This window comes from Erinaceus europaeus, chromosome 9, assembly GCF_950295315.1.
Source record: "Erinaceus europaeus chromosome 9, mEriEur2.1, whole genome shotgun sequence".
NCBI lineage: Eukaryota > Metazoa > Chordata > Mammalia > Eulipotyphla > Erinaceidae > Erinaceus > Erinaceus europaeus.
In genome coordinates, this window is record NC_080170.1 from 53,774,843 (window position 1) to 53,897,327 (window position 122,485).

The 122,485-nt window shown below is 39.8% G+C and overlaps 1 protein-coding gene across 1 annotated transcript; it reads left to right on the top strand.

Moving 5' to 3' along the window:
* The first annotated feature begins 4,573 nt into the window (after positions 1–4,573).
* Positions 4,574–92,232, top strand: F5 (coagulation factor V). The gene is made up of 25 exons (XM_007531785.3): positions 4,574–4,850; positions 15,513–15,604; positions 26,331–26,453; positions 31,363–31,575; positions 38,316–38,459; positions 40,701–40,922; positions 43,143–43,308; positions 45,795–45,972; positions 48,623–48,722; positions 49,440–49,651; positions 53,178–53,328; positions 57,231–57,443; positions 61,065–63,483; positions 67,749–67,923; positions 70,220–70,456; positions 72,634–72,844; positions 74,352–74,531; positions 74,966–75,082; positions 77,266–77,337; positions 78,601–78,704; positions 79,349–79,504; positions 81,832–81,976; positions 85,254–85,405; positions 89,715–89,897; positions 91,937–92,232. The coding sequence occupies exons 1-25, from the start codon at positions 4,702–4,704 to the stop codon at positions 92,081–92,083; spliced, it is 6,261 nt and encodes a 2,086-aa protein (XP_007531847.1). The 5' UTR covers positions 4,574–4,701; the 3' UTR covers positions 92,084–92,232.
* The last annotated feature ends 30,253 nt before the right edge of the window (positions 92,233–122,485 follow it).

Here is a 122,485-nt window from a genome sequence, read left to right on the forward strand (position 1 = left end):
TAGAGGTTACAGGAATTTTGGTAGTACTTCTGGGACTTGGGAACATAATGCTTTAAAAAATAATCTTTTAGAATTGCTCCCTCTTTTCTGCACCTCAGAGAATGAAGGCCATTCTCAGTAATCAGACTGTTGATATTCTGTGGAGAAATGTACATACTCTGAGATGAAAGGCTCAGAGGTACCTTGTGGAGGGACTTCAATCACATTAATGTAACCTGACGCTGTTGACTGGCTACGGAAGAAGGGCAAACGCTAGAAGAAGAAGAATGTAGAGTTCACTCTCCTTAGAAAGAAAAAGAGTGGAATATGCATTGATAAGTGGTGGGAAAACATAGAAAGAAAATGGCTACTGTCCACAGTATGTTCACAGTCATGTACAGAATGTGATTAAGGGTGTTACACTGGGCTTCCTTTACAAAACAAGGTGTGTGTATGCTCACGTCCCCAATTAGCGTTGCATTTAGAAGTATGAGTCTCTTGTTGAAATAGTAAATTTCTTAGGCAGAAATACATACACAGGGTTTGAATCAGGTCAGTTATTGCTTGTTCAGTATCATAAGCTAAGAAAGATGAGTTAATTCTTGAAGGAAATGTCATTGAACTTATCAAATTCAGTGGCTTTGATTTAGCAATCCACCAACAGTTTTTTATTTTTTAACGGATATCTGTAAATTTTGGGTGTTATCTATGTTTCTGAAAAGGGAACAATTCAGGCTAATGAATAATATCTAAGCTATATAAACAACAAACACAGGATGATTCTTTGGATCTACTTGTAGTGTCTTAAAGATACAATCTTGTAATATCTTAATGATGCAATAAAAGCCATTACTAGTTTTTGGGGAAAAGAATCTCTAGTACACTATTCACAGCCTCTCTAACTACATATATATACTATGGGATAAGAGGGGTAAATGCCACACATTTCCCACCACCAAAGTTCCACATCCTATCCCCTCCACGGTAAGCTTTCCTATTCTCTATCTTTCTGGGAGTATGGACCCAGGATCATTATGGGGTGCAGAAAGTAGAAGGTCTGGCTTCTGTAATTGCTTCTCCAGTGAACATGGGCATTGGTAGGTTGATCCATACTCCTAGCTTGTTCCTATCTTTCCCTATTGGGGTAGGGCTCTGGAGAGGTGGGGTTTCAGGGTACATTGGTGAGAATCTCTTCCCAGGGAAGTCAGGTTAGCATCATGGTAGCATATGCAACTTGGCTGAAAAAGCATTAAAATATAAAGAAGAACAAATTGTTTAATAATCAGAAATTATTTGAATGTAAAACATTAATTCCCCAATAAAGAAATTTAAAAAATAAAAGAGATTGCCATTAATTAATGATGGCTCTTTTGCTTACTACCAGGCTACCTCATCTCCTGGGGCCCTAGTCAGGGTATCCTGGAATTCTCACACAGACATGATAAGCCTAAACCTCTAATAGATCCCACTCTCAAGTATCACTGGTCCATCAGGAACCACATATTGAACCCCTTTGTAGGCCCCTACAGGACCTTGCCCTCAATGTGTAACAACAATGGTAGAGACTGCCCCATTCTCAGAAGGGAGGTTGGGCCAAAATCCTCTACAACTTGAAGAAAATGGGTATGGCAATGGGTGCAGCCCAGAACATTCCTAGATATGACTACAGAATATGAGCTCAGACCTATAGGGAGGCAGAAGTTATACAGGCTCCTGCACTGAATATAGGCCCCAGATCAAATTGATGGAGTTTATAGTTAAAGATATTTATATACTTTTCCCAGATTCGGGAGCTATTCTCTTCCCTGATCTACCTTTCTAGTACTATTGCCAACCCTGACACTATCTCCTAAATCCAATCCAATCCAATCCAATCCAATCCAATCCAATCCAATCCAATCCAATCCAATCCAATCCAGTCCAATCCAATCCAATAGTTGGTACATACAATAGTTTGTGCATGCATAACATTTCCCAGTTTTCCATATAACAATACAACCCCCACTAGGTCCTTTGTCATCCTTTTTGGACCTATATTCTCCTCCCTACCGACCCCAGGGTCTTTTATTTTGGTGCAATATGCCAATTCCAGTTCAGGTTCTACTTGTGTTTTCTTTTCTGATCTTGTTTTTCAACTTCTGCCTGAGAGTGAGATCATCCCATATTCAGCCTTCTGTTTCTGACTTATTTCACTTAACATGAATTTTTCAAGGTCCATCCAAGATCGGCTGAAAATGATGAAGTCACCATTTTTTATAACTGAGTAGTATTCATATATATATACCACAACTTGCTCAGCCACTCATCTGTTGTTGGACACCTGGGTTGCTTCCAGGTTTTGACTATTACAAATTGTGCTGCCAAGAACATATGTGTACGCAGATCTTTTTGGATGGGTGTGTTGGGTCCCTTAGGATATATCCCCAGGAGAGGAATTGCAGGATCATAGGGTAGGTCCATTTCTAGCCTTCTGAGAGTTCTACAGACTGTTCTCCACAGAAGGTGGACCAATTGACATTCCCACCAGCAAAGAAGGAGGGTTCCTTTGACCACACACCCTCTCCAGCATTTGCTGCTGTTACCTTTTATAATGTATGACATTCTCACAGGAGTGAAGTGGAATCTTATTATTGTCTTTATTTGCATTTCTCTGACAATCAGAGACTTGTAGCATTTTTTCATGTGTTTCTCGACCTTTTGGATCTCTTTTGTGGTGAATATTCTGTCCATGTCCTCTCCCCATTTTTGGATTGGGCTATTTGTTTTCTTGTTGTTGAGATTTGCAAGTTCTTTATATATTTTGGTTATTAGCCTCTTGTCTGATGTATGGCATGTAAAGATCTTCTCCTATTCTGTGAGGGGTCTCTTGGTTTGGGTAGTAGTTTTTTTTTTTTTTAGCTGTGCAGAAGCTTTTTTAATTTTATGTAGTAACATAGGTTTATGCTTCTTTGTAATTGGATTTGTTTCATTTGTTTCATTGTAATTGGATTTGTTCATTTGTTTCATTGTTTCATTGAAAATGTCTTTAAAATTTATGCGGAAAAGAGTTCTGCCAATATTTTCCCCTAAGTATTTGATAGTTTGTGGTCTAACATCCAGGTCCTTGATCCACTTGGAATTTACTTTTGTATTTGGTGAAATATAGTGGTCAGTTTTATTCTTCTGCATGTTTCAACCCATTTATTCCAACACCATTTGTTGAAGAGACTTTGCTTTCCCCATTTAATAGTCTGGGCACCTTTGTCAAAGATTAGTTGTCAATAGGTGTGGGGAATTTATGGCAGTCTCTAAGTTGGGTTTTGTAAGAACAGTGGTTATAAGTCTTGTCTCCTGAATAAAAGTCTAATTTGGGGGGGAAATGCTCAGGGAATTATGATAGCTAATCAGCTTTGGAAACCACTGATGAAATAGATCCAGTACCTAAGGCAACACTTCTGCTCTCAGATTGTACATTCCTGGTCCCAGGGAAAGCTTTCTATCAGCAAGGCTAAGTAACTTATTGAATATCACACAGTTAAGTGGGACTGAAATATGCTCTGTTGATTCTCTCAGCCAGGCTTCTTTTTTAAGCCTCCCACTCCATGCTACCTTCAGAACTATGCACACATGCAAGTTAGCCAAAACCAAGAGGTTTGGCTGGGGTCCTGTCCATGAGTCCACTCCCTTGCTTCCTCACCACCTGAAAACACAGTGCCTCTGTGCCTGATGACAGGGCATAATGCCCAGTTATTCACAACAAGAGAGAAATGTGGCTAAGGGTGTTGCACTCCATTGCCCTGGAAGTTAAGAGGATGTGGCTGGCCAATCAACTATATATTCCCAGGCAGGTTTTATGGTGGATAGTATTGGGGAGGAAATTCATCCCTCTCTTTCCTCCTAGGTCCTTGGATTGGAATACAACTAAACTGACACTAAAGATTTTAGCAAGAGAAGACAAATGACCTCTGCATGGGTGGTGGTGGGGTGTCAATGATACCTACTCTAAGCACCCACATTCTGATCATTCCAGTAAGGTTACAGCCTCTAAGAAAGGTGATGATATATTTGAGGGGGAAGAATAGAATGAAAAACTTGGAAATTTAAAGAAAAAGGAGCTTTGCAATATTCCCCTACAATGTATGGGAAACACCCTTGCAAGCCTTGATCTGGCTTGAAAGGCAGTCAGTATCTCTCACATCATGGACTACCAGAGATGTCTTGTTTAGGGTGGTGGGAGGCAGGGGAGATAGACGAACAGGTAAATCAACAGTTTTGTGATTCTATGTCTTATTCAGCCTGCCATTTAGGCACATGCAGTGCTAATCTGATTTTGGTCACTACAGTGTGAGGGGTTGAGGAGCAGGTAGGCGTTCAGAAACACAGCCCTGCTCTGTCTTCTGATCTGTCTTCATGAATTTTATGGGTCTAATTGCTCTTCGTTACCTTTTGTCACTTGGGGACAGGCACCCAGCCAGACCTCAAGCCTGGAACAGTTTTAGGAGGGGCGAAGGTGGGTGGGGCAGCACAAGGCTGTGGTGGCAGTGGCTGCAAAGCTAGGGAGAGCTGCAGAGGCGGGCGGGCGGATGGGGAGGTTACCAGGGGTTGGACACTGCCACCCACTGCCTCCCAGAACTCACTGCAGCCTGGATAGAACACAGCCTGGGACACACGCCGGGCGAGCCCTGCCTGGATCTTGGGATAGTGGTGGTGGTGGTGGTGGTGAGCAAGCACGGGGAAGAAACCATGTCCCCAGGCTGCCCAGGCCTCTGGGTCCTAGTGATTTTGGGTACTAGCTGGGGAAGCCTGGGGGCTGGAGCTGCACAGCTGAGACAATTCTATGTAGCTGCCCAGACCATCAGCTGGAGTTACCGCCCTGAACCCATGGATCCCAGGTAACCCGCATGGAGTGGGGTGGGAGGAAAACTGGGCTATTCTTTAACTACTGTTATTATTTTTAGAGAACATTCCCTTTAGAAAAATTTCAGGTAAGTAAATGTAATCAGTTTAAGAATAATGAGTAAAGTAATCTTACTGGATGTTACATAATACTATTTTCATTCTAAGGACATAGAAAATATTTAGTTTGGTTAGATGCCGCTTTCAATTGTTAGTACAAATACAAATCTGTTAGTCTTTCTAAGTATTGGCTAATTTATTAAATGGTAAAAAAAAAAAAAGAAAGAAAGAAAGAAAAGAAAAAAAAACCCTGCAAAATCCTATTTTGATTTTAGTATTTTCAGTAGTCCTAGTATTGTTATAGAACTTCTGGTTACATATTATTTATTCCATTGTTCTCCTGGCTGCTTCTTTGATAACTAAAGATATGCACCTTGTATTTTGTTATTAGCAGATCATTTCATAGCAATTATTGTAGTTTTGCTTCTGCCTTATAAATTACTTTTTTTTTTTTTTAAGATTTATTTACTTATGAGAAAGATAGGAGGAGAGAGAAAGAACCAGACATCACTCTGGCACATGTGCTGCTGGGGATTGAACTTGGGACCTCATGCTTGAGAGTCCAAAGCTTTATCACTGCTCCACCTCCTGAACCACCCTTATAAATGACTTTCAAAATAGCATTAGTTTACAAAATGCAATGCCTTTGTTCTTTCGCCTTTTTTTCCTTTTTCATGTGGCACTTCATCTTTTTCTCTATAACTCTCTTATAAATGGCCTACTCTGACTAATTTGTCTGGATCATTATTGAAAAGCATATGTTAACTAAGAGGTGATTTAGAGACTAAAACTATCTTTGAGTCACTATATATATATATATATATATATTTTTTTTTTTCTGATTGAAGGTTAAAAACAAGACTTCACAGAAATCAACCAAATCATAGTTAGTGTCTACTTACTACTCCCAGTTAGTTATATTTCTATTTGTTTTAATGGAAAACCTCTTAGTGACTCAATCTTTTTTCTTAACAGCACAGTTTAAGCTATTGTGAAAGCTTTGTTCCTCTTTAACAATTACAAAACTAAAGCAATTTTCCAAGAGATAATTTAATATTTTAAGAAAATTTTGTGTATAATAATATTAACCCTTTAAAAAATGTCTTTGTAACTGGGTTATTTTGGAGAGTACTCTAAACCATCTTGGTCTTATAATAATAAACTTTAAAAATCATTTTAAGTATTGCATTTCAAGGTGATAATCTAGGTCATTCCCACCTCCTGAGGAACTATCATTAACAAAAACCCTAAAGAAAATAACAATGTTTCTAACACTAATTTTTTTTCTGCTGTGGGTAGAATACTACTCTAGTTGCTAGTTTCCCTGTGGTGCTGACTGGATCTGTTTGGAAGCTGGTTCTTCCTTATGTAGTTAACACTGAGAATAACAAGCAGAAAACTGGAGGCAAAACCACATATGGCAAAGCCCTGACTCCCTTAAGTGAGTCCACAGAGACACATTACTGGTCATCTCATTGTCTTTCTCTGTGACCCAGTTTACAGAACTCTAAAACAGAAGAATCTCTCCTATCAAATATGAGTTGAGACCATACAATGGTAACCCAGAACCAGCTAGCAATGTTTTTTCAACTTCAAATCATGTCTTTAGTGCTTTCCTGTTAAAACAACAAACAAACAAACAAAACAAACATAGCTAACCCACTTATCTGCTGCTTAAACTAAGAACTTGTTCTGAATTGTCCTAAATCTAGAGTGCAGTGATACTCACAATGAGGAAATCAACATAGAACATTCCATCTTTTGTCAATGTATTATTTTAGCATGAAGCAGAAAACTTCTCACTTATTTCTTCCAGTATTGGAAGAAATACCCTGTAGAGGTTAAATATATATTTTTGCTCTAGGTTTGAAATAAATGTATTTCTAAGGATATAGGTAACATACTGAAAAAAGTTCCCTTGCAGGTTCCAGAATTATATGGTTTTTATTATGAATCCCTAGCAATAGAACATTTACCAAGCATATTTTCTGAATCCACAAATGTGACTTTGTATTTCAGATTATTCCCCATCAGTGACTAATTATTAAATCAAAATAGACACACCTCAGTTTATACACATAATATACATAGTAAGACATGCTAGGAAAAAATTCTATTAGCATTATTATACATGAAAAACTGCTTTCCTTAGCAAATATTTCATGGCATCATCTATATTCCAGTATTTTATGGTCTGGGGTAGTGAAAAGGAAGCTACTTTTCAATTATACTAATAGATTTTTAAAAGAGAAAAATTGGTTTCTACATCAGGGATAAAAACTGGCATAGAATCTTAGATTTCTTGGACTTTAAGCTCTAACATATTATTTAGTTAACCTCCAACTGCTGTATTTTTACCCACATTTCCTACATCTAGCTTCCCTATCAGAAGTTCCAATGACTAAGGCCTCATTCCCTTTCATATGTGATCCAAAAATAATTACAAAAATGCTAATTCATGCTGTCTTTAATTCTGCTACCAGATGTGAAAATAGTTCTTATAACTAACATCTTAAAAGTATGATAGTTACAATTACAGATTTTTCTGCTTGCTGGGAAACACTAAAATCAAAAGCCAACGTTGGTTACACATTTATTATTACCAGCTAACAGGTACTGAATATTTACAACTTATCAGTCAGTACTAGTGTTTGGTGTTTTTACAAATATAAACTTTATTTCAATGCTTGGAGTAGCTTCTACTACTATTACCTCAGTTGCATAAACCAAGGCACAAATGGATGAAGCAAAATTTTCAAGGTATATGGTTAATAGCAGGGAGATACAAGTTTTTGGGGTCAGTGTGGTTGGTAGCTCATGATTATGCACTGATTATTACACTTTCTGGACTCAGAAGAATAACACTAAGCAGAACTTGGACCCATTGCACCCATGTAAAAGACTCTAGGGTGGGGGGGGAAGAGTACAGGTCCTGGAAAAGGATGACAGAGGACCTAGTGGGGGTTGTATTGTGTGGAAAACTGAGAAATGTTATGCATGTACAAACTATTGTATTTACTGTTGAATGTAAAACATTAATACCCCAATAAAGAAATAATAATAATTTTTTTAAAAACCTCAGCTGGTCACTTGGTTAGACATTTGTAAGACATTTCCTCCAATTCTCCTGAATTTCACCTTTATCTTGAGTTTAAGAGTTAAGGGAAATTATGACAATCTATCTCTAGAGACACAGTAGGGCAGGAAATTGTCCTTTGTGTGATCTCTCTGAATTCTTTTAAAATTATTTTATTTGTCTCATATAAGATAGAGGGGGGGGAGGGAGAAGAGAGGGGGAGGGAGAGGGAGAAGGAGAAAGAGAGACTATGGGTAGGTACCACCAGAGATTGAACTGGGAGTCTCCCGCATGTAAATCCAGTGCTCTACTAATTGAGCTGCAGCCACACTCCGAATGGCTGAACGATGCACTGTTAGAATCTTGCCATTTTCTCCTCTTCAGACAAACTTTCTGAAACTTAATTTTTGTGTATGTTTTGTTTATTTCTTATATTAATCCTAGGGCCTTTACCCTATTAATAACCTCTACTTCTCAACTAGAAATAGGCTTCACCAAATCAACAGTTCTTTACAATGTTCCCATGTAACTTCAAACTATGTCTGATTGATCACTTGAAAACAGGTCATATAATTATTAATAAAGGATTTGGTCACAGTTTTAATAATTTAAAATCTGAATCCAAAATTTAGGTTTAGTCTATGATCTTGGGTTCTTTTATAGAAATTTATTCTAAGTAATAGGATTAGTCAAGGCAGCATAAATTTGTTTTTAAAATGGTCACCACAATAGAACATTCTTGAAGTTACCAATGATTATTTTATTAACTGCAGTTTTTACACCAGGGTTATTGCTGGGGATTGGTACCTGCACAATGACTCCACTGTTCCCAGAAGCTATTCCCCCCCCTTCTTTTCTTTTCTTTTCTTTTCTTTTCTTTTCTTTTCTTTTTCTCTTTTCCTTTTCTTTTCCTTCTTTCTCCCTTTTTTTTTTTCTGATAGAGACAGAGAAAAATAGAAAGGGGGTGGGCAGAGACCTACAACACTGTCATACTGCTTGTGAAGCTACCCTTCTGCAGATTGGGACTAGGGGAATGATCCCAGGTCTTCAAGCATGGAAACATATACACTCTACCAGGTGTGTCACCAACATATCTCATAGTAACTGCATTTGTTCATATTAAATATACTCATTTAAGTATTCTGAAATATAATAAAATATTGTTAGTAGGACTAGAAGATATTTAATTGAGTAGATCACACACTTTATCATGCATAAAGACCCAGTTCATGTCCTTGGTCACCATATTGGGAAGCCATACAAATGGGGAGCTTCAAGAACATCAGAGCAGTGTTGAAGTTTCTCTCTTTTCTATTTTTTTCTCCTCCTCTATCTTCCCCTCTGTTTGAAATAAATTTTAAAAAGACTCTTTTTTAATTTATTTGAGTGTACTGAGAGTGATGGAACTGTGTAGACACAAAGTCTCAACAAAGTCCTAGTGGGGAAAAAAGTACTGCTATTTCTAGTTATTTATTTTTATTTTTATTTCCTTGCTATTGGAGTAGTATCCCCAAAGACACTACTGAAGCCAGTCATGGGGCATGTATTTCTGTGTTTTTTGTCGATATATTTTATGGTTTCAGGTCTTACAGTCAAATCTTTAATCCTTTTTGGGTTAGTTTTTGTGTGTAGTGTGAAACAGTGGTCTAGTTTCATTTTTTAATATGCAGCTATCAGTTTTCCTAGCACCATCTTGAAAGAGGTTTTCCTTTTATTCATTGTATGATCTTGACTTTTTGGGTTATACATTGAGTGCTTATATATGTGGACTTAGTTCTGGGCTCTCAATTTTTTTTTTTTTTACTTTACTTCCTTTTATTAGTGATTTAGTAACGATTGACAAGATTGTGGGATAAGAAGGGTACAATTCCACAAAATTCCCACCACCAGAGTTTCACATCCCATCCCCTCCACTGGAAGCTTCCTTATTCTTTATCCCTCTGGGAGTATGGACCAAAACTCTTTATGGGGTGTAGAAGGTTGGAGAGCTAGCTTATGTAATTGCTTCTCTGCTGGACATGGGTATTGATAGGTTGATCCACACCCCCAGCCTGTTCTTATCTTTCCCTAGTTGGGCAGGGCTCTGGGGAAATGAAGTTCCAGGACTTGTTGGTAAGGTTGTCTGCCCAGGGAAGTCAGATTGGCATCACGGTAGCATACTTGTTCTAGTCCCAACTCTGACCCTATCTTCCTAGACAATACTTTCAGCCACCTGAATGTTAGCTATTGGGCTTAGGAAAAAATTTAGTAAAGTCATGGCCCCTTGGAATATACCTAAAATAGACTTCTTCACTTCTTCCAACATGAAGACCAAAAATGTCATCTGTTATATTCTTACCTTTAGGTTCCTGATGACTTTTTATGTCTTTTATGTTGTCTATACTGGAGTACTTCTCAGATATTATGTCTTGAAGTATGCTTTCTTTCCCTCCCTCTCTTTCTTCCTTTGGTAAGCCAATAATGCATATATTATTTCTTTTGAAGTCATCTCAGAGGTCTCGTTGTTGTTTTCAGAATCTCTTAATCTCTTTTTTAGATCTCTTACTTCTTTTTTAGTTGTCTCTAATTTGTCTTTGATCTTGCTAATTCTATCTTCAGCCTCATTGGTTCTATTCTCTCTCCCCTCTACTGTTTTCTGGAGTTCATCTGTTTTGTTACCCTGTTCTGATACTGTTTTAGCTTGTTCAGCTTGTTGTGTTCTTAGCTCAGCTATTTCAGCTTTCAGCTCTCTAATAACCTTGAGATAATTAGTGTTTTCTTCTAGAGTCTCATTTGTTGTTCTTGCATTTCTGATGACAATTCTTTCAAACTCTTTACTCACTCCTGTGATTATTTCCTTAACTAGTGTTTGGATGTTTCCTTAACTAGTGTTTGAATGGTTCAAACTTTGGGGGGCTTTTAGCTGGACTCTTGTCCTGGTTCATTTCTCCAATATTTCTTTTTGTTGGTTTAATTATTTTATATATTATGTTATGAGTTCCTTCTCTCAGTACTTTTTCAAATTACTGACCACTATTACCTGGATTGACTTGTATCTAAGTAAGGTACTTAAAGAGTTCACACTTGTGGAAATTAACAGTTATTTCAATGTTATCTCATCCCTGACTTGAAGCACAGTGGCTGTTAAAAGCCTCTTTTGTTCTTTTTCTTCCCTCTATGCTATAGGAGCCTGAGGGCTTTTAAACTGTAAGTAGGCTTCTTAGCTTAATCACTGACTTCTGACCAAGAGATAAAGCAGGGTGGGGCAGAGATAACCCAGTGATTATGCAAAGAGACTTTCACAGTCCCACTGCTAGGCCACCGAGGTGTGGATCTTCTTCTGAGTTTCCTGGTTAGTTCTCTGTCCCCTGGTGTCAGCACAGGGCCTCCCTGCTGCTGCTCCAGATTCTGAGGGCAGTAGCAATGGAGACTCACAGTTGCATTTGGTGAGTCTCAGGGGAGTCCTCTCCTCCCTTCAGCCTTCTTTTTGTTGGTGAAACAGACTGGAGGTGGTGTCTCAACTGGTAAACTGTTGGACTGTTTACCAGCCACTTAATCTCTCCCTAGGCTCCTCTCTGACCACCAGCCACATGTGTTTGCACTCACTGGTGATTTGGTGGGTTCCTGAAGTCATTCCAGTCCCATAATGTTGAGGTCCCAGGTGTTCTCCTTTGGTATTCCTAGTTGACCCCAGTTTCCTGATTACTAAATAAATTGTTCTGCTTTATACCTTAATGCTTCTCAGCCACCAAGTTGTAGATGCTACCATGATGCCAATCTGGGCTCTCACTCAATTTTATTCCATATGTCCATTCTTTGTTCCAATGTCACACTTTCTTTTCTTCTTTTTTTTTTTTTTAGTGGAAGCTGGGTATTACACCTGAGTGATTTCACTGCTGCAGGTTGTTTTTTATTCAGACAAAGAGACAGATAGAAACAAACACCATAGCCAGGGTCATACCACTTCACATGGAATGCCTGGGTTTGAGCCTGGGCCACACACATGATAAAACATTCATCCTACCAGGTGAGCTAACCCTCTTACCTACCAGTATAACACTTCTTTGACTGCTAAAGCTTTGTAACACTATTTGAAATTGGAGAGTATGTTACTTCCAATCAAATTTATAGGTTTCTACACAACAGAAAAATACTATTAGAAAAATAAAAAGATATTCTCCAGAATGGGAGAGAATATCTATACATAATACATCCAATGAGAAGGTAATTTACAAGGTTTATAATGGAGTCATAAACTTCAGTAATGGGGGAGTTGGGCGGTAGCTCAGCGGGTTAAGTGCTTGTGGCACAGAGCACAAGGACTGGCGTAAGGATGGTGTAGCAGGTCTGCAAGTGTCTATCTTTCTCTCCCCAACTCTGTCTTCCCCTCCTCTCTCCATTTCTCTCTGTCCTATCCAAGAACAACAACATTAATAACAACAACAATAGTAACTACAACAATAAACCAACAAGGGCAACAAAAGGGAATAAATAAAAAAAAATCAGTAATGGGCTTGCAAAATAGCTTATTTGGATAGTGCAGTGTGTTACCATGTGCATGATCCAGGTTCAAGCCTGCCCCTTCCCCTGCACACACACATACACAGTGGAAGTTTTGATGCTATGGCCTCTTTTGCTTTTGCTTTCTGCCTCTTTGTCTCTTTCTCTACCTCTCTATCTGAAAAAGTCATCCAGCAATGTTGAAGCCTCAGTAATGACCAAAGCAAAAAACAAAAACAACAAAAAACTCAATAACAGCAGAAAACCCACACTAAAAATGGACAGAAAACTTGAATGACACTTTTTTTTTTTAATTTTTTTATTTAAGAAAGGATTAATTAACAAAACCATAGGGTAGGAGGGGTACAACTCCACACAATTCCCACTGCCCAATCTCCATATCCCACCCCCTCCCCTGATAGCTTTCCCATTCTCTATCCCTCTGGGAGCATGGACCCAGGGTCGTTGAGGGTTGCAGAAGGTAGAAGGTCTGGCTTCTGTAATTGCTTCCCCGCTGAACATGGGCGTTGTCTAAAGAAGACCTACAGTTCATGCCTGAAGTTGAGAAGTTCCAAGTTCAATTCCCAGTTTCAGAAACCAGAGATGAGCAGTGTTTGGCCACCAAAAAAAAAGATATACAGATGACTAGCAGCTAAATTAAAAGGCATTTATTAGTGTCCAAAGGTGTTTATTAGGTAAATGCAAATTAAAACCATACTGAGACATCCCCTCACATCTGTAATAACAGTCACTATAAAATAAAACAGAAGGGGAGTCTGGCAGTAGCGCAGTGGGTTAAGCACGTGAAGTGCAAGGACTGGCATAAGGATTCTGGTTCAAGCCCCCGGTTCCCCACCTGCAGGGGAGTCACTTCACAGGTGGTGAAGCAGGTCTGCAGGTGTCTGTCTATCTTTCTCTCCCCCTCTCTGTCTTCCCCATCTCTCTTGATTCCTCTCCATCCTATCCAACAACAACAACAGCAATAACAACAATAATAACAACAATGATAAACAACAGGGCAACAAAAGGGAAAATAAATAAATATTTAAAAAGTTAAAGAAAACAGAAGGTTGGTGTTGGTGATGCTGTGGATAAAAAGGAACATTTTTACACTATTGGTGAGAATGTAAACTGGCTTAGTCACTTTGGAAATCAGTATGGATGGGTCTCAAGATGTTAAATTTTATCTACTGTGTGATCCAGTAATTACACTCCTAGGTACCTATCTGAAGAACACACATTTCAGAAAGATATAAGTATCTCTGTGCACACTATAGCACTATTTACAATGAGCTATAATATGAAAAAATCTGAGTGTCCAATGATAGATAAGTAAGAAAGATGTAGTTTATATAAACAATAAAAATTCACTCAGTTATAAGAAAAGGTGAAATCTTGCATTGAATTAATGATTATAACTGGGGGGGTCATGCTGGACAAAATAAGTCAGAGGGAGAAAGACAAATACTGAATGGTCTCATTCATATGTGGAATATAAAGAAACAAAGCAAGGGAACAAGAAAAAAACATCCAACGCTCACTCTTTGATCTGACCTGCAGAACTGAGGTTGTCAGAGGTGGTGGACATAGAAAGCACAAAGGGTGGAGGGGGCCCAATAGACACTGGTTAATTTATGCTGGTGGTGGAGGGATAGTGGCACTTTGGTGGTGGTGGGTGCTGTGGGACAATTTACTTTTGAAAGGGTATACTTAGGTTCAATTCTAGGGCACTGTGATATGCCAGAACAGAGCAGTACTCTGGATTCTCTCCCATCCTTCTTTTCTCAGATAGACTCCCCCGCCTGCCCCTCCAACCCCGGGAGTACTGCTCAGCTTTGGCTTGTGGTGGTGTGGGGCATTGAACCTGGGACTTTGGAGCCTTAGGCATGAGAGTTTCTTTGCATAACCATTGTGCTATCTACCCCTACCCCCATCCTCCTTTTCTGTCTCACATTCTCTGTATTTCAAAACAAATAAAAAATTAAATCATGTGACATATATATATATATGTAATCTGCCTATATACATATATATATCATATGAACTATTGCAAAGAAATTACTACAAACTACTATTCAGCAAAATCCCACATATTTGAATATTCAGTCAAAATCTGCTGTTCAATATTTGAGACCACATGGGCAGACCTGGAAGGCAGTATATTATGTGAGAGAAGTCAGGTAAGAAGATATCAGAACACTACTCTGCTATTCTGACATTGTGTATTCATTTTGTTTCTTGTTGTTATATTGTGCTGGGGAATCAAATGCTGGGTGAAGAGCATCTTTTTTTTAAAACTTTTAATTTTTTTATTGGTGATTTAATAATAATTAACAAGATTGTAAGATAAGAGAGGTACAATTCCATACAGTTCCCACCACCAGAGTTCCGTGTCCTATCCCTTCCATTGGAAGGTTCCCTGTTCTTTATCTCTCTGTGAGTATGGACCAAAGTTCTTTATGGGGTGCAGAAGGTGGGAGGCCTGGCTACTGAAGACCAAGCCACCTCCCTAGCTAAATTACTTATCTTTTTGTGTCATTTCTTGCTTTGTTTGTGAACATAGCTAACCAAGGAAAGTGGCAATGTAACTGATGAGAAGATAGAGACTTTCTAGGTAAATAACCTTAAATTTTTGCCTATAGGGACCCAGTGGTGGTGCACCTGGTTGAGCATACATGTTACAATGTACAAGGACCATGTTCAAACCCCCAGTCCCCACCTGCAGAGGGAAAGTTTTACGAGTGGTGAAGCAAGGCTGAAGGTGTCTCTCTATCTCTCTCCTTCTGTATGTCCCTCTCCCCTCTTGATTTCTGACTATCTCTATACAATAAATAAATAAAGATAATAAACAAATTTTTAAGGGCATAAAGAAAGTATTTAAGCCTATACAGTGATGTAAACCAAGGTGACCTCAAAAAACAAACCTCAGAGCAAAACAAATTCCCGTTGTTCCTATAAGTCTGAGAATATGAGAGCTCTCTTTTTGTAATGTGAGAATATAAAATACATGCCTTTTAAATTAATTTTTGTATTTTATTCCCAGTATGAATCATTCTGCAACTTACTTTAAGAAAATTGTCTACAGAGAATATGAAGCCTATTTTCAGAAAGAAAAGGCACAACCTAAAACTTCAGGTAATCCAGAATTATTTTTTCTGTTTCAAAGATAACTCCCTGGGCAATCTGATATTAATATAGGTCTAAAATATTATTGCAGTGACATTTTGTAGAAATGTATTATTTGCTATTTTTAACCAGTATGGAATTCACCATTTGAGAGATCTAGCGTAATATGAAAATGTGGTTTCCTCTTATTATTGAGGATTTTAAAAGTGACAACAAAGTATGAAGTCAAGCAGGGAGCTCTTTTGAGCCTAGGGGGGTTGACTATTTTCAAATTAGATGAAAAAGCCAAATAAAACTTTTCAACATTTGCATTTTTATTCAACTGAACAAACTATTATTGAGCACCTGCTATGGGTAGGTATTGGACATGATGGATGCTGGTGGGTAGATAACACACAAACATATCCTCTCTCCTCCAGAACTGATAGCATAGTGGAATGACAGCAGACCCTCAGCAAAAGATTATTTGCTTCCATCTGGCTCCCTGAACTTATTCAAAGGGTCTATCTATGGCTGATCTTTTGCATCTCTTCTCCAGTTTTATTTAGTGTTATGGACATGATAGCTATTAGTTTTTAAATAACATCCCTCTTTATCATATTTTTAAAGAAAAAACTCCTTATTTACTTTATTTTACTTTTAATTAGAGAGCTACATGAGGAGAGAGAGAGAGACCGACCAGAGCTCTGCTCAGCTCTGGCTTACGGTGGTGCTGGGGATTGAACCTGGGACCTCATGGGCTCAGGCATACAAGCATTTTGCATAACCATTATGCTGTCTCCCCAGTCCTCTTTATCATCTTGTCTTTAGTCAAGATAAGTGGGTTATATGGACTTGTGGGGTTTGAAATCTGGCACCATACTTCACAGAAATTATGGAAGGCATTAAGGGAGAATTTTTTCCAGTTCTATTCCCTGGTCAACCATCCACTTCTCCCCTCATTACAGTGCTATTTGTAAGAGCCAAGATATGAAAGTAACCCAAATGTCCAATGACAGGTGAATGAATAAGGAAGGTAAGACCTGTACACACAAAGAAGTTATAGTTTGAGCATGTGGCTCATTTTTACCTTTCTTCTACTTCCTGTTCCATCCACTTGTTGGGTCTTAATCCAGTTGAACAAGTCATGTGCCCACTTCAGGAGGTCAGAATATGCCTGTTCCATCAGGTTTGTGAGCAGGTGGACAGGTAGAAGAATTGGGCTGGTTTTCAAGAATCTTGTTTTGAGTTTGAAAATGGCAAGCTTTAAACTTCTCTGCATGTTTTCAAGGAAGATTATAAAATGTTTGTCCTTAAAATCACTGCAACAATGGGCTGATTCCTGCTTGTAGTGGATTGCTCACAAAGGGGGGTGGGATGGATTAGTGGATTCCTAGCAGTCTTTTCCAGTACCACAGCCAATTGCTGTGCTGCTTGCTTGAAGCAGTTTTGTCTTGCATGCATGAAAACATCCTTCTACTTTGCCTTAATTCAGAAGAAGTAGAAGGGGAGGTTAAATCAATGGAATAGTTTATTCCGTTCATTGCAATAAGAGGTGTTGTCTAGTTAAATACCTTAGAAAACTTATTCCAGGCATCTGGTATTTTGCAATCACATGAAATCAGCAAATAAATCAGCCAGTCAATGTAACCATGGTAGCAGACCAGTCCACACTCTACAACTTCTGGGCTCCCTAGGCTAATGGGAGTAGCGAGCAAAGGTTTCTGTTGGGAGCTAGTGTTAAGTATTTTGTTTCTGACCATATTCATTATAAACTGAGGTTGATGCAAGAAATAGAGGAAGTTGAAGTATTTATTCACACAAACACATAGAATAGCCATTATTACAAACTTACACATGTACAGACACAGAACACTGGGACCTCAGGAAACCTTAACCTCCCCCCCCAAGCCAGAGTGCCAGCAGTGGCCCCATTGTTTGGGAGAGAGACTCAGATGCTGGGAGCTCATCTCCTTTTAAAGGGAATGGGAGTGAGGGGCTTCAAGGGGATCACATGAGTACATTCCTAGAATAAACATTCCAAAACTACCACGTGGTGCCAGGAAACAAGCAGGCAAGTTAGTGATAACCATCATGCCACAAAGGTTACAAGACACACAGGTTTTGGTAACATTCTTAGTTAATCAGAAATTCTCTGCTGTCCTAGGGTGGATTCCTTCATTATCTAGTCCTCTAAAGGCTTGCTCTTAATCGCTAAAATCATCTAGCTTTCTATATGGGGGATTTCTAATTGAATCAACTTGAGGGACTTATTTCTTCACATTCCCTCCTCTCCTTGTAACACGGAAGGACATCTGTCTGACTCTTCTTCAGGGTTTCTAATTTCTCCTAATAATACATACTATTATTATGACCATTAATTTTACACTCTCTATCTTCTGGGTTACAAATTTAACCAACCTGTTTAAAACACAGGGTCCAACAATAAGCAATATTAACACCACGTAGGCCTATTGTGGCAGTTATGAGGCTTGTTAGCCATGGTGACCAATTAAACAGTGACTCATACCAATTTATCTCTTTCTTTCTTTCTTTCTTTCTTCTTTTCACTCTCTCAATCTCTTCTTGAGCTGGGCCATACTATCTCTGATCACACCTGAGTTATTGGCATAAAAACAGCAAGTTTCTCCTAAAGCAGCACAAAGTCCTCCTTATCTCAGGAATAACAGGTCCATGCCATGCCTGTTAAGACAAACTATTTCCACTCTCTAAGGGGAACCACCAGTGGCATCTGTGGAGTTGGCAACTGGTCCTTCCCCAAGGCTTGTTCCATAGCATTCCAATTGTCCTGCAATATAGGCTGGAGATTCTGTAAGGACTTAGTACCCAATCAGTGGTGGGGTTAGTGACAAGGGTATCAGGGATTATGACAGGCATCAGAGGCAGTGGTCTGCCAAAAACAATATCAAATGGAGACAACTTATTTATGAATGGGGAACAGCGCATTCTCAGGAGAGCCAGAGCGACACCCATCCCCTGACATTTTTAGGGGTTAATGTAGTTAAAGTCTCTTTCAAGGTCTAATTTACCTCTCTACCTGCCCAGAGCTATGGGTCCCACTAGCACAACGAAATTTCCAATTTGTCCCCATAGCTCAGGTCACTAACTGAGACACGGTAGCAGCGAATGCCGGCTCATTATCAGAACCAATGGTGAGGGGTAATCTCCACCTGGGCACTATTTCATCTAAAATTTTTCTTGCTCACCATCCTTGCCCCCTCAGATTTTGTTGGATAAGCCTCTACCCAACCTGAAAATGTGTCTATAAATACCAGCAAGTACTTATACCCAAAAGCCTCCAGCTTCACTTCTATAAAATCTACTTCCCAATGTTTTTTCACCTAATCTTTTCTTTCCCTAGTCCCTAGTCCTAATCTCCTGCCCATTTTATCTTTCTCCTTACTGTATCCATGGTCCTTTGGAAGCAGAGGGTCTGGTAGACTTAATGCCAAGGTTGGCCCTGCTTGCTGTGTAGCTGCGCAAGCGGCTTCATCTGCCTTCTGGTTTCTTTTCTGATGTCTGGGACAATGGATCATAGCTGCTTCTTTCAGGATCCATGCAGCCTCCAGTAGGTTCAGTATCTGGTCCTTATGCTGGATTTTCTTCCTGGTGGAGGCCGGGAATCCTCTCTCCCCATGTGCTCCATGCACATGCCATGTAGCAAAGGTATACTTCTTGGCAGTCATGTGTTGGGGGGAGCCTCAGGATCTGTTTCTGGCATCAGGGTGGCAGGGTGCTGGTGGCAGTGCTGAACTTCACTCTTAGCTGGTCTAGGAAAAGAACTTGGTAGTGGGTCAGGTGGGTGTTCGACTTGCCCCAGCGATAGCTTGTCTGCTTCTTTTACCAGCTGTGCCACAGCTGCCATTGTCCTTAGGCATTCTGGCCATCCAGCAGCCACTGGATCCAATATTTGACAAATAGGCGACGGGTCTGTTCCATGGCCCAAGCTTTTGGGTCAACACTCCCCGGCTTATGCCTTTACATTCATCCACAAACAGTCTAAATAATTTGTTGATAAAACAGTCTTTCTTCCAGTGTCCTTTCTCCTTGCAGTATAAGCACTGATCTTTCCCTACCCTTGGCCTAATCTTTCTGACTTTCTTTTCCCTCTGGCCTCTGTCCCAACTTTCTTTTGCTCAAAGTCCAATGTAAAAACATTTGCCAACTTCTTAAAAACCCTCTGAGCAATTTCTACCAATTCACTGGTCAGATTTCCTTTAAATCTTTAAAATATACTGTAACTTCCTTCTAATATCTGGGGCAGATTTGAGCAACAAAAGGCCAAATTCAGTGCCATTCTATTCTCTGGGGCTTCCAGGTTAATTAGGATGTATATATGGTAAGCCTCCATGAGGTGTTCTAGGAAAGCCAAGGGGCTCTCTGTGGGCCCCTGCACAACCTTGCTTACCTTACAGAGATTTGTGGGGTGTCTTGTTGCCCCTTGTAGACTCCCTAGGAGAAACTGGTGGTACGATTGAAGGCGTGTCACAGCTGCAGTCATGCATTTGTGACCAGCTGACATATAAAGGCCTTTTAACAAGCAGGTGTACCAGTATACTATATAAAGTCAGTACCCAATATGCTGACATGATAAAATGATTACCATCTCTTTAGTATGATTTTAGAACCACTTAAACAATTTAAACACCATATTAAAACTTAGTTTGCTGCTAGGATCTTGATTCATCACAAAGCTATCACACCCTTGGCGTGGTTATAAGTAAGGGTGGATATAAAACTCTATTAGATTTTACACTTTAAAACTCTGATATGGCAACTTAAAAGGCTAAAATAAACCTCATAGCTTAAATGGTCAAAATAATCTTTTACTTTTACATCACCTTAAAATAATAATTTTAGACTAAATAATTTTGCTTAATGAATATTTATCAAATATTAAATCTTTTATCAGGCTAGAAACACACGTACCAACTTAATTTATCAAGACTAAATCTCTGACAGTGTCTTAAAACAAACCAGCTATTTTTAAGTGCCGAAAGATGAAGAATTGTTGTGGTCTGGGAGGTAGCACAGTAGATAAAGCATCGGACTCTCAAGCATGAGGTCCTGAGTTCAACCCCTGGCAGCACGTGCACCTTAAATACTCATCTATCTACCTTAGCAAATTAATTTTACCTTTATATTACCACATAAGAACTGTGTTGGAAACCTTTTTCTTCCATTTAACTTTGATAAGAATGTAGCTTCAAAGTTACTTACACTTTTAACATTAAAATTAATGTTTCTCAGGCCATAAAACCAAATTTAAAACACACATATAAACATGTAGCCTATACTCTAACACACAAGAGGAGAAAACTTTTATTACCAAGGCATATCACAGTCACCTGGTTTTTGTAGTATCTTTTTGATATCTGGGGCTGATTACTTAAGGGGATAGAATGGCTTTAACCAGTATAGGCACAACTCAGCAACATATCTGAACTAACACAGATTCAGATCTGCACCGTCTTGGCTGAGCCATTCTCACTCACACAGTTTTCAAGACAAAATGTTTCACATTCACTCCAGGGTCTTTTTCTCTTTTTCTCAAACACTGACCAACAAGCTTTCTAGCCTCCAAGACTATCTTAGTCTGTTTGGCTCTCATTTCAGCAGCTTCTCTTGCCACTGTCCAACAATAGCTCCGATAGGCCCCAAGACCCCTGACTAGTCCCAGCAAGAGAAAAACAGACTTACACCCTCTTACCTCTCTCCAAGAGAGGCCCAAGAGAGCCCAGCCAGACTGTCATGGATATCTCTGGGCAGCCTGCCTTTTGGGAGCCTCTGCTGCATCTGGCATTCCCAGGGAAGGCCAACCACTCTCTCTCCAAGAGAGAGTCAGAGTACTCTGGACCCTTCCAAAGGGTCACACAAAAATTCAATCACTCAAAAACACTCACTCAAGTTCTACACAACTGTCCGGTCAATGTAAGATGGTCAGGGAGAGTCAGTCACAAGAGGAGCATCACTTACAGGGCTGACTGGTGCAGGAACCTGCAGGCAGGTATAGAATACAGCTAAGAAGCAGGCACACCAGAACAGGTAGAAGGAGATAACACAGAACTGGTTTTCCCAGGGGGTTACTGATGGTAAACCACAAGCACAGAGGAGGATGACTAGACTGACTGCACTGATAAACACTAAAAGGAGGCTCATGAGGGAGAGTAAAACAGTAGGATAGACTTTTAGGGTGCTACATCTTCATCCAATACCCTATCAGGCTGTCGGGAGACAGGAAAAGGGCCTAAGACCTTTAGGTCACGCCAGGGGGTCAGAGACCTGCAATTGTCCTAGACCATACCAATCTCCACATGAAGGAAAGACGGAGAAGGACAGAAAAGGGGAACTCAGCTGCAATGGGTAGTCAGAAAGCTTCAAAGCCCCTGCCTAGCTCGCCATAATGTTAAGTATTTTGCTTCTGACCATAGCCATTACAAACTGAGACAAACTGAGGCTGACACAAGAAATAGAGGAAGTTGAAGTATTTATTCACACAAACACATAGAATAGCTATTATTGGGAGTCGGGCAGTAGCACAGTGGGTTAAGCGCAGGTGGTGCCAAGGTCAAGGACCCGCTTAAGGGTCCCGGTTTGAGCCCCCAGCTCCCCACCTGCAGGGAGTTGCTTCACAGGCGGTGAAGCAGGTCTGCAGTTGTCTGTCTTGCTTTCCCGCTCTCTGTCTTTCCCTCCTCTCTTCATTTCTCTCTGTCCTATCCAATAAGAACAACAATAATAACTACAACAATAAACAAGGGCAACAAAAGGGAATGAATAAATAAATATTAAAAAATGTAAAAACTTAAAAAAGAATAGCTACTACTACAAACTTACACACGTACAGACACAGAACAGACAGAAAACACTGGGACCTCAGGAAACCTGAGCCCTCCCCCTCCCCAAGTCAGAGTGCCAGCAGTGGTCCCATTGTTTGGGAGAGAGACTCAGATGCTGGGAGCTCATCTCCTTTTAAAGGGAATGGGAGTGAGGGGCTTCAAGGGGATCACATGAGTACATTCCTAGAATAAACATTCCAAAACTACCATGTGGCGCCAGGAAGCAAGCAGGCAGGTTAGTGATAACCATTATGACATAAAAGTTACAAAATAGACGGGTTTCGGTAATATTCTTAGTTAATCAGAAATTCTCTCCTGTCGTAGGGTAGGTTCTTTCATTATCTAGTCCTCTAAAGGTTTGCTCTTAATCGCTAAAATCATCTAGCTTTCTATATGGGGGATTTCTAATTGAATCAACTTGGGGGACTTATTCCTTCACACTAGGACTGAAGGTGTCAGTCAGAAGACAGGAATCAGGGCTGGATGGTGGGCACACCAGGCTGAGCACACACATTACCATGCATTTGAGGTGCTCCCTTTCCACCTGTACTGCAGAGGGGACACTTCACAAGCAGTGAATCAGGTCTTCAGGTGTCTATCTTCTTCTCTCCCTCTCTCTCAATCTCTCTCTGTTCTGTCAAATAAAATAGAAAGAAAAATGGCTTCCAGGAGAGGTAGATTCATAGTTCTTGCTCCGAACCCCAGTGATAACCCTGGTGGCAGCAGAAAAAAAAAATAAAAAGAAGAAGAGGAGGAGGAGGAAAGTGAAGAAGTGGAGGAGGCAGGGAAGAGGAGGAGGAAGATAGGAGTAAATCACTGGAGTCTGAAGCGTTCAGGAGTCAGAAATATGTATGGACTTCAGAAGTCTTCAAGAAAAGTGTGGGATCTGAGTCTACCATGCCCACAGTTGTAATGAAAGCTTTGGTTCAGAACTCCAGAGACCATAGTTCTAATACCAGCAACACCACCAAATCACAGACTGCCCTCAATTGAATCTCCCTCCCCACCTCCACTTCCCAGGCTTTGGAATAATCTCTAAAATGTGGATTGCACTGTGACCTCCATGTTCCTGTACAGAGCTAACATAAAAGCAAACAGAAAGCTTCAGTCACAGGATCAATACAAATTCCAGGACTTGGGGTTCAATGGAAAGAATAGGACATGGAGTGTGGGCTTGGAAAGATAGTACTTATGTATCAGAACATACTTCCTCATTGTTAGTAGGAAATTCATTTTGTGTTGCCGCTGTAAACTGAACACAAATGTAGAGGCTTGAAACAGCACATGTCATCTTTCAGATATGTAGGATAGAAGTGTACAGTGAGTTTACTGGGTTAAAATCAAAGTATTGGCAGTGGTGTATCTTTTGGAGGCCCCTGGATAGCTTTTTTTTTTTTTTTTAACTTTTCCAGTTTACAGAAGTCACCTGAATGGCCTTTCCTGCATCTTAAGATTCTTGGGGGATGGGTGAGTGTATGGGGGAAGCACTCTGACAGACTGGAGTTCTTGTACTTGTACATTATACAATGTCAGTGGGTAAGACTCCCAAGTCAAGTCATCAGTTGCAATCAGCAGAGGAAGGAATGCTAATTCCAATTTGCCTCAGCCTGTCAGGTGTTTTGGAGAGGTTTAGACTGACTTCCAGGGAGAAAGGTAAAGGGGATGGGGCAAGGAAGAGTTAGTAGAGATCTGTCTGAAAGGCAGTCAACTGTAATACAAACAGTTTTAGAGAATGTTGACAAGTAGAGAGAGAGGAGTTTTGTTATATTATCCATTAATAATTTGTTGGGAAAGACAATGCCAGGACTTAAAGTACTTGAATGACTGCAGTAATGTTCTTTTCTGTCTTCTCCAATTCCATCAGAGCAGCTTAGTTATGGCATGGGTTGAAAGCAATTCATTCATGTCATTCATTGGTGACAGTTTCTCAGACTTTAGAAGACTGTGAAGTATACTTCCTCCATAAAGAAGGAAATTAAAGTGCACATTAATGAACTCTCCCTCAGAGACTTAGGCTCATTGGGGCTGAGATGGAGCCTGCCTTTCACCTAGATCACAGACCTTTCAAGTGCACTGACTCTACTTGGGAGATTCTGGTTCAGTACTCAAATGTTAGCTCCCCTCCCTGATTCTGCATACTCTCTACCTCAAAGCATTTTGCACATCTCAGCAGCAGCTGCTACTCTTATTCACATTGCAAACTGGTATGTGAGTTCCTTGGGTACAGGGACTAAGGGTTTTATTCATTCCCATAGCTTCATACCTAACACAGCACCTGGCCAATGGTAAAAAAGAATCTCACTCTTATTTCTGCAGCCCTCACCTGCTTTGTTTTCTATGCAGTAGTACTCACTTTGTTTTGTATGCAGTAGTCCAGAACATCATTTACCTACATCTAATCAAATTGTCTTTCAGAGGGTGCATGTCCAACTCATCAGCAAAACCTGCTGGCCCTGCCTTCAGAACAAAGATTCTTCAGACTCTAGCCTCTTTTCACTACTTCCTTGCTACATACCCTGTTGTTTTTTGTCTTTACCACTGGGTCTCTGTTTCTAATCTTCCACTACAGAGTCTTGTCCTCCATATACCCTCCATACAGCAGCTAGGATACACTTGGGCTTGAAACAAACCTTGAAAACATGTTAGGCCATGCCTCTATAACACAAGGTTGCAGTGATTTCTCATTTGACTTAGAAAAAGATCCAACAGCAAACATCCTTGTTATGGCAGGGTGACAGACTTAACTCTTTTCTCACTCTGCTTCCACTTTTCTGCTGTTTCTGTCCTGTTCCTCATACATCAAGCTCACTACTGCCTCATAAAACGACGTTGAGTCAGGGGCACAAAGGTGTGGAATCTGTTGCTTCACTTCTTTAGTGTCTGAAGTCACCCACCGAAGTGTCAAGGGTTTCCATTGTCCTGCCCTTCTCTGACTGCATGTCATGCAGAGTTAATGTGCAGGCAGAGTCTTCCATATGGGAAACCAGCAGGTCAACCTCAGGACCTAGAGGAATGGCAGCATTTGCTCATGAGGTCTTTTTATTATTTTTTTTCATCATGTTTTGTCTGCTTAGCAGTTCTGTCTTCGTTAATCCTGAGCACAGACATTTTTTAAAAATTTTATTTATAAAATAGAAATATTGACAAGACCATAGCATAAGAGGGGTACAACTCCACACAATTCCTACCACCAGAACTCTGTATCTAATCCCTTCCCTTGATAGCTTTCCCATTCTTTATCCCTTTGGGAGTATGGGTCCCAGGATCATTATGGGGTGCAGAAGGTGGAAGTTCTGGCTTCTGTCATTGCTTCCCCACTGAACATGGGCATTGACAGGTCGATCCATACTCCCAGCCTGTCTCTCTCTTTCCCTAGTGGGGCAGGGATCTGGGGAGGTGCAGCTCCAGGTGTGGTTATCTGCCCAGGGAAGTCAGGTTGGCATAATGATAGCCTCTGGAACCTAGTGGCCGAAAAAAGGTAAAGATATAAAGCAGAACAAATTATTGACTAATCATGAACCTAAAGGCTGGAATATTGCAGATGAAGATTTGGGGTCTCCGTTTAGGAAAAAGCTCATAGGTCTATTTTAGGTATATTCCAAGGGGCCCATGACCCACCTAGTTTTTGCCTGTGCCTGACATCTAATATGCAGGTGACCTAAGTTATTGTTTGGGGGATGGTGTCATAGTTCTAAAAAGGACCAGAAAGCTGGATCAGGGGAGAGAGTAGCTCCCAAATATGGGAAAAGTATTTAAATATTGTTAACTGTAAACCCCACTGATTTGGTCTGGGGCCCATAATCAGTACAGGAGCCTATGTAACCTCTGCATCCCTGTAGGTCTGAGCTCACATACCGAGGTCACGAACACAGACATTTTTTTAACCCTTGTTTCCACAGGGCTTCTTGGACCCACATTATATGCTGAAGTTGGAGATATGATGAAAATTCACTTCAAGAATAAAGCAGACAAAGCCTTAAGCATCCACCCTCAAGGAATTAAGTACAGCAAATTTTCAGAAGGTAAGTAAGATTTTAGGAATATAGGAGAGACTATTTTCTCAATGCTTATGTTTTGTAAGGAAGACTTCAAGGTACAGGCTGCCTCACCTACAGTCTTCCCAAATGGACTCTTCAAGATGTCTGAAATCTTAAAGATTAAAGTTGGGGCTTCTTTGTTTTTCCTCAAGTCAACCATATAGTACTAATGTACATACTGGGGAAAGTAACTCATTAACCTATTACCGATCATGACTACCTTCCTCAGAATGACACTGACAACTTACATAGCCAGTAGTTAATATGAAAATCACTTTTTAATCCATAAATTATCATATAAATATTAAAATATCTGCATGTGTTTCAGTTGCAGAGTTAGCTCTGCTATCATGACTAATATTTGCTAAGTTCTTGTTATGTGCTAGGCAGTGTTCAAAATTTCATGGAAATAATCCTAATTCATCCATTTCATAGATGAGTCAGGGGAGGCTCAGAGAGGTTACTAAACTTTCCAGAAGTCACACAGTGATAGTGAACAATCTCTTAAGCTACTTTATGAGGTTTCCAGATGAGGAATTCTGCATCAGGAGTTCAGCAAAAACAATTGGGAAGAGGAGGGGAGAACCCTTGAAATGTCTCCTGCTTGACATTTTAAATGTGGGAAGAGGTAAGTGGTATGGACTTTTACCCTTGCCTGGTTGTTTGCACAACCTTGTAACACACTACCCACTCCCTGACTGTTTGTTTGCCCTTGCACTCCCCTGCAGCCTGCATTCCTTTATGAACACTTGCTTAAAGTGCTCCCACCACTTCTACAGGTCACTTGTCCCAGAAACTTGAGAAAGGCAAATACAAATTAGTGAGGAGAGTCAAATTTTATTTTGGAAATAATATGCAAATCTAGCAAATAGCTAGGGCCCTTCATGGTAAAAGGCAAGCTTTCTATTCATGTGACTGCTTTAGAATAAAACTTACCTTCTTCATGTTTGACATTCTTCTTTGCTCAATTCCTCTCTCTGTGGTTGAGCTATCTGTTTAGATGGGAGATAAACTACTACATGTAGAGACAGCAACACAAAAAGAATCTGGATTCTTTCATATCAGAGGTAGATCCAGAGTCTTTTATCTCAGAGATAAATATTTGCAAGATGGATGGTGAGAAGCTGATGTAATAGGTTTAAAAGAGGGCTCAGTTCTTGCCTGTGTGACTGCTTGATATAACCAGTGAATAAGTCCAGTCTCAAAAGTTATCCTTGTCTGGGAGTTTATGCTTACGCCACACCAAAGTTTTAGACTTATTCTTATTAGCTAGAAGGAAAAGATAACCAAGGAAAGAATGCAGGCTTTGGAGCAGAAACCCCAAGTATACACAAGCAACTTTCCATACCACTATCTTTTTGAGTTTTGCATCTGTAAAAGGGAGATGCCAATTCCTCTCATCTAAGGTTATTGCAAGAATTAGTCATAATGTAAGTAAAATGCTTGACCCTTGTTGGCACTCAATAATGAGAGCTGTTGTTGATGTGGTTACTCAAGGTTATTTATTTATTTAAAAATAATTTATTTATTTATTCATGAGGGAGATAGGAGGAGAGAAAGAACCAGACATCACTCTGGCACATGTGCTGCTGAGGATTGAACTTGGGACCTCATGATTGAGAATCCAATGCTTTATCCACTGAACCACCCCCCAGACTACTTCAAAGTTATTTATAGTGCAATATTAAACTTTGTTTCCAGAAGCTTACATGGAATGGTGGTATTAGCCTTTGATGGTTATTAAATTTTTTATTTTTTAAATAGAGATGGAGACAAGCAAAGACAGAGGAAAGGGAGGAAAAGAAGGAGAGAGAAGCAACAGCATCAAATCTTTCTTCAATGCAGTGGAAGCCAGTCTTGAACCTAGGTCACACACATGATGTTCTCACCATTTATTTTACTCAAATAAAATAAAACTTGCCTGTAGGATCTAGATGTTAGAATGAACAAAATTGTACAGAAACTCTCAGTTATCCAGGGGATATAAGGAGCAAATAGTTTGGGCCTGTAAATAGTATAGTGTGCCTGCTTTGCCATGAATGTGACCCAGGTTCAAGCTCAGCTCCTACCAAACTGGAGGAAGTTTAGATGCTGTGGTATCATTCCCTCTGGCTCTTTCTCTCTTCCCTTCCTCTTTTTCTTTCTTTCTTTCTTTCTCTCTCTCTCTTTTTTCTTCCTCCCTTTCTTTTTTCCCTTTCTTTCTTTCTTTCTTTCTTTTCTTCTTTTTTTGCCTCCAGGGTTATTACTAGAGATTGATGTCTATACTACAAATCTACTGCTCCTGGAGACTATTTTTTCCATTTTTAAAAAATTGGATAGGGCAGAGAGAAATTGAGAGAGGAGAGGAAGATGGAGGGAAAGAGAAAGATAGATACCTGCAGATCAGTTTCACTGCTTGTGAAGTGACCCCCCTGCAGGTGGGGAACTAAGAACTTGAAGCAGGGATCCTTGCATGGGTCCTTGCATTTTGTACTATGTGCACTTAATCTGGTTTACTACCACCTGGCCCCCTTCTCTCTTTCTAACTGAAAAAGTCAGACAAGTGTGGTAAAACTCCAGCAAAATAAGTAGTGAGTCATTTTGAATAATTAAGTTTTAAAGATAGGTTTTAAGGGTTACTTCTCAGTAAGACATTTTCTTTTAATCACTCTGCATATAAATCTTTCTAAATGGTATAAACCCCCAGAAATTTTTTTAAAAACAAATACAGAATCACTTCCATAAGAACTGTTTCCACTGATCCTTTCCCTATGACCAATCTGACACTTTTTTCCCTGATCTTTATTTCTGCAAATTAATACTCTGAGAGTCTTGCTTCTAAGAATTTTCAAGTTGTTGTACCAAAGATAATTGCTTCCCAAAGAGAAGTCTTGACTCAGATGGTAACAGTGAAACTTTCCCCTAGCTATGTGAGGAATGTATCTAGCAAAAGAAAGTGCCCATCCCACAGGTTTCTGGATAACATCCTATCCCTTCCAGACCTCACTTGTTCCATCTACAGCCACATTTTCTTACGTTGCTGAGAGCCCCACTCAGCCCTCCATCTTTTGTTTAAACTTTAGCATCTCTAGTCTCCCAATGGCATGGAGAGTTTAATATATATATTAAATCTTTGGGTGCAGAGAGAACAAAAGAAGGACATCTAAACATCAGCAGACAGACATTTCTAATTCTCAGGGACAACTAGACACACACAGGAGCTCCACTTTAAGTCTCTGAGAAAGAGCTGGTATAATTAGATGGCAGAGATATGATAATGCAACAAAAACAGGACTGAAGTTGGCAGCCTTTGGAAAGAAGATATGAAATACACAGTATCCAAAATGAGTGTAAGAAGTTTAGACTATATTTAACATCTCATACTAACAGGGTGGGTACAGTATGAAACTATATTCCTACAATACTATTAACTCACAAGCCATTATTAAGCCACTAGTTTAAAACTAGGGGGAAAAAGGAAGACCTGTCAAACATCATAGAGAAAATGCAACCCATTTTTATATCTTAAAGTTACTTGCTGGTGGTACACCTGGTTTAGTGCACATATTACAATGCAAAAAGACCCAGGTTCAAGGAAGACCCAGACCCGCCTTCAAGGAGGAAGATAAACTAGTGGTGAAGCAGTGCGGCAAGTGTTTCCCTTTTTCTCACTCCCTATTCTCATTCCTCTCTCAAGCTCTTATTGTCTTATCAAATAAATGAAGATATTTTAAAAGCCTTTTTAAAAAAATTAAATGTAAGTATGCCCAAAAAGTAAGAAAAAATTATCAGTGTGTATATGACATACCAGATGGAACTATGAAAATAAAACATTATTTTATGATGCCCCCCCCAAAATATTTACTGATCAAGGTGATTCAGCTCTGATTATGTTGAAATAATACTTATTTAAATATCTTGGAAAATGACTTTGCTAAACTTTAACAAATATATCAGTAACATTTATGATTCACTTCAGATTACCAGGACATCAATGCCTCTGTAATTACATAGACAGAGAAGTGGATCTATGGGATCTTCAAAATAATTAAGTTTCACTCTTGAAGGTGTAGATACCTCTATGGAAATCATCTAAGGCTCCCCTAGATTTAATAAAGATGTGTCCAGTGAGTAGTACAGTAGATGTGCTAAAGGAAAACTCCCTTACTCCACTGCACTAGTCTCAAACTGGACATAGTCTAACAACAATTAGACAGGTTAGCAAAAGAAAAAAAAAAGGGGGGGGTGAATATGGAATGATCTCACTCACAGGCAGAAGTTGAAAAGCAAGAACAGAAGGGGAAAAATAACATTTTAATAACAATGTGCTTTGTAGGGGTTCAGAGAAATGTAAGTTCCCATACTACTGAGGAGTGAGGAGAGGCATTTTAAACTCACTTGTACATTCAGGGAGTGGGAAGTGTATCTGGAAGTGACAGGCAGAGAAGAGAAAGGAATTCACTGCCACTTTCCTTTGGAAACAAAGGGACTACTAAGGATGCTCATTGGGGGAGTCGGTAGCACAGGTGGCGCAAAGCACGAGGACCGGCCTAAGGATCCCGGTTTGAGCCCCTGGCTCCCCACCTGCAGGGTCTGCCGGTGTCTGAAGCAGGTCTGCAGGTGTCTATCTTTCTCTTCCCCTCCTTTCTCCATTTCTCTCTGTCCTATCCAACAATGATGACATCAACAACAACAACAACAATAATAACTACAATAAGGGCAACAAAAAGGGAATAAATAAATAATTTTTTTAAAAAAAAGTATGCTTATTTTGAGAAGGAAGAGTCAAAGGTTCAGTGTAAAAAATTTAGAATTTGTATTTTTAGCTCAAAATAAGCTGCATACAAAAAGGTGTTTCTTGAAAATATTCAAATGAAAGAGTGGTCCTCAGAGTTTTAATCTTTTTTCTTTGCAGGTGCCTCCTACTCAGACCACACATTCCCTGTAGAGAAGATGGATGATGCTGTGGCTCCAGGGCAGGAGTATACCTACACCTGGAGTATCAGTGAGGATAGTGGGCCCACACAAGATGACCCTCCCTGTCTCACACATATTTACTATTCCCACGAAAATCTGACACAAGACTTCAACTCTGGGTTGATTGGGCCTCTGCTAATTTGTAAGAAAGGTAAAAAAAAAGAAAGTAAATATATATATAATATATATGGTTATCAGAAAAGTCATGATGTATTTTTGATGTAAAAATGCATAAATATGATGGAGTGCTATGATGGAATGAGGCTTTAGAGAATCTCAATACATTTTTGTACATCAAGTACAGAGAGAAGGTACAGATGCCAGATCCATTTGATGTTAATATTTAAGGTTTTGGAATACTCTCTTTATTTCAATTCCTCTTACACTCTAGTCCTGGGCATCGCTCCTCAGTAAACACCTCTATGTTCATATGATCTCTACATGGACATGACCTCATAAATGTGTTCAGAAGCCCCCAGCTTGCTGAATGTACTTAGAAAGAATACTGACAAATATATCTGAAGTCTGGGATGATAATTAGTTTACAAACACACACTAAAATATATATATACTTGCAAACAACTATATACTTTAGGTGGTTGGTTTCATAATACTCTAGTGATTGATAAGAAATATCAGGGGTCATGAGCTAGCACACCTGGATTCAAGTCTCCACTCCCAGCTTGCAGTGGGGAAGTTTCAGGAGTGGTGAGGCAGGTCTATAGGTGTCTCTCTTTCTTTCCCCCTCTTTTAAAATTTTTCTCTTTTATTTATTTATTTTTTTCCTGACCTAACTTTAGTTATTTCAGTCCTTCTGATTGCTTTAGGGTTCCTATGTTATTCTTCTTCTAAGTCTTTAAGGTGTGCAATCAGGTTGCTTATTTGTTTATTTGAACTTTTTCTTGTTTCCTTTTTTCTTTTTTAATTTCTTTATTGGGGAATTAATGTTTTACAATCGACAGTAAATACAATAGTTTGTACCTGCATAACATTTCCCAGTTTTCCACATAGCAATACAATCCCAATAAGTCCTCTGTCATCCTTTCCAGGACCTGTATTCTCCTGCCACCTAACCCAGAGTCCTTTATTTTAGTGCAGTATACCAACTCCAGTTCAGGTTCTACTTGTGTTTTCTCTTCTGATCTTGTTTTTCAACTTCTGCCTGAGAGTGAGATCATCCCATATTCATCCTTCTGTTTCTGACTTATTTCACTTAACATGAATTTTTCAAGGTCCTCCACAGAGGTTGAATCAATTTACATTCCCAACAGCAGTGTAGAACGTTTCATTTGACCCCACAAGCTCTCCAACATTTGTTGCTGCTACCTTTTCTGATGTATGACATTCTCACAGGAGTGAAGTGGTATCTCATGTTGTCTTTATTTGCATTTCTCTGACAATCAAAGACTTGGAGCATTTTTTCATGTGTTTCTCAGCCTTTTGGATCCCTTCTGTGGTGAATATTCTGTCCATGTCCTCTCCTCATTTTTGGATGGGGTTATTTGTTTTCTTATTGTTGACTTTGGTAAGCTCTTTATATATTTTGTTTATTAGCCTTTTGTCTGATGTATGGCATGTAAAAATCTTCTCCCACTCTGTGAGGGGTCTCTTGGTTTGGGTATTGGTTTCTTTTGCTGTGCAGAAGCTTTTTAATTTCATGTAGTCACATAGGTTTATACTTGCCTTAGTCTTCTTTGTAATTGGATTCATTTCACTGAAGATATCTTTAAAATTTATGCGGAGAAGAGTTCTGCCAATATTTCCCACTAAGTCTCTGATAGCTTCTGGTCTAACATCCAGGTCCTTGATCCACTTGGAATTTCCTTTTGTGTCTGGTGAAATATAGTGGTTCAGTTTCATTCTTCTGCATGTTTCAACCCATTTTTTCCAACACCATTTGTTGAAGAGACTCTGCTTTCCCCATTTAATAATCTGGGCACCTTTGTCAAAGATCAGCTGTCCACAGGTGTGGGGGCTTACTTCTGGGCTCTCAGTTCTATTCCACTGGCCAGTGTGTCTATTCATGTTCCAGTACCAAGCAGTTTTGATGACAATGGCCCTATAATACAATTTGAGATATGGGAATGTGATGCCTCCAGTTCCGTTCTTTCTTCTGAAGATTGTTTTGGCAATTCTAGGTCTTTTCTGGTTCCAGATAAACATTTGTAGCATTTGCTCTATTCTCCTAAAAAAATGTGGTTGGGTTAGGATGGGAGCCCCACCACACTAAGGAAACAGAGAGGCTGGGAGTATGGATAAACCTGTCAACGCACATGTTCAGCAGGGAAGCAATTACACAAGCCAGACCTTCCACTTTCTGCATCCCACAATGACCTAAGGTCCATACTCCCAGAGAGTTAAAGAATAGGAAAGCTATCAGGGGAGGGCATGGGATACAAAGTTCTGGTGGTAGGAATTGTCTGGAATTGTAACCCTCTTATCCCATGGCATTGTCAGTGTTTCCTTTTTATAAATAAAAATAAATAAATAAATGTGGTTGGGATCTTTATGTGGATAGCATTAAATTTGTATATGGCACTGAGTGGTATATTCATTTTAATGATAATAATTCTTCCAACCCATGAACATGAAATATCTTTCCACTTCTTTGTGTCTTTATCTACACACTTGAGTAGTGAATTTTCAGTATACAAGTCTTTCATTTCTTTGGTTAGGTTTATTCCTAAATATTTTATTGTTTTTGTTGCTATAGTAAAAGAAATTGATTTCTGGATTTCATCTTCTTCTCACTGTCTGTTGTGATATCTCCTCATTCATTTACTATCCGATTTATTTGGGTCTTCTACCTTTTTTGTTTTGTGAGTCTGGCTAAAGGTTTGTCGACTTTGTTCTCTCTTTCAAAGAACCAACATTTACTTTTGTTGATCTTTTGTATGGTTTTCTTATTTTCAGTGTTATTTATTTCTGCCCTAACTTTAGTGATTTCTGTCCTTCTGATTGCTTTAGGGTTCCTTTGTTCTTCTTCTTCTAGGTCCTTAAGGTGTGCAATCACCTTATTTGTGCTTTTTCTTGTTTCCTAATGTGTGCTTGTATGGCTATGAACTTTCCTCTCAGTACTGACTTAGTTGTGTCCCAAATATTTTGATAGCTGTGTCTTCATTTTTATTGAGCTCTCGAAACATTTTGATTTCTTCCTTTGTTTCCTCTTTGACCCTGTAGTTGTTAAGTAGTGTACTGTTGAGCTTCCACTTATTGGTACTATTACTAATCTTTTGTTTATTTTTAAGTGTTAATTTAATACCACTGTGGTCTGAGAAGATGCTTAGGATGATTTCAATGCTCTTGAATTTGCTGATGCTGTCTTTGTGGCCTAACATATGGTCTATCCTTAAGAATGACCCATGTGGACTTGAATGGAAGGTGTATTCCAGGGGAGTTGGGTGGTTAAGTGCATGTGACACAAAGCACAAGGACTGGTGTAAGGGTCCTGGTTCAAGCCCCCTGCTTCCCACTTGCAGAGGAGTCGCTTCACAGGTCTGCAGGTGTCTATCTTTCTCTCCCACTCTCTGCCTTCTCTCCTCTCTCCATTTCTCTCTGTCCTATCTAACAACAACGACATCAATAACAAACTGCCAGACTGTTACCAGCTGCGTGGGAGTAGATATGGGCTTTAGCACCAGGAATCTCTCCTTAGGCTCCTCTCTGTCCAGGAGCCACACCTGTTTGGACTCACCGCTGATTTGGTTGGTTCCCAAAGTAGTTCTGATCCCGTCTTGTTGCATTCACAGGTGATTTACTTTTGATATTTTAAATTTTCTCTTTTTAAATATTTTTATTTATTTATTATTAGATAGAAACAGAGAGAAATTGAGAGATAGGGGAAATTGAAAGGGAAAGAGACAGAGAGACACTTGCAGCCCTGCTTCATCACTTGTGAAGCTTTCCTCCTACAGGTGAGGACCAGGATCTTGAACTTGGGTCCTTGTGTACTGTATGTAATGTGTGCACTAAGCTAACTGCACCACCATCTGGCTTCTCCATTCTCTTTCTACCCCACCCTCCAATTTCTCTCTTATCTGTTGAATTAAGGGGGTCAAAATAAATTTCATGGGTGTTGGGTGGTAGGTGGCACAAAGTACAAGGACGGCGTAAGAATCCCGGTTCGAGCCCCCGGCTCCCCACCTGCAGGGGAATCGCTTCACGGGTGGTGAAGCAGGTCTGCAGGTGTCTATCTTTCTCTCCCCCTTTCTGTCTTCCCCTTCTTTCTCCATTTCTCTCTGTCCTATCCAACAACGATGACATTAATAACAACAATAATAATAACTACAACAATAAAAAACAACAAGGAGGGGGTCGGGCGGTGGCGCAGTGGTTTAAGCGCATGTGGCACAAAACTCAGGGACCGGCGTAAGGATCCCGGTTCGAGCCCCTGGCTCCCCACCTGCAGGGGAGTCGCTTCACAGGCAGTGAAGCAGGTCTGCAGGTGTCTATCTTTCTCTCCCCTTCTCTGTCTTCCCCTCCTCTCTCCATTTCTCTCTGTCCTATCCAACAACGAATTGCGTCAACAAGGGCAATAATAATAACCACAACAAAGCTACAACAAGGGCAACAAAAGGGGGGGAAAATGGCCTCCAGGAGCGGTGGATTCATGGTGCAGGCACCGAGCCCAGCAATAACCCTGGAGGAGGAAAAAAAACAAAAAAACAAAAAAAAAGGCAGCAAAAGGGAATAAATAAATAAATAAAAGAAATTTCACTGACTAGGTATCTTAAAAGGACTCTTATATTTTCATCTTCTCCCAAAAGAAACCAGCCCATGCTTCATGAAGACAGACAACAAGTCACATTGAAATGAATTATAAAAAATGATAGGACAGATTTACTTTATCTGAGCACACACATACATTACACATTCCTAATTCCATTTGTTATTTTAAAGTTTTTATTATTTTTATTTATCTGATAGACAAAAATCAAGAGGAAAGGGGGAGGGAGAAAGGGAGAGAGACAGAGGTACCTGCAGACCTACTTCACCACTTGTGAAGCTTTCCCCTTGCAGGTGGGGACAGGGGACAGATTCTGTGTATTGTAATATGTGTTCTCAACCAAGTGTAGTACCACCTAGCCCCTCCCTAATTCCATTTATTCGTAACAACCATTGGTATAAGGAAGATAGTATGATGGCATACAGTATAGGAAATATTACAATTTATAAAAAGCTTCTCTTTTACCCCACTTCTCTGGAGCTCTGCCCCACTAGGGAAAGCTAGAAACAGGCTGTGAGTATGGATTAATCTGCCAGTGCCCATGTTCAGTGGAGAAACAATTACAGAACCCAGACCTCCACCTTCTGCACCCCATAATGATCCTGGGTCCATGCTCCCAGAGAGATAAAGAATAGAAAAGCTTTTAAGGGAGGGGATAGGATACGTAACTATGGTGGTTTGAACTGTGTGGAATTGTACTCCTTTTATCTTATGATCTTGTCAATATTTTTATTCTATAAAGAAAAAAGCTCTTATTTTACTATTTTTTAAAATATTTATTTATTTATTTTCCCTTTGTTTTTGCCCTTGTTGTTTTATTGTTGTAGTCATTATTGTTGTTGTTATTGATGCCTTCGTTGTTGCATAGGACAGAGAGAAATGGAGAGAGGAGGGGGAGACAGGGAGAGAGAAAGATAGACACCTGCAGACCTGCTTCACCGCTTGTGAAGCGACTCCCCTGCAGGTGGGGAGCCGGGGGCTTGAACCGAGACCCTTATGCTGGTCCTTGTGCTTTGCGCCACCTGCGCTTAACCGCTACGCTACCGCCCGACTCCCTTTATTTTACTATTGTTATAAATGACGTCCAATTAAAATTACTTAGCAAGGCATAAATAAGGAGTTGAAGCAAGAAATTTATTCTTTTGCAAAAGGGTGTGCTGCCGACAGTGGCTGTCAGGCAGCAGCGCACAATCTTCACCCTCCTCCCATCTTTTATACCTTGCAAAGTGCAAGGACCAGCTTAAGGATCCTGGTTCGAGCCTCTGGTCCCCACCTTCAGGGGAGTCACTTCACAGGTAGTGAAGCCGGTCTGCAGGTGTCTATCTTTCTCTCCCCCTTTCTGTCTTTCCCTCCTCTCTCCATTTTTCTCTGTCCTATCTTAACAACAACAACAACAACAATAATAGCTACAACAACAACAATAAAATAACAAGGGCAACAAAAGGAAAAATAAATAAATATATATATAAATACTTAACATGGCATCAATGTTCTAACAAGCCCCCATTCATGATGACTTGATAAATATACCATTAAAAAATCAGAACCTCTGAAAGTTGAGGTCATTATGATTGTTTGCTTGTGTGAAGCTCTTTGGTTTTGAGAATATCAACTCAGAATCTATTTTATTTAAGGACTTATCTATTTTTATGATACAGATACAGAGATATTGAAAATTAAATACGGGGGTGTGGAGATAGGGAAGGTGGGGTGGGGGGAGATGAGATCATTGCTTAGCTTCAGTTTGTGGTGGTGCCAGGGTTTGAATCTCAGACATCTGGGACCTCAAACATACAAATCTTGTACTCTTAACAAATTGAGCCCACAACTGAGAATCTTCTGTCTGAAGTGCCATTGAAAAGTATGTGTCTTCCAAATACTGGATCATCTCATATTATGAGGAATATAAAGAAATAAAGCAAAGGAACAGACAACAGCAATGCAAAACAAACCGTGGACTCTGACCCTAGGGCTGAGATTACCAGAGGGAGGGAGTCCAGTGGATGATGGAGGGATTAAACCTTGGTGGTAGGCATGGTGTGATCACATATATTTGAAAAGGTATTGCATCTGTACTCCTAAGACATATACTATGCTATAAACTAACATAAGCTAAATAATTTTAAAATAATATTCAATACAGAAACATACCTTTTCTTTCTCAGGTACCCTAACTGAGGATGGAATTCAGAAGATGTTTGACAAGCAGCATGTGCTGCTGTTTGCTGTGTTTGATGAAAGTAAGAGCTGGAGCCCATCGTCCGCACTCATGTTCACCATCAACGGCTATGTGAACAAGACCATGCCAGGTAACAGCAGGTCATATTCTCCCACAACAGTGGGGTCATTCCTACTTTTTCTCCTGTTCTTTCTTCCAGAACTAGGAAAGCTGATGATGCTCATTATTTTCCAACTCTGAATGAGAAATGCAATGTGATTTAGTTCAGTGGTTCTCAAGAGTTTATCTATCATCTTGTTTTTAACTAGGAAGTATAACAGATATTTCAGGAGTTGCAAGAGAAGGAATGGGAAGTATAGATGTTACGCAGGTTCAACTGGGCTGGCCTCCAGAAAGAATATCAGTTACTCTTTCAGTGAGCCTAGGATCCTATACTTGGACACTTAGCCTTTTTCCATAAAGCATGACAAAAGTTCAAAGCCACAGGCCTTAAAAGGAAGGGTCAATAAAAGGAAGATAATTAAGATATAATCTACATAAGGAGGAAAAGCACATTACGAAGAATAGCCATCACACAATAACTTTATCAGCATTTCCGATGGTGTTGGATAAGTAACAGTACCTCCTCTCTCTCCCTTTGCATGTAGGCTACTAAAAAAAAGTAAAGCAAAGCAACTGTTAAAAGAAGAAAATACTGGTTCCCACCTGGTCCACTTCTAGTTCTTTGTGGTAGAAAGGACCTAGGACCAAGATTCTGAGGGGAGACAAGGAAAAATGAAAAGATCATTTTGTTAAATGAACTATAATTCAAATATATAAGCTTCTCATAGCCTTTTTCTCTATGTAAAATTCACAAATGGCCTCACTGAAAACAAAAATTGACAATAGTTAAGATATGGGCATTGTTTTTGAATTGCATTTCATTCAATTCCATAATCTACCCAGGTTATTGCAAATCTGCTAGGAACTCTGGACTTTGAGTTAGAATCTCAACTCCAGGCTTTGCTAATTGACCTCTTTTAGGAGAGCTGAACTCACACTTTGTTTACTTCACCTAGTGGTACTTGGCAATTAGTTCTTTCATATGTAAAACAAATCTATCAACATTCTCTGCACCAGGTTAAAGGGTTTCACCAATTTTGCAAACCATATGCACAACAAATGTCAACTTGACTCAGAATTTATAGTTGAAAAAGAGTAGTTGGGTCTGTAAGAGGCAGGGTGAAGAAATAGGATATGTAGAAATTAGGAACAGTTAATAGGGCCATGTAAACTGAATAAATACAATGTTAATACAAATATATAAAATGCTCAATTTAATATGAGGATGTCTCTAGGCTGGAGAAATTCTTCTGCTAATACCTTTTATTCTTTCTTTTTTAAATTTTATCATTTATTTTTCATGTCTCTCTCCCTTCTCCTTTCCCCACTTCTCCTTTCTCCCCTCTCCCCAGTGAAGCTGAACATCTACCCTCACCCTCCTTCCAGAGATTTTTACTTTGGTGCCCTACTCCAAACTCAGTCAGATTCTGCTTTGAGTTTCCCTTTCTGTTCTTATTCAATTTCGGTTTATGAGAGGGATCATCCCATACTTGTCTTTGTCTTTCTGACTTATCTCACTTAACATAATTCCTTCTAATTCTATCCAAGGTAGGTCAGGTGGGTTAATTATCCTTAATAGCTGTCAATACCTTTTATTGTCTCACTTCCTGTGCTCAGATTCTAGCTGGTTCTCTTTTATGATAGCAGGAAGGGTCTCCTCAGGAAAGACCAGCCCCTCAGTTACTTTGTGGTTAAGAGACTGATTCTCAACCCCACTGTCTTAAGTATACAGATATGGATCTGAAATTTAAAAACTAAATTAAAGGCAAAAGTCAGGGGTGGAGTCACCCACAGAGAAAATCAGAATGTTCCCTAGTTTCTCTGAGGCAAAAAGAGCAAAGTGAACTTTGATACTAAAATCTCATTACATCATCAGTGAAATGCACCAAGTAACCAGGCACAATAAGGACTTGTCTATTGCATTTTGAAGAGAGCCTGTAATCTCAGGGCAATTCAACTTCACATTCTTCCCCTTAGGCAGAGCTTTGACCTCCATTCACATGCAAGGCCCTGCACTCAGTCCCTTGGAGGCTCTCTCCATAAATTCAGTGGATCCTAGATTACAGAACTCTATTGATTCATATATAGAGTGTCCTGCATCCCAGGGCAACTTTGTCCCTGGTAAATCAGGACGGTCGGCTTCCTTCTTGGTTTAATTTCTAACTAATCCTTGTGATTCTGAACCAACATCCTATTGCTACACTTCTGTTCTTACCTCCAAATACTGAATTGACTGGCCCCTTCTCTTTTTCTCTCTTCAATCTTTCAGAGATAGTAGTTTGTGCCCATGACCACATCAGCTGGCATCTGATTGGAATGAGCTCTGGTCCAGAACTGTTTTCCATTCACTTCAGCGGCCAGGTCCTGGAGCAGAACCATCATAAAGTCTCTGCCATCACCCTCGTCAGTGCCACGTCCTCCACTGCAAACATGACTGTCAGTCCAGAGGGGAAGTGGATCATATCTTCACTCATTCCCAAACATTTTCAAGGCAAGAAATTCCTCCAACAGTCTTGTTTATGAATGTAGGATGATTCCTTCCCAGGTACTAACATCCCTCCTTTTTACCTGCCTTTTCAAGTTGTGCACTCTCCAGACATGTGTGACAGGATACTCAGTAATTGGGGATAAAGGAAGTGGAGAAATTAATAGGATTTTTATTTCAATGAAGCAAAACTTAAGAGGTTTCTAGTTCCTCAAAAGGAAAAAGTGGGAAGGAAATAAATGCATCGGGGAGGTATTCTTTCTTGAGGCATTTAACATGCAACTAAAGGGCAAAGATCAAGAAGCAAGATTAAGAGAAGCATGCAAATTTATAGAAGCACTAAGTTACAGCAAGTGTAAGAATTTAACATGGGAAAATCTTCTTTTACAAGATGAGCATAATGTTTTGCACAAAGAGGATCTGTATCAAATGGATCATTTATAATATCTAAATAGCTTAGGAGTGGGCTTCAAAGAGCATTGGTGAATTAGGGTGGGTATAAAAATCAGCCCAAGTTGATCTACTACACACTGTTGGTTTAAAACTATTGGGAGAAGGGTTCATGTAAACAGACAAACCTCAGTAAATGCCATCATTGTAAGAAATTATTTTGGGGGCAGGGCGGTAGCACAGTGGGTTAAACGCATGACGTGTCATGAAGCACAAGGACCAGCATAAGGATCCTGGTTCCAGCCTCCGGCTTGCCACCTGCAGGGGGTCACCGGTCTGTCTATCTTTCTCTCCCCCTCTCTGTCTTCCTCTCCCCATTTCTCTCCGTACAGCAATAACAACAATAATGACAACAACAACGATAAACAACAAAGACAACAAAAAGGGAAAAAAAATCCAGGAGCAGTGGATTCCTGGTACAGGCACTGAGCCCCAGCAATAACCCTGGAGGCAAAAAGAAAAGAAAAGAAATTATTTCAGCCCCAATAATACGTATTAGAAATTTCATGGGATTATTTTGTTTTCTGTATTTTTTTTTCTCCTCCTCCTCCTCCTTCTTCCATTCTTATTCTTCTCCTTCTCCTCCTCCTCCTCCTCCTCCTCCTCCTCCTCCTCCTCCTTCTCCTCCTCCTCCTCCTTCTCCTTCTCCTTCTTCTTCTTCTTCTTCTTCTTCTTCTTCTTCTTCTTTTTTGCATTGAGCAGTCAAAATTATTTGTAGTATTAGTATTATATTGTAGTAACCATCACAATACTTCTGGAAGATAAACTCCCAAATAATAGTAATACAACAGCAGGAATAGAAGTTTAATGTACTTTGTGCTATTTAATTTTTAGCCACAATTTCATATAGTACATACTAGCATGATCTTTTTTTATTGCCACTAGGGTTAGCTGGGGCTCAGTGATGGCACATGAATTCACTGCTGCTGGTGGCCATTTTTCTCTCTTTTCTTTATATTTTATTTGATAGAACAGAAATACAGAGGGACAGAGAAAGATAGACACTTGCAGACCTGCTTCACTGCTCATGAAGCATCCCCTTTGTAGGTGGAGTACACAGACTCAAACCTGGGCCTTTGCACAAGGTAATGTGTGTGCTTAACTAGGTGGTACCTGGCTTCCAAATCACCTTCATTTTTACAAATAAACAGATAGATGATGATGGGCAGGCAGTGGGACACCTGGTTAAGGACACAATACTATCCACTCAAGGATCTGAGTTTGAGCCTCTGGCTCCCTACCTACAGGGGGACATATTTCACAAGCGGTGAAGCAGGTCTGCAAGTGTCTTTCTCTCTTCCTCTCTATCATCCCTTCCTCTCTCAATTTCTCTGTCCTATCCAGTGGATTTATAGTGCTAGAACCAAGACCCAACAATATTCCTGGAGGCAAAAGAAGAAGAAGAAGGAGGAGGAGGAGGAGGAGGAGGAGGAGGAGGAGGAGGAGATGATGATGATGATGGGAGGAAAAAGAGAAATCACCAAGACTCAAGTCGTTTTAAGGATTTGGAAATTACAAGAAAATTTCATTTGTGGAATTTTTTCAAGTTTCTTCCCCTAATCCATGTTCTCTTTCCTGCTCTTTTCTCGTTTTTCCTTTTCTTGCCCTGTTTTCTATTGCACTGAAGGATCTCCAAAGCAATTGTGTTCAAATGCTTCCTGAATATTACTCTCATTTTGTTTACATAAGACTCTCACAAACTTACATAGAAAATATGAGGTTCAATCTTTAATTTCTCCTTAAAATTTTGCTCACTGTCCTTATGTCCTAACTTAGCTGGAATGCAGGCTTACTTAGACATTCAAAACTGCTCCAAGAAAACCAGGAGCCCTAAGAAGTTAACTCGGGACCAGAGGCGGTACATGAAAAGGTGGGAGTACTTTATTGCTGCAGAAGAAGTCATCTGGGATTATGCACCTGTGATACCAGCCAACATGGACAAGTGAGTCTGGAGGGGTGTTACCACTATGTGAAGACCCAAGAAATGGTCCTAGGGGCCTGGAAGTGTGTGTATGTGTGTGTGTTGTAAGTCAACTGATCTTGGTGTGTGTGTGTGTGTGTGTGTGTGTGTGTGTGTGTGTGTGTGTTTGTGTGTGTGTGTGTGAACAGATCTTGAGGGAACGCATACATTATATTCCATTCAATTCTTCTTGTTCAAATCAATCTGGAATTGTTGGGAAATTGTGCAGATGTGGTTGAACACTGGCAGGGCCCACAAACCACTATATTTCCATGCAAATATTATTTACAGATCCCCACCACAGTTATCCCCTCAGAGTATTGCTAATTCAGTTAAAACCATTACAACAGTTGCTAAGGACTCTTTCACCTTCCCAGCATGCCTTTTGCCTCTCTTCACACCCTTTCCTAGCCAATCCCGTCCTGACTTGCCACTTCCGGTTTTTGCCCTATAAAGCCTGCTGCTGTTCTGGTTTCTCTCTCTTTCTCTTCTGTATCCTGACCTGGAGAAGTGTTGGTGTGTATAGCTGTGCTCCATGTGGCCTAAACCTGCTGTGCCCACACCCAACTCTGGGGTGTCCATGTGAATAAAGATTTGCGTTCCCGCTCCACCACAAGTTCCTGGTCTCTTCTCTCTCCCGTGACGCGCAACCCAACATGGAATCATCCCAAATTCAGCCCAGTAGTAATGGTTATTGGTGGTGGCAGGGGTAACAATACCACTAGTATGGTAGTTATAGCAACACAGTGTTAACCTCTCTCTAAGACTGTCATTGTAACTCTGTAATTTAGAAGCAGCTCTTACTTCTTACTTATTTGGTAAATACTTATTTGGTAGATTAGAAAATGGCTCAGAAAAATTAAGAAGTTTGGAATTCAAATAACTCTTAAACACTTGAAAATACTCAAGCTCACTCCCAGTATAAGAAATGACAACTACACTTATGGAGACCTAGTGATCACGGTTAATAATAATGGACTGCATACTTTAATTTTGTTAGGAAATTAGGTCATAGGTGTCCTTAGACACACACACACACACACACACACACACACACACACACACACACACACACACACGAGGTTATGGGATTGGCAATTATCTTGACTATGGTAATCACATGTACGCATTTATAAATTATCATATGTACTTCAAACATATACAATTTCTACTTGTTGGTTTAAACATCAATGAAACTGAGTGAAAAAAATTAAAAGATTTGCAAAGTATATAAATATCTGCCTTTTATTAAAGAAATGAAAGTATATATACATTAAAGTTATATTAACATAAATATTTTTTTAACATAAAGTTATATTAACATAAATATACATGTGAAAACAATACCAATAAATATTTCAGAAGTGCAGGGAGGACTAGAGTGATGGGTTTGAGGATGTGATTGGGAATTCTCACCATAATTAAATTCAGATGGAAGTATTAGTTGTTTAAATTTTTAGCTCAAAAGTAGGAAAGAGGGGGTTGGGTGGTGGCACACCAGGTTAAGCACATATAGTACTAAGCACAAGGACTCACTCAAGGATTCCGGTTTGAGCCCCTGGCACCTCATCTCCAAGGGGGTAGCTTCAGAAGCAGTAAAGCAGGTCTGCAGGTGTCTTCCTCTCCTGCTGTCTCAATTTCTCTCTGTCCTTCCTATACAATTAAAAAAAAAAACTGTAAAAAATGGCCACCAGGAGTAGTAGATTCATAGTGCAGGCACTGAGCCCCAGTGAGAACCCTGGAGGCAAAAAAAAAAAGTAAGAAAGAATAATTGATAGACTAAGAGATGAATCCAGTCTCCTCTGACAACAGGTAGTGGCATTTTATCATGCAAAATAGGTGTATAAGATGGATAAGCTCTACCATGGAGCTTCTGATTATGAAAACCATGGCAATTCAGAGGATCCTGGGGAAAGTAGTTCATTTACTTTTCCAAAATCATTTATCCCAGCTGCTAGAGGAGATAGGGATGTAGAGTTGCTCTTGAGTTGGAACAAGGATTGAGTGAATGACAAGAAAGATGACTCAACAATAAAATGCTCTATCTAATAAAGCTCACTGGGATAAGAATGTTTTTTAAAGACTGAGAAATATCTGAAAGCCAATAGGGTGTCATTAGTTAAGTTACAGGAAAGGTTTAAAAAGAATTCCTACTGTGTCAGATCTTTTCAATCAGTGTAAACCTTTCCCCAGAGATATTAAAGGCCTACTATCGTAACCAGGGAGATATAAGCTCCCACAAGTTATCTATAGCTTTATCATTGATGGCGAGACAATTAGGAGGACTCTAGTTTTCCAGCTAGATAAAAGACTACAGGATTTCAGAAAAATGTGTCAAGAAGCTGTTGTTTTTAACTGGCACTGTAGCTTACTCAGGTCAGAACTTCTGGGCACAAGGGTTTCCCCAATCAACTGGATCTCTACTTGGGAAAATGGTTTAATTTAAATTTTTTTAATTTTATTTTAAGAAAATATAGAGCTCTGCACTTGGATAATTTCTCAAACCAAATTGGAAAACATTATAAGAAGGTTGTCTACAAACAGTACCAAGATGAGTCCTTCACCAAACGTATGGACAATTCTGATGTCAAAATAGATGGGATCTTGGGTCCTGTTATCAGAGCCCAGGTCAGAGACACACTCAAAGTAAGTAACAGTAAAGTAAAGTAAATGCAGAACCTTGGAAGAAATTAAATAGTACAATACAGATTACATGTATTATTTATTTAAAAATTAAAATGTGTCAATATGATTTTAAATCTTTTCTAAAGGTCAATTTAATTAAGGTGGACAAAATAGTTCACTTGGGTAGTGTGCTGCTTTGCCATGTGTGCAAACCAGGTTTGAACCTAGCCCCTATCATACTGAAGAAACCTTTGGTGCTATGGTATCTCTTTCTCTCTCCCTCATCCTCTCTTTCATTCTGTCTCTTTGTATCTGAAAAAGTCAGTCTGGAGTGATGAAGTCCCAGAGATGACCAAAAAGGTATATTTAAATAATTTATTTTATGAGTGAGAGAGAGAAATGCCAGCAGAGCATTTGGTCAATATGCAGTGTCAGAGCTCAAACATAGGACTTCAGGCTTACACAGCATGAAATCTAGTACTGAATCACTTACTTGGTTGTGTGCATGTAAATTCATATTTAAAAATAGTTCTTAGATTTTACTTAGTGTTTGTACTTAATTATAGCCTACTTTATAGTACAAAGAGCCTGAAGAGTTAACCAAACTATAAGAGAATAATAGTTGATATAATTGGGATAAAGGATAACAGGACAAAGAAAATAAGACCAAGGATAAGTATAACTAAATACATACTACATACTCCTAGAAGGTTGTTAATTTGTAAATTTTGTCATATCTTTATAACAGAGTGAAGAGGGAGATATGTCAGGTCAAGTTTCACTTTAGTTAATCTTGACACTGAGAACCAAGAGGAATTCTTCCCTTGACTCCTAAAAAAAGTGAATGCTATGTGGTACAGTGGGTGGAATTCTCAATAAAAGGGATCGCTTGGATAATAAAGTTAAAATGTGCATAGCTTTCAAAAAATATTTCTCATTATAGCAGATAACAGAGTAAGCATAATTGATCAAAAATAGCTACTAGGTTTGCTCTAGGCATACACATCTCTGATAAAGTTGAGAGTTATCAAGAACACTAAGGGTTCTTTTGGTTTTCCTTAAAGATTAGGCAATCAGTGAAGTAGAAGATAAGATTACAGTTCTCTTAAAGATTAAGGAGCCTAGCCAGGATTTCTGAAGGCCTCCTATCTCTCTCTTCATGAGGTGAATTAAGAGGACAGATGTAGACAAGGCCAGGGGCCAAGTGGTGGCTCACCCCCTGCACACATTACCATGAGTGAAGACCTGGGTTCATCCCTGGGTCCTTCACCTGCAGTGGGGAAAAGTTCACAAGTGGCAAAGTAGTGTTGCAAATGTTTCTCCTTCTCATCTTTGTCTCCCACCCTTTATCAAAAATAAACAAGACAACAGAAGCAATGGAGTTGTGGAGACACCAAGTCCCAAGGATAATTCTGATGCAAAGAAAAAAGTGAAAAAATTAAAGCAGACAAGGTCTATTCCCTTCATTAAAAAAATAATCAAGTAGAGGCTGAGTGGTGGTGCACCCAGTCGAGCACACATATTACCATGCACAAGGGCCCAAATTCAAACTCCTGGTCCCCACCTGCTGTGGGGAAGCAGAAGCTTCACCCAGGTGGTGAAACAGTGCAGTGTTTCTCTTTTGCTCTCCCTCTTTCTCTCCACTTTCCTCCCTCAATTTCTCTTTCCCATCAACTAAAAGGGGTGGGGGGTGGCCTCCAGGAATGGTGCATTTATTGTGTACCCCAGAGGTAACCCTGATGGAAATAAAAAATAAAACTAAACAAATTACATAATTTTAAAAAGCCAGTACAGAGTATACTTTACCATACACAAGAACCTGGGTTTAAGCCTCTGGTCACCACATGGGAGTACTATATGACCCAATTATGAGCTGTGATCACATGGGAGTGGCACAGCACCAGAGGAAGCTCTGGTACTGTCGAGTCTCTCAATATCTCTCTGTTTCTACTACTATCTGAAATAAGAAGAATGAAAGAGTTGTCTTGGGAGTAGTGAGATCATGAACATGTTGAGGCTATTTAAAAGCAAAGTCTTCACACACACCACACAACACACACACACACACACACACACACACACACACACACACACCTGAAAACTAAAGGACAAAATGCAGTCTTTCCTTCTTTCTCTTCCCTTCCCTGAGTTCTGATCCCAAATTATGTGCTTTCAGCAAGTACAAATACACCTCACTGAAAATTCGGGATCTAGCTATTTGTCATCCTCTCAAGAAGGTGGTTTTAAAGGTAGTAGTTCTTGGATATCTGGCCAATGGGAAAAGGAAACCTCCACCTGGACAGGACAGGGGTAGATCTGAAGATGTGGTTGAGCTGAAAGGTGAGGTAACTTCTCTGGTAACTGCTCTTTTGGAGAGAGTGATGTTAGTGATGGAAATGTCACTTCTTAGGTCAGACTTCTCTTCCCATTTTTCACTTTGCAGTGTAAGTGAAACTCAAATGCTTCTGATGAGACCAGGCACGTTCAGGGTGGTATGACTGTAGACAATGCTTCTGCAGGTTATGGGGTAGCTAGCTACTTAGATAAACAGAACTATCAATAGTTCACAGGCACATACATGCACATATACATAGCATCAAGGCCACCACTTTATATCAATCTCACAATTTATTTTAAATCCTGCAATAATTACTCTGATTTAACTTTGTAGATAGTGTTCAAGAACATGGCCAGCCGCAAATATAATATTTACCCCCATGGAGTGACCTTCTCTCCTTTTGAAGATAAAGTCAACTCTTCTTCCACCTCAGGTTCGAAGCATCCCTTTCTTTCTTTCTTTCTTTCTTTCTTTCTTTCTTTCTTTCTTTCTTTCTTTCTTTTTTAAAGATTTTATTTATTTATTTATTAATGAGAAAGATAAGAGGAGAGAGAGAAAGAACCAGACATCACTCTGGTACATGTGCTGATGGGGATCAAACTCGGGACCTTGTGCTTAAGAGTCCAGTGCTTTATCCAATGCACCATTTCCCAGACCACCTGAAGCATCCCTTCTATAGAATCAAACTGACCATGAAATGTCTGTAATGTAATAGGCTGCAATGTCTCCCTATTAGCTTCCTTGCCCCGAGGTATAATCTGTGTGTCAGATAGTATCTGTGTAGGGGAAGCCTAAAAGTCACAGCTCTTTTTAAGGATATTGTCTGCCCTAAAAATATAGTTGTGGAGCATGACTTTGTCACAGCAGCCTCTAATGACTACATGATATCCATGTTCAAGAAAACTGGATCTAATATAAAAAGAGTATTCCTTCCACAAGTGGCTTTTTACCAGAGTATTGATTGATTCTGGATTATGGTGGTGCCAGGGATTAAACCTGGGGTTTTAGAGTCTTAGGCATAAGAGTTTGCATAACCATACTTCTATCTCTCCAGACTCATCCTTCCCCAATATTATTAAGTGATTGGTTTGAATGCCAGCTTTATCTATTTATTTACTGTGAAAACAAATCTGATTCTATTTTCTTTTAGGGACTGATACCATGATCCAAGCAGTTCAACCAGGTGAGACCTATACATATAAGTGGAACATCCTAGAGTCAGATGAACCCACAGAAAACGATGCACAGTGCTTAACAAGACCATACTACAGTAATGTGGACATCACACGGGACATTGCTTCTGGGCTGATAGGATTACTTTTAATTTGTAAGAGCAGATCCTTGGACAAGAGAGGCATACAGGTATTTTGTTCTTGAAACAGCCTTTAAGAAATTATGGGAATTTATTTTGGCTAGAACAGTAGATAATGTAGTCTTTCTTTTTATAGTACAATAAGTATGAAGTAGTCCTCTTTTTTAAAAAAATACTTTTTATATCTATTTATTTTCCCTTTTGTTGCCCTTGTTGTTTTTCATTGTTGTTGTAGTTATTATTGTTATTGATGTCATCGTTGTTAGATAGGACAGAGAGAAATGGAGAGAGGAGGGGAAGACAAGAGAAGAGGCGATAGACACACCTGCCTACCTGCTCCACGGCTTGTGAAGCAACCCCCCTGCAGGTGGGGAGCCAGGGGTGCGAACTGGGATCCTTATGCCAGTCCTTGCTTTGCGCCACATGCACTTAAGCCACTGCGCTACTGCCAGACTCCGAAGTAGTCCTCTTTAGTTCAAATGTGATAATGTATGTACCTTTGGTTATTTAAAAACTTAAAAAAAAATTTTATTATTCTTTATTTATTAGATAGTGACAGCCAGAAATCGAGAAGGTAGGGGAAGATAGAGAGGGAGAGAGAAAGACACCTGCAGCACTGCTTCACCACTCACAAAGCTTTCCCCCTGCAGGTGGGGACCATGGACTTGAACCTGGGTCCTTATGCATTGTAAGATGTGCATTCAACCAGGTGTGCCACCACTTGGCCCCCCTTAAAACCTTTTTAGTAAAGTAACAATGGTTTTCAAGAGCAACTCTTTCATGTAGAGGCAGTGGATCTCTGGTGGTGAGTGTGGTGAACATTACACACTTGTGAAAATATACCTTTAATCTTTTATAATATTGTAAACTAATGTTAAATAAAATTAATAAAACACTATTTTATATCAATGAAAAAGTATCATTGGTTTATAACATTATGTAGGTTTCAGGCTCATAATATTATAATAAATTTCTGAACATTATGTTTGCCATCCATCAAAAATAGTTTCCATCTTCCACCATATAAATGAGCTCTTCTACCTGATTTATTTCCAACCCAATTCCGCCCCCCCTTTCTCTCTGGTAACCACTGTTTTATATTTAAGAGTCTAAAAGGACTTTTTGTCATTGTTCATTTGCTTTTCTTTTTTTAAGATTTTTTTTAAAAACTTTATTTAAGTTAACATGACAGAAATTGAGATCAAAGGAGGACAGAGAAACACCTGCAGCACTGCTTCATCATTTGTGAAGCTTCCTCCTGCAGTTGAGGACCAGGGTTTTGAATATGGGTCCTTGTGCATGGCAACATGTGCACTTAACAGGTGTGCCACTGCCTAATCCCCTTCATTTGTTTTTCTTTGCCTTCTAATTGAGTGAAGCCACATACTAAATATCGTTTTATATCTGCTTTATTCCATTTAAACTAGTACCCTCCAGGGTCTATTCATTTTGTTGCAAATAGTACCAAATCATTACAAATGTGTAGAATAGATCACATTTTTATCCACTCATCTGTCAGTGGGTGCTTAGGTCTTTTCCAGCTTTTGGTCATAGTGAAAATTTCAGCAATGACCATGAGGGTACAGATATTACTCCTAATTGGTATTTATTTATTTATTTATTTTATTCTTCAGATAATATTCAGAAGTAGGGATCACTGGAACATATGGTATTTCTGTTCTTGATTTTTAAAGGAATCTATACACTGTTTTCTATAATGGTTGCACCAATTTACATTTCCACCAACAGTGATGGATGTTTCGTTTCTCTCTCTCTCTCTCTTTTTTTTTTTTTGCCTCCATGGTTATCGCTGGGGCTCAGTGCCTGCACTGCGAATCCACTGCTCTTGGAGGCTATTTTACCCATTTTTGTTGCATTGTTATTGTTGGATAGGACAGAGAGAAATTGAAAGAGGAGGGGAAGACAGAGAAGGGGAGAGAAAGACAGACACCTGCTGACCTGCTTCACCACTTGTAAAGTGACCCCCCACCCTCAGGTGGGGAGGCGGGGGCTCTAATGGGATCCTTACTTTGGTCCTTGCCTTTCGTGCCATGTGTACTTAACTCATTGTGCTACTGCCTGGCCCCCTTTCATCTCCATTCTTATTGATAATAGCCAATTCATGATTGTGAAGTGATATTACATCATTTTCTTTATTTGCATTTCCTCAATAATAGGGGGTGATTATATCTTTTTATTTCTTTATTTAATAATGACCAACAGATGGTTATATCTTTTCAAGGATTTGCTGGTCATCTGTGTGTCTATTTGGAGAAATGTCAGATTTTCTGTCCGTATTTTTAAATGGGATTGTTTAGATTTTTGTTGTTGAGTTGTATGAGTTCTTTGTATGTTTTATGGCAATACTTTGTTGAATTATGATTTCCAAATATCTTCTGCTATTCAGTTGGCTGACTTTTGTTTCTGATAAGCTTCTTTTGTCATGCAACTTTTTCATCTGAGATAGTGCTATTTGTTTATTTTTCCTGTTGTTGGATTAAAATCCTCCAAAGACATCTCTAAAACTAATGTCAAGAAATTTATTGTCTATCTTCTGTTATTTTTTGTCTTGCTTATTTTCATCTGGACTCTGTAGGAAATAGATCTATATTGTGGTACCATATTTTACTTTAGTTTCAAATTCCATGTCTGTTTGGTTTGGGCTATGTGATAAGCAAATCACTTAGCCTCTCTTACTTCTTTTTTCCATCTGGGTAACAGCCCTGTAAAAATTGTGCAGGGTTGTTTCAGGGCTTAGTAAAGTATAAAGCTCTATGCCAATACTTGTTATTTTTAGAGATCTGCTCCAGGGCGATATACTTGGAGACACAGCTGCTAGTTAAGTTGGACAAAATCAGTTGTCCTCTGGTAAGACTTAATGATACAGAAGAATGTGAACAAACATATGCCTCTTCTGATATTATCGTCATTGAAGAACAGTCACATATTATTAATTTACGTTCACTGACAGGCTAAGCTATAATCAGTGAAGTCTCATCTCAAGGCATGGAAAATAAATGTATACCTCAAAAAAAAAAAACCAGATATGTACATTTATAAGATCTTGATCTAATGAGCAAAGAGAAACAACTGACAGAAAACAGTATAAATATTTCCTAGTGTAACTTTTTTTTTTTAATCTTTGCAGCTATTTGGAATTTTTTTTCTTCAACCAGAACACTGCTCAGCTCTGTGTTATGGGAACTGAATCTGGGACCTTTGATGCCTCAGGCATGAAAGTCTATTTTTATAACCATTATGCTAACTCCATCTTCTCTACTCTTGCAGCTATTGATATTTGGAATCCAGTCAATCACTTAAGTTGAAAAGTGTTCAGTTACAGAGATAAGCAGATTTATAGTTGCCATGTTGAAATGGGTTTTTTTCCAATATTATATTTAATATTGTTTTATGTATTATCTCTATCCAATGCTCTGCATGCAAAGAACTCTTAGAAATGTCTGCCTTTGTGCAATTTAGTAACCTACAAGGCTGTGTCCTTTTGGTTTCTCACTTAAGTGCTTCTGGTAATCAGCTGAAACATTAGTCACTGAACACAGTACTTCCTCCTTGTAGAGGACTGCTGACATTGAGCAGCAAGCTGTATTTGCTGTGTTTGATGAGAACAAGAGCTGGTACATTGAGGACAACATCAATAAGTTTTGTGAAAATCCTGAAAAGGTGAACCGTGATGATCCCAAGTTTTATGAATCTAACATCATGAGCAGTAAGTTTGACCACTGTGCTTAAGCATCCATTTTTCACTCATGTAACTGTATTACTGCATCTTAGAGTAAAGAGAGATGGATTAGAAGCCACTCACATTTTGTCCTTACTTTCAGTCCAGGGTGTTAGTGATGAATGCCCTGGTCCGTATCATAGAAGCCATTTTGCAGAAAGAGGTCAAAAGCTGGTTATTCCTAGATGCCTTCTTGGTCTCCTGCTCCAAATGTGGGTGTGTATATGTATGTGCACATGAAGGAACAGGAGAAAGTCTAGAGTGGTGAGGGAAGAGACTGTAAGTACTAGTCCTAGTCAGATACCTGGGCGTTATTGACTTGGAGTTGGGTGTGTTCTCTAAAGGCCAGGACATGAATAATGAATTCATAAATAATCCAGAGGGGAATATCTAAACCTGGGTTGTAAAAAATAATGTTAACTGTACATAGGAGCCAAATATCTTGGAAAATATCAACCCATGAAGAAATAAAAAATGAACAGGAAGAAATTAAGAAAAGTGTTTCCTCAACCAGGACCCAGGGGTGTGCTGCAGTTTTAAAGTTCAATGCCAGACTTGTTTCTAGAAGAAACCTGAGAGAAATTTCATGGAGCCAGAGGGAAGCAACTTTCTCTCCAATAGTCAGGGTCCTTTGCACAGTTCCTAAGAATCTGAGAACCGTGATCACTAAGATGATCCTCTTTGTAGGTAATCCTACTGATTTCTCCATATCCTGTCCCTATTGCCCAACTGACAGATGGGGGTTATCAAGACAGGAAATGCCATGACAGAAAATTTCAAATAAGGGGCTTTTCTCCGCTTACTTTATATCACTTCATCTAGATAGTAAGTCTGTCATGATTCTAGAACAGTGCTATCCATTACTTGTTATGTATGAGTCCCAAATGTAATTTAAATTTTTCTAGTAGCTCTTTTCAAAAGTAAAGAGAGGGTGGGGATAGATAGCATAATGGTTATGCAAAGAATTTCTCATGCCTGAGACGTCAAAGTCCCAGGTTCAATCCCCTGCACCACTATAAACCAGAGATGATCAGTGCTTTGGTTGAAAAAAAAAAAGTGAAGAGACATAAGTGAGGGGGCCAGGTGATGGCACAACTGGTTAAGCGCAAGTGCACATATTACAGTGCGAAAGGATCCAGGTTCAAGTCCCTGGTCCCCACCTACAGAGGGAAAGCTTCACAAGTGGTGAAGCAGGGCTGTAGGTGTCTCTCTCCCTCTCTGTCTTCCCCCCTTCCCTCTCAATTTCTCTCTGTTTCTATCTGATAATAAAAAATAAGATAAATAAAAATATTTTCTTAAAAGAGACATAAGCAACAATTTTAATAATGTATTTTTAGCTAATGCAAAGAATCCTGAATATTATTATTTCAATATAAAAATTGATATTTAGAATAATGAGATTCACCTTCTCTTTGCAATCAGATGTGTAGTTTGCATGTACTGCACATTTCCATCCATATCCCTTGCATGTCTAGTGCACTAACTGCCTCCTGTAGCTAGTGCCCACTGTACTAGAGGATTTGGCTACAAAACATGTAGAAAAATCTTCAGAACAAGGTGCAAATTAATGATGTATCATGCAGTTATTCAATAAGTATTTCAGTGTTCACTAGTGCCAGGCATTGTAGGAAGAATAGGGATTTAGTGATGGCACAAGATGACTGGCACTCTGCACTCATAGAAACCACACCTGTGACTGCATTATCATTCTCAGTTTCTTTATTAATAATAATAATAATAATAATTTAATATTGATTAACAAAACCATAACAGGGGTATAACTCCACACCGTTCCCACCACCAGAGTTCTGTGTCTCCATTCTCTCCATTGGAAACTGAAGTAGTTCTACCAAGGTCACACATATGGGTTGACTATATTTATATGTATTTATTCCCTTTTGTTGCCCTTGTTTTATTGTTGTAGTTATTATTGTTGTTATTGATGTCCTTGTTGCTGGAAAGGACAGAGAGAAATGGAGAGAGGAGGGGAAGACAGAGCTGGGAGAGAAAGATAGACACCTGCAGACCTGCTTCACAGTCTGTGAAGTGACTCCCCTGCAGGTGGGAAGCCGCAAACCGGAATCCTTAAGCTGATCCTTGCACTTTGCACCACTTTTGCTTAACCTGCTGCACTACTGCCTGACTCCCATATTTATATATATTTGCCCATTTTTTCTATGGTCCTGCTTTCTTTTCCTTTCTAAGTCACACTTATACCTGTTACTACTTCTGAATGTCTTTCTTTCCTCTTCTTTTTCCAGGTCCTAATGAAATTGGAGTTCATCTGTAGTTTCTATGTCAATAAAAGTACTACATAAGGCTGTAAGATAATAAAAATACATTAATTCAATATGTTATGAATTCATATATATGAATTCAACTTGAATGAAAAATGGTAAATTAGATAAATACTTAGAACAAAATGTGTAAAATGTGCTAAAAGTGCATCACTTTAAGGGACATTGTTTTTTATTCAATGACAAATGTATCAAGAAGACAAATTTCTTATATTAAGCTTTTCCTCCAGGGAGAATTACTCTAGATCATATTCTAAGTTGATCTTTAGAAAATCTTTTTTTTTCAAAGAGATTTATTTAGTTTGTTTGAGAGGGAATAAGGGAGAGAAGGAGAGAGGAAGAGGTAAAGGAAGGTGAAGGAAGAGGTGAAGGAAGGAGAGAGAGAGACTGAGAGACACCACTCAGCATTCAGCTCTGGCACATGTGGTATTGGAGTATATGGAACCTGAGACCTCAGGCATCCAAATCCTATACTCTATCACTGAACTTTCTGCACAGCCCCAGAATATCTTTAAAAGTAGAGGGATGAGGGAGCTGGGTGGTGGTGCAGTGGGTTAAGTGCACATGGCGTGAAGCACAAGGACCAGCCTAAGGACACTGGTTAGAGCCCCAGGCTCCCCACCTGCAGGAGGTTTGCTTCATAGGCGGTGAAGCAGGTCTACAGGTGTCTATCTTTTTCTTCCCTGTCTTCCCCTTCTCTCTCGATTTCTCTGTTCTACCCGACAACAACGACAGCAATAACAACAACTACTATAAACAACAAGGGCAACAAAAGGGGAAAAATAAAAATAAAGTAGAGATATGAGGGGCTAGGTAGTGGTGCACCTGGTTGAGCATACATGTTATAATGCACAAAGACACAGTTTCAAGCCCCCCAGTTCCCACCTGCAAGGGGAAAGCTTCATGAGTGGTGGAGAAGGGCTGCAGGTATCTCTCTGTCTCTCTCTCTCTCTACCTCTCCTCTTTTTCTCAATTTCTGGCTCTCATTATCCAATAAATAAATAAAGTTAATTAAAAATTTTAAAAACAAAAGTAGAGATATGAAAGACAACAACTGAATCTTTTTGTTCATATGTGGAACTGAAAACCGTGAACTTGCAAACAAAAAAAGAAGTGAAGGCTTCGTGAGAACTATAGTGTTTACTGTTTAGTGGGAGAGTGGAGGGGGTATAGAACTTTGGTGGTGAGTGTGTTATGAAAATATACTCTTATAATCTAAAAATCTTGTAAGCCATTATTAAATCGCTAGTAAGTTTTTAAGAACTAAAAATGCTAGTTACAATGCAAAAAAAAAAAAGGCAAAACACAAAACACTTAATACATTATTTGGCAAATGAAATCAAAAGCCAGTGTAAATGAAAAGACTCTGTCTTTATCCTGTCATTTCACCCATAGCTAACTCTAGAGACTAAGCTTTCATTTGGGACACTCATATTTTATCTTTTAGTCATATTGGGCCTAGGCAAGCTTATTTGGAATAAAAACTACATTGGCACAACCCAGTTAATATTGAGATGTTTACTTCAGACATTATCAGACATATACCCTTTGGTTGGGATAGTTCTAGCATTCTAACAAATGTCACTCTTCCAGCTATCAATGGTTACGTGCCTGAGAGTATACCCACACTGGGATTCTGCTATGATGACACAGTTCAGTGGCATTTCTGCAGTGTGGGAACCCAGGATGATGTTTTGACCATTCACTTGACTGGACACTCATTCATCTATGGAAAGAGGCATGAGGATACCTTGACTCTCTTCCCCATGCGTGGGGAGTCTGTGACCGTCTCAATGGATAATGTTGGTAAGAGCCTAGACACTTGAGAATCACTGTTCCATGCTGGCACTCCCACAGGTTGACTCTCAGCCACAAAGGTAAGTGACCAGCTCTCCCTCGTTCATTCAAGAGACACAGCTATATAGACAAGAGACACCAGGGAGAATTGGAGCACTCTCATTTATTGGCAGATGGACATGGGCTTAAATAGAGAACCAAACAAAGAAAATTTTTCAAATATGTCAGAAATTACAGGTTTCTTAAAGGTCAGCTTGCCTCTATGGTATAGGGGGCTGGTATGACAGGAATTGATGCAATGAATAAAGGTCAAGACAATTATTCTCCATGATGCAAACAGGTTAATTATCTAAAGGCATTTGAGAGAAACATAGGGGTTAAACCAGCAAGGTGAGATAGAGAGAAGATAAACAGAGCATGATAGATATCAAAGGCTATAAGGAAATAACGTTCTTGGGCTTCACTGACTGAAGTCATGAATGTGTGTGATGGAGTATGTTTTCTCTAGTGATGAAAAGTGAGCTGGTTGTGTGAACTCTGGGTGACTATGTGAACTCTGAGTGAACCTTAAATCAGGCAGCCATATGGCCTGCAGTTAGTGGGAAGAAGCAGTGAGATCTCTGTGGGCTTGCAAGTCTGAAAAGGGAGAACTGAGTCTGAGAGACTGTTTTCCCCTTGGCTCATCTCAGTGAGAGAGGCTAACAAGGGGGTGTCTTTCCCAGACCTCCATCCAAGGATGGGGGGAGTTTTCCCTAAGCTCTACCAAGTTTACACATAGCCCCACAGTTTCAGAGTGATCTCTGCAGCACCTGGTCTACTCTAGCTCCTAGAGAAGTGATCCTTTACAGGCTTTTCTTTATTTTTTTAATTTTATTTTTCTTTTATTTAAGAAAGGATTAATTAACAAAACCATAGGGAAGGAGGGGTACAACTCCACACAATTCCCACCACCCAATCTCCATATCCCACCCCCTCCCCCGATAGCTTTCCCACTCTCTATCCCTCTGGGAGCATGGACCCAGGGTCATTGTGGGTTGTAGAAGGTGGAAGGTCTGGCTTCTGTAATTGCTTCCCCGCTGAACATGGGCATTGACTGGTCAGTCCATACTCCCAGTCTGCCTCTCTCTTTCCCTAGTAGGGTGGGTCTGTGGGGAAGCAGAGCTCCAGGACACATTGGTGGGGTCTTCAGTCCAGGGAAGCCTGGCCGGCATCCTGATGACATCTGGAACCTGGTGACTGAAAAGAGAGTTAACATACAAAGCCAAACAAATTGTTGAGCAATCATGGACCCAAAGCTTGGAATAGTGGAGAGGAAGTTTTAGGGGGGTACTCACTGCATACTGTAGTGTACTTCTGCTTTCAGGTATATATTTTGCAGTAGTTTATGGATATGTGTGAACATATACTCTCTCTCACAGAAACTGGTGTATATCTAGGTTTTGGGACTTTGTTAGAAAGTGAACCACCTGAGATGGAATTAGAGTATACTATGAAAGGAAAGGTCTCACCCGAGTAATGAAGCTGAAGGGTTGTCATTCCACATGTGAAGTCTCTGGACACAGTCTGAAGTGAAGCATGTTGAGGTGGCAATCGTTGTGTTGATTAGGTTGTGATCGGCAGATGCAATATTATTTGATATGGATTGGGAGAGGCATACGGGAAAGTGGGCCCTATCCAAGGGTTCCAGGACTGGGGGAAGTAGAGGCTCTATAGTGGAGATGTGAGGTTCCTGCTGTCTTAGGGTTCAAAAAGGCAACTGATAGTTAATGTTATCATCACATTATTTGGTAATTGGGTTAACTTTGAAAAGTCCTTTTGTTAGGGTTTGCTGTATAGTACCCAGTATCTTGTATATAGCTGTGCTATTGGTTGCTGATCTACTTGGTCTAGGCTTTTGAGAGAGTCTGCATATCAATTACACAGCCTATATATTAAAAAGATTCAGTCTGTGTTTTAAAAAATTTCGAGACATACAATTAATTTTCCCCCTCTCATATTAATTAACTAGTGATTTATATGACTACATTTTACTAGGAGTGTACATAAACACCATTCCCACCACCAAAAGACTGTGACCCATCCCTCCCACCCACTTCCACCCCCCACTGTCCCAGGAAGCTACATGTCTACCCCTCACCACTGGGTTTTTACTTTGGTGCCCTACTCTAGATTTAGGCAAATCCTGCTTTTAGTTTCCCTTTCAGATCTTCTTAGTCAACTTCTGTTGATGAGTGGGATCATACCATACTCATCTTTATCTTTCTGACTTAGGTCACTTAACATAATTCCTTCTAGCTCTGTCCAAGATGGGTCAGAGAATGTGGGTTCATTGTTCTTGATAGCTGCATAGTATTCCATTGTGTATATATACCACAGCTTTCTCAGCCACTCATCTGTTGTTGGGCACCTGGGTTGCTTCCAGGTTTTAGCTATTGTGAATTGTGCTGCTATGAACATAGGAGTACACACCTCTTTTGGTTGGGTGTTATGGAGTCCTTGGGGTATAACCCCAGGAGAGGAATTACTGGATCATATGGAAGGTCCATGTCTAGCCTTCTGAGAGTTTTCCAGACTGCTCTCCACAGAGGATGGACCAATTTACATTCCCACCAGCAATGTGAAAGGGTTCCTCTGTCCCCACAACCTCTCCAGCATTTGTTGCTGCTGTCCTTTTTGATGTATGCCATTCTTACAGGAGTGAGGTGGTATCTTAGTGTTGTCTTAATTTGCATTTCTCTGACAATCAGTGACCTAGAACAGTTTTTCATATGTTTGTTAGCCTTTTGGATCTCCTCTGTAGTGAATGTTTTGTTCATATCCTCTGCCCATTTTTGGATGGGGTCATTTGCTTTTTTGGTGCTAAGTTTGCTGGGCTCTTTATATATTTTGGTGATTAGTTTCTTGTCTGATGTATGGCATGTGAAGATCTTCTCCCATTCTGTGAGGGGTCTCTTTGTTTGTTTAATAGTTTCTTTGGATGTGCAGAAGCTTTTCAATTTGATGTAGTCCCATTGGTTTATTTCTGCTTTAGTCTTCCTTGCAATTGGGTTTGATTCATCAAAGATGTCCTTGAGGTGTAGGTGGGGCTTTTCTTTATTTTTAAAGATTTTTTAAACTTTATCTAATTTGCTAGGTCTGACAGAAATTGAGAGGGAAGGGGGAGATAGAGAGATAGAGAGGTAGAGAGACAGGGAGACACCTTCAGCCCTACTTCACCACTTAGAAAGCTTTACCCACTATAGGTAGGGACTAGGGGCTTGAATCCAGCTCCTTGTACATAATAATGTGCTCTTAACCAGGTGTACCACCACCCAGAACCTAGCTTTTCTTTCAGTACTTATGTTTTCTATTTGAGGAATTCATTATTTGAGGGAATTGAATACTTTTATGGGTCTTCTATTTCTCTGTATTAATTGAGAAGAAACAAAATAACAAAAAAGAAGGCATCATAAGTATTCAACAATAAAAGACTATTTCTTCTATCAAATGTTCTTTTTATTTAAAGATATATTTTATAATTATTTCATATGAGAAAGTTTTACATGAGAGATTTGACCAGCACAATGGAGTCTAGAACTTTACATCTTTTTCTGGACTTAAACTTTCTTTGTCTCTGTCTCTCTTCTTCAGGAACTTGGATGTTAACTACCATGAACTCTAACCAAAGAAACAAAAAAATGAGACTGAAATTCAGGGATGTTAAATGCAACCGGGAAGATTATGAAGATTCATATGAGATTACATATGAACTACCACCCTCTACATCCATGACCACACGGAAAATGCGAGATTCTCTAGAAAGCAAACATGAAGAGAATAATGATGATTATGATTACCAGAACAACCTGGCTTCAGTATTAGGAATTAGGTCATTCAAAAATTCATCACTGAATCAGGAGGAAGATGAGTTCAACCTTACTGCCATCGCTCTGGAAGACAACTCTGAATTTATCCACCCTGTTGGTTCAAATTCTTCTTTCCCAAGAATCATGAGTAGACTGACTGCTAATAACTTCACAGAACCTCAGAAAATTCTCATTTCCCTAGAAGCCGCTACAACTGGTTCCCCTCTGGAAAACATGGACTTAGAAAAGAACTCAGTTCTCAACTCTTCTCCAGCAGAGCATTCCAATCCTTATTCTGAAGACCCTATAGAGGATCTTCTACAGTCAGATGTCACAGGAATACACCTACTTCCACGTGGTGCAGAAGGAATCAGTAGTCAAGAACATGCTAAACATAAGGGATTCAAGGCACTGAGAAACAGAGTGGCAAAACACAGGTTTTCCACAATGGAATCATCAGTACATGAATCTAGGAGACATAGAAGCCAAAGCAACACTTCCCCTTCAAGGAAATCCTGGGAGAACCTTCCTAGTGGCCTTTTACTTTTAAAACAAAAGAATCCACTAAATATTTCAGGTGGGGTGTGGCATTTGGCTTCTGAGAAAGGTAGTTACGAAGTAATCCAGGATGCTGATGAAGACACGGGTACTAGTAAAGTGCTGAATAGCCCCCCAAATGCCTCAGAAACATGGGGAGAAAGCATTCCTTCAACAAACATGCATAGAGCACTGAGTGACAATCCAAAACGTTTTGGAATTAAACATAAATCTCTGCGTATAAGACAGAATGGAAGAAATGGGGGACTGAAGAAAAACACTTTTTTCATTAGGACACGTAAAAAGAAAAGGGAAGGGAAATTTCCACATCATGTTCTTCTATCTCCAAGAAGTTTTCATCTTCCAGGAGGAAACACTAATACCACATTTTCAGACAAGACACTTGTTCATTCATTGCCATTTCATAAGTCCAACCAAACGTCTCTTCCTATAGGCCTCAATCAGACTTTCACCTCTATGAATTTTGATCTGATAGCCTCACTCCCTAATCATAATCAGAACTCCCCAAATGAGACCAATCAGACAAGCTCCCCTCTAGATTTTAATCCCACGAAGTCTCTAGAGGAGCACACTCAAACATCCCTTATTCAAAGTTCTAATCAAACATACTCCACCAGAGAATCCAGTCATAGATCTTCACCTCCAGAACTTGCCCAGATGCTTGACAATGACCCAAGAAATAAGACTTTCCCTGCTGACATTGGTCAAATGTTCCCTTCCTTGGAACCTGAAGTCTGGCTAACAACCATGTCTCCAGACCTCAGACAACAATCCCTTTCTCCAGAACTCAATCAGAAAGATCTTTCCAAAGACTCTGGTCAGATTCCCCTTTCTCCAGACTTGAGTCAGACAATCCTTTCTCCAGATTTTAGCCAAGAGACCCTTCCCCTAGATCTTAGCCAGGAGACGCTTTCTTCGGACGTTAGTCAGACAACCTTTCTCCCATATTTCAAGCATGAAACTCTTTCCCCAGATTTCAATCAGGAGACTTTCTTTCCAGACCTTGGTCAAACAACCTTATCTCCACATATCAGTCAGGAAACTTTCTCTCCAGACCATAGACAGACAACAGTTTCCCCAGATCTCAGCCAGGAGACCCTTCCCATAGATGTAATTCAAATGACCATTTCTCCAGATCTCAGCCAGGAGGAGAACCAATTCCCCAATCTCAGTCAGACAACTCTCTCTGCAGGTGTCAGTGGGACAACCCTTCCTGAACTTAGACAAACATCAAACCTTGATCAGATATCTAATATTTCAGAGTCTAGCCAACCATTGCCTCTTTCAGAATTTGGTCATACTTTACCTTTACCAGATCTGGATCAGATGTCATCTTCAGCAACCAATAACACTTTTACATCAAGGGACGTCAACCCACTGGTGGTGGTAGGCCTCAGTAAAGCTGATGGAGATTACATTGAGATCATTCCAAGGGAAAAGGAAAAGAGCAGTGAAGAAGACTATGTTGTAATGGATTACGTGACCTATGATGACCCTTATCAAACTGATTTTAGGACAGACATTAATTCCTCCAGAAATCCTGACAACATTGCAGCATGGTACCTTCGCAGCAAAAATGGAAACAGGAAAAATTATTTCATTGCTGCTGAAGAAATATACTGGGATTATTCAAAATTTTCACAAAGGTTTGATTTTCTTTTTATATGTTCTCATTTTCCATTACTGATGAAATAATTACAACACTCCAAAGAGATAATTCTGTATAAATTCTGCTAAGCATGATTTGGTTCCTCTATCCATGTCCTATTCTATCTCCTTTGTTGATTCCATGTTAACTTTTCACTCTATAAGGCACCTGGACTATGTAAAAACAAGTACTATGAGAATTTATGTATAGAAATACTTGATGATTCTCTATAGTTAAATAAGCCCCCCACATACTGATACAATGCAAATCCCAAACTCTCTAAACCACTTATTTGCTACCTATTAATCAAAATCATTGTATTGAAGTTGGCTTTAAATCCACATTTGTAATGTAGACATATTCTTTTTCATTCTTTTTAAAATCAATAGAAAATTTAAAATCTTTAGAGATCCATTTAAATTATATCAAATCTTGGTGAAGTTCAATTCAAATCCTGTGGGATTCCAGTAGGAGAAGCCAAAGACATATAATAGTTTAGAAACAACCCTCCAATGGAAGCCATCCATAGATAATGATTTATCTTGATTTAAGTTTGAGTGAGCCAACTGTGAGTGGTTATTCTCTTCTAGGCAGTGTACTAGGTGCTGAGACTATAAAAGAGAAAATAAGCACAGATGACTCCTGCCTTTGGGTAACCTGTGTCTATTTGGGGAGGTAGCTATCAATCAGCTGCTCATGTAAAAATGTGAAAAATATTATTATGTTAAATACCAAGAAGGAAAGCTAAATATTTGGGGATATGAAAGTAGGGATTCTGTCTCCAAAATGGTGGTATTTGAAATAAGATCTGCCTACAGCCATACCACCCTGAACATTCCCAATTTTGTCTGACATAAGATCCAAAGATGGAGAATTGGGTGGTAGTGCAGCAGGTTAAGCACGGGTGGTGCAAAACGCAAGGACCAGCGTAAAGATCCCGGTTCAAGCCCCTGGCTCCCCACCTGCAGGGGAGTCTCTTCACAGGCAGTGAAGCAGGTCTGCAGGTGTCTATCTTTCTCTCCCCATCTCTGTCTTCCTCTCTTCTCTCCATTTCTCTCTGTCCTATCCAACAATGATACCAATAACAACAGCAACAGTAATTACAATGATAAAACAAGGGCAACAAAAAAGGAATAAATAAATATTAAAAATGTTTTTTAAAAAATAAGATCCGAAGATGAATAAGAGTGTACTAGGCAAGTAGTAGAGAATTGAGAGCAGTCTAGACAGAGAACAACATAATCATGGCTTATAGAAGAAGGCTTAGGTGCTGTAGATTAGTGTAGCTGAAGCTCAGGAAAAGGGTGAGTTGTGGGAAAGTATATGGTCAACTCTACAGAGACCAGATACCACTAGACTTTGTAGGTCAAGAAGAATTGCAGTGTTTATAGAAGGATAAGCCCAAAAATATTGAGAAAATCTTCAAAAGCTTGAAGTCATCCCAGTTTACTGGACTATATTTGTCCCTTTTGTAGACCGTGCCACTTTCATCATTTATTCATGTGTTTGTTTGCTTATTATCCACTGGAATATTATACATACATAACTCTACTACTCTGGGTGGACTTTTATTTTTATTTTTTTCTATTATCTTTATTTATTTATTGGATAGAGACAGCCAGAAACTGAAAGGGAAGGGGGGGATAGAGAAGAAGAGAGACAGAGAGCATCATTGCTTCACCATGTATGAAGTTTTCCCCCTGCAGGTGGGGACCAGGTACTCGAACCTGGTTCCTTGTGCATTTTAACATATGCACTCAACTAGGTGCACCACCACCCGGCCCCAACTTTTTTTTACACTTCAGAGAGGGAGAGATAAGGACACAGAGAGAGGAGAAACACCACATCGCCTACATTCATGAAAATTTCCTTGGTGCCATTTATAATGCTCTCATGTGATTCTTGGAGTTCAAACTCAGTTTCCAATCATGAGTGATTTATTTCTGAGTCCTTCTTTCTTATTTTTTGGTCATTGTTGAGGCTTCATCACTCCAAACTGACATTTTTTTTTTTATTTAAGCAGAAACACACAGAGAGGGGAGAGAGGGAGAGAGAAAGAGAGAGCGAGAGAGCGAGAGAGAGAGAGAGAGAGAGAGTCCAAAGTAGCAAAGCTTCCTTTATTGCAGTGGGGGCTACGCTTGAAGCTTGCCATATATATGGCAAAGGTGTGCTCTATCCAAGTGAGCTATTTCACTGGCCCACCCAAGTTGACTTCAGATAGTAAAACCAAGACAGGGGAAGAAAGGAAAAGACACCACAGTACCAAAGCTTTCCCCAGTGTGCTGAAGGCCAGACTTAAAAATGGCAAAACAGGCACCCTCTGAAGAGCTATCATGCTGGTCTCTGCTTTCATTTTTTCCCCTCAACTTTTAAGATTTATTTATTCAGTATTTTTTTTAATTGTCACCAGATTTATTGCTGGGATTCGGTGTCTGCACAATGAATCCATAACACCTAGTGACTGGTTTTTCCTTTTTTTCTTTTTCTTTTCTTAACCAGGTGTACCACTAACTGGCCCCAATTCATTCAGTTCTTAATGAGAGAGAGAGAGAGAGAGAGAGAGAGAGAGAGAATAAACAGATACACAGAGGAATCAGAACATCACTCTGGCACATACAATACAGAGATCAAAGTTAGGACCTCATGGGTTTTTTTTTTTTTCTTTGTTTGCTTTTTTTTTTCTTTTTTTTTTTTCCCCTCCAGGATTATTGTTGGGGCTGGGTGCCTGCACTATGAATCCATTGCTCCTGTGGCCATTTTTTTCCCCAATATTTTGGATAGGACAGAGAGAAATTGAGAGGGGAGGGGAAGATAGAGAGGGAGAAAGATAGACAGACATCTGCAGACCTGCTTCACCACTTGTGAAGTGACCACCCCTGCAGGTGGGGAGCCCGAGACTCAAACCGGAATACTTGCAGGTTCTTAAGCTTTGTACTATGTGCGCTTATTCCAATGAGCCACCGTCCTGCCTCCATGGACTCTACCCACTGTGACACCTGGGGTACCCTGTTTTCATTCATTCTTTAAGTGAAAGAATTATATCAGGTGGCTCAGATCCTCTTTAGCTGTGACATGCCTAATCTTCAACCAGAGAGCTGGAGAAGTTGATACAACTTTGTAAGAATAACTTACAGCAGAAAACTACCAGATTTTTTTTTTCAATCCGAAAGTTTCTTCAGTGCAGTGGGGGCCAGGATCAAACCTGAGTCACATATATGAGAAAGCAGTACACTATGAAAATGAGCTGGGAGTCGGGCGGTAGCGCAGTGGGTTAAGCACACGTGGCGCAAAGCTCAAGGACCAGTGTAAGGATCCCGGTTTGAGTCCCAGGCTCCCCACCTGCAGGGGAGTCGCTTCACAGGCAGTGAAGCAGGTCTGCAGGTGTCTATCTTTCTCTCTCTCTCTCTCTGTCTTCCCCTCCTCTCTCAAGTTCTCTCTGTCCTATCCAACGACGACATCAGTAACAATGATAATTTCAACAATAAAAAAGAAAAGAAAAGAAAATGTAAAAAAAAGAGTAAATGAGCTATTTTGCCAGCCCCAGATACATTTTTAAATATAATTTTTAATTCAATTTTGTGAAAGAGTGGAAAGCCACATTGGGTTGGACTCTGCATCCTGTTATAACAGTATAGAGAGAAAGGACCAAAGAACAAGTCTTAATCAACTACAGATTTTCAGAGACACTGTGTGTCATGGTACTTAAAATGTTTACATACAGTCTACAACTTTTACAAAAGCTAACTGTTAGACTAACCAATTAAAAACAAAAATGGAGGGCTGAGGAGATAGCATAATGGTTATGCAAAAAGACTTCCATACTAGTGGTAGAGTCATAGATTAACAGATGATTTCATAAATAAATTAAATTATATGCAACTTATTCGATATGCTATAGAATAACTGTGCATTCATAGTATGCTATAGGAGCTTACTGTTTATACCATAATGATACTTGAGGAATGATACAGAATTCCTATATCATGTAGATTTTGAGATTACCCAGTCTAAAGTTTCACAGGGTGACTTACTAAAGACATAAACTGGGAGTTGAAGGATATTCAATTCTAGTGTTTGAGAAGTTTATATTTTCATTCATGAATTATGAATAAATTCATGAATAAATATTTCATCAAATATTTATTAAATATCTTCTGTGTTTCTATGTGCTGGATTATATATTTAGAAGTAAAGGTAATTTCCTAACTTATATTGTAGTCCTTAATTTCTTCTTTCAAACAAATACTACTATCACCATTTCAGTGAAATGGATAATGACAATATGGATGATGTCCCAGAGGATACTGTTTATAAGAAAGTGGTTTTTCGAAAGTATCTTGATATCTCCTTTACCAAACGTGACCCTCGGGGGGAGTACGAAGAGCATCTTGGCATCCTTGGTCCTGTTATTAGAGCTGAAGTGGGTGATGTTATCCAAGTAAGTCATCTTTCAAGCATTTCTAGAACTGTTAAAGAAATGTCCATCAACTACTAGGTAGAGGTGAAGGTGACAAGAGAACTATAGATTTACGTGTATTTGGCAATCTTGGGCGGCGGGTGGTGGTGCACCAGTTTAAGCCCATACAATGCAAAGCACAAGAAGCTACACAAGGACCCTGGTTGGAGCCCCTGGCTCCCCACCTGCAGGGAGGGGGGTCGTTTCAGAAGTGGTGAAGCAGGTCTGTGGAAAGGAGGCATCTTTCTCTCTCCCTCTCTATCTTCCCCTCCCCTCTCAGTTTATTTGTCCTATACAAAATATAAAAAAATGGCCACAGGAGCAATGCAGTTTGCATTCCCACCAACAGTGTGCTATAGTGTGCTACAGTTGTTATCTCCTCCACATTCTTGTCAACACTTGTCACTTTTTATTTTGTTGATGTAAGTCATTCTCACAGGTTTGAGGTGTGGTTTTAATTTGCATTTCTCTAATGATAAATGAAGTGGAGCATTTCCCCCCTGGGGACCAGGCCTGCAGTTGGATATATCTATATATCTATCTATATCTATATATATCTCACCATTTATTTCTCTATCCATCCTTATCCATTAAATTTTGTGTCTAAATAAAACCATTTTAGAACCAAAAGAATGATCTCTTTTACTGACTTAAACATTCACCAAATTCTTTTAAAGTATTTTACTTACTTATTTCAATAGAGACAGAAATCGAGGGATGGGGAGATAGAGTAGGAGCCAGACAGAGAAAAACCTGCTGCAATTGTGGAGCTTTCTCCCTGCAGATGGGGGCCAGGGGCTTGAACCCAGGTCCATATGCACTGTAGCACGTTCACTTAACTAGGTGCACCACCACCTGGCCCCAACATCCACCAAATTTTCAGTGGTCTTTCTTAAAATGCCAACAGAGAAGCAGGGGAGGTGCCCATTTAGAGTTCAGGACTTGTTTACATGGGTCCTGGGCCCAATCTCTGGTATTACATATATCAGAGTGATTCTCTGGTCTCTGTGTCTTCCTCTAATAGATAGAAATTATAAATGCGGGGGGGGGGCCCAAGAAGTATCTCACCGGGTTAAGCACACATAGTGTGAAGCTCAGGGACTGGCGCAAGGATCCCGGTTCCAGCACTAAGTATCCCGGTTCCAGCCCCCAGGTCCCCACCTGCAGGGGAGTCACTTCACAAGTGGTGAAGCAGGTCTGCAGGTGTCTATTTTTCTCTCCCCCTCTCTGTCATCACTTCCTCTCTCAATTTCTCTCTTTCCTATTCAACAACAACAGCAGCTGCAAAAACAATAACAAACATGGGGGAAAAAAGATGGCCACCAGTGATAACCCTGGAGGAAAAAAAATTATAAATGCTAACATAGTTAGAGTTGTACCCATCTTATCTTACGGGATTGTCAGTGTTTCCTTTTTATAAGTAAAAAAATTTTTTTTTAAAAAACATAGTTAGAGATGTAAGAGTGCTAATGCTTCTAAATGTACCATGAACATGTGGGAAGCATTAGCCCTCTCTTTTCTGGCTGGATTACTTTTATCTCCCAAACTACAGAAGAGAAAAGATGAGGGTAGTTTCCCTCACAGCCTGACCTTGTTGGGATGTGAAGATGCCCCCATGTCATTAATGGTTCTCTACCATTTTTCCTCAGCTTTCTTTCCAGACTCTTTTCTCACTAAGGCCCACTGAGCCACATCCATATACTAGAAGCCACCGACCAAAATCTTCTCTCTCCCCTTTCTACAGGCATGTTTCAGTTTTTTGGGGCCCTGGAGTGCTGTTCTGAAAAGGTCAATGCCCTTTCTGTTGAGAGACTATTCTCTGTCTTCTCCTAAACATTCAAATTAAATTGCTCCTTCCAAGCATTTCCAATTACCCTCATTCAGACTTGTTTCCATCCCTTTCATTGCCAAATTTTAAACCTGGATTCAAAAGTGCATGTCTCTGTTCATCAGTAGGTTGAGACTGATTGGAGCAAAGATCAACTCTTATTTATTTCCAAAGCTCCAGCACCAATTACAATCACTTAATTGCAAAGAATGTCAACATTTCAGCCCTGAGTCTAACAACTGACAGGATTTGGTATTTCTGGGATAAACTATAGGGGCCTACCTTACAGGATGTTTATAAAAATTAAGTGAAATATACCTATATGAATTTGCAGTTATAAGCTTTCAATATAATTCCAATTTAATAAGCATCCATTGTTGCCTACAGTGCTGACTTTTCTGACTTACATTTTTAAGCTTGCGTATATTTGTGAATGACTTCTTTTCCTAGGTTCGTTTTAAAAATTTAGCATCCAGACCATATTCTCTTCATGCCCATGGACTTTCCTATGAGAAATCATCAGAGGGAAAGACCTATGAAGATGATTCTCCCGAATGGTTTCAGGAGGACAATGCAATTCAGCCAAACAGCACATATACATATGTGTGGCATGCCACTGAGCGTTCGGGGCCAGAAGTCCCTGGCTCTGCTTGTCGGGCCTGGGCCTACTACTCAGCTGTGAACCCGGTAGGTGTGTCCACTGAAAGTTTTTGTCATTCCTCCAGTCTTGTACCTTGAGTTTGTTCACCAGATGGAAGGGATAGGATTCTTCTTCATAATGTACTGTATTTCATGAACAATGTGCACAGATTCTGGTCTGTAATTTCCAGTTAAAATAATCAGAGACTGTCTGTGCTGGTCTTCAATGACAGAGGCAGAAAAGTATTTGTTTCATAGAGAGAAATGAGGAATATTAAATGGCTGGTCCCCAATTAGAGGGACTGACTTCATAATGGAAGATGCTTATTGCAACTTCCTGAACAAGTTTTAGTTTCTTTCTGCTATTTATAAAATACTACAAAGTCCAGACTTCATGGGGGGGGGGGGCGGTAGAGAGAGCAGAGACTTAAATATCAGTTACTATCCTGCCACTTTTTGCATGTCCTAGAAGTTACCTTAAACTCTACCTGTTTCTCCTCCTCCTCCTCCTCCTTCTTCTTTTTCTTGCTTCCAGAGATATCAATGGGGCTCAGTGCCTGCATTATGAATCCACTGCTCCTGGATGCCATTTTCCCCATTTTGTTGCCCTTGTTGTTGTTATTGTTATTGCTATTGTTGGATATAGGACAGAGAAATCGAGAGAGGAGGGGAAGACAGAGAGGGGGAGAGAAAGACAGACACCTGCAGACTTGCCCCCCTGCAGGTGGGGGGCTGGAACCGGGATCCTTACATTGGTCCTCGCGCTTAGCGCCATGTGTGCTTAACCCGCTGCACTACTGCCCAGACCCATCTCAACCTGTTTTTATTTATATTTATTCATTTTCCCTTTTGTTGCCCTTGTTGTTTTTCATTATTGTTGTAGTTATTGTTGTTGACATTGATGTCATCGTTACTGGATAGGACAGAGAAAAATGGAGAGAGGAGGGGAAGATAGAGAGGGGGAGAGAAAGATAGACACCTGCAGACTTCCTTCACCACTTGTGAAGTGACTCCCCTGCCGGTGGCGAGCCAGGGGCTCGAACCAGGATCCTTATGCCTGTCTTTGCGCTTTGCACCACATGCGCTTAACCCACTGCACTACCTACCAACCAACTCCTGTTTTTTATTTTTTGTTGTTGGTTTTTTTTTTTAGCTCTTATTGATTGATTGATTGATTGATTGGATAGAGACAGCCATAAATTAAGAAGGGGGTTATAGGGAGAGAGACAGAGAGACACCTACAGCCCTGCTTCACCACTTGCAAAGCCTTCCCCCTGCAGGTGGGAACCGGGAGCTTGAACCTGGGTCCTTGTGCACTGTAACATGTTCACTCAACCAGTTGTGCTACCACCCAGCCCCTCTCAACCTTTTACCAGAGTTAAAAATAAGATAACAGAATCAAGCTCTTGGTAGGCATTTTATGAAATTTTTTCAATAAGTGGATTCCTTTTTACCATATAGGATTACTGCCAGAATTAAGTGAGGTACTACAAGTAAAATATATTTTTTAACTTCTTTATTGGGGAATTGATGTTTTAAATTCAACAGTAAATACAAGTTTGTACATGCATAACATTTCTCAGGTTTTCATATAACAATACAACCCTTACTAGGTCCTCTGAAGGACCTGTATTCTCCCCCCCCATCCCAGAGTCTTTTACTTTGGTGCAATACGCCAATTCCAGTTCAGGTTCTTACAAGTAAAATATTTAACATAGATAGTAGATACTCAGTGAATAGTGTTTTACAGTCTCAATCTCATCATCATCATCATTACAGAATCACTACCAAATTGAGATGAAGAATTAATTGGAGGGGCCAGATGGTGGCGCACCTGGCTAAGCTCTCACATTATAGTGTGCAAGAACCCAGGTTCAAGCCCCTGGTCCCCACCTGCAGGGAGAAAGCTTCATGAGTGGTGAAGCAGTGTTGTAGGTGTCTCTCTGTCTCTATCCCTCTCTATCTCTTCCTCCCCTCTCAATTTCTCTCTGTCTCTATCCAACAGTAAATTCATAATGTTTTAAAAATAAATTAGTTGGAGAGATGGAATAAGAACACCACAAATTAAAGGATAAATATTCAGGTTCATTAACCTATTGATTAATAATATTCAAATTCTGAGTCTCTGAGAAAGTTTCATTTTTCTCTGTCCTCACTGATTTTCAGAAGAGAAAAGAAAATTCTGTGAAAGCCAGAAGACACAATTTGCTCTCACTCTCTTCCAGGAAAAAGATATCAATTCAGGTTTGATAGGTCCCCTTGTCATCTGTCAAAGGGGAACACTTCATAAAGAAAGCAACATGCCTGTGGATATGAGGGAATTTGTCTTACTTTTTATGATCTTTGATGAAAAAAAGAGTTGGTACTATGAAAAGAAGCCCCAAAGATCTTGGAGACTCCCATCTTCAGAAGGAAAACACAGCCAGGAGTTTCACGGTATTTTCCTTTGACTTGATCTCCTTTCTGAATTAAATCATATGGGGTAACATTGATTCCTTCTATCTGCCTCTAAATGGTTAGATAGGAACTGCTTCTGAGGACCCAAGAGCCTCTAGTAAAATGCCCTTAAATGCCTCAGAGGGCTGATGGCATCCAGTAGGATACACTACTGTAAATGGGAAAAGAATTAACATTATTTTGTAGCTTGAACAGTGACAGCTGTTTCTTGATCTCCAAAGGAACAATTGTTAGTATAGAAGAAATTAGTTCTAGCCCTGAGCTAAATTTATCAGGTGTTAACAGAGCACCTGATCTGTTGACCTTCTTTGCTTCAGTCTCCTGATATAATGGTTTAGCAATGTTGATTTAGTCATGTATGATGCCTTTTGCTCTTAGGAGACATGCTTCTTACACAGAAATAGAGATGAGTGGGAAAGGATTCATGGTATGAGTATGTAGATTGGTATTTCCATTCCTGATATGATTTGCAAAGTGATCTCTATACCTTTCCCGCAAAAAAGTCCTTTTCTTGGTTCCTGAAAGTCTACAGTAGTTCCTTTAACTTAAGAAAACAAACAAATAAACAATCAAAACTCCCTTAATTCAGACCCAGTTAAACTGATAGTGGCACTAAGCTTTATCATTAAAAATTTGTACTACAAAATTTTTTTTGTACTACAGTTGAAGGTGATAAAGTTCATCAAGTTCTTTTAAAAGCACATATTTCACTAATGAGCAAATGGAGAAAGTCTGGGAGTGGTGCAGAGGAGTTATACAAATTCAGAAATATGCAGGAATCTTTAGGGTTGATGAGTATAATCTAAACTTGCCTGAAAGTAGTAAACCCTCACTTCATGCCAATGATAGGTTCTTTGAAACTGAGACTTTAAGCGTCTTTAAATACTGCTTTGTTCAGTATCAACTAGGGTTGTTTTTTTCTCAACATTATAGCCAAATGTCATTATTCCAGGGCCTGCTGTATCTGGATTTTGGACCCTTAGATGACATAGTACATGAATTATTCTTTTTCCTCTGGTGATTGGCGTTACTTGCCTTTTTATATTAGTCCTTTTCTTTTTGTTGTCAAGGACAGTTCATTCTCCATGGGAGGACCAATGGGTGTAGCACCTTAACATCTAGGGAGAAAGTGTAAAACTGTGGCACAGGAGGTGGTGCAGTGGCTGTAGCACTGGGTTTACAGGCATACAGTTTTTGTTCAATCCCCAGCATTGCATATGCCAGAGTGATGCTCTGGTTTTCTCTCCCCTTTCTCTAACATGAATGAGTAAGAATGAATGAATGATAAGAAGCTTGCTCCCACCTCTGCTTAAGGCTGATGTGAGCAAGAGCTGAGGGTTTATTTCAACACCTTGCTAATATCCAGAGCATCTAGCGGAAACTTTTTACACTGGAGTTGATAGAGTATCCAGGAAGATATAGGATGAGTGGGATATCTCTTATTACATGCACAGATTTGTAATCAATTGCATCTCTGTCTTTTTAGCCATTAATGGGATGATTTACAAAGTGCCTGGTCTTCGAATGTATGAGCAGGAGTGGGTGAGACTGCACCTGCTGAACACAGGCAGTGCTCGAGATATTCATGTGGTTCACTTCCATGGCCAGATCCTTCTGGAAAATGGCACTCAACAGCATCAGTTGGGGGTGTGGCCCCTTCTGCCTGGTAAATACCTTAGCTATGCAAAGAAGCCCCAACTGAAAAACAGATGCCAGCAAGCAGTCTTGGCATCTATAACTTATTCTTTCCTTGAACACTTCCTCCCTGAGTTCACATGTGGGTTCTGGCACAAAATCCTTGTTGAAGCCATCTCCCTAAACTTCATGTGCAACACTACATAAACAGTGAATGGAGGCACTTTTTGTAGCACCACAGAGGCTGTATGTGGAGCCCAACTGGATTCTAGAGAGACAGAGGTTCTCTGCTGGTTCATCAAATCAGAGGATGGCAAGCCTGGTTTTTAGGCTGATTGCAATGGCAACTCCCATACATTTAAATAGAGAACATGTTCTGTTGGGAAGAAGCTTATAAACACCCTAACTGACCAATGTTAACTTCTTAATCTTTGAGTATGTGATGTCTTTCACATTCTATTTCAGGTTCATTTAAAACTCTTGAAATGAAGGCATCCAAACCTGGCTGGTGGCTCTTAGACACACAGATTGGAGAAAACTATAGAGCGGGAATGCAAACGCCATTTCTCATCATAGACAAAGGTATGATCAAAAGCCACATGGTATTTTCAGCAGAAGAGCATCTGTTACTAGAATAGTATCAATAGGGAGTTGGGCTGTAGCACAGCGGGTTAAGCGCAGGTGGCGCTAAGCTCAAGGACCAGAGTCAGGATCCCGGTTCGAGCCCCCGGCTCCCCACCTGCAGGCAGGTCCCTTCACAGGCGGTGAAGCAGGTCTGCAGGTGTCTGTCTTCTCTCCCCCTCTCTGTCTTCCCCTCCTCTCTCCATTTCTCTCTGTCCTATCCAACAACAACGACATCAATAATAACTACAACAATAAAACAAGGGCAACAAAAGGGAATAAATAAATAAAATAAAATAAATTAAAAAAAAATAATAGTATCAATAGATTGAATATGATCAGTACTGGAGACTTTAATAAGACATAAACATAAATCTGTAGAAGTGATTACTTTCATTCTGATCCATGATCTGTTTATACTGCAAATACCACTTCAGGAATTTAAATGTATTCCTGTTAGAAAAATAATATTAAACATTTTCCTTTATGACTCATGATCCACAAGAAAGTGCTTGTAAGAAATTTTCTAGAAGCTCCTTTATTCTTGTCATGCTGTATCACTGGGACCCAGTCTCCCATACCTGGGGGAAGGGGGACTTAGGTAACATGTTTTCTCTCCCCATACCTTTAAATTCTTTATAATATTTGTGCTTGATTTTAAGTTGTTCCTAAATATACTTATCCTTAATTCTTTCCCCCTTAATTCTGCTAATAAAATTCCTTAACACACAATAAAAGGAAATTTCTAGACTATTAGAGAAGTGAAAGGATTCCTATAATTTAACAGTGACTAAAATAATACTGAGTATAGCACTTTAGTACTAGAGAAACATAATTTACATCTCTTTATCCATACGTTAATCTATGCACCCATCTAATATTTATTAAGCATCTGATGAGTACTAAGTAATGTTCAACATCTAGATTGCTCAGTGGCTGGCATTCTCATCTATGATCAATGAAGTTACAAATATTATAAACTTTAAGGTTCATTTTTAAAGAATTTATGAGGGATAGTACTTATATTGAGAAATGCCTTATTTTAAGAAACAAGCAGACAGGCCAGTAAAACAGTTGACTTGGATAGTGCTTTGTTTTGCCATGTACACAACCCAGGTTCAAGCCTGGCTCCCACCCACATTAAAGGAAGTTTCAGTGCTATGGTTTCTTTATTTCTCTCTCCTTCTCTCCCTCTTTCTCTTCCTTTCTCTCTTTGCTTCTCTGTTTATATGTGAAAAACAAAAGTCATCCTAGAGCAGTGATGTCCTGGAAAAGAAAGAAAGAACGAGTGAGAAAGAGAGTGAGAAATAAAGAAAGCAGGGAAGGAAGAAAGCAAGAGAGAGAAGCAAATGGAAATCAGTTTAAAAGTTATTAAATAATTGGATTTCAAGAATTCAGCTCCTTTACTCCAAGGTGTCACTACTTGTGACTTAAGGATTTATTGTGTGTGTGTGTGTGTGCGTGTGCGTGTGCGTGTGCGTGTGCATGTGCGTGTGTGTGTGAGAGAGAGAGAGAAAGAGAGAGAGAAGCCAAGGTGTGAAGCTCAAGGACTAGTGTGAAACACAAGGACTGGTGCAAGAATCCTGGTTTGAGCCCCCGGCTCCCCACCAGCATGGGGTGGGGGGGAGTTTGCTTCACAAGTGGTGAAGCAGGTCTATAGGTGTCTTTCTCTCCCTCTCTGTCTTCCCCCTGCTCTCAGGTTTTCTCTGTCCTGTCCAACAACAACAGCAGCAACAGTAACAACAGCAATGGGAAAGAAAAAAAAGTGGTCACTAGGAGTAGTGGATTCGTAGTGCAGGCACCTAGCTCCAGTGACAACCCTGGAGGCAAGAGAGATAGAGAGAATGAAAAAGAGAAGCCAGGGCACCACTCTGGGATATGAGATGCTGGGGACTGAACTGGAAATTTTAGGCAATCAAGTGCTGTGTTCTATCAACTGAGAGTATTTTCCTAGATACAATGTTTCTATTAAATAATCAATTTGGCTAGTTCAGGGAGTGGGGAGCTAAAAAATTACAGTGTATTTGCCATTTTATGATCAAACATATCATATATAGTGTCTGACCCACCAGAGATACAATCTATAGTTATGGAGTTTTGATTATGTTGTGTATTTTCTAAGCAGAAATGATTTTTTTTTAAAGAATGCAAGATGCCAATGGGACTAAGTACTGGGCTCATAACTGATCCACAGATCAAGGCTTCTGAGTATTTGAGTAAGTAGTAGTATCATAACCTAGGAAATGCACCTCCTATAATTGTGCAGTGTAAAGCCTATAAAACCACACATGACAGTCTTCCTACTCAATGGGTCTTTGATCTCCAGATTTTTCTCTAGTACAATATAGTAAAGCAGCTTTATCTGGAGTGCTCATTTTACAAAGGAAGGAGCAAAAGACCTTTTTGCATACTTTTTTTATTAGTAATTTAATAATGATTGACAAGATTATGGGATAAGAGGGGTACAACACCACACAGTTTCCACCACCAAAGTTCCATATCCCATCTCCTCCATTGGAAGGTTCCTTGATCTTTATCCCTCTAGGAGTATGGACCCAAGATCTATATGGAGCACAGAAGGTGGGAGGTCTGGCTTCTGTAATTGCTTTTCCAGTGGACGTGGGCATTGGCAGGTCAATCCATACCCCCAGCCTGTTTCTATCTTTCCCTTGTGGGGCGGGCTCTGGGGAGGTGGGGTTCTGGGGCACTTTGGTGAGGTTGTCTGTTTGGCATACTCTTATCACTACCACTTCTCCAGTACATAATGATCTCAAAGTATGTTACCACCACCACCACCTCTCCCACACACACACACCCTTCCTTTCTCATACAAGAGCAAGAGATGCTTGGAATCTCCAACTAGGCACTTCAACCTTTTAGTAGAGCTTGAGCAAGAGTAGACATCTTGCTCTTATGACCATTTGCCTCTTTCAAATCTCTCTCCATTCATCCTCATTCTGGGTTTGAGCCAATATGAATACTCTAGCCAGATCTACAAAATCTTATTGGTCAGAAATTACAGTCCCCATCAATAGGATCCTTTGCTATATCAATCATTCATCTACTCAAGAAACCTGTTGTGCACCCAAAGTGTGTAAGGAACTCCTCCTAAAATTCCACATTCTGCTTAAAAACTGTTCCCAAGATCCAGAGCTCAATTATATGGGGTCACAGGCATCCATAAATTCTTGCCATGTCTTTCTACTAGGCAGCCTCTTTCAGCAGCAATCACATCAACATACTGAGAAACAGGACCCATAGGCAAGAAAGGAGGTGGGTGTGGTAACTGACAGCTGACCCAGCAAAGACCCAAAGCCAAGACATCATAATCATGGACTCACTCAGAAGTGGAGCCTGGGCTTCTAAGTGCAACAGAAAGTTCTCCTAGAATCAGCTTTTCTACTGGAACTACATAAGAAATTGTTATTTGTTTGGTAGTTTTCATTTTAATTCAGAATAACTTTAACTTCTTCTTTTAGATTATTGGAAGCCAAATTTAGCAAGACTAAACAATGGTGGGTCATATAATGCCTGGATTGCAGAAAAGCCTTCAGAAGAATTTGACTCTAAGCCATGGATCCAGGTATGTCTTGCGTGAATATTATCAGGTGACTGCTAATATTCACTGCTATGGTTAATGATAACAATGGCAGTAGTCTAATAATTCCTTGGTATTATTCTTTTTTGTTGTTACTTTTAACAAGCATAATATATTTTAATTGTTATTAATTTATTTATAAAGTAAAAAATATCAGCAAGACTATAGGATAAAAGGGGTACAATTTCATACAATTTCCACCACCAGAGTTCTGTATCCCATTCCCTCCCTTGAAAGCTTTCCTATTTTTTATCCCTCTGGGAACATGGACCCAGGTATTATTCTTGAAGTGTGGTGAGGGGAAGTAGCATTTCTAGGTGCTGGGTACTGATCTTATTAAATAACATATTCAAAAAGAATCCATTGAAGTGATTTCTAGTGACTTCCCATTTACAGATAGAAACAACTAAGACACAGAGGGCTGACTGACTTCCTGTGGTCATACCCAGCTAGTTAGGATTTGAAGCCAGGGACTGTGTTCAAAATTGGATTGCCTCTATTTAATTAGATTGATAAGACCTTCAGTGTAGACCCTTTAATTCTAAAGGAAAATGGTTGTAGAAGGAGTTAAAGCAATATGTGACTTGCTGATCTAGACAATTATGTTTAATGACCTTGCTGTATGGCAGGTGGACATGCAAAGAGAAGTTTTACTCACAGGAATCCAGACTCAAGGTGCCAAGCATTACCTGAAGTCCTACTACACCACTGAGTTCTATGTGGCCTACAGCTCTGATCAGACACACTGGCAGATCTTCAAAGGGAACAGTACCGAGAATGTGATGGTCTGTTGCAGTTTTCGTCTCTGATTCTCAAAGTTCACCCAGGGATCTATGTTTTGTCTGACATAAACTAAACCTATCTCTCCATCTTTTGAAAAAATAACTTTGGACACTTTAGAAATATGGTTTTCTTTGGACTTTACAGAGGATAGTAGTCCAACAATGGATCTGTGTATCACATATTAAAGGGATAACTCCACAAAACTTGAAAAATAAACTCATTTCATTAGCACACTAAATTCCCAGACTTATAAGATTAGCAAAGAAGGAACAACAGAATAGAAGTCATGGTCTTCATACATAGCAAAAAGAAAAAGAAAAATGCTGATACTTCATCTACCTTGACAATTCTGCCTTAAGAAGCTCATGCTAAAAACTGGCTTCCAAGGTTTTTTTAGTTATCCTTTATAGGTTTATTGTGTGTGTGTGTGTGTGTGTGTGTGTGTGTGTGTGTGTGTGTGTGTGTGTATGAGAGAGAGAGAGAGAATATATCACTCTGGCATATGTGGTACCAAGGATAAAACAGGCATTCAAAGTCTGTCACTCAACGCACTGTCCTATCTCCTGGAACACAATGTTACTGTCTTTTGATTTTGTTTTTTATTTCAATGTTCCAGGATAATGCAGTAGTGTTAATACAGAATTGTCAAGGTAGATGAAGTATCAGCATTTTTCTTTTTCTTTTTGCCATGTATGAAGAGTAAGTTTCTCTAACCAGATTGCCAAAGGACTCAGCTCTGACTAGGAAGGTCCTTCCCAGCTACCTAATTGTAACAGTGTTTGCTTCCTCTCCTTTCAGGCCCCTTCCCTAAATATGCCAGTTGTATGCAAAAAGCCATTATGCCATTATGATAATGAAAATTTTTATTTATATGTTTTATTAGTGATTTATAAGACTATAAGTTAATAGGAGTGTATATTAATACTATCCCCACCACCAAAGGTCTGTGTCCCTACTCACACCCCCCTCTAGTGAAGCTGAAAATCTACCCTCCCCCCACCCAGAGTCTTTTACTTTGGTGTAATATTTCAAACTCAGTTAAATTCTGCTTTGCATTTCCCTTTCTGTTCTTCCTCAACTTCTATTTATGAGTGGGATCATCCCATACCCATCTTTGTCTTTCTGACTTATCTCACTTAACATAATTCCTTTTGGCTCCATCCAAGATGGGTCAGAGAAGGTGGGTTCTTATTCTTAATAGCTGATTAGTATTCCACAGTATATATACCACAACTTTCTCAGCCATTCATCTGTTGTTGGGCACCTAGGTTGTTTCTAAGTTTTGGCTATCATGAATTGTGCTACTATGAACATAAATGTACACATATCCTTTTGGATGGATATGACTGAGTCTTTAGGATATATATATAGTTAAACCAGAGCACTGCTTAACTCTGGCTTATGGTACTGCAGAGGATTGAACCTGGGACTTTGGAGCCTCAGGTGTGAGAGTCTCTTTGCATAATCATTATGCTATCTACCCCTACTCTAATGATAACCTTGAATAGTATTAGCCCCTATTAACTCCAATGATAACCCTGATAGTATTAACCCCTATTAACTCCAATGATAACCCTGATAGTATTAACCCCTACTCTAATGATAACCTTGAAGAGGTTTCATATTACCTGTAAATAATTTACCATTTTACTATTTCCTTATTTACTTAAAATAGAAACAGAGAAATTGAGAGAGAAGGGGGAAATAGAGAGGGAGGGAGGGTGAGAGGGAGGGAGAGAGATACCTGCAACACTGTTTTACTGTTTGTGAAGCTTCCTCCCAATAGGAGGGGATTGGAGGCTTGAGCCTGGGTCCTTATGTACTGTAATGTGTGAGCATTACCACCCAATGATTTTTTGGTTGAAGTAGATCAATTATTGTCTGAAATTTGTCTGTTTTACTAGGCTGCTTTTTCCTGGTCCTATGGCTCCAAAGAACAATATTTTTCTGGTGTGCTTTTGTTCTGCACTCATAAGATTTGTCCTGGTCATTTCACTTCCAAGTCTGGGATAAGGAGGCAGCAAACAAATCTGGGAGCCCACCACCATTGCATTCTTCAGGTCTCTAGAAGCCTAACCAGTCTGCCTTCTCTTCACCCACCCTTCACTCTCCTCATGTTTCCCACAATACTTAATAGAAGGAATAGGACCAAATATATTTAGCTCCTCTTCCTGAAGTAAAAGTAGCCCCAGTTATTTTAAAGACTGTCTTAATTTGATACAGGTCACAGGAAGATGTAGTATTTCAATGTAAAATTAAATCAAATTTTTATTATAAAATCACTTAACAGAGAAATGTTTCTTAATTAAGCTTTCTTATTTTCCTCTAGTATTTTGTTGGAAATTCAGATGCCTCTTCGATAAAAGAGAACCAGTTCGACCCACCTATCATGGCTAGATATATTAGGATCTCTCCTACCTTGTCCTATAACAAACCTGCTCTTCGAATGGAGCTGCAAGGCTGTGAAGTTAATGGTAAGAAGCAGAGATGTAGTTATTTTCTCACTGTTACTCAGAAAAAGTACAGTTTGGGAGCTCTAGGTAGAGTGTTTAGTTATTAATTCCTTAGGCTCTTAGAAAATGCTTTGTGGGACAGAGGTTCTGCTCAGATGAATGCTCTGTATGATCTAGATTAATACAGGCTCTACCAGTTAGAGAAGGCATCATCTTTCTGCCTGGGTGACCCAGACATTTTCCTAATGCTCCTCAGACCTACCTCCATCAGCCCATCTTTCATAAGAACAATCTGAGATTCCAGGTAAGTTTCACTCTTAAAATTCTACTCTGTAATCCTACAATCTTGTAACCCAAATTTTAAAACTAAATATGAGTGAATATAAGGGGCTCTCTTGGGCCCCACAAATTGAAAAAAAAAACAACCTAAATTAAGTTTAAAAAGTAAGTATCTCCTAGGTAAAATATGGCTAATTATATTTTTGAAATAGAATTATCAATGTAAAACATTTTATTTAAAATATAATACATATTTTAAATATTTATATATGCAATAAGCAAGTAAATGAAATAAATGATAGACTTACAGAGGGAGTAGTTTATAATTGTGTGACACAAATCAAACTAATATAATTTTCATTAAAAAAGAAGTCAAGGGGCCGGTCGGTGGTGCACCTGGTAGAGCACACTATTACAATGTGCAAAGACCCAGGTTTGAGCCCCCGGTCCCCACCTGCAAGAGGAAAGCTTTGCAAGTGGTGAAGCAGTGCTGCAGGTGTCTCTCTGTCTCTCTCCCTCTCTGTCAACCCCTTCTCTCTTGATTTCTGGCTGTCTCTACCCAATAAATAGAGATAATAAAAAAAAAAAGAAAATTATGTGTGGGGGAGACAGCATAATGGTTATGCAAACAGACTCTCATGCCTGAGGCTCCAAAGTCCCAGGTTCAATCCCCCACACCACCATAAGCCAGAGCTGAGCAATGCTCTGGTGTTTCTCTCTGTCTCTCTGTCTCTCTCTCCCTCTGCATCTCAATGATAAGAAGAAGAAGAAGGAGAAGGAGAAGGAGGAGGAGGAGGAGGAGGAGGAGGAGAAGAAGAAGAAGTCTACTAGGCAGGGCTGGGGAGACAGCATAATACTTATGCAAAAGACTTTCATGCCTGAGTCTTGGGCTCTGAGATCCCAGGTTCAATTCCTGAGCACCACAATAAGGCAGAGTTGAGCAGTGTTCTGGCCAGTCTCCCTCCCTCCTTTCCCTTACCCCTGTGTATCTTTTTCTCTCAATAAAATAAAAGATTTTAATAAAAACAAAGTCTTCCAAGCTTCTTAGACTAGACTTAAGTGAAAGTATCTACATGACTGCCAAATGTTGGGTGTTCAGTGAGCATTTCTAAAATATAAATCTGCTTTCCAACTTCCTAAAACCTTGATTGGATTCTATATTGGCTCACTCTCTATGTAGGTACCTAAGTTTTTTCTCTGTAAACTGTTCTTTTTTTCAGGAGATGTCGTGGAATCTGTGGTACCAATAAAGCTAGGTAGTCATCTAGGTAAATATAGGTGATTTGCATGCCTGAGAGTTGCTAGGCCCATCTTTTGGGAAATTACATACAGAGGGAAACAGCCAAGGCTCGCCGTGAAGGAAGTAGCTGAACTTTGGGCTTGGTTTCTCAGCAAAGTAAATTAATAGTCGATCACAGTCTTGCCATGCATAAGGACTACAGAAATGAGCATTTCCCACACAAAATGCAAATTGTATACAGGCAGGAACACTCTGAAACAGGTTTATAGAGCACTATTTTTTTTCTTCACACCTAGAATATGTGATTTTTTTTTCTTCTCTTTGATAGGACAGAGAAAAATTGAGAAGAAAGAGAGAGAGAGACAGACAGACAGACAGAGAGGGGAAGGGCGGGCAGGCTGGGCAGTAGCACACCTAGTTAAACACACATAATACTAAGTGCAAGGACCCATGCAGGAATCTGGATTTGAGCCCCTAATTCCCCATCTGCTTCACAAATGATGAAGAAGGTCTGCAGGTGTCTATCTTTCTGTCTTCCTCTCTATCTCCCTCTCTTCTCTCAATTTCTCTCTGTCCTATCCAATAAAATGGAAAACATGGCTGCCAGGAGCAGAAGCAGGAGCAGACAGCAAAGAGAGACCTGCAGCACTGCTTCACTGCTCATGAAGCTTCCCCCTGCAGGTGGGCACCAGAGGTTTGAACATGGGTCTTTGCACTACCTGACCCCTGTAAATGTTTTGTTAAGATCAGAATCAAGCTGCACTTAGATGTGACATTCAATTCAGTTAATTTATTTAAGCCTCAATTTCCTGTACAAGAAGTATTACTTAAAATAAACTTTTCTTTTTCCTACTTCCTCCTCCTTCCTTTTCCTTTCTCTTTCTTTTTCCCCCTCATTTTCTTACCTCTTCCTTCCTTTTCCTTCATCTCTTCCTATTTCCTTCTTGTTCCTATTTCTTCTCTTTATTCTTCTCCTACTTCCTCTTCCTGTTTTTCCTTCTTCTTTTTTTGTTTTGGTGCTGGGCATCATCTCAGGGCACTATATATTCAAGGCATATACTTTACCATGGAGCTATATCCCTGCTCCCTCTTTACTTTCTTGGTATTTGCATAAGTAGTATTAGCAGCAGTAGTGATAGTTGGTTTTCTTCTTCTTAAAATGTTTATGAAAAAAGTAAGGCATCACTTCAAAAAGAAGTCTCTCATGTCAGTAAAACACAGTATTGATAGCTTACATTCACAAATCAGCTCACAATATTCAAATTCACACTTGTCAAAATCACTCAAGAAGTTGAAAATAAAAGACTAAATGTAACTATCAAGCTTTTCCTATATCTTATTTTTGTTAGTAGAAAAAGGGTATGTTCTTATATACCTAGATAGTTTAGGAGTATTGTCTGCCTCAAAACAAAGACCAAAGAAGATTCCATAACTCTGTAGAGGTGAAAAATGAGTCTAGATGTTTACAATATGGTATTTGATATCAAATTGACTGGGCTTAAATTTAGTTTCTGATTCTTCCAGCAGTGTCAACTTGAAACATTACTTTTGCTTAGACAGCTTCCATTTGCTTGCCTGTAAGATAAATGTCATTTGAAGCATTAAATAACACACAGAAAGCCTGAGAATAGTTTGGGCACTTAAATAAATGACTGTTCTGATATTACGTAGTAGTAACAACCATTTCTTGTCTGTGCAGGAGGAAATGCCATGCAGGGAGTGCTGATTTCACCTGAGCAGGGATGCTCATTTCTTTGTCACATTTATTTCTTTTAACAGGATGCTCCACACCATTGGGTATGGAGAGTGGAAAGATAGAAAACAAGCAGATCACAGCGTCGTCCTTCAAAAAATCTTGGTGGGGAGATTACTGGGAACCCTCTCGGGCCCGTCTCAATGCCCAAGGCCGAGTGAATGCCTGGCAAGCTCAGGTATCTGAAGCTCTTTCAGCCTTATAGATGAAAAACACTCTATCTACTAGGAGCACAGTGTGCGGCGGGGTGGGACTGGGTGGGGGGCGGGGTTGCAGGCATGGGATGTACTTCTTGTCTCTGTAGATCAGGATCCTAAGTCTGTGGATATAGGATATCTGCTAACTTGATACTTCTTGCTCTGACTGGCTCAGCTTCACAGGTGGTGAAACTGTGCTGCAAGAGTATCTCTTTCTCCCTATCTTTCCTTTCCCTCGGAATTTCTATTTTTATCTAAGAGAGAAAGGTAGGTAGGTAGGTAGGTAGGTAGGTAGGTAGGTAAGTAGGTGGCAGGTAGGTAGGTAAGTAAGGAGGGAGGGAAGGAGGAAGGAAGGAAGGACAGAAGGAAGGAAGGGAGGAAGGAAGGAAGGAAGGAAGGGAGGGGGGAGGGAGGGAGGGAGGAAGGAAGGAAGGAAGGAAGGAAGGAAGGAAGGAAGGAAGGAAGAAAGGGGAGGAAAGAAAAAATAAAAATGGCCACCAGGAGTAGTGGATTCACCATTCAGGCACCATGTCTGAGTGATAACTCTGGTGGCAATAAATAAATAATCTAAGTAAATAACACCTTCCAGAGGTTAGTACTGACCCTTATGTTTGCCCAAATAATTCAAGTGATGTAGCTTTATGATAACTGTTAATAGGTGACTACTTTTTTTTTTTTTCCCCTCCAGGGTTATTACTGGGCTCGGTGCCTGCACCATGAATCCACAGTTCCTGGAGGCCATTTTTCCCCCTTTTGTTGCCCTTGTTGTTGTTGTAGACTCGTTGTGGTTATTATTATTACCATTGTTGATGTTGTTCGTTGTTGGATAGGACAGAGAGAAATGGAGAGAGGAGGGGAAGACAGAGAAGGGGAGAGAAAGATAGACATCTGCAGACCTGCTTCACCGCTTGTGAAGCAACTCCCCCGCAGGTGGGGAGCCGGGGGCTCAAACTGGGATCCTTACACCAGTCCTTGCGCTTTGCGCCACATGCGATTAACCCACTGAGTCACCGCCCGACCCCCAATAGATGACTACTTTTATTTTACTCTTCACCCGACTTTAGAAATCAGAATGATCCTGTCAGTTAACAATCCAAGATCTTTATTTCTATCCTCCTGTCTTCCTTCCTAGAATCACATACTGTTAGAACAGTGAGGAATTTTACAAAGCATTTAGTCTAAATACAAGAGAAATTAAATCATTTAACTTAGTCTGGAGGCATTCAGAATTCCATTGTTTAAGAGATCAGTGTTACTTTCACCATTTGAAGCAGCCCAAGCACTTAATTTTATAGAGAGAACTGAGAACCAGAGAAGTTAAGATAATAAGCATGTTAATATTATGCTTATGTGCACATGTATACAGTATAAGCAAAAGAAATGTTAAAGAGAGAATGCCATCCAGCTTTTCCCAACAACACTTCAGACCTGTTTATGGTTTCACTTTGACACTCCAACCTCCTCTTAATAGCATATAAGTTTTTCTTTGCATTTAATTTGCTCATAGTCTCCATGATGCGATAAAGGTTCCAAGAGTGTGATGTTAATTTTAATTTTTAATGCTGTCATTTCAAATCTGAAATTTCAGACCAATTTGTGTCACTTAAACTATTAGATGAAATTTCTTTATAAAGTCTATTTAATTTTTAAATTTATTTTATATTTATTTATTTTTACCATCCAGGGCCTTGTGCCTGTGTGATTCCACTGCTCCCAGAGGACTTTTTCTCCCCTTCTTTAAAATTTCAGTCAGAGATTTAGAGTGATAAAGGACACCAAAGTATGATTCAGCCATTCATGGGACTTTCCATGGGATGCCTTTTGCTCAAACCAAGATCTTTGTGCATAGTAATGTACACACTCCACCAGATGAGCTATCTCCCAATCCAGAATTTATTAATTTATCTTCAATTTATTGTTATCACTGGGGCTTTACTACTCTGGGCCAACTTTTTCAGATTGAAACAGAAACCAGGGGCCAGATGGTGGCACACCTGGTTAAGCATACATAATACTAAGTGCAAGGATCCATGCAAGGAGCAGGGTTTGAGCCCTGGCTCCCCATCTGTAGCTAGGACGTTTTACAAGCGGCAAAGTAGGTTTGCAGGTGTCTATCTTTCTCTGTCCCTCTTTATCTCCCCTCCCCTCTCATTTCTCTTGGACATGTCCAATAAAATAGAATAAAAAATGGCCACCAGGAATAGTGGATTTGTAGTGTCAACACTGAGCCCCAGTGACAGAGAGAGAGATATATAGAGGGAGAGTGGGGAACCACTAAGCTTCCCTCTGGGTGGTGGCTCAAACCCAAGTCACAAGCATGGAAAAGCAGGCCTGTTCCCTGGTGAGGTATCCCAAGGCCCTAGGTTCTCCTTACAGAGATAGAAAAATTCAAGTTTATGTATTCATACAATATAGTGTCTTGATCACTTTGTCTATGAAAACCCTCTAGTTAATGTACTCAGTATTAACAGAACTACCCTGATTTGAAGACACACCAGGATACTGCCAGATGTCACTAGAGGGTGTTACAAAATTAACAAAAAAGGAACTACCATGACAATTTTGATGCAATTTGCTAAAAAAAAAAAAAACATACAGCGTGTAATATTTATGTGCATGTACACACATACATACTTACACTTCTAAATAAGAAATACTGGGGAAATATATCAATAGTATTTCATATCAATTCAACTATAGGACAGTAAATAAAGTTCCCAAAGGTAAAAATGCATCTCAGATTACTCTTAAGACTCAATCTTGTCCTCTTTCTCAAAATGCATATCACCAAACACATGATTAGACATTCAGTCAGACAGGACAATTACTCTGTTGTATCAAGCACTAGGTGTGTCTGCAATGGATCTTTCTAATAAGATACTGATTTGAAATATCAGAAAAAGAATAAATTAAACTTTCTTCTTTCCTCCCCTCCTCTCCCCTCCCCTCCTCTCGCCCTTTCTTTCCTTGACCAAAGCACTCCTCAACTTTTGCATATAGTGCTACTGGGATTGAATCTGGGATGTCCACTTTTCAGACATAATCTATTTCTTCCGAGATCGGGTGTGTTCAGGGTGGTATGCCCGTAGACAACAATCTATTTCTTTAACTGCTTTGCTGCCTTCCTGGACCCCTGCTTCTATTTGACATTAGCAATGGAAAAAGAAGGATTTTTCTAGCATAAGTTAAACAGAGAGGATATTCTAGTTCTTCCTTCAGCAGTATCATAGCATTTACTCTATTTTAGGGAGTCAGGCAGTAGCGCAGCGGGTTAAGTACACGTGACGCAAAGCCCAAAGACCTGTGTAAGGATCCCGGTTCGAGCACCTGGCTCCCCACCTGCAGGGTAGTCGCTTCACAGGTGGTGAAGCAGGTCTGCAGGTGTCTATCTTTGTCTTCCCCTCCTTTCTTGACTGATTTCTATCTGTCCTATCCAACAACAATGGCAACAATAACAACAACAATAAGACATCAACGGCAACAAAAGGGAATAAATAAATATTTTTTAAAAAGAATTTATTCTATTTTATTGTTTATTGCCACCAGGCATATTTCTAGAGCTCTATGCCTGCACAACAAATCCACAGCACCCAGAGGCAAATTTTTCCTTCTCTCTCTCTCTTTATCTCTCTCTCTCTTTTTCTCTCTCTCTCTCCCTCTCCCTCTCATTCATTTGTTATGACATAAAGAAGTTGAGAAAGGAGGGGGAGGTAGAGAGGGAGAGAGAAAAAGAGAAACCTGCAGATCTAGGTCATCATTTATGAAGCTCCCCCACCCCCCTCCCCCGAAGGTAGGAATTGGGGCTTGTAGTTGGATCTCTATACATTGTAATGTGTGCTCAATCAGGTGTGCTACTGCCTGGCCCCAGTATCATAATATTTAAACAAGCTTGCTAAGGAGAATAGTATTGACAGATTATTTGTCAATTTAATATTTTCATGTAAAATATATTAATTAATTAATTATATAACCCATAACTGTGGAACCCCATATGCTCTGCATCAAGGTAAGTACCTAGAAACAAAACCAAGTAAGTCCCTGTCCTCTGAGTCCAGGACACTAACAAGTAAAGAAGTAAGTGTTGTATAAAGTGTGAAATAACCCAACAGAGTTATATATATGTATTATTGCACAAATCAAAAAGAACAAGGAAAATTTCTGGGTGAGTGGGAATCCTAAAGAATGAGAGAAAAGAAATTCTTTGAACTCTATGCACTTCTGAGTATCTTGCTTTAAAAATGCGAAGGTGTTAACATCTGTCTTATCTGTGTGTTCACATCATTTCCACAGGCAAACAACAATAAGCAGTGGTTACAGATTGATCTGCTCACTGTCAAGAAGATAACTGCCATCATCACTCAAGGCTGTAAATCTCTGTCTTCTGAGATGTATGTGAAGAGTTACACCATCCAGTATAGCTACCAGGGAGTGGAATGGAAACCTTACAGGCACAAGTCCTCCATGGTAGACAAGGTACTGGGGCCGCTTAGGCGAAAGGAGAGCAATTGGAAATCTATGCAATGATGAGAACTGTGCCCAGTGTTATACAAATAGGTTCCTGATAGGTTCCACCTCTACATTTTCTGAATCTTAGCTCTGCAAGGTCCCAGTCTGGGGGCAGGGATCACACACTAACTTCCTGTTTTGGTAGAGCCTCTGTGAAATTCAACAACAACAACAAAAAAATCCAGGGATGGCATGAGGCTTACTTAGTTTTGATCTAGAAAGATGTGAGTGGGATAGATAGCATAATGGCTATGCAAAAAGACACTTGTGCCTGAGGCTCCAAAAAATCCCTGATTCAGTTTCCTGTACCAGAGCTGATAAGTGCTGTGGGGGAAAAAGAAAAATGGTGGAGCAGATGCTAGTTGGCTTGGGTTGCCATAATAAAACCACTAAAGACTGGGTGATTCAGCAACATACATGCCTATTTCTCACAGTTCTGGGGCTTAGAGATCAGGGTGTTAGCAATGTATATTCTTGCTGATCTTCCAGCTTGACTGCATTCCTAATGGCCTTCCTTAGGCCCACCATACAGAAAGAGATGTCACCTGCATCTCTTTCTCTCTCTTTCAAGATTTATTTAACATGAAAAGGGAGAAGAAAGAGACCAGCTTATCACTGGAGATCAAGCACAGGATAGTCCAATCCTTTATCCACTACACCACCTCCCAGGCTGAATCCTCTTTATAAGAATTTTAATCCTGTCCTGGGCACATCACCCAATCTAACCCCATCATCCTATACACCATCCAAAAGCCCCATTTTCTAATTCCATCCCATTGGTTTCCATGTATGAATTTGAGGAAGACAATAAAGACATCTAGAAATCCTTCAATTGTAATTAATTCCAGATACATTTGTTGTTTGTAGTTCATTAGACACTTGTGCTAATGAAATTTTATGTTAGGCTATTATTAAGCAGAATAGGTGTTATCCTTACATACAAGGAGGATAATCTCCTGCAAAACTTTGTTATGCTACAAAATTCCTAGTTCTGTAGTTTTAAAATGCAACCAGAGGCAAATATAATAGGTTTATATACTGAGACTAATATTCCAGGAATAGGAATTGGGCTGGGATCAGTGGGGGGATTGGGTTGGACAAAGTAGAGGCAGTAGACAAGAAGATAAACATTTATTAAATTGCTCATCCTGGATCGGTTAATGAATTTAAGCCTGTCTGTCTTTATTTTGCAGCCCTTGAGTTGCTAGTTTGCTTGATTGAATTGGTTTGTTGTATTTCTCTCTGTGCTACATGTTCTCACAGTAGGAATAGCATCAGTGTCATGAACAAATTTAACTTCTGCTACATGAATCTTGGGAAAATGCTGAAGGTTCACAGAAAAACTGAGGCATCAAAAACAGTTTAGTTAAAGATATAGGGCATGTGCTAGAAAGAATTAATTAAAACACATAGTTGCATTTTATTTTTTTATTTTTGAACACAAGATCTGTCATAGAAGGCATGTGTTGTCCACCTGCTGAGCCACCTCCCAGCCTCTGGTTGCATTTTATTTTAAATGCTGGTAGTAACTAACTGACTATCTGAAAATAACTATATATTCTTTATAAATCATTACAACTCCTGGGAGGTAAACTGTTATTGTTCCCGTTTTGCCAAAGGACCACTTGAGCAGAGAGTTTTTTAGCTGTTTCAGAGCATCACTTCAGATTATGTTATGTTATTATTAAGCAAAATAGGTGTTATCCTTACATACAAGGAGGATAATGTCCTGCAACATTTGGCAACCTAAAGAACCCTAGTTATGTAATTTTAAAATGCAAGCAGAGGCAAAACTAATAGGTTGATATTTTTGCCTCATTGCATTAAAAAATCCTGAAGGGGATCTGTCTAGTGTGCTATTTCATAATCAGTTAAGGATTATAGCTGTGGTGACATCACTGCTATTTTTTTATGTCCTCAGTTTAATCTAAAAGGGTAAGAATAATCTGTAAGATTTTTATACCCATTGTGCCATCATTAATGAATTTTTCTAATTTTGTTTTCAGATTTTTGAAGGAAACATTAATATAAAAGGCCAAGTGAAGAATTTTTTTAACCCCCCAATTATTTCCAGATTTATCCGTATTATCCCTAAAACATGGAATCAAAGTATTGCTCTTCGCCTGGAACTCTTTGGCTGTGATATTTACTAGGATTGAAGAGTCAACAAGACAGCAGGGACTCTGAAAAATATCAAACCATTTACGGAAGGCAATTCACTTTAAAGCTTTTTAAAATATTAATGATCATCTACTATGTCCCTTATTTTCTATTAGAGAATAAAATGCTATATATGAAACCATTGCAATGTAACTTTTTATTTATTTATTTTTTATTATTTATTTATTTATTTTTTAGTACTATTTTTTTTACTGGGGAATTAATCTTTTACATTCAACAGTAAGTACAATAGTTTGTACATGCATAATATTCCCCAGTTTCCCATATAACAATACAACCCCCACTAGGTCTTCTGAATCCTTCCTGGACTTGTATTCTCCCCCCCAACCCCAGAGTCTTTTACTTTGGTGCAATTCGCCAATTCCATTTCAGGTTCTACTTCTGTTTTCTTTTCTGATCATGTTTTTCAACTTCTGCCTGAGAGTGAGATCATCCCATATTCATCCTTCTGTTTCTGACTTATTTCACTCAACATGATTTTTTCAAGGTCCATCCAAGATCAGCTGAAAACGGTGAAGTCACCACCATTTTTTACAGCTGAGTAGTATTCCATTGTGTATATAGACCACAACTTGCTCAGCCACTCATCTGTTGTTGGACATCTGGGTTGCTTCCAGGTTTTGGCTATTACAAATTGTGCTGCAAAGAACATATGTGTACACAGATCTTTTTGGATGGATGTGTTGGGTTCCTTAGGATATATCCCCAGGAGAGGAATTGCAGGATCATAGGCTGGGTCCATGTCTAGCCTTCTGAGAGTACTCCAGACTGTTCTCCACAGAGGTTGGACCAATTTACATTCCCACCAGCAGTGTAGGAGGGTTCCTTTGACCCCACACCCTCTCCAGTATTTGCTGCTGTTACCTTTTCTGATGTATGACATTCTCACAGGAGTGAAGTGGTATCTTGTCTTGATTTGCATTTCTCTGACAATCAGAGACTTGGAGCATTTTTTCATGTGTTTCTCGGCCTTTTGGATCTCTTCTGTGGTGAATATTCTGTCCATGTCCTCCCCCCATTTTTGGATGGGTTTATTTGTTATCTTGTTGTTGAGTTTGGCAAGCTCTTTATATATGTTGGTTATTAACCACTTGTCTTGTATGGCATGTAAAGATCTTCTCCCATTCTGTGAGGGGTCTCTTGGTTTGGGTAGTGGTTTCTTTTGCTGTGAAGAAGCTTTTTAATTTGATGTAGTCCCATAGGTTTATACTTGCCTTAGTCTTCTTTGTAATTAGATTCGTTTCACTGAAGATGTTTTTAAAATTTATGCGGAAAAGAGTTCTGCCAATATTTTCTTCTAAGTATTTGATAGTTTGTGGTCTAACATCCAAGTCCTTGATCCACTTGGGATTTACTTTTGTATATGGTGAAATACAGTGGTTGAGTTTCATTCTTCTGCATGTTTCAACCCACTGTTTCCAACACCATTTGTTAAAGAGACTTTGCTTTCCCCATTTAATAGTCTGAGCCCCTTTGTCTAAGACTAGATGTCCATAGGTGTGGGGGCTCTCTTCTGAGCTCTCAATTCTATTCCACTGGTCAGTGTGTCTGTTCATGTTCCAGTACCAAGCAGTTTTGATGACAATGGCCCTATAATACAGTTTGAGATCTGGGAGTGTGATGCCTCCAGTTCTGTTCTTTTTTCTCAAGATTGTTTTGGCAATTCTAGGTCTTTTCTGGCTCCAGATAAACATTTGTAGAATTTTTCTATTCTCCTAAAAAATGTGCTTGGGATCTTGATGGGGATAACATTAAATTTGTATATGGCTCTGGGTAGTATATTCATTTTGATGATGTTAATTCTACCAACCCATGAACATAGAATATCTTTCCACTTCTTTGTGTCTTTTTCAATTTCCTTGAGTAGTGACTCATAATTTTCAGTCTACAAGTCTTTCACTTCTTTGGTTAGGTTTACTCCTAGATATTTTATTGTTTTTCTTGCTATAGTAAAAGGAATTGATTTCTGGATTTCAATTACTTCTAGCTTAGTGTTTGCATAGAGGAATGCCACTGACTTTTGAATGTTAATTTTATAGCCTGACACCTTACCGTAGTATTACCTGATGATTTCCAAAAGCTTCTTGCTGGATTCCTTAGGTTTTTCTGTGTATACTATCATGTCATCTGCAAATAAGGAGAGTTTGACTTCTTCTCTTCCAATCTGTATCCCTTTAATACCTTGCTCCTGCCTGATTGCTATGGCAAGAACTTCCAACACCATGTTGAATAGTAATGGTGATAGTGGGCATCCCTGTCTAGTACCTGATCTGAGTGGAAATGCTTCCAGTTTTTCACCATTGAGTATGATGTTGGCTGTAGGTTTGCTATATATAGACTCCACTATCTTCAGGAATTTTCCATCTATTCCCATTTTTTGTCTGTGTTTTGATCATAAAGGGATGTTGTATTTTGTCAAATGCTTTCTCTGAATCTATTGATATGACCATGTGGTTTTTGGTCTTGCTTTTGTTGATGTGGTGGATCACATTGATTGATTTACATATATTAAGCCAACCTTGCATGCCTGGGATAAGCCCCACTTGGTCATGATGAACAATCTTTTTGATATACTGCTGTATCCGATTGGCTAGAATTTTGTTCAATATTTCGCATCTATGTTCATCAGAGATATTGGTCTGTAGTTTTCTTTTTTGGTTGTGTCCCTGTCTGCTTTTGGTATCAGAGTGATGTTAGCTTCATAGAAGCTGGCAGGGAGTATTCCAGTGTCTTCAATCTTCTGGAAGACTTTTAAAAGTAGAGGTATTGGGAGTCGGGCTGTAGCGCAGCGGGTTAAGCGCAGGTGGCGCAAAGCACAAGGACCGGCATAAGGATCCCGGTTCGAACCCCGGCTCCCCACCTGCAGGGGAGTCGCTTCACAGGCGGTGAAGCAGGTCTGCAGGTGTCTATCTTTCTCTCCCCCTCTCTGTCTTCCCCTCCTCTCTCCATTTCTCTCTGTCCTATCCAACAACAACAACAACAATAATAAGTACAACAATAAAACAACAAGGGCAGCAAAAGGGAATAAATAAATAAAATAAATATTTAAAAAAAAAAAAAAAAAAAGTAGAGGTATTAGTTCTTCTTTGAAGGTTTTGTAGAATTCATTTGTAAACCCATCTGGTCCAGGACTTTCATTTTTGGGGAGATTTTTGATAACTGTTTCAATTTCATTAGCTGTGATGGGCCTGTTCATGTTATGCACTTCCTCTTTATTTAGCTTTGGAAGTTGTTAGGTGTCTAGGAAATCGTCCATTTCTTCCAGGTTCTCTAGCTTGGTGGCATATAGTTGTTCATAGAAGCCTCGCATGATATGTTGAATTTCTGCGGTGTCTGTTGTGATATCTCCTCTTTCTTTACTAACCAATTTATTTGGGTCATCTCCCTTTTTTGTTTTGTGAGTCTGGCTAAAGGTTTGTCGATTTTGTTCACTTTTTTGAAGAACCAACATTTACTTTCATTGATCTTTTGTATGGTTTTCTTATTCTCAATGTTATTTATTTCTGCCCTAACTTTAGTGATTTCTGTCCTTCTGGTTGCTTTAGGGTTTCTTTGTTCTTCTACTTCTAGGTCTTTAAGATGTGCAATCAGGCTGTTTATTTTTGCTTTTTCTTGTTTCCTAATGTGTGCTTGGATACCCATGAAGTTCCCTCTCAGTACTGCCTTAGCTGTGTCCCAAATATTTTGATAGCTTGTGTCTTCATTTTCATTGAACTCTCAAAACATTTTGATTTCTTCCTTGATTTCCTCTTTGACCCAGAGGTTGTTAAGAAGTGTACTGTTGAGCTTCCACATTTTGGGACTCTTACTAATCTTTTGTTGATTATTAAGTGTTAGTTTAATTCCATTGTGGTGTGAGAAGATACTTGGGATGATTTCAATGCTCTTGAATTTGCTGATGCTGTCTTTATGGCCTAACATATGATCTATCCTTGAGAATGACCCATGTGGATTTTAGTAAAATGTGTATTTCAGTGTCTTGGGATGAATGACTCTGAAAATGTCCAATAGTTCTAGTTTATCTATCTCTTCATTTAGCTCCCTTATGTCATTATTGATTTTCTGCCTGGATGATCTGTCAAGTTGAGAGAGTGGGGTGTTGAAGTCCCCTACTATGACTGTGTTGCTGTTAATAGATTGCTGTAGCTCTTTCAGTAGAAGTTGGATGCATTTAGATGGCTTCTCAGTGGGTGCATAGATGTTAATAATTGTTAAGTCCTCTTGATTGAGAGCATTAAATAGTGTCCATTCCTGTCTTTTTTAATCTTATCTATTTTAAAGTCTATTTTGTCAGATTTGAGAATAGCTGTTCCTGCTCTTTTTTGTGGTTCATTGGCTTGTATGTTAGTTTTCTATCCTTTCACTTTAAGTCTGTGTTTGTCTTGTTGAGTTAGGTGGGTTTCCTGTAGACAGCATATTGTTGGCTTGTATTTTCTGATCCATCTTCCTACTCTGTGTCTTTTAATAGGTGAATTCAGGCCACTGACACTTATTGATATCAAAGATTGAAGATATTTTAATGCCATTCTTGTAGAGTTTTAGAGTGCTTTGATATATGTCCTATTTATGATGATCTGACTGTTTATAGAAGACCTTTCAGAACTTCTTTCAGGGCAGGCTTGGTGATGGTTGATTCCTTCACCTGTTGCTTGTCTGAGAAGGTTTTGATGCCTCCATCTAGGAATGACAGTCTAGCAGGATATAGTATTCTTGGTTGAAAGCCTTTCTCATTGAGCACTCGATAGATATCTTGCCATTCTCTTCTGGCCTGTAGTGTTTGTATGGAGAAGTCTGCTGCTAATCTTACTGGTTTTCCTCTGTAGGTGACTCTTTGTTTTTCTCTTGCAGCCTTCGGGATCCTTTCTTTATCCTTATTCCTTTCCATTCTAAATATGATGTGTCTTGGTGTCTTTAAGTCTGGGTTAATTCTGTTTGGACCCTCTGGGCTTCTTGAATCTTTATGTCTTTGATGTTGTCTAGACTAGAGAAGTTTTCAGCTATTTTGGCCTGAAGAATGCTTTTTTTTTTTTAAATTTTTTATTTAAGAAAGGATTAATGAACAAAAAAGTAAGGTAGGAGGGGTACAACTCCACACAATTCCCACCATCCAATCTCCATAACCCACCCCCTCCCATGATAGCTTTCCCATTCTCTAGCCCTCTGGGAGCATGGACCCAGGGTCTTTGAGGGTTGCAGAAGGTAGAAGGTCTGGCTTCTGTAGTTGCTTCCCCGCTGAACATGGGCGTTGACTGGTTGGTCCATACTCCCAGTTTGCCTCTCTCTTTCCCTAGTAAGGTGTGTCTCTGGGGAAGCTGAGCTCCAGGACACATTGGTGGAGTCTTCAATCCAGGGAAGCCTGGCCAGCATCCTGGTGGCATCTGGAACCTGGTGATTGAAAAGAGAGTTAACATATGAAGCCAAACAATTTGTTGAGCAATCATGGACCCAAAGCTTGGAATAGTGGAGAGGAAGTGTTAGGGAGGTACTCACTGCAAACTCTAGTGTACTACTGCTTTCAGGTATATATTTTGCAGTAGTTTATGGATACGTGTGAACATAAGCTCTCTCTCACAGAAACTGGTGTATATCTAGGTTATGGGACTTTGTTAGAAAGTGAACTACCTGAGATGAAATTAGAGTGTACTATAAAAGGAAAGGTCTCACCCGAGTAATGAAGCTGAAGGGTTGTCATTCCACACGTGAAGTCTCTGGACACAGTCTGAGGTGAAGCATGTTGAGGTGGCAATCGTTGCGTTGGTTAGGTTGTGATCGGCGGATGCAATATTATTTGGTTTGGATTGGGAGATGGATACGGGAAAGTGGGCCCTATCCAAGGGTTCCAGGACTGGGGGAAGTAGGGCTCTATAGTGGAGATGTGAGGTTCCTGCTGTCTTAGGGTTCAAAAAGAAAATTGATAGTTAATGTTATCATCACATTATTTGTTAATTGGGTTAACTTTGAAAAGTCCTTTTGTTATGGTTTGCTGTACCGTATCCAGTATCTTGTATATAGCTGTGCTATTGGATGCTTCTAATCTACTTGGTCTAGGCTTTTGAGAGAGTCTGCATATCAAATACACAGCCTATATATTAAAAGGATTCAGTTTGTGTTTTGAGAAACTTTGAGACATACAATTGATTTTCCCCCTCTCATATTAATTAACTACTGATTTATATGTCTACATTTTGCTAGGAGTGTACATAAACACCATTCCCACCACCAAAGGACTGTGACCCATCCCTCCCGCCCACTCCCACCCCCCACTGGCCCAGGAAGCTGCATGTCCACCCCTCACCACTGGGTTTTTACTTTGGTGCCCTACTTAACAATTTGATCAGGTCCTGCTTTTAGTTTCCCTTTCAGATCTTCTTAATCAACTTCTGTTGATGAGTCATCTTTATCTTTCTGACTTAGTTCACTTAACATAATTCCTTCTAGCTCTGTCCAAGATGGGTCAGAGAAGGTGGGTTCATTGTTCTTGATAGCTGCATAGTATTCCATTGTGTATATATACCACAGCTTTCTCAGCCACTCATCTGTTGTTGGGCACCTGGGTTGCTTCCAGGTTTTAGCTATTATGAATTGTGCTGCTATGAACATAGGAATACACACCTCTTTTTGGTTGGGTGTTATGGAGTCCTTGGGGTATAACCCCAGGAGAAGTATTACTGGATCATATGGAAGGTCCATGTCTAGCCTTCTGAGAGTTTTCCAGACTGCTCTCCACAGAGGCTGTACCAATTTACATTCCCACCAGCAATGTAAAAGGGTTCCTCTGTCCCCACATCCTCTCCAGCATTTGTTGCTGCTGTCCTTTTTGATGTATGCCATTCTTACAGGAGTGAGGTGGTATCTTAGTGTTGTCTTAATTTGCATTTCTCTGACAATCAGTGACCTAGAGCAGTTTTTCATATGTTTGTTAGCCTTTTGGATCTCCTCTGAGGTGAGTGTTTTGTTCATATCCTCTGCCCATTTTTGGATGGGGTCATTTGCTTTTTTGGTGCTAAGTTTGCTGAGCTCTTTATATATTTTGGTGATTAGTTTCTTGTCTGATGTATGGCATGTGAAAATCTTCTCCCATTCTGTGAGGGGTCTCTCTGTTTGTTTAATAGTTTCTTTGGATGTGCAGAAGCTTTTCAATTTGATGTAGTCCTATTGGTTTGTTTCTGCTTTAGTCTTCCTTGCAATTGGGTTTGATTCATCAAAGATGTCCTTGAGGTGTAGGTGGGAAAGTGTTCTACCAATGTTTTCCTCTAAGTATTTGATTGTTTCTGGTCTGACATCTAGGTCTTTGATCCATTTGGAGTTGATTTTTGTTTCTGGTGAGATAAAGTGGTTCAATTTCATTCTTCTGTATGTTTCAACCCAGTTTTCCCAGCACCATTTATTGAAGAGAGCCTCCTTTTTCCATTTAATCCTTTGGGCCCCCTTATCAAAGATTAGATGCCCATAGGTGTTGGGATTTACTTCTGGGCTTTCAATTCTGTTCCACTGGTCTGTGTGCCTATTTTTGTTCCAGTACCATGCTGTTTTGATGATGATGGCTTTATAATATAGTTTAAGGTCTGGGAGTGTGATGCCTCCATTTCTGTTTCTTTTCCTTAAGATGGTTTTGGCAATTCTAGGTGTTTTCAGGTTTGAAGGATGCTTTCTTTCTCTCCCTCTCTTTCTTCCTCTGGTAAGCCAATAATGCGTATATTGTTTCTTTTGAAGTCATCCCATAGGACTCTGTTGTTGTTTTCAGCATCTCTTAATCTCTTTTTGAGATCTCTTATTTCTTTTTTAGTTGTCTCTAATTCATCCTCGATCTTGCTAATTCTGTCTTCAGCCTCATTGATTCTATTCTCTCTGCCCTCTACTATTTTCTGGAGTTCATCTATTTTGTTTCCCTGTTCTGATACTGTTTTAGCTTGTTCAGCTGGTTGTGTTCTTAGCTCAGCTATTTCAGCTTTTAGCTCTCTAATAACCTTGAGATAGTGTTTTCTTCCAGAGTCTCATTTGTTGTTCCTGTATTTCTGATTATAATTCTTTCAAACTCTTTACTCACTCCTGTGATTATTTCCTTAGCTAATGTCTGGATGTTGAACTCATTATTTTGTGCTTCACCCTTTGGGGGCCTTTTAGCTGGACTGTTGTCCTGGTTAGTTTCTCCAATAATTCTTCTTGTTGGTTTACATTTTATATATTATGTTATGAGTTCCCTCTCTTAGTACTTTTCAAATTACTGATCACTATTTCCTGGATTGACTTGTGTCTAAGTAAGGTAATTAAAGGGTTCACAGTGGTGGAAGTTAACAGTTGTTTCAATAGTCTTTTAATCCCTGAGTTGGAGCTCAGTGATTTAAAAGCCTCTTTTTAAATTTTTTTTCTTCTCTGTAGGCTATGGGGGCCTGAGGGCTTCTAACTATAAGTAGGCTTCTTAACTTAATCACTGACTCCTGACCAAGAGATAAGGCAGGGTGTGTCAGAGATAGTCCGGTGATCATGCAAAAAGACTTTCACAGCCCCACAGCTATGCCACCGAAGTATAGGTCTTCTCCTGAATTTTCTGGTTAGATCTCTGTCCCTGGTGTCCCTCCTGCCGCTGCACCAGATTCTGAGGGCAGTAGCAATGGAGACTCAGGGTTGCACTTGGCGAGTCTCTGGGGAGTCCTCTCCCTTCAGCTGTCCCCTTGTTTGTGGAACAGACTGGAGGTGGTGTCTCAACTGATAAGACTGTCGGACTGTTACCAGCCACTTAGTCTCTCCCTAGGCTCCTCTCTTGTCACCAGCCACTTGTGTTTGCACTCACCAGTGATTTGGTGGGTTCCTGTAGTCGTTCTAGTCTTGTCTTGTTTCGGTCCCAGGTGGTCTCCTTTGGTAGTCCTAGTTGATCTGCAATGTAACTTTTTATTACCACTAAGAGAATGTGCCATATGAAATGAGTGTTTAATAAGCTCTGCCTACTGACATAACAGTGATTGTTCTGACTGTCTGTGAGTGAAGATATAATGAATTTTCTAAGGAATTTTTGAATTGGGCCTTATATCCTGGGGGATACAGATGGGGGGGGATGTTCAAGGTTAGGAGAAATTAGCTATGGACTAGAACAAACAACCAGATAAAAATTGAACTTATGACCTTAGCTTCATTTTAGTCAGCTCTCCTGACATGGTGTTTTCTAAGGGAAAGTTGACACCTATCCAACCAGCATTGGCACCACCAGCCCAGATGCAGTCCTTCTTGCTAGACTGCTGATCCCTCGCCAAATGACCAAGCCACTGATACTCCCTTTCAGTGTCCTTCTCACTGTGGCCTTGACCGCCTCTGCCTTTTCTCTGGAAAATGAGAAAAAAAAAGATGTGACTTTACCAATATACTGGAGCAGATGTAGCAAAGTATAGAAGTTCGGCAGTCACTGGATTCCTGTTGTCAGAAAGTATTCTTGACAAGTCTTGCTCAGATGACAGGGTTGTATTGCCACATGAGATCACCCGTAATTCTGATGTCTGGCTGCTGATCTAAGGGTCTGGAGATGAGGATAGCTGGAATAAATTCAATATCTTATGGCATCAAAAAAATTACGTATGATGTTCTTAAAAATAACTTGGGGGAGTCGGGCTGTAGTGCAGCGGGCTAAGCGCAGGTGGCGCAAAGCACAAGGACCGGCATAAGGATCCCGGTTCGAACCCCGGCTCCCCACCTGCAGGGGAGTCGCTTCACAGGTGGTGAAGCAGGTCTGCAGGTGTCTATCTTTCTCTCCTCCTCTCTGTCTTCCCCTCCCTCTCTCCATTTCTCTCTGTCCTATCCAACAATGACAACAACAATAATAACTACAACAATAAAACAACAAGGGCAACAAAAGGGAATAAATAAATAAAATAAATATTTAAAAAAATTAAAAAAAAAAATAAATAACTTGGGGGGCCTGGGTGGTAGCACAATTGGTTAAGCGAACATGGCGAGGAGCTAAGGACCAGCGTAAGGATGCCGGTTCAAGCCTGGGGCTCCCCACCTGCAGGGGGATCTCTTCACAGGTGATGAAGCAGGTCTGTCGGTGTCTATCTTGTGCTCTCCCTCTCTGTCTTACCCTCCTCTCTCAATTTCTCTCTGTCCTATATAACAACAATAACAACCACAACAAGAACAATAAAATGGGAAAAATAGCCTCCAGAAGCAGTGGGTTCATAGTGCTGGCACTAAGCCCAAGTGATAACCCTGGAGGCAACAAAAATAAAAAAAATAAAAAAAATAAAAGAAAATCCTAACTTGGTGGCCGAACAGTGGCATACCCAATTGAGTGAACATTTTACTATGTATAAGGATCCAGGTGCCCATCCCCTTAAGTGGTAAAGCATGTGACTCTCTCTTTCCCTCTCCAACTCTATGTCCCTCTTCCTTCTCAATTTCTCTCTGTCCTATCAAAAGAAAAAAAAAATTTAAAGGAAAAAATGGCCATCAGTAGTGGTGGATTTATCATGCAGGCACCAATCCCCAGTGATAATAACCCTGGTTGGGGGGGGATATCCCAACTTGACCAGACATAAAGGCATTTAAAGGTATATTGAGAACAAATAACCTTAAGCCAGTGGGATAACTAACTTGCATAATATGCTGCTTTGCCATGTATACAAACCAGGTTTTAGCTCAGCTACCACACTGAAGAAAGCTTTAGTGTTACTGTTTTCTCTCTCTCTCTCCTTCCTCTCTTTCTCTCTGCTTCTCTGTCTCTATCTAAAAGAGGGAGGGAGGGATAAAGAGAGAGAGAAAGCTTTAAAAAAGACATTTGTTTTGCAGTAGTTTATGGATCCCTCCTACCCTATGGTTTTGTTAATTAGTCCTTTCTTAAATAAAAAAGAAAAAAAAAAGACATTTGTTGGGAGTTGGGCGGTAGCGCAGCGGGTTAAGCGCAGGTGGCGCAAAGCGCAAGGACTGGAGTAAGGATCCCGGTTCAAGCCCCCGGCTCCCCACCTGCAGGGAAGTCACTTCATAGGTGGTGAAGCAGGTCTGGGGGTGTCTGTCTTTCTCTCCTCCCCCCCCCCATCTTCCCCTCCTCTCTCCATTTCTCTCTGTTCTATCCAACAAAGACTATGACATCAATAACAACAACGATAACTACAACAACAACAAAAAAAGACATTTGTTATTACCAAACAGAGATGCCTTTAGGGGTTCCAAGCAGCGGTGCACCCAGTTAAGAACACATATTACCGTTTGCAAGGACTGTGATTTGAGCCTAGCTTTATACCTGGAGGGGAGAAGCTTCAGGAATGGTGATATGGATCTGCAAAAGTCTATCTTTGTCTCTCCCTCTCTATCTCTCCCTTCCTTCTTAATTTTTCTCTATCCTGCCAAATTAAAAAAAGAAAGAAAGAAAGAAAGAAAGAAAGAAAGAAAGAAAGAAAGAAAGAAAGAAAAGGAAAAAGTAGCGCTGGGAGCAGTGGATTCTTAGTGCTTGCACTGAGCCTAGCAATAACCCTAGTGGGGGAAAAAGAAGTCTTCAAGTACAAATAATAATAAAAAAACCATATGGAATAGGTAATACAGATAGTTCTGGTTATCTGACCAACTGGCAAAAGGCAAACACTTAAGGTTCTTAGCTCCAATCTTTTGATAATTTCTATTTGCTGAGATTTCATTTAATTTCTTCTTGTTTGATGATTGAACATGTTACCATCCCTAATTCTTTCCAGGGAGCTGGGCGGTAGTGCACAGGGTTAAGTGTACATAGTGCAAAGTGCAAGGACTGATATAAGCATCCTGGTTCAAGCCCTTGGCTCTCCACCTGCAGTGAGGTTGCTTTGCAGGCAGTGAAACAGGTCTGCTAGAAATTGTATCTACCAGTGTTTGGGGTCCTCTCCCCAAAGTTTTTACTGACGTTTTGTCACTGTGCTCTAGTTAGCATCTCTAGTGTTCAAGCACATTTTAGAATTATTGGTACTGACCATGCAGGACAAATTAAAATTTGTTATTTTCCCTACGGCACCTGAGCTGCATAGTATAATCCTTATATCCTATTTACAAAGACCATCTATGATCCTGTTAGGTGAATGTTGCATACTAACCAGCTATTAATTCCCAATCCTTCTATCACCAAGGTGCTAAGCTCTAGTTCAATGACTGGATATTTCTGTTATAGCACAAGCCATTATTCCCATATGCCTAGACTGGTGTGACTCCCCTTCTCCCCAACACTATGAGTGTTTTTCTCAGTAGAGTTTTTAACATTGATTCTGATAAATGGGTATGTCACACATCCCTCAGTTTGCTAAGTTGAAATTTATTCTTATCTCTATGGACACTGTTACAGGCTTTATGTATGCCACCTGTCACACAGAAAGCAACCTATGTTTGTGAACACTTTTTCTGCCTTTGCTGCTGAGATATTCCTTATTAGACTGACAACAGCTCTGAATATGTTTCTGGATGGTGGGTTATTTCTTCTAAACATGTATTTCACATGCCTTACTACCCCACTAGATGAATAACTGAAGAACACTATAATGCACTCTTAAAGGGCTACTTCTCTAATAAACAGGAGAATACAGAGAGCTTTATATAGTTTAAATTTTGTACTGTATAATTCTAATCAGACAGCTGCTAAATGATTCTTTTCTCCATAGAACCTCTACTCCTTCTCCAGCAGATGCATCATGATTTGTCTAGTCTTTGTGATTGAAGTCAATAAAATTACTAACTTAAGGCATGGCGTATGTTTGTTCTAGTTTATCATTCACAGGTCCTTTTTGGACCCATGCTGAGCAGTTAAAACCCTCTCATCTGCAAACTCCTCACAAGAACACAGGCTGAAGCCTAGATTGAAACACTCCAGCACCACGATACACCCTGGATATGCCATGATTGCCACCCAGGAGCCACTTGAACTCAGGGATACCTCTGCAAACCTCTTCTCTGAACTTCCTTAAGTGTCAGGCCGTCTTTAGGTTACACATGGATCCCTAACCAAAGGTTTTAGTTGGGCTACAAATGGCCTGGATCTCATACACAGTGGCAGCTCTTGGGAATAAAGTCAGGGCTGGCAGAGGAAACCCTTGAAACTCTGAAGATTTGCTTATTTATCCTATACTCATACAGACTGAATATCTTGTCCATGTATATAGTAAGAAGTGAGGAATTTGGCAGTCGGGCGGTAAAGCAGCAGGTTAAGCGCACGTGGCGCAAAGCTCAAGGAACCTCATAAGGATCTCAGTTCAAGCCCCCGGCTCCCCACCTGCAGGAGAGTTGCTTCACAAGCGGTGAAGCAGATCTGCAGGTGTCTATCTTTCTCTCCCCCTCTGTCTTCCCCTCCTCTATTTCTCTCTGTCCTATCTAACAAAGCTGACATCAATAACAACAATAACTACAACAATAAAACAACAGGGGCAACAAAAGGGAAAATAAATAATAAAAAAAAAAATTTTTAAGTGGGGAATTTATGTAACCCCCCAACAGGAATTTGGGATAATTAGCATATGAATGACATCAGCCTGAAACAGGGGCACATTCACAAGGGAATGTGGGGTGCAGGGACTATATAAGCAAGGACTTGCAGCAACTAGCTCTCTTGATTGCATTACCTTCATCATGGCACTCTCCTGTTGTTGTACTTCCAGATTGATCCTGATCTCTTCATGTGGTGGTCTTGGGTAGCTTAGTTGCGGACTTTTGCCTATTTTCTTAGCTAGATTTCTCCCCTCACATTCACAGTGATTTTTTTTTTATGAATAAACCTCTCTTTTGTTTAACCTTAAGCAGAGCCAAGTGTTGTTTACAACACTTTGTCCTCTTGCTATTCTGGTAATTTGCTGGCAACTGTGTGAATTGTGGAGGCATGGGTATAGCATCTGTAATGATTATGGTTTGCTGCATATTTACTACCAAGCACTGAAACTCCACCAGGACCTGTAACTTTGCTACAATCTTCTCTCCTTCACCAATATCAAGTTCCAGTCTATCTATCTCTTACACTGTGAAGGTGCTTCCTGAGGTTATTCTTCTTTGTGGCAATCTGGTGTATAAATATATCTCTCCAGGCCAGGATGTGGCATGGTAGATGAAGTCTTGCACTCTCAAGCATGAGGTCTGAGTTCGACTCCCAGCATCACATGTGCTTTCTCCTTGGTGTCATTCCTATTAATAAAACCATATGTTTCTTACACTAAGGCATTTTTCTGTTCTTCTGTGATGCTGGGCTTGGTGTCTGCAGCTCCAAGGGTCGGAGTAGCAGTGGCTGCTGGGTCTTGACCTCCCTGATCATGATTGCATTGATGGTGACCAGGGCCAGCTGTGGCAGCTGCAGCTCCTCCTGGAGTGTGATGGGAACTAGATTGGCAGCAGTGGTGGGGCTGCCCAGGGATATCTGAGGTCCACTCTCAGCTCCCAACACCCTGCAAATATCTCTTAATCTGATGATTTCATCTCTTTTGAGTAAGTGCCCAGGAATGAGATTGCTGCATCATATGGTAGTTACGTTATGAAATGTGCCAGCATTGGACAGGAGTCTGACCTTCTCAGACTGTGAGGACCCTGAGGTACTGGGAATAGAACTGAAGTTGGGAGATGTGGACAAAGGTGTGTTTGTAATCTGTGGGAAATTCACTAATCCAGAGGTGAAACACTCACACAGGTATATCTGAATAAGTTACAAGTGTTTCTGTTGTGGTTTTGTTTGACCAAGGGCCCCTACTTGAGCCACCTCCAATTCATGTGCTTAATCATTTAGGGGCAGCTTCTCATTGTCTCAAGGATAATGTGCAGATAATTTCAATATGCCCACCTGCTTTTGGGGCATGCATTTGATGATGGGTTTACCTTGTCTTATTTATTTCAGCTTTACATCAAAATTTTTTCCTTAATGTCTAAATGTGGCCACGATGTTGTTTTTAAATGTGATAAAAATGTTAAACTTTTATTTTCTGAGTAGTCTGGGAAATAAGAGCAAAGGCTGTATTTCTATGTAAAGTACTTAGAACAGTACTTGGCATGTAGTAAACAGAGATATCATTAATGTTAACATTACTAATAGCAATAATATTAATATATTACCAATAGAATGATATTATTATAAACAACTGATGTTCACATATGACCTATTGAATTCCAGTTATTAATTTTTTGAAATTGTGGTAAAAATGTATATAACAAAAATAGCTGAAATGGTAAACTATTAGGTAACTGCACATTTCAGTGACATTATTTTTTACTGCTCTACTCTCTACCTGTCACTCCTAGCTGTTCCCAGGAGGTAGCAAGCTAGATTGAGCCGCACAGTTCAAGCTTTTTCTTTTCTTTTTTTTTTTTTTTATTTAAGAAAGGATTAATTAACAAAGCCATAGGGTAGGAGGGATACAACTCCACACAATTCCCACCACCCAATCTCCATATCCCACCCCCTCCCCCGATAGCTTTCCCATTCTCTATCCCTCTGGGAGCATGGACCCAGGGTCATTGAGGGTTGCAGAAGGTAGAAGGTCTGGCTTCTGTAATTGCTTCCCCGCTGAACATGGGCATTGACTGGTCGGTCCATACTCCCAGTCTGCCTCTCTCTTTCCCTAGTAGGGTGGGTCTCTGGGGAAGCTGAGCTCCAGGACACATTGGTGGTGTCTTCAATCCAGCAAGTCTGGCCGGCATCCTGATGACACCTGGAACCTTTCAACCCAGACTAAACAAGGTATTGAACAGTTTGTGTTGACTTTCAGTAGTGAATTTTAGATTCTGTTTTCTCAGTGATAGTGACTACTAACATTCATTTCCATCCTGAGCCCACAGACTTTGTCTAGGAAGGCCACATGTAGGACTCAGAAGTTGTTGTAAATTATCTACAAAGTGAACAATTTATATAGAATAAAGTAAAAATGCACAGGAAAATGGACTGGTTGTTAATTAAAGAGGACTAAAAGAGGAAGCAATAAGAAGTCTTGTCACGGGTGGGGAGAATACAGGTCCATGAAGGATGATAAATGACATAGTGGGGGTTGTATTGTTAAATGGAAACTGGGGAATGTTATGCATGTATTGTATTTACTGTTGAATGTAAAACATTAATTCCCCAATAAAGAAATAAATTTAAAAAAAAAAGAAGTCTTGTCACTAAATTAGGAATAATATCATGCTAGGTTTTAGCACTTATTCTACTATATATACTATAGGGATTACTAGTACTTAGTACTATTCTGCAGTGTACCAAATAAGTCAAATAAAGAGTATTGACTGGTGTGGTTTGATACTTTCTCAATTTACAGTATTATAGAATTTATTTATAGCATTAACTTTAAATATTACAGTATTTACTACTTTTCTGCAGTGCACCAAATAAGAAATATTGACTGGTGTGGTCTGATATTTCCCAAATCTTCTAAAGGATCTTCTCAATCCTCCCAAACAACTAACATCCAAATAAAAGACTTGCCTAGGTGTGCAGGTGGCAAAATAATTAGGAAGCACTTTTAACAGAAAGTAAAATTCAAATAGCTAAACACAATATAATTTTAGGTATATAAATGAGTAGATATATTTATTCTCATCTTGTTCTCCCAAATACTTTATTCAATTAAATTATTTTAATAACATGTTATTGATTTTTATTGTATTACATAACATAGAATTTCAGGAGTACACCTTCTCACCTTTTGTCTGTTTTGTTTTTAACCAGAGCACTGGTCAATTCTGGATTATGGTGGTGTGGGGGATTGGACCTGAGACTTCAGAGCCTCAGGCATGATAATCTCTTTGCATAACCATTATGCTATCTACCCCCACACTCACCTTCACACCTTGACAAGTTTACGAGCCTCACCACACCCACCTCCCAAATTCTCAGTGTCCATAAAGTTCAGTCAAAAACCCGCCCTCTATGAGTCCCTTCCTTCTCCTTTTCCTTTTTCCCTCTAACAATACGTAGTTTTTCAGTGAATCTAAGAGTTGTTTCTGTTGTTTTTAACAAGTCATGTACTTTAGTTATTTATATTTCACAAGAGTAAAACATGTGGTAATCATCTCTCATCTCCTAACTTATCTTGCTTAGAATAATCACCTGAATTTCATTCATTTTGTCCCAAAAGACACAATTTCATCTTTTCAAGTAGCAGACAGTACTTTAAGTATATATAACACAATTTATTTATTTATTTTTCTCCAGGGTTATCGCTGGGACTTGGTGCCTGCACTATGAATCCACTGCTCCTGTGGCCATTTTTATTTTTTTATTTTTTGGATAGGACAGAGAGAAATTGAAAGGGTGGGGGAAGTGGAGGAGAGAGACAGAGAGACACCTGCAAACCTGCTTCACCGATTGTGAAGCAAACCCCCTGCCCCCCCACACACACACCCCACGCAGGTAGGGAACCCAGGCCCTCGAACCAGGAAACTTGCGCGGGTCCTTATGCTTTGTACTATGTGTGCCACCGCCCTGCCCCCTACAACACAGTTTGTTGTCTGTCACACACTCCTTCCTTCCAATTTAAGGTTGCCTAACAGAAAACATAAAATGCTGCTTGGTGACATGTGCAAGTAGGAGAGAAAGTAAAAGCTGAGATGGAAACATCAAATGGAAGGAATTAATAAGCACAAAAGTAGTTCACCTTGCTTATGGATAGACCTGGATTCAGCAGGAATTTCTTTTTAATAGAAAATGAAAAGGAAAAAATCTTATCAGTTATGAGAGTATCCTCCTAAACTTGTTCAAAATAAGCATTTTTCTTGATACTAAAGTTAAAAATCGATTTCTCCTAAAGGTCCACAGAAAGAGGTCATCAAATATTTATTGTGCAGAATGACCTTCACAAAAGCAAACCTCGTAGGACTGCTTCCTGCATGTTGCTGGGGAGAGACTTCCACCAAAACATAGCTCAATAACACAAGTCTTTAAAGGTCAAGGCTGTGTGATCTAAAAAGGTAGATTTTAATGTTTTTAAAGAAAACTACTTGTCCATAAGACAATATAACACTATCAGAGCACTATTTTCTCTAAGTTATAATTTTTATAGACATGGGCAAGAAGCTCAAGATTATACCCTTTGTAAATACAAAGTATTGCAAAGTTGTGATGTCTTTGCTCATATTCCAGCATACATAAATGGTAATAAAAAAATCTTTCAGGGCGGGGGTAGATAGCATAGTGGTTATGCAAAGCAACTCTCATGCCTGAAGTTCAAAGTCCCAGGTTCAACCCCCCAGCACCACCATAAGCCAAAGCTGAGTAGTGCTCTGGTAAAAAAGAAAGAAATCTTTCAGAAAAAGTAATGAAAGGAAATATGTAAATTGAGAAAATTATTTCCATTAATCTGATTGCTTCTATAATTTTGGAGTGCAATATCATTCTGTTTTGGCAGAAGAATATCTTTATCCAATTCTCAGAAGGGTAACTATGATAAACATATCAATATTCAAACACATGATGTACAAACAATCTGATTCTTATTAATAACATTTCATTTAGTACAGATGAATCATTTCAAATAATGACCTTTTTTGAAGCTGAATATGTTTGGCAACTTTCAATTCAGTTAAGCAAATTTTTTTTTTTCAAATACTTACTATTAATCATTAGTAGAGAAGGTTTAGATACTGTGGAAAGTGCACAGCAGGTGAATAACTCTGAAGGAAATAACAGACTTACTTAGATATTTCTAGTTAGGGACCTGGCAGTGGTGTACCCACATTGAGCATAGACATTACCATGCATGAGAATCTGGGTTTGAGTCTCCGCTCCCCACCTGCAAGGTGTAAGCTTCATGAGCAATGAAGCAGATCTGCAGGTGTCTATCTTTCTCCCTCTCTATCTCCTCTTCCTCTCTCATTTTCTCTCTGTTCTATCTAATAAAAAAGGAAGAAAAGAAAAAGGAAAAAAAAAAAGGGCAGTGGATTCATAATGCTGGCATCACACTCCAGTAATATCCCTGGTAGAAATTTTAAAAAATCTAGTTATTAAGGCTGGATTTGAGTAATTACATACTCATTTTCTCTTAATATGTAGCCTTGTCATATTAAATATCACCACAGTGGACTGTAAACAAATTGTTTCTCCCAAAAATTGAAATCATTTGGACTATAACCTAGATTTTGAAATATAATTATGTTCTGAGTTCCCTGGATAAGGTATTTGCTTTAAAAGGAAGCATTATCAAGATTAAAGCTTTGTAAATAAAGCCAGGTTTATATTTAACTACTTCCCCTTGGTCTCATCTCCAACACATATCTGTTTCCCTAACATTTAAAAATATATTTTATTTGTTTTATTTTAATGAAACAAAGAAAGATGTGGGGTGGGGAAGGCAAGAACACTGCTCAGCTCTGGTTTATGGTGGTGCATCAGATCAAACCTGGGACTTTAGAGCCTCAGCCATGAAAGTCTTTTTACATAGCCACTATGCTATTTCTTTCCCCTCCCTAACATTTTACTAACCATATGTTTTTTTTCAAAATTCACAATATGCATAATGTCCACCTTTTCATATAAAGAGAATTACTTTTGAAGTAGTCGTTTTTATTGCCTATTTCACTAAGACACATCTTGCCATCCTGGTTTAGCCTCATTTAAAGTACTCTCTATGACTGGTGGAGAATGTTTTGTCCTGGGAAAGGAGAATAAAGACATTCCTATGGGTTAATTGATACTGATAAATATTTGCCTTTGTCCAAATTAAAAATAAGGCACTGGCCTACATAAATGTAATGTCATACTTTAAAATGAACTCTTTCAAAAGACAAACAAAAGCTCTCTTTCCAATGGTATTCTGTGGCTTAGAATTTGTAGTTATGTACACGTGGAGAGGTACTGAATTCAACTGCAGGATTTTCCTAGAATATGTACTTAAATGCAAGACTTCCTATTGAGTTCTGAAATCCTTCTCCTAACTCTTCTTCCTATCTCTGACAGTTATTCTATTTTAATCTTTGGACCATTAGTAATCTGATAGTAAACACTATTAGCCTTTTAGATTTTCCTTTCTTTTGTGTTTTTTTTTTTCCATTTTATCTCTTTCATTTTTCCAAGGGGTAAATGATATTACTATCATGCCTCTTTTTCCATTATCTGTCTAAGCATTCAATTTAAATTTCACCTTCTAGTCTTGAGTCAATTCATGTATTCTTTATACCAGACACTGTTCTAGGTACTGAGAAAAAAAAATCAGACAGCACTGTTATGTTTGTGGAGTTTTCCTGAAAGTTGAAAAAGACAGACAATAAACAACAAGAAAAATACATAGGAATTGCTTGAAAAGTGGTGAGTGAACAGTGTGTCCTGAGTTCGATCCCTGGCATCACATATGCCTGAGTGATACTCTGGTTCTCTCTGCTTTTTGTTTATTTCATAAATAAATAAAACTGAAAGAGAGAGAGGGAGAGAGAGAAAAGAAGAAAGAAAGGGAGATAGAGAGACAAAGCATACAAGCCTAATGGATAATAAGAAATAAATTCAGAGCTGAAAACAGGATGTCTGTGGGAGAAGGTCAGTAGTAAATGGAAAATTCAGGGAAAAACCTTTGAAAGGAAGCATTTCAGCAGTCCTGAAGGAAATTAGGAAGTAAACAATGAAGATTTATAGGAGAGAAAAGCAGAAGGGACTTCAGCGCAAGTATCCTGCAACAAAAGTGTGCAGGTGGGTGGTGACCTAGGAGTGGCCAAGAGACCCTGGAGATTGAAGTTGGCTCTTCAAAGGGGGGATAGACTGGAAGATAAAGTGGGTATAAAGAGGTAGGACTAAAAAGTCACGAGGCTTGTTTGCTGAATGAGATAGGTAGTGACTTGGAAGCTTTGAACAGAAAAGTGACTGATCCAGCTTACAACTTAAAATAAATTTTCTGGATATTGTAATGAGAATGAATTTCAGGGGGTTGGGCAGTAGCGCAGCGGGTTAAGCGCATGTGGCGCGAAGCGCAAGGACCGGTATAACGATCCAGTTCTAGCCCCCAGCTCCCCACATGCAGGGGAGTCACTTTAAAAGCGGTGAAGCAGGTCTGCAGGTGTCTCTCTTTCTCTCTCCCTCTCTGTCTTCCCCTCCTCTCTTCATTTCTCTCTGTCCTATTCAACAACGAAGACATCAACAACAACAACAATTAAAACTACAACAATAAAACAAGGGCAACAAAAGGGAAAATAAATAATAATAAAAATATTTTAAAAAAGAGGATGAGGGGAGTCGGGCTGTAGCGCAGCAGGTTAAGTGCAGGTGGTGCAAAGCGCAAGGACTGGCTTAAGGATCCCGGTTCTAGCCCCTGGCTCCCCACCTGCAGGGTCGTCACTTCACAGGTGGTGAAGCAGGTCTACAGGTGTCTGTCTTTCTCTCCTCCTCTCTGTCTTCCCCTCCTCTCTCCATTTCTGTCTGTCCTATCCAACAACAATGACATAAATCGTAACTACAACAATAAAACAAGGGCAACAAAAAAAGGAATAAATAAATATTAAAAAAAATTTTTTTAAAGAGGATGAAATTTAGGCTATTCACAGGAAGACCAATTGAGATATAACTGCAGATATTTATGTAAGTAGGAGGTTGTAATAAAAGTGGAAGTATTCTGGATATATACATATATATATTTTTTATTTATAAAAAGGAAACACTAACAAAACCAGAGGATAAGAGGGGTACAACTCCACACAATTCCCACTACCAGAACTCTGTATCCCATCCCCTCCCCTGATAGCTTTCCTATTCTTTAACCCTCTGGGAGTATGGACCCAAGGTCATTGTGGGATGCAGAAGGTGGAAGGTCTGGCTTCTGTAATTGCTTCCCTGCTGAACATGGGCATTGACAGGTTGATCCATACTCCCAGCCTGCCTCTCTCTTTCCCTAGTGGGATGGGGTTCTGGGGAATTGGAGCTCCAAGGCACATTGGTGGGGTTGTCTGTCCAGGGAAATCTGTTTGGCATCATGCTAGCATCTGGAAACTTGTGGCTGAAAAGAGAGTTAACATATAAAGTCAAGCAAGTTGTTGACTAATCATGAACCTAAAGGCTGGAGTAGTGCAGATGAAGAGTTGGGGGGGATGTCTCCATTTTATAGGTAGCTAGTAAGCATATTTTAGTTATATTCCAAAGGGCCTGTGGCTATACTAGCTTTTTTTTTTTTTCACCTGAGCCTGAAATCTGATATGCAGGTGGATCCTAGTTATTGTCTGGGGAGATAATGTCATGGCTGGAAAAAGGACCAGAAAGCTGGATCAGGGAAGAGAGTAGCTCCCAAATATGGGAAAGGTGGATATTTTAAGCCAGGAGAATTTGTTGATGAATAGAGTATATATTATGACCTCATACTCCCAAAGACAATGCCTAAGTGTCACCCTCCCTCCAGAGAAACATTGGCAGACTTTTGTTTATTTATTTACTTATTTATTTATTTATTTACTTATTTATTTTCGCTCCAGGGTTATCACTAGGGCTCCATGCCAGCACTATGAATCCACTGCTCCTGGAGGTCATTTTCCCCATTTTGTTGCCTTTGTTGTAGTTATTATTGTTATTGTCATAGCTATTGTTGTTGTTGGATAGGACAGAGAGAAATGGAGAGAGGAGGGAAAGACAGAGAGGGGGAGAGAAAGAGAGACACCTGCAGACCTGCTCCACCGTGAAGTGAGCCCCTGCAGGTCGGGAGCTAGGGGTTCGAACTGGGATCCTTATGCCAGTCCTTGCGCTTTGTTCCATGTGCACTTAACCCACTGCGCTGCCACCCAGCCCCTGACTTTTTTTTTTAAGTCCAGGTTTGTCTTAGTAACACTTTGTTTGCATTTGCTACCAGCTATCAGCTAACAGATCACTTTCCCACTTTCCTTCAGCAACCAAATCCTGTAAGCTAGACCTCAGTCCTGTCATCTCAGAAAGAGCTACCTGTGGAAAGTTAAACTGAACCAGCCAGAAACTCCATGGACATCTCACAGACTTTACCCAACCCACTCTCAGGTTTCACTGGGAACTCAACACTTCAATTACTTCACTTAAAGACTCCCTATGGTCTCATTTCTTTCTCCAAGAGCCCACACTCCATGATACCAACTATCCATGACCTGGAACATGATTTACCTATGTCAGTATTAATTCACATTACCTATACTTCTTAAGACTCTCCTGTCTATCCTTCATCCCACATTCCTTATCCAATAACTCTTGAATTGAAACCTGTCCAGATTTGTCTTTTACATGCATTCGGCCAAGCAGCTGGGCCATGGCAACACATGCCATGCCAGTCACTCCCCACATAAACCATCTTCCACTTTCATCCTCTGGTACAATCAGTCCTTCTCCTGCTGAATTTTTCTCAGCAGCTTTCTACCACACAGGAGAAACCTAATGCTGGGAAATGTATTCAGTACAACTTCCAACTGTCCTCTCCAAACCCAGAGACCACTTATCTACAGGTCTGTACAACTTGCCATCCACAAGAGAAGTCCAACTCCTGTTTTCTCAGTCAAGTCCCAAGCTTATGTTTTGGTTATAAATCTCAACAGTTCCTCCCTGACTCAGAGGTGTTTCAAACCCCAGAATCTCACAGTGGTGCTTACAGTTGTATGTATTTGTCAAAACATGTTGAAGCAGACCCTTAAAAATGGATGACTGGGACCAAGAAATAGCTCACTTAGTATGTGAGAAGTCCTTGGCTTTAGCCCACCATCACCTAGAAGCACCACTACACCATGAGAAGCTCCACAGACAGTGGAACATCACTGTCTCTCCCTTTCTCTCTATTCCTATGTGAAAGTAACAAATAAAAAAAAATCAGCCCAACATAGTTATGGACAACTTACACTCAAATAGTTCTTTATATGACACTTGCAGCTTTTCAATAATCTTGAAAATTTTTCTAATAAAAAAAAAAAAGGAGAAAAGAATCAGTCTGGACTAGTGGAATCACACATGTGTGAGGCTCCAACACCTCCACCCCCCCCCCCACACACACACAATGATAGCCACTGGATGAAAGTTAAATCTCTATAAAATTAAAGTTAAGAAATCCATTTGCCCACAGTGATACATAGATAAGAGTATATCTCACATGTTTGGATCCACTTTGTAGCTGGCACAGCAAAGAGCATTTACTACTACTGCTCTCTCTCTCCCCCTCTCGTTCACTCTCCCTTTCTTTGCAGAGATGCAGCCTTAAGCATGCATCATTTCACTGCTCTTGGGCCAGCTTTTTCATTCAGCCCACTTGTGGGGGGATGCTTCACAAGTGGTGAAGCAGGTCTGCAGGCGTCTTTCTCTCTCCATCTCTATCTCCCCCTCCTCTCTCAATTTCTCTGTGTCCTATCCAATAAAATGGGAAAAAAAAGACCACCAGGAATCGTGGATTCATAGTACTGGCACTGAGCCCCAGTGATAACCCTGGAAGAGAGAGAGAGAGAAATTGTCCAGTGCACTAGAGATTCCCTGGAGCTGCTGTGATCTCCATTTGGTGCTGGGGTTCACATCTGAGTTATGCTTATGGAAAGGCACATACCCTACTTTGTGCATTATCTCTCCTGCCTAGCACAGAGCATTTAATATTATTTAATCTTCTAAAATTCCCTTTTAATAGTAGGTATTATGTACATCTTACAAGAGAAAACAGAGCCTTCAAGGGGAAAGTAGCTCACCCAAGATTATAAAAAAGTACAGTACAGCATGGGATGGAAACTGAGCTCAGGCCTGGAGGACCCAACTTGTCTCTAGATATATCCTCTAGGAAGCCAAGTAGAGAAGTTTTATAGGTCTGGTGGTAGTGAAGATGTCAGAAGTCACAACATCAGCTGAGGCTGAGTTTGGTACATTTCTCTGTCCTATGTGATGCCCCCTATCCTCACCAAGTCATCCATCACCAGAGTAAGGGTCTGAAACTTGAGTTCTTACTGAAACACCTGACACAGTATCCTAAATCTGTCCTGGGATGTGAGTGGGGAGCTAGAGAAAGTGAGACCATAAATATAAGTTGGTCTGAGTTAGATATGAAAGTATGCATGAATTAACCCTAAAGGATGGTAATGCTCCAAGCAAGACAAAGTTAAGCTTTTTGGACCCTAACAATGGCATCATCATCAGATCTCATGACATCAAACTATAAGAAGCATAACTAAAACACAGAATGCTAAACTGAGCTATAAAAAGTGTTAGTAGGAATGTCATGCATGAGGACTAGGACATGTGCTCTCCAGCAAACAGCAAGCATATGCCTAAAACACCAGGTCAGACCAGGAATATGTAAATATGAGATTCCTGCTCAGTTTCTGATCACACCAACATCAGTTAGGGGGAGAAATGTCAGGTATCCAACTACCAGAGATCATTTCCTAGGCAGGATATGACAAAAGCCTAAAATGAATACATGGGGTGTGACTAGTCAGGTGCCCTGATACTTGAACCACCACTCAGAACTGAAAAGGCTCTCTGTTGGGAAGAATTGCAGCTATCATCCCTTACCCTAAAAACTGAAAGAACAGACAACCCCACCAATGTGTCCTGGAGCTCTGATTTCCACCCCACTAGGGAAAGAGAGAGGCAGACTGGGAGTATGGATCGACCTGTCAATGCCCATGTTCAGCGGGGAAGCAATTACAGAAGCCAGACCTTCCACCTTCTGCACCCCACAATGATCTTGGGTCCATACTCCCAGAAGATTAAAGAATAGGAAAGCTATCAAGGGAGGGGATGTGATATGGAGTTCTAGTGATGGGATTTGTGTGGATTGAACCCCTCTTATCCTATGGTTTTGTCAGTGTTTCCTTTTTATAAATAAAATAAAATAAATAAATAAAAAGGAAGAAAAAAAAACTGAAAGAAATGAAAAGTTGAGTACCTAAACAGTAATTTAAGGGGCCAGAAGAACCTTGATGAGATTCCAGAATTTATATTCAGACTACATATTTCCTTTATGGTTGGTTGGGCATTACAATTTTGAAACTTTTTTGGGGGGTGGGGAGGTTAATGGTTTACAGTACTGTTGTTGGCACATGGGTACAATTTCCCATCTCATCATGACAGGTGTCTGCAAAACACTTTCACCCCCAGCTTAGGTCCTTTTCCATCACCATGTACCCAAACTTGAAAGCCCCTGTCCCACCCCTCTCCTTACCCTCCTTCCCTAGAATCCTTTGCCTTGGTGCAATACAACCAACCAGTCCAAGATTTACTTTGTGTTTCTTCTTTCTGCTCTTGTTTCTTATATTTTGCTCATGAGTGAGATCATCCCATACTCATCCTTCTCTTTCTGGTTTATCTCACTTAATATGATTCCCTTAAGCTCCATCCAAATGAGGTAAAGAATATTATATCCTTTTTTTTTTTTCTTTCAGAGCACTGCTCAGCTCTGGCTTATGGTAGTGTGAGGGATTGAGCCTAGGACTTTGGAATCTCAGGTATGAGAGACTCTGCATAATCATTATGCTATCTCCCCACCCAACTTCATCATTTTTAACAGCTTAGCCACTCATCTGTTGCTGGACATCTAGGTTGCTTTCAAGTTTTGGCTATTACAAATGGTGCTGCTATGACCATAGGATGTATACATGGATCACTTTGAATGGGTGGGTGTGTTTGGTTCCTCCGAAGAGGAATTGCAGGTCCAATATTTAGAATCACCAAAACAATATTGAGAAAAAAAGGACAAGACTGGAGGCATTATATTATAAAGCTATTGTAATAAAAACTTCCTGATATTGAAATAAAAATAGACACAGTGACCAATGGACTAGAATTGAGAACCCAGTTTTGAAAACTTTAATTTCCTATTGGAGTATATTTCTAAATGCTTAGCCAAACCATAAGGAGAATATATAAAAACACAGAGAAGAGGAGAGAAGTGAGTGGCTATGATTACATGCTGTGGAGGGGGAGGGAAGAGAGTTGATGTATCATAAATTTTTTTAGTAGATGAGGCCTGACTGTGAGAATATCATAGACCACTTGCTCTACTTCTTATTCAACTATGTTGCAACAAATGAATATTTGATGAAAGAAACCAACACACCCTGATTTCAGCTCATTTAGGATTTCCTAATTTATGACTCATTATATGTGGTTACAAATGTTATTTTTGGATGTTGCCAAAAGAGATGACATACTTTTTTTTTTTTCACTCGCTATGTTATTTTATTGAGTATTTTCAGTATTCTGGCTTTGAAAGAGGGGTATAGTTTAATCTGTCACATAGGACAGCATGTAGATTAATAACAAGAGAAAACTATCTATTGGAGCACCTGTGTAGAGTTTCTTGAAGCATCCTAGAACTAGTGTTTCTTTTTTTATTTATTTTTATTTATTTTTTTATTTTATTATTTTTTTTATTTAAGAAAGGATTAGTGAACAAAAGCATAAGGTAGGAGGGGTACAACTCCACACAATTCCCACCACCCAATCCCCATAACCCACCCCCTCCCATGGTAGCTTTCCCATTCTCTATCCCTCTGGGAGCATGGACCCAGGGTCGTTGAGGGTTGCAGAAGGTAGAAGGTCTAGCTTCTGTAATTGCTTCCCCGCTGAACATGGGCGTTGACTGGTCGGTCCATACCCCCAGTCTGCCTCTCTCTTTCCCTAGTAGGGTGTGGAGATGACATACTTTTATAAAACAAGGCTTAACACGTTTTTCTAAAATGTTTCATGTTTTCTTTGAATATTATAAAGTATATCAGAAAATAAATGATCTGACCACCTGGCTTGGCTAAACAGTCCCTTCTAACCTCAAGTGAGATCCATTCTGTGTGGTCAGTCAGAGATGAGGAGACTCTTCAGCTGAGTCAGAGAGCATATCCAAGGTTGCTGTCTGGTGTCTACTTACAGGAAACCTTTGGTAAGCTCAAGACTCCCCTGACACCCCCTGCCCTGGACCTCCAAAGGGCACACGCTGATCCTGGAGCCACCAGAATTCTGGTTCACAGAGAAAGTTCAACGATAGAGGCCAGTAAGATAGCTCACCTGGGAGGGAGGCTGCTTTGTGACGAGGGAAACCTAGGTTTGAGAACAGTCCCCATCACTTGGGGAAACTTCAGTTCTCTCTCGCTTGTCTATCTCTGTCATTCTCTATCTGAAAAAAATGTGCTCAAAGTGGTAAAGTCTCAGCCATGACAGGAGAAAGGGGTGGGGTGGGGAAGCCCAACAGTAAAGATAAGACCACTGTTAACTACAATGCAAGTGAGGTTGTGACCTCTTGATTATGGGATTCTTGGTTGTATGTTTTACTTGAACTCACTGGAGGAACATCCCTATTGCCCCCCACCACCTCCATTTGGTGGGAACACAGCTACTGGAAAAATTAAGGAAGGTGGTTATATAAATGGAACAGAGATGCACTTGAAATTGGAAGTCTAGATCCTGGCTCTGTCAGGGATCAGATTCTGTTGTCCTCCCTCTACCATCAAGGTCACTGGTGTTGAGAGATGTTGCATTCCTCTCCCATGCGGCCACTTCGTTTCTGCCACTTGCTTACAACCTCTAGCTGAATCGGTTGAGTCACTGCCCTTTACAGCTGGAAAGGCTTTGGGGATCATCTGCAACCTGTGATGCAGGTGCAGCACATATTTAGAGTCACATTGTTTGTAGCAATACCAGAACTAGAGTGAAGGTCTTCCAAGTTATCCAGGGCAGAAAGAAAGACCAGGTATTTATGGTGTTTATTTGTTTTTGGCTTGTTTTTTATTCAGTGCTAGGAAACAAAGCCAGGGCTTCACTTACATGTAAGGTATGTGCTCTATAGGCAGTCACATCCTCCATCCTCAGGACTCTTTTTTTTTTTTGTAATTTTTTATTTATAAAAAGGAAACATTGACAAAACCATAGGGTAAGAGGGGTACAACTTCACACAATTCCCACCACCAGAACTCCGTATCACATCCCTCCCCCTGATAGCTTTCCTATTCTTTAACCCTCTGGGAGTATGGACCCAAGGTCATTGTGAGATGCAGAAGGTTGAAGGTCTGGCTTCTGTAATTGCTTCCCCACTGAACATGGGCATTGACAGGTTGATCCATACTCCCAGCCTGTCTCTCTCTTTCCCTAGTGGGGAAGGGCTCTGGGGAAGCAGAGCTCCAAGGCACATTGGTGGGGTTGACTGTCCAGGAAAGTCTGGTTGCATCCTGCTAGCATCTGGAACCTAGTGGCTGAAAAGAGAGTTAATATACAAAGCCAAACAAATTGTTGAACAATCATGGACCTAAAGGCTGGAATAGTACAGATGAAGTGTTGGGAGTGGGGGTGGAGGTCTTCCATTTTGTAGATAGCCAGTAGGCATATTTCAGTTACATTTCAAAGGGCCTGTAGCTATACTAGTGTTTTTGTTTGTTTGTTTGTTTGCCTGTGCCTAAAATCTGATATGCAGGTGGATCCTAATTATTGCCTGGGGAGATGATATCATGGCTGGGGAAAGGACCAGAAAGCTAGATCAGGGAAGAGAGTAGCTCCCTCATATGGGAAAGGGGTATAGATATTGTTGACTGTAAACTCCATCAATTTGATCTGGGGCCCATAAATAGCTTAGGAGCCTATGTGACCTCTGCATCCCTCTAGATCTGAGCTCACACTCTGTGGTCATAAGTAGGAACATTCCATGCTGCCCCAATATCGACCCATCTTCCACAGGTGTAGCATAGAGTATGTTGTCCAGCCTCCCTTTGGAGAATGGAACATTTTCTACCATTGTTGATCCAAGTTGAGGGCAAGGTCCTATGGGGGCCCACAAAGGGGTCTATTGTGTTGTTCTGGATAGAAATGACCAGTAACAATGGAGAGAGGGATTTAATTGAGTTCTAGGACCATCAAGTCTGCTTGGGAATCTCAGGACTCCCCGAATAGGGCCCCAGCTGGTGGAATGGCCTGATAGTGACTAAAGAGTCATCATTAAAGTATGCCAGTCTCTTGCCCTTATTCAGCTTTTGAAGTCCTTGCTTTGCTAAGGTTAGCTTTGGAGTGAGTGAGAGAACTGTAATAGGAAGTAGGTGAGGAGGGTATCTAAGTCTAAGTGGACACTATTTCATTATGAACTTGATACTGACTCACTACAGACTATTGTGTATTTTTGCTTTCAGGTATATATTTTGCCCTAATTTATGGATAGATGTGAATATATGCTCTATCTCACAGGACCTGGTCTATATCTAGGTTTTGGGACTTTGTTAGGAAGTGAACCTCCTGGAATGGAATTAAAGAATACCATGAAAGGAAAGGCCTCACCCAAGTGATGAGGGTGAAGGGTTGGCATTCCATGCCTGATGTCTCTGTACACAGTCTGAGGTGAAGCATGCTGAGATGGTACTCGTTGCACTGATTAGGCTGGGATCGGCAGATGCAATGTCATTTGGTATGATTTGAGAGAAGCATGCAGGGAAGTGAGCCCCACCCCAGAGGTTCCAGGATTGGGAGAAACATAGGCTCTATAGAGGAAGCTGGAGATTCCTGTTGTCTTAGGGTTTAAGAAGACAATAGATAGTTATTGCAATAA

Excerpts from the sequence above, each read along its gene's own strand:
- F5 (XM_007531785.3), top strand. The coding sequence starts at position 4,702 with ATGTCCCCAGGCTGCCCAGGCCTCTGGGTCCTAGTGATTTTGGGTACT. Across the intron at positions 70,457-72,633 it reads ACTACTCAGCTGTGAACCCG|GAAAAAGATATCAATTCAGG; the intron begins GTAGGTGTGTCC and ends ACTCTCTTCCAG. Across the intron at positions 89,898-91,936 it reads AGTCCTCCATGGTAGACAAG|ATTTTTGAAGGAAACATTAA; the intron begins GTACTGGGGCCG and ends TTTTGTTTTCAG.